The sequence below is a fragment of the Muscardinus avellanarius genome (assembly GCF_963383645.1).
Source record: "Muscardinus avellanarius genome assembly, chromosome: 14".
NCBI lineage: Eukaryota > Metazoa > Chordata > Mammalia > Rodentia > Gliridae > Muscardinus > Muscardinus avellanarius.
The window spans coordinates 64,792,560-64,936,738 of record NC_137800.1 but is presented as its reverse complement, the minus strand read 5'-3'; the positions used below and the strand labels follow the sequence as shown (position 1 = coordinate 64,936,738).

Here is a 144,179-nt window from a genome sequence, read left to right as displayed (position 1 = left end):
ATTTTTATTTTTTTAGGGCTTTGCCTTAGTTGCTGAGGCTGGCTTTGAACCAGCCATCCTCCTGTCTCAGCCTCCCAAGTATGGGATAATAGTACAGTGTTACTACTGCACCCAGCTGCATATCAGATTTCTTTTGGACAAGCACTGCTCTAGGCAGATAAATGTGGTGGGGTAAGTGAACTAGGACATCAGGATCCACTTTATTAAGGGACAGGTCAGAGGAGCCAGTGGGAATCTGCTTCTGAAGGGCATTGTGGATACCGATACGATTCCATGGATGTTGCGTGGGGTCAGGGAATGGTTGCCTCAGGGAGCAGCACTCAGCCACATGAGTTTGAAGAAAGCCTGAAACTCTGGGTCCGTAGCCTGAGGTCCAGGGTGGAACGTGTGGGTGACGAGATCCCATGGTGGTAGGTAGTTACCAGGAGTATGGACAAAGAAGGAACAAGTTTGGGACTAGGAAATCCACTTAATAAAGGCACCATTGATATTCAAATTCAATTCCGCTGACATTAATTACAGACCTACTGTGTGCCCAATGCTCTATTAGACACCAGGAAAAGCACGGTGTTGGCCTTCATGGAGCTCACTGTCTGTTGGGGAAGACAAGCAGGCAGGCAGTAATCATAGCACAAGACAAGTTGGGGAGGACAAGTAGATAGACAAGTAGAGTGATGACGTACTGTGCTAGAATGTGGTGGGGTTCAAGGTAAGAAGTGAATCCCCTCTTGGGGATAAGGGGCAGCTCCTGCAGAAAGCAACACCCCCATTGAGACCTACAGGAAAGCAGCCAGGGAGGAAGGGCTGCTCATCCTGTGGGGGATGTCGGGGGTCAGGCTGCGAGGTGAAGGGCACCGTGTCTCTAGGGGCTGCCCGCGGCGAAGAGCTGCAGCTGAGAACAGTGCAAGGTGGGTTGGCCATGTTCCGGAGGAGACAGCATCACACAAGGAGGCTTGGAGGGCTCAGGGAGGGGCTCTTAGGGCTGTGAGCGGAGAGGGACAGGACCGGACTGTGACCTGGAAAGACCTTTCTGAGAGCCCAAAGAATGGGAGATGATCTTTGCCAGCCACTCCTCTGATACAGAACTAATATCTAAAGAGCTAAAAAGTGTACCCCCCACCGGACAAATAACACAATTAAAAATGGGCCATTTAACTGAACAGTCTCTTCTCAAATGAAGAAATACAAATGATCAATAAATATATGAAAAAATGTTCAACATCCTCGGCAATCAGGAAAATGTAAACCAAAACTATCCTGAGATTCATCTAACTCCAGTTAGAATAGCAATCATTAATAATACAAGGAATAATAAATGCTGGCAAGGATGTGGGGAAATCAGAATCCTTATACACTGTTGGTGGGACTGTAAATTATTAAAATCAGTATGGAGGCTCCTCAAAAGACTAGGAATGGAATGATCACGTGATCCAACAATGCCACGCCTCAGTATCTTTCCAAAAGAACTGAAGTCAGAATCTACAGTGATGCCTTCATCACCATGTTTATGTCAATGCAATTCACAATAGCTAAATTATGGAACCAACCTCAGTGTCTGTTAACAGGTGAATGGATAAAGAGAATGTGATGTAGACACACCATGGGATTTTACTCGGCCATAAAGAGGAACAAAATTATATATTTGCAGGAAAAATGGATGATGGATCTAGAGAATATATACTAAGTGAGATGACCCAGTCTCAGAAAGTCAAGGGTCAGATGTTTTCTCTCATATGTGGAAGACAGAGAGAAAACAGGAAACAAGAGGAACTTTAGATAAATGAGGAGACAGACCAGCAGAAGAGTGGAAGGGGGTGGGGAGGCGGGTGGGGAGGGGAAAATGAGTCTTGATGAAGGAAACAGTTCATATGATGTTATGTCTATACATTAAGGTATCACTACCAATCTCAGTAACATGTCTGGGAAGGAAAGAGGGAGGAGCGGGGTGCAGTGTGGAGGGAGACACACCAGCACCTGTGCGCATGTATGAATGCACAACTTGGAATCTCACTGTAATGTATAATTACAACGCACCAATAAAAGCACACACACATGATCTCCATATGTAAAATACCTATATTTTATATGGAAGTTCTTTCTTTATATATATATGGAAGATCTCTTTGATTACATGATGGGAGTTCTGGTTCCAGACAGGGTGAATGAAATTCACCCACCCCATGTCTTCTCCTAAAATCAGCTGTAAAACTTGGACACAAGGCATGGCACAGCAGTTAGAGGACCATGAAAAGAAAATAGTGGCACGTAGATTGAAGTCCTCCTGAATCAACCCCGGGTTTATATTCTTTTTCTCCTCTAGTGTTTCTTGGACTCAACACAGCCTGAGACCTGGAAGGCCCCTGGGCACAGAGGAAGACTGGGAGATGCTCCCGAGGCCTGGGGATGGGGTCTCCTAATGCTAAGGAGGTGGGGGCGATCCCCACTCTTCACTCCTGTCTCCTGTCTTGCATCCTAGTCCCCAAGGAATCCTCAGGTGGCACCAGGGACAGTGGCCACAGTGGAGACTCACAGAAAACCGAGACTCAGGGAAGGGAGACGTCTTCAATTGCATAGGCTTAAATTCTTGTTACTTAAAAAACAACTTCTTTCTTCCTGGTATAGGCTCAGATGCTGCACATATGTGGCAATATGACATGAATGAGCCCTGAATTCCTTTGTCTGGAGACTGGTTAGGTCCCAGGGAAGCAGAAAGTATTAGGGGGGGGTGGGGAGAGAAGGAGGTCGGGAAAGCAACCTCATTAAGCTGTTTATGAACTCCTGGACTCACCCTTGAGCTGCACATGCATGGATCTGACCTTAAACAGAACACCACAGACTGAGATGTGAACCGTGGGCGAGACCTCACCCACAGGTGGGAAGTGTCCAAGCAGCATCGCAAACACCAGGGATAGCGCTGACATCGGAGTCACATGAACAGGTTCCAACCAGAACTTGTAACTAAACCAACAGGGTCTGCCAAGTATAGCGCTTTGCTTGCCTAAATGAAAATATCAACGTTTTTCACAGGGTTTAAGTAAAACCTAGAGCCTTAAAACATGCTACCCGAAGTATCCAGGGAACCACCCACAATTAGTTAGCATATAGATAATCAAGAAAATCTCAACTTGCGGGGTGGGGGGGATCCCTGCAAATTCAAGGATGTCTCAGGTGTTGGAATGATTTGACAAAGATTTTAAAGTAGTGATTACAAAAACACTCCAAGCACTAAAGGCAAGCCCCCTTGAAACGAAAGGGAAGTTAGAAAATCTTTGAACAAGTAGAAGATGCTAAACAGAGAAAAAGAACCAAATGGGAATTTTAGAAGTAAAGAATACAATAACCCAAAATTCAAAAGTTAACTGGATGGGCTCCTTGGAACTGACAAAAGGCTTCTGAGTGCACTTGAAGACTGATTGATAGAAGAGACCCAGTGCGAATAACAGAGAGCCTTGACAATCCAAATAGGTTGTGCAGCCTGACAATAGATGTGGGAAAGAAAAATATTTTCTAGTATTTTTAGCTCCTATTTAGCATCTCAAGAAAAACGCCCGGGAGGCTCAGATCTTTCTGAACTAAGAGGCCCGACTTAATTCTGCCGCTGGCTGTTTTGTGTGGAAGAAAGAGGAAAAAATGCATCTCCCTTTCACCCTGAGAGATAATGAGAGAAAAATTAGGAGGCAGGAGGCAGGAGAGGCAGCTGTAAAGTGAATAAATAGCATAACTTGTGTTTACTGAAATGTATAATTCATGAAGTTTATTTTTTCTAGCAATAATTATTTGCAAACTGAAGCTTGACCTCATTTTTATTTTGCAGGTGAAGAAAAGGCTGAGGCTCATACATTCCTGGAACTTGAATACAGAAAGACTAAGCCCTGGGCGTTTCTCCATGAGGTGAGGCTTTGCTCTCAGGATGATAAATTCAAAAGGATATATATATGCATATATATATGTTATATACACATACACACATATATATGTATATATACACATACACATATATATAATTCAAAAGGTAATATATATTATATATTATATATAATATAACATTATCTATCTATCTATCTATCTATCTATCTATCATCTATCTATATATTGGTGGTACTGGGGATTGAACCCAGGGCCTCATGACCAAGCTATATCCCCAGCCCTCTCTATTCTGTTTTGAACTAGGGTCTCACTAAGTTGCCCAAGCTGGCCTCGATCTTATAATCCTGCTTCAGCTTCCCAAGTAGCTGGGATTATAGCCATGTGTTAGCCAAAAATTAAACTTTTATTGTTTCTCCCTAGAAAAACCACAATCAGAGGAAGTGATTCTGGTGGGCCTATTTTTTTTCCCTAAACCCCACGGTGGGGGGGTGGGGTGGAGATCACTGGGTCAGAAAGTGGCGAAGGTAGTTAAATGCTAAGGCTAACAGCGACAGCTGGGATATGGCTAGAGTATGTCACTATCCTGAAAGACCCTTCTCAGACTTCTGGTATCCAGATGATAAATTTGTGCTGTGCAAGCCATTAAGTTTGTGGCACTTATCACAGCAGTGACAGATAGCTCATAAAATTAGGTACCATAGTGCTACGGTTTAAATATGATTTGTTCTCATCAAAACTCATACTAAAGCTTGGTCTCCAATGTCCATGTAATGCTGTTAAGAGGGAGTGGGTCCTTTAAGAGACATGTAGGGGCTGGGTGTGGTGGCACAGGCCTGTGATCCCAGTACTTGGAAGGCTGAGACAGGAGGGCTGCAGATTCAAAGACAACCTCAGCAATGTACTGAGACTCAGCAACCTAGTGAGACCCTGTTTCAAAACAACAAAAAAGGAGGAGAAGGGCTGGAAATGTAGCTCAGAGGTAGGATGCCCCTGGGTTCAATTATTAGTAATACACAAACACGCGCGCGCGCGCGCGCACACACACACACACACACACACACACACACACACACACACACACGGGAATCAAGAGGCAGCCACCCTCCAGTGGAATAATGTCTTCCTCGTGGGGAATGGTTAACTGCTGTGGAAGTTCAGCCCCCTTTTCTTCCCTTTTGCCTGCACTACAATCCTTCCACCATGAAGTCTTTAGAAGAAGCTAAGCAGGGGCCCCATGTTCTTAGACTTCCAGAACCTTAAGTTAAATGAACCTTTTTTCCTCATGAGTTGTCCAGTCTCAGGTGCTCTGTTATAGTGATAGAAAACAAATTAAGATATGGAGTTTCCTGTGTTCTCCTTTTGTGCTTGTTCTTTTCTGTCAATCAGGAGGGGCCCTGAGAGCAGGTGCTGTCACATCCTATCCCTGGTCTTGTGCATACCTTACCCCCAATCTCTATCACAGGGCCTCCTGGAAGAAGCTTAGTGCTTCCTGAGAGACACTTTTTGAGGAGTCCTAACTTACTGGGTCTCACTGTGCGCTGGCACAGAGGGGACAAGGGCAACCTAGCCTGAATGCAAGTACCACATTGCCCCCCAAAAACACTCAAGCAATGAGTGGGGTCCTGTGGTCGGAGGCATGGACAGCACCCAGGGTGGGGGGCATGGAGACCTCACTGGACACCCACACTTGGTCCCTGTATGTCTTAAAAACAAAGTCTGTTAGCAATGCATCTACTTCCATGACTTAAACCAGATAGTAACTTCAGTCAGGGCAAATGAATGATCTGTTTAACCTCTTTCAACTTCATTTGAAAGTACTGGGTATTGAACTCAGGGCACTTTACCTCTGAGCTACATCTCCAGCCCTTTTTTATTTTTAGTGTTTTACTTTTGAAACAGGGTCTTACAAAGTTGCTGAGGCTGGCCTTGAACCTGCAACCTTCCCATCTCAATTTCCGAAGAACTGGGTATTATAGGTTTGCACCACCATGCCTGACTTCAACTTCATTAAAAAGAAACACTTTTAAATGGAAATAGTATTTCTTAATAGTTGCCTAATTTACGAGAGAGTACCTAGTATAGTGCCCTTAGGAGCAGGCCTGCAATAAGCACTCAAGGACGGTGCAAATGGGATAGACCACTTCAGATGGATCCAGGGTCTAGGCTCTTGGCCATGGGTTCTCACCACGTGTTTTCTTCTCCCACGTCTGCTCTTTCTAGGGTGTTTATTTGAACCAATTTGTTTCTTTGCTCTGCATCTGAGCTCTCTGCTTTCTTCCTTCCTTAAGTGGAGAGAGAGAGAGAGAGAGAGAGAGAGAGAGAGAGAGAGAGAGAGAGAGAGAGAGAGAGAGAACAGAGACCCTTCTCAGTACTGTGCCGCTCAAGAGAGCCAAGCTCTTCACTCTGCACTTCCCAGATAAGAAATATTTTCTTTTTTCATTAAGAAGTTTGAGTCAGTTCCCAGCCTCAGTTAAAGGGACCCTTACAAAGAACAAAGCATTCAGAAAAAAAATTTAAAGAATGCTTTTGAACCCGTTTTTTTTATACTGTTGATGTCTGCCAACATTTCTGGATCAAAGAAACTAGAATAGACTTATACAATAGTGAACGCTTTGTTAAAAACATGTTAAATGATTGGGAAGGGCATCTCCAGTATGAAACACTCATGGATTCATGTTCTTTGTCTTGCCCACTAAGGGAAATAAACTCAGAATAAACTCCTTTTGATTTTTCTCAGTGAAAACAAATTTAACTTAACTATTTTACATGGTGGTAAAAAATATAGAGCATAGCGTTTACCCTTTTAACAATTTTTCTCTGACATTAATCCATTCTCAGTATCATGTAACTATCACCACTCCCTGTCTCCAGAACTATTTCATCTAATTTCATCTAATCACACTTGTCTCTTCTTTAAGAATTTGTATTTACTAGGGCATTCTAGAGCCTTTCTAGTTTCCAAGAAACAAGTTGTATGGGTGATTCTAGAGCCCACATTTCCTTCTTCTAGACTGTATTAAAAATCATTCTAATGTTCTGTAGAAATAACACATGCTTGTTTCAGTGTATCCCATAAAAAATGATTAAAGAAAGAAGGGAAGAGAAATGAGTGTTTACCGAGCTCGGGCCAAACCCAGTGTGTCCCACATTTCACACAATAATCTGTGAGGCAGAAATCCTTAGCCTGTTTCACAGATGAATAAGCTGGGCCATAGAAAAATAAAGATGCTCTCCCGGCTCACGGGGCCAGGGAGTGACAGAGCTGAGGCCCAGGAATGTCCTGGCTCCCAATGACAGCACGCTTTCAAGGTTGGTTGAAAAAAAAGGAGAAAGGAAGGAAGAAAGAGAGGGAGGGAGGAAGGAAGGGAGAAAGTACAAAGGAAGAAGGAAGGAGGGAAAGAGAAAGGAAGAAATTTAAAAAGGAAATAAAACAGGTTAGATGTGAAAGTTAGGACTACATGGCTTGTAGTTCTTGAAAATGCACTTCTACTACGGCTATGAAATAAAGAACAGATCTTAATTTAAACAGAATAAAAAGAAAGTCTAAAAAGAGATAGCAGAAGAAAAGAAAATAAGTTACAGGGGGTGGTGAGCAACAGAAATTAAAATATGGGCTACAGGAAATCAAACCTACACTGAGATTCCATCTAATTCCAGTTAGAAAGGCAATCTTCAAGAATACAACCAATAATAAATGCTGGCAAACGTGGAGAAATAGAGACTCTTTTTTTTCTTTTTTTAAATTTTTTATTTGTGCACTGTATTCATACATCATAGTGGGATACAAAGAAAACTTTTGTAGACATACATGCACACATCGCCAGTCTACCCCCACCCGATCCCCACCCCGTTCCCTCCCCATCCCTCCTTCCCATGCTTGGCTTAGTGGTTGACATCTAGTATTACAGCAATTTATCCAAAATTAAAAATGATAATCTCACATAACAGTTTCATTTGTCTGATACCAAGCTTTTGATGACTTAAAGATAACATTTCAATATTTCTTTTTGCTTTCTTTCTTACCAGAGAATATTTTTTTCTTTTTTTTTTTAGGTGAAACTATCATATATTTATATATTTATTTTTCAGAAAAGAATCTATCCTAATATGGAATATGGATTCTAGATACCCAAAACGATCTCGAAAAAGAACAAAGTTAGGAGATGTATATTTTCTGATTTCAAACCATATAAAGCTACAATAATTGAAACAGTGTAGTACTGTTCTAAAGGCAGATATATAAACTATTGGAGCTAAATAAAAGCCTAGAGCTAAATTCTTCCATATATTGTCAAGTTATATTTGACAAGGTTTCCACAAACATTTGGTGGAGGAAATAATAATCTTTTAACTAAATAATGTTGAAAAATTAAAATTAAATGAAAATATTTCAATATTTCTTTTTGCTTTCTTTCTTACCAGAGAATAGTTTTTTTCTGTTTTTTAGGTGAAACTATCATATATTTATATATTTATTTTTCAGAAAAAAAATCTATCCTAATATGGAATATGGACTCTAGATACCCAAAATGATCTTGAAAAAGAACAAAGCTAGAAGATATATATTTTCTGATTTCAAACCATATAAAGCTACAATAATTGAAACAGTGTAGTACTGTTCTAAACGCAGATATATAAACCATTGGAGTTAAATAAAAGCCTAGAGCTAAATTCTTCCCTATATTGTCAAGTTATTTTTGACAAGGTTTCCACGAACATTTGGTGGTGGAAACAATAATCTTTTAACTAAATATTGTTGAAAAATAATACTTACATGGAAAAGAATAAAATTGGACCCTTACCTAATCCCATATACAAATATTAACTCAAAATAGATAAAAGACCTAAATATAAATCTCCATGTGTTCTAATCGGTTTTTTGTGCTTTGAATTGAGGCCTTTACTTCATTAATTGCATCCTTTATCTCTTTTTGGCTCTCTCTGAGTTCTTTTCGAAGCACCTCTATTATTTCTACAGTTATTTTCCTGATTTGATCTTCTAGAAATCTCTGATTTTCTGTTTTATCGGGTTCTGATGTTGTGGGGTTGTGGGCATTCATTGCTCCAGTGTTATTCCTCTTTCCCATGATTTCGGAAGTTTGTGCCTTCTCTGGGTTCTTCCCTTGGGTCACTATGATTTCACTTAAGGTGCTCTGGATCTCGAGTCTGTATTATCTCAGACCCCACTACTCCTTTACTGGGTTGTATCACAGAGTCTCCGACCCAGAGAGTCGATAGAGGCTGCTTTAGACTATGGGGGGTGCCAGGTTGCACGTTCTCCTATGGTGTGATATCTCTGCCACCGCCACTCCCTCACTGGGTCAAGTCCCAGGGAATACAGTACTGGGATTTCTCCTCTGTGGCCTGCAATTTGACTCACTGTTCTTGAGTACGCAGATGTAGCTGTACTGGACTCGGTGAATTCACTGCTGTTGCCGCCGGTGGCAATATGGCGCCGCTGCCACGCCTTCGGCCATGAGACTGGCGTATTTTTTCTTCTCTGCTTTTGAGTTCTACTCTGAGTCCCTGCAGCGTGTGCTGAGCTCAGCCACTGGAGCTTTAAATCCTCTCTGCGCCGAAAGATCCCACCTGGTTGTTCCGCAGCGGCTCACCTCGGCTTGCTGTAGCCGTCCGGTGAATTCGCTGCTGCCACCGGCAGTATGGCGCTTCTGCCGCGTCCTCGGGCGTGAGGCCGGTGTATCTCCTCTGTGGCTCTGAGCTCTGTTCTCAGTCTGCTTTCTTTCTGGAGCCTGGTGATTTTTTTGTTTCTCTGGTGATGGTGTTTTCTGGCTATGAAAGGCACTGATTTTGTGGTAATGGAGATTGGTTGTTAGTGGGGCTCTTAAGCCCCGCTTTTCTCGGTCGCCATCTTCCCAGAAGTCCCGAAATAGAGACTCTTATGCACTCTTGGGCAACACTGTAAATTAGTGCAGCTGCTATAGTAATCAATGTGGAGGCTCCTCAGAAGCCTGGCCATGAAGCCATCATGCGACCCAGCTATACCACTCCTGGGTATCTTTCCAAAGAAACCGAAGTCAGATTATAGGGATACACGCATGTTCATGTTTATAGCAGCACAATTCACAATAGCCAAATCACGGAAACAGCCAAGGTGTCCATCAGCAGATGGCAGGATTCTGAAAATGTGGATATACAACAATGGGATTTAACTAAGCCATAAGCAAAATTATGTCATTTGCATGAAAATGAGTGGAACTAGAGAATCTTGTGCTAAGTGAGAACCGCCAGTGACAGAAAATGAAGGGGCCTATATTTCCTTTTATATATGAAAGCTAGGGATAAATTGGGATACAAAAGGGACTCCAGGTAAGGAGGAGAAACCCCAGAGGAACAATGGAAGGGTCTAGGGGAGGAAGGTGGGTGGGAGAGAACTGATGAAGGAAATACTTCAATGGACATTGTATATAAATGCAAAATGATTCATGCTAATCTCAATATCATGTAGGGGGAAGAAGAGGGAGGGGTAGGATTTGGGGGAGGCTCACCAAGCACTGCGTGATTGTATGTCTCCGTCACTCTGACTGTCATTAAGATGTGTGATTACAGTACTAATAAAAGAATAGTAAAAATATAATTCCAACAGAAGTATGGATTTTGCTTTCTTAGGGAATATTAAGGACTCAATTGTCAGTTATTCTCCTACTGAAGATATCCTTTCCTTGAAATGATCTCTAACTACATTTCTGCCGTTTGCGGTCTCATTGCAGTAGGCTGACATTGCTTGACTCTGTGGGATAGCCTCAGAGGGTCAGTGAAGAGAAGGGAGCAGGTACCCACTGCTGTCACCAAAGCCCTAGGGCGGGGGGCATGTGCTGGGCTGGGCAGCTGCTCCCGGGACGCAGATGGCTGCTTCAGTCACAGAGGGTGGCTGGGCTTTGCTGGCCTAGTCCTCCGCAGAGAGCAGGTGGAGACTCGTGCCTCATTTTTGCTGAATTCTAGTACCGTCCCTGGGACTGCTTCTTGGGAAGAGTGGTATGATACGGTGATAATATGTGATGTGATGTTAGCTAATTTTTGCCAATACATGTGCTACCCATTGTGTGGTGATTATTTTACTTACATTCCATTCTAAATGATTCCATCCATAAGCTCCTTCCTTCCTTCCTTTCCTTTCCTCTTTCTTTCTTTCTTTCTTTCTTTCTTTCTTTCTTTCTTTCTTTCTTTCTGGTCTGGGGATGGAACCAAGAGGCATTTGACCTCCTAACTACACTCCCTGCCCTATTTTTTTATTCTTTATTTTGAAACAGGGTCTCACTAAGTTGCAGAGAGCCTCATTAAGTAGCTGAGGCTGTCCTTGAACCATGATTCTCCAGTCTCAACCTCCTGAATGCTGGGATTACAAGCGTGTGCCACCATGCCCGGCTTGCTCTTTCTTTCTTTCTTTCTTTCTTTCTTTCTTTCTTTCTTTCTTTCTTTCTTTCTTTCTTTCTTTCTTTCATGCTGGGGGTTGAACCCAGGGACATTCTACCTCCAAGCTACACTCCCAGTCCTTTTTTATTTTTATTTTGAAACAGGGTCTCACTAAGTTGCTGAGGGCCTCACTAGGTTACCGAGAATGGCCTCAAACCTGCAATCCTCCTGTCTCAACCTCCCAAATACTAGGATTTTATGCATGTCCCACCATGGCCGGCTTCATCCACAGGATCTGTTATTGTCCCTATTGAACAAATGAGGAAACAGAGGTCACTTATCATGTAGGTGGCAGAGGAAGTATTTGCAGGAGGCCATCTGTACCCCAAGTCCATGCTGTTCTCAGCCATGGTGTGTGGCCTGTCTGTCTAATGCTGAAGTCTTTTGCAAGGGTACTAAGCACGGGTCCTCTCACTGCCACCATGTAACCACTCACCGAGTCTCAGTTTCCTGATATAAAAAAATGGGAGGTAAGCCATCCACTTCATGAATTGCTATGAAGATTAAGTAAAATTACCTGACTGAAAACGTTGGCCAAGTTGTAGGCACAGGTCATGGGTTAAATTGTGTCTCCCCGTTTCTGCTCGCGGGCTGCTCAGGCCCCAGCTGAGGAGGCAATCATTACACAAGCAAGAGCCGTAGAATGTGGTTAGTGCTGTGCACGGTCAGGGACGGTGCTTCGGGAGCTCCAGAGAGAACCTGTTAGTCTGACCTGGAATCAGAGAAGGGCAGCTTCTTAGAAGGAGTGATATTTCAAAGCTGATGGGACAATAGTTATGGGGACATGAACAGCAAAGCCATTACAGAGCAGGGAAGTCGGTGACATCTTGTTATAATGAACAAGTCCACTTCCTAAATATGAATACGCAAGATTAGAAGGGAAACTGGTGCTCAGGTACTATCATCTCTGTACTTGGGAGGCTGAGACAAGATGAACGCAAGTTCAAGGTCAGCCTCAGCAACTTAGTGAGACCCTGTTTTAAGATAAAAAATCTAAAGAGCTGTGCTGTAGCTTAGAGGAAGAATGCTCGTGGGTTTAAGCCCAGGACTACCACAACAAGAACAGAAGACTAACTTTTAGCAGGGACGTTTTCTTATCAAATTTGGGGGGCAGTTGGGGGTAGGTGGGAGCTGAGACAGGATGGATAGCTAGAGACCAGGGAGTGGTAATCAGGCAGAGGCTCTGCTGTTGTCTTCTTCTCCTCCTCCTCCTCCTCCTCCTCCTCTTCCTCCTCCTCCTCCTTCTTCTTCCTCCTCCTCCTCCTCCTTCTTTTGGTGGTACTGGGGTTCTTGGAAACCCTTCTACCTACGGGCTACACTTCCAGACCTATTTTTATACTTTTTTTAAAATTTGGAAACAGGGTCTCTTAAGCCAGCGAGACTGGCTTTGAACCAGCGCGATCCTCCTGTCTCCGCCTCCCAAGCGCAGGGATTACAAGTGTGCACCACTACGCCCGGCTTGAGGCTCTGTCTTCTTGAGGCAGAATATTCCCTTTATTGAGATCTTTCTTCAACATGTATCACCTGTCTGGAGAAGCTTCCAAAGCCTGTGGACTGCAGGAGGATCCCTAGCAAGGGGAGAAGAAGGACCCAAATCCAGCATGTACCCACTTAGCCACATGTCTTGGTCTACCATCTGCCTGTCACGCCGTGTGCTACTGAGTCCCATTCTGCCTGGACAGGGCACCTTTATATAATGCACACGATGCCATCTATGCTATTTAAATCCTGAGCATGGTCTTTGGGTCTGGCTACATAATAAGGCATCATTTGCTTGGGACAAAGGTCTGTACATGTTGGAAGGCTGCGCAGGGGTCCTTGAATGTGTGTCTAGAGCCTGGCAGTGTGGCATGCTAATACATATTACCATCTCATTATCTAAATTACTGTCTATCTGTGATTCTCCTGTCTCAGCTTCCCAAGCACTGGGATTAAAGGCGCACACCACCACACCCAGTTTAGAATAGTGTTCTCTATAGTTTTCATTCTTGCTATATACTTAAATGTCTAATACTTTGTAAATTGCCCTGAGTTTGGAATTTCTTCTTCCCTAGAATTCCCCACAAATTTGCCTTAGGAGTGAGGTAAATGGCAGGGTATGGGGGACTCAGAATACCCACAACCCCTAGGTGCTGATGCTGGCGGCGAGGAGGAGGGCAGGGAAGGGCAGGGAGGGAGGGCGGGGGAGGGCAGGAGGGGAGTCTGTTTGTAATGGGGGCAGCACGTGCTGCCCCCTGAGAGCGGAGAGCAGAACAGAGGAAGGCACAGTGCGGGCGGGCATTACCAGAAGCTCCCAGTGAACTTCCAGATGGCCGCGGGGGAACAGGAGTTGCTGGGGTGGAGCGCCTGGGAAGGAAGTGGGATCCCCACTTCTCAGAGTGTGGCTCTGAGAGGGAGGAGAATCCTGTTCACCAGGGACACTGGGGTTCTGCGCCCACCCACAGTCCACGGGTTCACAGAACAATAACAACTTAATGGAATGCCGCCGACTTGCGCCCCCACTGGCATAGGATGGAGGATCCACTGCTCGCTTCTTTTCCCACCCTGGCTGCTCCTGGGAGCCTCAGGTCAGTTCAGGAGCAATTCTTTCCCATCTCATCCCCCTAGACCCTCCTCCTGGGGCAGCTGTCCCAGACCTCTAAGCTCCTGGAAGCAGAGCTTGGTCGTCGCTGTGTTGGTGGCACACACACACCCTCCCTCGCCTTTGCATGGGTCACTCTAGCTTCATGGGCAAACCTTGCTGTGCCCCACCCTCTGCTCCTGGACCATCTTGCCAGAGGCCCCCAGAATGCTGCAGGGGTCCTGGTGTCTCTGCAAGTCCTCTGTGGAGTTGGCTTCTAGTTGTTCTTTCTCCTTCCTCATGGCTGGTCACACATCCCCAAGGCTGGGACCCCAGGCTGTCTCTGACCCCAGGAGCCCTCCCACAGCAGGATGCCAACAGCATTGCTTCCTTGCCCTTAGCAGCTAAATGGCCCCATCGCCTCCCTTTATCCATCCCATGTTCAGAGAAGTCTCCATGGAGCCCTCCAGGAGACTTCCACAGAACCCTTGCCCTTGAGCGCAGCCCCGCACCATCTGCATACTCATGTAGATTGTCTGAGCCGAACATGAAAGGAGATGAGCCCTCCCCCCCCCCCAAGGTCAAGGATCCTTTGGCAGGGGGCAGCACATGGTCTGTTGTTCAGGAAGGGCAGGGCTTAGGGTGGCCGCAGGAGATCCACGTCCGTCTTGGCCTCAGTAAACACTTGCTAATTCATGGAGTAATAGGAATCACAGCTAACAGTGAACAGAAATGCCTGTGCCTGGAGGAGTTTTCCTCTACTATGTGCTTTAGTTGAAAATTGCCTAATTGGTAACAGAAACACAGTGTGTCCCAGAAGCTGGGCTGACAGCCGGGGAGCCACAGCTGCGCCTGCTTCCTGCGGTGGGTACCTGGAGCACCCCACTGATAGTCCAAGGTCCACGTCCATGCTTGTCCACCACGACCCCGACACCTGTCGTCCACACCTGCAGGCAGGGCACTTCACTCTGTTGCTGCTCACCATGGTCTCCCCATTGCCCCAGATTTCCCTTTCTTCCTTTTTCCTAAAATAGAAGGTTAGGTTATATTTATTTATTTATTTATTTATTTATTTATTTATTTATTTTTGTGGTACTGGGGGTGAAACCCAAGGTCTTTCTACTTCTAGGCTACACTCTCAGACCTATTTTATATTTTATTTGGAAACAGGGTCTCACTAAGGTGCAGAGAGCCTCACTAAATAGCTGAGGCTGGCTTTGAACCTGTGCGATCCTCCTGTCTCAGCCTCCCAAGTGCGGGGATTACAAGCGTGCACCATCACACCTGGCCTACATATTATTTATTTTAATACTCTATGTGCTGTGCTCCATACAGTGTTCATCAAACAGTAGGTGTTGAGTAAGTCTTTATGGAGGAAGTGGAGGGGATCAGCGGAAAACTCGGACTTTGCCGGTCGCTTCGTACAGGTAGGGCTGACAGAGTGACCATAGGTGCTGCGGAATAGCACGGCAGAGCTGCTCCCAGGGGTAGGACTCGGTAGTTCACATTACCACTTAAACATCTCGCTCTATCTTCTGCACTCTCACCCATAAGTTAGTCTAACCTTTTGTCACCCTACCTTTGCTTTTAGCTTATTGGCTTCTTGAGTTAACAGATCCTGCAACCGAAACCATGAAGTGCTCCTTTATTAGCTCCAACCTAACAGCCCAGACGACATCAGCTGGAAAGAGTCTGGATTTGGAGCCAGACAGATTGAGTTCCAGCTCAGTGGCCAACCTCAAAAGGATCCTGAAAAACCCTGGGGCAGTTACTCAACGTCCTCTTCTCTAATGTGGATACCCAAAGGCTGTGAAATATTGAGTTGTAGGTGAAAGACCTAGTATTCCAGTATTTTTTCCAATATATTTGAAGTCACAATACCATAATAATGAATGCATACCCATGCTTATAGCAGCACAATTAGGAACCAACGTAGGTGTTAATCAGTAGATGAATGTATCGATAAAATGTAGTATATATACACATAATGGAATTTTACTCAGCCAAAAAGAACAACAAAATCATGTCATTTGAAGGAAAATGGATAGAACTAGAGACTATTTTGCTAAATGGAATCAGCCAGCTCAGGAAGTGAAAGGCCCTATGTTTTTTGTATACGTGGAAGGTAGAGAGAAAATAAAAACAAAAAGGACTTCAGATAAACGAGGAGAGAGAACAATAGAAGAGCAGAAGAGGAGGAGGGGGAAAAGGGTTAAGGAAGGAAATAGTTTAAATAATTTTGCCATCACTACCAATCTCACTCGTGAGTATGCGGAACTTGTGGAACGTGGGTGGGATCCAGAGGGAAACACACCAAGGGCTGTGTGTGTACGTTTCTGTCACCTTGAGACTTGTTATATTTACAGTGCACCAGTAAAGTGTGCTAAAAATAAATACCTACCATGATGCCTGGTGCAGAGAAAGTGTTAAGGACTTATTGTTAGTCTTTAAGAATTTGTATTATTTTTATTACTGTCATTCTGTCTTCTCAGATGTTGTCTTTTTGCACGCACATTGTTTGAATCATTCGAGTCTACCTTTGTGTGAAAACTTGTTGCATCCATCTCCGTAATCATTTCAATAATATTCCTCTAGCCCGTCTCACATGTTCTCCCATCGCTACTGAGGAAAAGAAAAGCATTGTGCAAAGCTTCAGTGGCATGAGTATTTCCTGTCTTTCTATCCTTGTTTGGGTTTCGGGGAAATCCAGAAAAATTTTGACAGAAAATATTATTATTTTTGGGTAAAGGACTTGAAGTAAAATTGTTTTCCCCTTAGAAGTGAAGACACCAACAATGTTGAAGGAAATAATTTGTTTTTTAGTCATACATGTTGTGTTAGGCAGCTTTCTGTGACTATAATGAAATGCCTATGATAACTAACTTATAAAGAGAAAAGATTTGTTTGGCTCACAGTTTTGGAAATTTCAGACCATGGCCAGTTGCCCTTATTGCTTTGGGTCTGTGGTGAGAAAGCATGAATAGGGTGGGGGGAGGATGTGGGGAAGTGGAATGATTCACCTCATCAGCCAGGATGCAAAAGGGAAAGAGATCTTGCCCAATATCCCTTCCAAGGGCACATCCCCAATGACCTAAGTTTCTTCCACTAGGACCCACCTCTTAAAGGCTCCACCATCTTTCAATAGTGATGTAGGTCGGTGACTGAGTCTTTAAAACATGGGGCCTAGCTGGGCGTGGTGGAGCATGCTTGAAATCCCCATGCTTGAGAGGCAGAGACAGGAGGATCGTGCAGGTTCGAAGCTAGCCTCGCTGGCTTAAGAGACCCTGTTTTCAAATAAAAAATATAAAAAATAGGTCTGGGAGTGTAGCCTGGAGGTAGAAGGGTTTCCAGGAACCATTATAGTTTCCCAGTACCACACACACAAAAAAAGCATGGGGCCTTTGGGGGAGACTTATTCGAGCCATAGTTTATGTTAAAGGAGTGCTGAGTTAGGCAGGAGAAAGAATTTCAGGCTGTTACAGTTAAAGGCAGCTGAAACCTTCAGTTCCAAACTTAAACAACTGAGTTATAGGCAAACTAGAGGCGAGATATCTCTTTTTGACTCCTGTAGGAGCCCAGCTTGCCTGATGAAGTGACTGGAAATTGGACAGAGGCACGATATTTCTGGCTGAGGGAACTGCAGCCAATTCAAATCTGAACTTGAGCTGCGGAGATGACAAGCTCCTCCCTAACAAGGCCAGGCTGTAATGGGGATGCAGCCCTTTCTGTTCTCTCACTAGCTATTTTGGGTTATATATTTTTTTTCCTGAAGGCAGACGTAATTGTTAAGTTTGCAGATGTTACTTTTAGTTCTTCACAGATTGGGTGTATGTTTTTATCTGCAGGAAACAAGTTTAATTAAAAAAACACCCAATTTCTTTCAAAGGTCCTTTTGGTTTGGTTACAATGCTTCTGGTTTTGGGAGAAAATGTTTCCCTCAAATATTTTGCGAGTGTGTAGCTCAGGGAACCTGCTCCCTGATAGTAGTTAGGTTGGTAAAACTAACTACTCTGAGAAGAGGTCAAATGCTAAGGAAGCATTTCAGGGTCTTGAAGGGAATGTGGATTTCTGGGTGAGGTCCCCGTGATGTAGGAGGATTGGGGAGTTGGATTAGGTACTTCAGCTGCAAAGCTAATGACTGACTTCCATTGAGCAACATGTCAGGCACTGTTCTGAGTGTTGTACATGAACTCTCTCACTGAATTCTCACAGTATCTTTGTTATAATCAGCACTCAGAGATTAGGAAAGTGAGGATTAAAAAATATGAGTTATTTGCTCAGTGACCATTTGTGAAAGAATCAAAGCTCAAAAACTGGCTTGATTTCTTGACTTGTTCTCAACTTCTGGCATCTTTGCCCTTTGCCTCTCTCGGACTCCTCCGTTTCCACTTAGGGATATGTGTGTTTCCAGTGGGACTAACTCTGACCCATCTGCATGGATTGGGCATGTGACTTAGGCTAAGACAATCAGAGCAGTGCCGGGGTCCTGCCCTAGCGGAGTCGAGGTTCGTGTGTTGATGAGGGGAAGCCGAGGTCAAAAATGAAAGAATGACCACACAAATTAGATTCAACCTTCTTCATTCTATTCAGGATCTGTTATAGTTTTTATACTTTATTTTTTGGCAGAAAAGCAAGAGCATAGTCATGCAAGCAGGATTGCCAAGGACGGGAAAAAGTTATTATTTTTTATAAAGTTTAGGGCAAGGGTGTCAGACATTTAAATAATCATAGTATGCTTTGTCTCACTTCACAAGGCTGACTCAAACTTAATCTTATACAGTGGCTCTAACTAAGGTCAGTTTGAACTTACTGTTTGGGCCAATAACTTTATCCTTGGGAAAAAAAATCTTTGCTGCCTGAGTCTCTCATAAGCCACTGTCCATCAGTTTTAGTTATAATGTTTATACATAAAATCCCAATTATACATATTAATCCAAATAATCCTAAAATAATTTTATGAAAAAAGGAATGCTAGACATACTTCATGGGGGATCTACACCGTTGCGGATCCCCTGATCGAGCTTTCTCAAGATCCGCAAGAGATGTGGTAGCAGAGCAGGGCCAAAGGGATTGGTCAGAGTGGTCATCTAACCCAAGCCATTTCAATAGGAATGAGTGGCAGGGCTTCGGGATAAGGGTGGCTCATGGTCATGTGCACTGGGTGGGTGTGAGGTCTCCAATTGCCAGAATGTTTTGCTCTTTTAGGAAAGACTGCCTGGCAGTGAAGCCAATATTCAAAGAGGTTTGAGATGCAGAGAAATGAGGGGAAGGCTGGAGATGGAATGTCCCTCTTCAGCAAGACCTGGCTGACACTTCAGCCACAGGAGCCACCCAAGACCCCATGCATGCAAGAGGGTTGAGTTGGACTCTCTGACACCAAGACATTCTAGGTGACACCATCATGCTGTCCCAGCAGGATTGTCAGCGGTCTGCCTAGACCCTAGCTTAATAAAGCTTCCCTTGAGTACTGGAATTTCCTTCATAAACTTTTCAAAATGCTCTGTATGGAGGAGTCAACATTTCCCTCAGAACACAAAGAAGGTCAGGGAGGCACCAATGACTGCAACGGACTGATTTCCTTAAGAATTCTTTGGTTTTAGGGTTATCCTGTAATCCCGAACTAAAACCATTCTTTTCTTTCTTTTTATGTTTCATGAATCTTTGGAGATGTTTAGGATGATTTTTGAAATAGTAGCAAATTATATTTGTGAGAAAGGAGAAGTAAATGCAGTGGACTTAATAGATTGACTGAACCCTCCTACCCCCCAGATGCCTGGCTTGTGGTGTCCATTTCCCCTGTGTCTCCTGGCTGCTGATTCGCAAGTGGATCTTAGTTGCTAGGTTTTGTCAAAGTGCCCAATACTGATAATGACTTTGGCCACTCCTCCTATCAGGGCTGATTGTATTTTAATAGGAGATCCCTAGACACTGAAAAAGTTTCTCAACTTGCAGGAATGAGACTTGTGGTGAAAATTAAGGTCCATCACAGGACATTACAAAAAAAAAAACATATTTTAGGACATAGAAACATTTTCTTTTTCTCCCAAATCACATCCTTAGTGAAATTGTTGTGTACTGAAATATTCATTCAGCTCTGCCAAAGATCAGACCCATATGTGGAAATCCATGTTTAACCCAAACCTAGAGTATTTGACACTCTCTCTCTCTCTCTCTCTCTCTCTCTCTCTCTCTCTCTCTCTCTCTCTCTCTCACACACACACACACACACACACACACACACACACACACTCACACTCATTCATGCACACTGTCATGTTAAAGGAGAAGGGCAAACTGAACCCTGAACCCTGTCTGTGCCTTTGGAAGACTGTGGCAGCTGTCCTGAGCTGGGACATGTGAGCACACAGATTCTTCTCCTTGAGGCCCTTGCTAGTTACAGCGATGTTCACTGAACAGGGAGCAGGGAAAACATCTCAGGCTGGAGAGAATGAAAAAGGGTCAGACATTGCTTGTTGTTGGTGTAAACCAGGCCATTGTGGTTTAGGTCTGCAATGTCCCCCAAAGCTCATGCGCTGAAAGCATGGGCTCAGTGCAGCAAGGTAATGAGGCGGGCTTCCTGGAGGAGCAGGTCACTGGGGGTAGGGTCTTGAAGGCTACAATTGGGCCCAAGCCCCCTCCTCTCACTTTTTCTGCTTCTGGCCACCATGATGTCAGAGTGGTGTCCTTCCATTGTGCCTTGCCGCTGTACTTTCTGCCTTGGAACAGACCACCTATGGACTGGGCCTTCAAAATCATAAGCCTAAGTAAACCTTTCCTCCTCTAAGTTGTTCTTCTTGGCTACTTTGGCCACAGTGATGAGAAAAGCTGATGAAAACAAGTGCTGCCCTCTGCATGTACACCGAGGTTAGCTCCCGAGCGTGACATAGCCATGCATGCCTTTTATCCTAAGTGTTATAGGCCAAGAGGGCGGACAATGATATTGTCTGTTTTTCTATAACCCAGAAAACCTCAGATGCTGGTTTTAAAGTTCAGACTTAATCAGGCATTTATGGCTCACCATTCCAGGTGGTTTAATTATGTACATACAGAAATTAATAGCAGCTAATAATTTTTGCACTCTGGAATTTTCCCTTCACTCAATCTCTAATAGCAACACTTTTATGGATATAAAAGATGAGCTGATGATAGAGTCAACCCACTCACCTTACTGCAGCCGTGTCGCAGGAACAGGAGGGCCAGACCCCGGGCCCAGGGACTTATGAAGGAGAGCGATGGGGAGAGGAAGACCATGTGGTGGAGGGGTGGCAGAGCTAGCCAAGCCTCCTGTAAGCCCTGAAGATGGGAAGTCGAGCTTCTGAGACGGCTCAGAACCCAGGATGGGCTACTTGCTCATTTGTTGAAGTGCTGAGGAGGGTTTCCCTATAGGTGAATGAATGTGTCCTTTCCTGGACACATGGCCTTTTTAAAGTGTCAGGGGACGAGCTCTGTGGAGGCAGGGGCAGTGTTGTTTTGTCCTCAGTGTTGTACCCTCAGTACCTCATACATTATGTTTCCAGTAGTTGCTCCTTGAATGCATGCATGCATGCATGAATGAATGAATGCAGGAATGAGTTGCACCGCAGCTGAGCTCAGGTATAACCATGGTTTGGAGGATGCTAGTGTTTGACCTTACATGCTCCCTGAGGCCCAAGTGTTAACGGGATGGTCCCCAGGCTGTTGCTATTGGGAGGTGATAGGATCTTTAGGAGGGGGCGCTTAGAGGGAGGTCTGGAGGAAATAGGGGGTCCTGAAGGGGCCGTGGGGCCGAGGCTCCCTCTTCTTCCTCCTCGCCTGCTGCCTTGTGCGGTGAGTGAATTCACGCCCCCATGTGCGCCTGCTGTGTGCTGTCTTGAACACAGGTCAAAGCAGCAAGGGCAACTGACCATGGACTGGAACTGCCCAGACTGTGAGCCAAGATAAACCTTTCCCGTTTACAAGTCGATTATTGCAGGTATTTGTTATAGGCAGAAGCTGACTAACACCGATGGTGAAAGCGAAACGGGTGTTTGGACGAGTAAGATGACGATGTCACCCTGAGGTTTCATCAGCGTCTCCACCTGAGCTCCAAGGACGTGGCGTCTGCCCAGGAGCAGCAAGGGCGTGTCTTCCTGGTGCCTTAATTTTAGACAGGCCGTCCTCCTCCTCCTGAGTTTCTTAGAACTGCTTACGTTGCACCAGCAGCTGACCCGTGGCATTGTATCTCGAGGAAATGACACTTTTGTTTGTTTTGTGGAACTGGAGATTGAACCCAGTTGTATTCTACCTCTAAGCCACACCCTAACCCTATTATTTTATTTTATTTCATCTGATCTTATTTTTTCAGTACTGGGGATTGAACTCAGGGGCATTCTACCTCTGATCAACAACTCCAGCCCTATTTTTTATTCTTTACTTTGAAACAGGTTCCTACTAAGTTGTGGAGGCCCTCAGTGCATAGCTGAGGCTGGTTGCAAAGCTGTGATCTCCCTGTCTCGGCCTCCCAGGTGCTGGGATTGCAAGTGTATGCCACCACTCCCAGCCTTATTTTTTATTTTGACAGAGTCTTGCTAAGTTGCTGAGAATCTTGCCATGTTGCCACAGCTAGCCTCAAACCTCCTTTCCCAGTCTGTCAAGCACTGGGATTACAGACATGCACCACTGGGAAAGGATTTCGTTAAAAGACAGCACTGTACTAGGATTCTAGGACAAAGTCACAATTAATGGTTGTGGCAAGCTTTCTTTATTTTGGGTAACTGTGGGGTAAAGCTCCAAAGGAGTAAAAAGAGGAGGTGGTTCTTATGCCAGGCGACTAATTAGGGAGGAAATAGATCCGAGAACTGCATAGTGACCACCATGAGGCTCCCATGAAGCAGATAACTTCCAGAACTTTATAGTGCTGTGGATTCTGGGGATATCAGGCCCTGGGGTTAAAATTAGAAGCTGGGCTCTTTCGAGAGCTTCTTTTTAGAGTCTGTCTGTCATCAGCTGGCTCTTCTCAGGGTAGGTTGAGTGTGGTGACCTCGGAGTCCCCAGGAAAGCGAGCTCACTGTGCTTCTGCCCACAGGCGATGATCAGGAGCAAATGACAGAAGCGTTGGCACAAGCCACGGTGGAATGGTTTTCATTGTACAGTCTAAACAAAATCTGGTATTCTCCCTGTGGGGGCACAGGTGGAGGGTTAGCTATGGACCCACAGAAAAGGTCATTCATTGTTCAACAGATACAGTCAGCCCTCGGCACCCCCTGATTCCACATCCCCAATGGCAGACCCCAAATATTTGAAAATCAATGTTGAATCTGTACTTAACATGTTCAAGCTTTTTTTTTTCATTATTTGTTATCATTACTTCGTTATTCTCCAAACAATATAGGAAAACAACCATTTATATAGTATTTATATTGTATTAGAGCTATTATAGGTAATTTAGAGATGATTTAAAATATGAAGGATGATATGTGTAGATTCTATGTAAATATTATGCCATTCTGCATGAGGACCTAAAGCATCTGTGGATTTTGGTATTTGAGAGGGTCCTGGGGGGAAAAAAAAAGTCCTGGACACCTTCTGTGTGCTGGCCATGGTTCCGGGTATGGGGGATGAAGCAGAAGAAGACAAGCCGGCTCCTTGCCCATAGAGCTTAGCCTTGATGAGAGAGACGGGCGGTCCACAGTATATGGGGCCACGGACAGAACATCAGGTGCTGACAATGTGGGGAAAACGCACGTGGGAGGGCGGTGGACAGGAGAATGCGGGGGCTCACATGAGCTGGTTTTCAATTCTAAGGAGGGTGTCAAGGGAGACCCTGCTGAGAAGAGGACCTACAGGCAAATACTTGAAGGAGGCACAGAAGAGCGCCGTGCTGCCATGGTGCTGAGGACCCCAGGCTTCAGGAACAGTCAGAAGGCCAAGGAGGTTTCCGGGAGAGAAGGAGGGAGAGGTGGGAGGCTGGGAATCCACAGGAGGCCAGACACTTAGGACCTCACAGGCTGTGGTGGGGAGTCTGTTTTAGGCTTCTGGTCTGAAAGGGACTTGGGTATGAGTTTTCTGCAGAGAAGTAGTCCAATCTGATGTATGGGTTAATGGGATGTCTCTGGCTGACATGTTGAAAAAGGGCTGTAGGGCAAGAGGGTGAAAAATGAGACTAGGTAGAGGTGACTGCAGTCGTCCAGGTGAGTGGCAGGGAGGACGGGTGGGATGGGAAGAGGGTGAAGATTCTGGACAGATTATGAAAGAAGAGCCAATGCGACCCGCTGAGGAAACCAGGTGGACAATATCTAGACACTCTGGTAAGAGTATTTAGACCACTTTGTCAGCCTGGAGGAGGTGGAGCCCGGGCACTGGAGGAGGGCGCTGGTCTGGGGGTCAGAAAATGTGTCACTGCGTCCTTAGCAGGACATGATCCAGGCTGGACCTACACATTGTCCATATACTTTGGGAGGCCAAAGGAGCTTTAAATTCTAATTTGGAAAAGAGAAATCACAGACACATGTAGGGTTACATACAGACAGAACTTCAGTTTAGGCCAAAGGATTTGATGTGTTAAAAGGAAAATAATCTAGCAGAGAAGATTTTAAATGTTCTCATCACAAAGAAATGATGGGATGTAGCTTGGAGGTTAGAATGTCTCTGGGTTACATTCCCAGTACCACATACATAAAAAAAAAAGAAAGAAAGAAAGAAAGAAAGAAAGAAAGAAAGAAAGAACAAATGTTTGAGTGATATATATGCCAATTGCTCTGCCTGAATACATTATATGCATACATTAAAATGCCTCACTGTGCCAGGCGTGGTGGTGCATGATTGTAATCCCTGCCCTTGGGAGGCTGAGACAGGAGGGTCACAGGTTCGAAGCCAGCCTCAGCTACTTAATGAGGCTCTCAGCAACTTAGTGAGACCCTGTTTCCAAATAAAATATAAAATAGGTCTGGGAGTATAGCCTGGGGGTAGAAAAGCCCCTGGGTCCCACCTCCAGTACCACCAAAAAAAGAAAAAAAAAGCCTCACAGTACTTCATAAAATTATATAAGCATTAATTACCTGTCAACTAAAAATAACATTTATCTATAAAGAAAGAAAACAAAAAAGAAAAGAATAGCAAGGGCATGGTAGTGCCAATAGTGTAATTCCAGTACTTGGGAGACTGAGGCAGGAGGATCACAGGCTCAAGGCCAGTCTTAGTAACTTAGGGAGACCCTCAATAACTTAGGGAGATCCTGTTTTAAATTTAAAATATAAAATAGGGCTGGGGGTGTAGCTTGAGGCAGAATGCCCCCAAGTTCAATCCCCAGTATAAAAAGAAAGGAAAGAAAGAAAGAAAGAAAGAAAGAAAGAAAGAGAAAGAAAGAAAAAATGAAAAAAGGAGTAAAGAGAGAAACAAAGGAAGAAAGAGAGAAATAAAGAAATAAAGAAAGAGAGAGAAAGAGAAAGAAAGCCACTGAAGAAGATCAAGTACTGAATGGAAAAGTCTTTGTCCAAGCAGAGACCACCATTAGCCCAGAGCCCATCTCCAGAGTGTTTGGTTGGGGTAGGGGAGGTGGGTAGGTCTTTTGAAACCAGAGGCATCTCTGTCCCATATGAAGAGAGAAATGTCTCCCAGCTTTGTAGGCCAGCTGTGGTCAGGGAAGCCTGCGCAGACTGTGGCTGCTGGTGGCCAATGCAGAGCCCTTCTCAGGATTAAGGCTCCCAGATGTTCTGCAGAGTAGCTGTGTGTGTGTAATGCTTCTCAGTGCTTATGCCCTGGCTGGGTGTCAGGAGGCGAGTCGGGCCAGGGGCTGAGGGGGAGCAGGCCCAGGGCTTTTTCTCTACCCTGGGCCCTGTGTCCTTGAGCACCCATGGGCTGGAGAGTGAAGCTGTTGCTCTTCCAGGAAACTTAGTAGACGACTGTAACACCAATGTTTCCCCGACTTACAATGGTTTAACTTCAGGTGGCTTGAGAGTGACATGCGTTCAGTAGAAACAATACTTTGAAATTTCAATGGGAATCTTTTCCTGGGCTAGTGGTGTGCGGTGTGGTCCTCTCGGTTCTGGGTGGTGATAACAAGCTGTGGTTCTCACTTAAGCCACACTGTGTGTGCTGTTCTGCTGTGCTAGGATGTCCCATAGGTATAACCTACGTGAATGCGTATAACCTAAATACATGTGGATGGCATACTGTGTGTGTGTGTGTGTGTGTGTGTGTGTGTGTGCGCGCGCGTGTGTGATGGAAAGACTGGATATTTTCATACTTTTATTGGTGCATTGTAATTATACATATTAGTGAGGCTCAAAGTGATACAAGCATACAGGTAAAAAAAAAATGCACACTGATTCCTCAAAAAACTAGGAAGAGAGCCATTTTGACTTAAAGCTATTTTCAGCTTACAGTGGGTCTATCTGGATAATAGCCCTACTGTAAATAGAGGGATACATGTAAAGCTTTTTACATCTCTGGTGAATTTTTCTTCTTTCTTTCCTCCTTCCTCCCTCCCTCCCTCCCTCCCTTCCCCTTCCTTCCTTCCATCCATCCTTCCTTTCTTTCTTTCTTTCTTTCTTTCTTTCTTTCTTTCTTTCTTTCTTTCTTTCTTTCTTTCTTTCTTTCTTTCTTTCTTCCGTGTCTGGGGATGGAACCCAGGGGCATTTGACCTCCGAGCTACACACCCTGCCCTATTTTTTATTCTTTATTTTGAAACAGGGTCTCACTGAGTTGGGGAGGGCCTCACTAAGTAGCTGAGGCTGTCCGCAAACCGTGATCCTCCGGTCTCAGCCTCCCGAATGCTGGGATTACAAGCGTGCGCCACCACGCCCGGCTTCTGGTGAATTTTTCTATGGCTTTAATAAGTTTTCTTCCTTGCTATTTCATAGCAATTGCTACAGGTAACTAGTTAAAAAAAAGGGCAACTTTACAAATCGAATGTCAAGTTTTAGCAATTTTTACATCAGTCTCTCATGAGTGGTCAGAAGAAAAATATATAAAAAGAGAATTCAAATAGCAAAAATTAAAAAAAAAAAACCTATCTGAGAGATTTTAGGCCCCACATCCTAGAAGTGAGGAGAGATTGAGTTTTTTCTTCTTGCAAAACTTTCATATTATACTGCAAGGCCTTGAGAAAATTCTGGAGAACTCTTGAGGGGAAGGCGGGACTCCCCAGTTGTGCGGACACTTGTGGAAGCCCCAGATGGTCTTTTGACATGATGCTGTGATGTAGAGACCCAGAGGCTGGGATGATGAAAAGGAAATAAACTCAGAAATGAAACTAAGTTGAAGAGATTCTTTATGGAGAAGGAAACTCTGTTAAGCCTCCTCTGGGATTTGAACAACAGAAAAGATGAAGTTAAAAACAACAACAACAAAATATTAAAATGACTACTTTTCACGATTCCTTTCATTTTGTTCCATAAGATTCTTACAAGAGTAACATATTAAAAAGTTATTGCTATTGTCAGAGTGGCCTGAATTCAGACATTTCATAAATCACATTATTTTGAATTCTACTTTTTAAGAAATTTGTAGAAAATTCTAGCGTTAGCTGTGAGTCTTGGCTTTGAACACCCAGGACATGACCTTTTTAATTTATTTACTTTCTGGCAGCCTGATATAGCGTAACCCCAAACTCGTGTTACAATTTAATCCTCATTTGTGAGATATTCAGCGTTGGGAACAGGTGGGACCTTTAAGAGGTGAGTAGCTCATGATAGCTCCGGCCTCGTGAGTGGGTTATTCCACTTATTTTATAATGGTCTCTTATAAAAGCCAGTTTGGACCTCTCATTTTTTTGCACCCTTCTCAACACATGATGCTATCTTGGGACTCTATAGAGAGTCCCCACCAGCAAGAAGGACCTCACCGGATGTGATCCCCAACCTTGGAGCTCCCAGCCTCCAGAACCACAGGCTGAATAAACCTTTAGCCTTTATAAACTACCCAGTCTGTGGTATTCAGTTATAGTAACGAAACCAAGACACATCCCATGAGTAATAGTGAGAGGATGATAACTAAGGAAGAATTTAAGCGTTTGCAGTTTTATGTATCTCTGAACTGCCAGCTTCATTGGAGCACAGACCCCAAGAAACTCTAGCGATCTGGAGCCCCATAGATACCAGCTATCCTGTGGACACAACTCTAGTATCCTTCTCTGTGGGGTCAGACTTGAGAATCCCCAGTGTTCAACAGCACATCAGATGTTAAATACCAAAATGGCAAAGCAGGTGCTCTAAGCACTTGTGAGGCCCACCGTAAAGTAGCAGCTTTATTGAGAAAGGGTTTTCTTAGTGATGGACTATGGAAAAGTTTTAAGCTGTTTTATTCCTCAAATCCCTCCCCCCCCCTTTCTCTTCTCCTCCCCCTCCTACTTCTGTCTTCCTCCTTCAAGAAATGAACTTTTTGATGCAATAATTAAGGAACAGTACACAACAGAAAAGTCAGACCTCACCTGAGGAATTTCAAGTCCAAGATTATCAACAGGGCCGGCGTAGTAAATCTGCTCTGAAGAACATAATGCGAAGATGACATCACTCAACCACTTGGAACAAAACCCTTTGCTCCCGTCGCCCGAGGTCACCCAGATGTGAAACAGTTGTGGCCGCCATGATAAGCGAAGCCACTGATGTAAACGTTTTAACTCCCTGACGCCCAGCAAGCCTTCGTTCATTTATGCATTCATGCAGCAAATACTTGCTCAGTGTCCACCACGCAGCAGCTGTTGGAGATCCAGTAATGGAAAAAACAGCCTCTACCCACGCAGTGATTATAATTAAATAACTAAACAAGGCACTATCTAGACTGTAAAATTTGCCGAATGGACACATACAGGCAATGTCAGAGACATAGGGGGCATGGTGGTCAAGAAGCCAGGCTGAAGCCGGGCGTGGTGGCGCACGCTTGTCATCCCAGCATTTGGGAGGCTGAGACTGGAGGATCGCGGTTCGTGAGCAGCCTCAGCTACTTAGTGAGGCCCTCTGCAACTTAGTGAGACCCTGTTTCAAAAATAAAGAATAAAAAATTGGGCAGGGGGTGTAGCTCAGAGGTCAAATGCCTCTGGGTTCCAGCCTCAGACCTGCAGAAAAAAAAAAAAAAAAAAAGAGGCCAGGCTGTAGCTGGGCTGCGAGGGGTTAAATTCTGAGAATAACTCATAACTGTTTAACCACCGATAGCCATTCTTTCTTTTCTTTGTGCTTATTTTAAAGATGAGAATGATTCCTTGAATAAGTGCCCACTTCACAGGGTTGTGAGATATTAAAGAATAGAGAAGTTTCTGTTGAGTGAGATCAGCCAGTTTCAGAAACCAAGGATCATATGTTTTCTCTCACATGTGGGAGGTAGAGAGAAAAGAGGAAACTTCAGATAAAGGAGGAGAGAGACCTGTAGAATACTGGGGTGGGGTTGAGGGAGGGGATAAAGGAGGATTAAAGAAGGGACCAGTCCAAACAATGCTATAGCAATACATGACGGTACCACTACCAATCTCACTAACATACATGGGAGAGAGGCGGGGGAGGGGAGGGATGCTGCAGGAAGCACATCAAGGGTTGTATCACTTTAACTCTCACTGTGAATCCGCCGGGCGTGGTGGCGCACACGTGTAATCCCTGCGCTTGGGAGGCTGAGACAGGAGGATCGCACAGGTTCGAAGCCAGCCCAGCTACTTAGTGAGGCTCTCAGCAACTTAGTGAGACTCTGTTTCCAAATAAAATATAAAACAGGTCTAGGGTGTAGCCTGGAGGAAGAAAGCCCCTGGGTTCCACCCCCCAGTACCACCAAAATCAATCAATCAGTCAATCAATCAATCAATCTCACTGTGATGCATAGTTAAAATGTGCCAATAAAAGATCACATAATCACATAAATCACAGCATCCAGAAAGCCCTTCATAAATATTTTGGTAGCACTGGGAACTAGGAGACGCTGTGTTTGATAGGATGTGGCTGGTGAGGGAAGGCATCTCTAGGGAGGTGATGAATATATGGAGACTCGGCTTTGGAACCTCTGGGTCTTCTTTTTGTGTGTATGTATATGGTTCTGGGGATGGAACCCGGGGGCATTCGACCTCCAAGCTACACCCCCTGCCCTATTTTTTTATTTTTCTTTTTTGAAACCGGGTCTCACTGATTTGCAGAGGGCCCCCCTAAGTAGCTGAGGCTGTCCACGAACTGCCATCCTCCTGTCTCAGCCTCCTGAATGCTGGGATGACAAGCGTGCGCCACCACGCCCGGCTTCTCTTGGGTCTTCTTAACTTCTGTTTTGGAAAATGAGCGAGTGTGGTTCTTTGAAAAACTTTGTTCCAGTGATGTCTAACACTCTGCTCTGCTCACTCAGTGCCCCAAGATTTGCTAATTTGTGCTTCTCACTATTAACAGGTCCTGTACTAGGGTCAGAGATATTCTTAAATTAGTCTGCTACTCATTGCAGTTCCAACTGGAGCTTTTTGGGGCCCATGAAGCTCCTGAGAATAGCCACAAGAAACTCATGAAACTGTTTTTGTTTTAATCTGATGAAACAATATCTAAAATTAGGTCTTACTCTTTCTTTCTCAGATCCTTTCTGACTCAGAGATTCTTTTAATTAACATCCTCACTCCAGCACTATAAAAAGATGCCCAGTATATCTCGCCCATTTCTTTCTTTCCTTTGTTTGAAATCTTTATTATTATTATTATTATTATTATTATTATTAATTATTTGCGGTATTGGGGATGGAACCCAGGGGCATTATACGTCCCAGCTACACTCCAGCCCTATATTTTAGTTTTTTTTTTTTTTTTTGAGAGTCTGAGTTGCGAAGGACCTTGCTAAGTAGTTGAGGCTGTCCGCCTGCGACCTAACGGCCTCAGCCTCCCGAATGCTGGAATTACAAGCGTGTGTCACCACGTCCTGCTGAAATCTTTATCAGTTTTTATTGTATAGTGGAAAAGAAATTTACTTCCTTGGTTCTGATCATATAAAGGCATTTCTGAAAATCACCTTTCTTTTGAGAGAAAGAAAGCTGATTTTTATTTTACTTATTTTATTTTAATCTTTTGCTGCACCAGGGACAGGTCTCACACATACTAGCCACTCTCTTTATCATTCAGCTACACCATGAGCCCTGGAAACGGAATTTTAAATTCTGGAAATAAAAGAGTTTGAAGGAGGTTGACTTGAGGGGAAGGCATGCACCTAGCTCTCTGTGTCTCAGGAACCAGTACTGGAGCTGGCGCAGAGGTGCAGGCTGTACCCATGGAATCTGCAAGGCAGCCTCCTCCCCATTCCCCAGGCCTTCTTAGGAGCTTATTAGAATCCCTCCCATTCTTCCACAGTTATTTTAAAGATACCATTAACATTTACGCATTAACAGGGTGCTTATCAATGTAAAAACACTTTTGAGTAACCATGTATGACGTCAGGCCAATTAGTGTAGCCAGAACAGAGATATTAAGAAGATCGTTTGTTTATTACTTATTCATTTACTTATTTATCCCGGGGATGAAACCCAGGGCCTTGTGCACGCTAAACACATGCTCTACCACTGAGTTACACTCCCAGCTCTTCATGCATTTTGAGACTCTTTTTTTTTTTTTTAACCTTTTGGACCCAGGGGCTGGGTAGGGGCAGAGACATAATCCCCTGCACACATACTATGTATGATGTCTGAAATTTCTCAGAGTTGTTTGGCTTCTATAAAGGCATTTTAATGTTTTTATTATATAGAAATAAAGGTTTCCTTGGACTACACGCAATTACTTGTTCTTTTCATATGCTATGCAGGAATCAGATAAGATGTGTTGGTTCTCTGGGTGGGAGCTATACAGGCTAGCAATGGTCCCCCAAAGATGTTCATGTCCTAATTCCCAGAAATCATGAGCATGACACAGGTACCTTGCAGATATAGTTAAATTAAGGATTTTGAGATGGAATTACCTGGATTACCTGAGCAGACACAGTATAATCATAAGCACTCTCTAAGAAGGAGGCAGGAGATGAGAATAACGAGAGGTTGTGTGGTGATGAAAACAGAGTAGGGAAATGTGGCCGCGAGCCAAAGAATGCTGGAACCCTCCAGGAACTGAAAACGTAAGGAAATAGATTTTCCCTGAAAGCCCAGAATGAATACAGTGTTGTGGATGTTTTATTTTAGATTTAAACATTCAGACTATAAGAGAATAAGTTAGTTTTGTTGTAAATTGATAAGGTCATCGTCATTTGTTACAGCAGCAATAGGAAACTAATACAGTGGCCTTGGATTAGAAGAGGAGGGTCCAGGAGACCTGCCTGAGAAGAGCCATGAGTGGTGGCCTTTTGGACTTGTTCTTCCTCCAAAGGGCCCTTGAGAATCAGGACACAAACATAATCCAGGAGTTGAGTTGAAGAGAAAGTACTTGAGTTTGGGCTGGGCTAGAGAGTGAAATGTCCAGGATAAATCCTACAAATAGATTTAGGATATTCTGTAAAAATAATTTAGGGCAGTGTGAAACTACTAGGCAGATCTGTACAACAGAATGTTCCACAAAGATGAGAATGTTTTTTATCTGACCCACCAAATATCATAGATACTTGTAGCAATTGAGAACTTGAAATATGTCCAGAATTAGGAAGAGCTAAATTTCCAATTTAACTTAAATTTAAATTATTCAAATAGCCATAGGCAGCTTGTGGCTATCATACCGGACAACACAGTCCTGGGTCAACACTAACAGAGATAGAATGTTAGCCAAGTATGTGATTTAAAATATTCTAGTAGTTATCTTAAAAAGAGAGAAAGAAATGGAGTGAAATTAATAATACATTTTACTTAATTTTTTATCAAAAATTGCCATTTCAGCATGGAATCATTATGCAACGTATCACTGAGGGATTTACCATTTTTCGTACCCTGCCTTCTTTGTGTGAGTCTTCAATACCCAGCATGCATTGTTGGTAAATATCATTTGTTGGTAAATATCTGGACAAGGAGAGCAGAGCTCAACAGCAGAAACAGATTTATTGAAGATAAATTGCGGAGGAGGCACCTGACCAGGAGAGAGTCCATGAGAGTCGGGGGCCCCTGTCTTACAGACTAGGGGCCTTCTCTGGGGCATTAGGAGGGAGGGATAGTTACACAGTCGTGGCTTTTCCCCACTGGTGGTCTTGACAGGGGGCTGGACAGGTAGGTTTATGGGCTGGGGACAGGAGTTGGTTAGGGCCACTTTTCCTATCACTCCTGGAATTCTTTGTTCTCCACCTCCTCCAGCCAGGCCGCACAGTGCCCACATGCATGCTGTGTCCAGAGTGTGTCTCCCTGTGGACTGGCCACGCTCGAAGTGCTCAAAACCTCCCCCCGGGGGCTCACTTACTACGTTGGACAGTGCTCATTATTAAGTCATAGATGAGGAAGAGGGTCCCAGAAGGGGAAATGCCTGTTTTCAACGTCATTCTTCCTACACAGACTGTTTGTTTTTGCTGCCCAAATCCCCAAGGCGAGCTATATAAATTCTGGCCTCAAGGGAAAGAATTTGAAGATCCCCCCCACTTCCTCCCAAGCTATTTCTGTATTTCTGCAGATGAACACTTAATGTGAAACTCCAACCACAACTTGTAAATTGACAGGCTGATTGCCTTCTCAGAGAGCACAAAGCAGAGGATGGCGATGGAAGGAAAGAAAAGAGATGAAATTGGTTTGATCTGCAGAAGCCCCGGGCAGCCCCAGGAAAGAATGCCGTGATTGTGCATGCTAAGTAAGTATTGCAGAGTGCTGCATTTCCCAGGCTGAGGTTCAAAGGTCTGTGCAGCACAGAGCTCTTGGGATGTTTAGTTTGTTAAAATGCAAATACCAGGGACCACGGGGTCAGGTTGTGGTGGTATGGGGGAGCAGTGAGTTGTCCTTCTTAATTAGCTTCCTAAGTGATTATGGCATGGAAGCATGCGAGTCACCGAGCTGAATTTATGAAATTTCATAAGAGGGTAAGAACTCATCAAGAAGCTTGTATTGTCTTAGAAAATTAAAATTGCACTTGGTCCTAGGTCACCATTAGTCTTAATATGCCGGGCTTCCAAGAGGATGAGCTGACTGATGACAAAGGATGATTTCAGCACCTTAGGGGCTCTTTTATAGATGCAGTTGAATTTGGAGATGGAGGAAAGCCCTCAGAGCTGTGAGACCCCTTAGCAGTTATGACATCTTTTATTTTGTTTGACTCTAAAAAAGAATCCTCTTTGGTTTCGTCATCTCTGGCATCCTCTCTTGGGTGGCCATTATTTCTGGGTCTCGGGTGGTTTTGTAGTTTCCAGAGTCGGAGTTTTCTGCTGATTCAGTAAGTAAGCCATTGCTTTTGTGGCGTCTCCATGACTTCGCAACGGCAGCAGCTGCCTAGTAATCGCAAGCAGGAAATCTGCAGCGGCTTGAAGTCTGCAGATGAGAAATAAAACACGAAGACAAGCCAGGGCTGAAGGTGCTTCAAATTTTCAGTTCCATGAGAAATGCAAATGGTGCTGTGTCCCTAGAGGTTCAAAAGAGCCAGGCAGACTTCACGTGTCCACCACCAGGGAGGGAATGTGCCAGCTTGGACCAAACCAATCTCCCTGCTGTTCTTGGGAAAGAAAGAAGGTCTTCAGCTTCTAAACCTCAAAGTCTTCACCAGCTCTCTTGTTAAAATGCAGGCTTCCTCTCTGAGGCTGATGATGACGTGAGGGCCTCAGAGCCTTTGCTGAAGAAAAACTTGTCATGAGCTGCAAGAAGAAGCTGCCACAAACGACTTACTGAACACTTTCCCGGACAAACATCCCTTGGAGGGGTTTATGCATTTAATCCCTTTTGTCACAATTACAACTCCATGGGACTGCTAGCATTTTTCTTTTTGGGCAGATGAAGAAACTGAGACTCAGAGAGGTTAAGTAACTTGCTTGAGGTCATGCAAATGGTAATTGGTAGTAAAGACCCAGCTCTTGGTAGGTCTGGCTTCCAACCCTGTGCCTCTCCATTAGGCTACTGGTTCTCAAAGTGTGGTCCATCATAGACTTTTCCTGGAGCTTTGGAAGACATACCCATCCTCGGACTTCCCTCCAGATGCACCACACTGGAAACTCAGGGGTGGGTCCAGTAAGTCCCCATTGAACTCATCCTCCAAGAGATGCTGATACATGCTCAGTTTTGAGAATGTCTGGGCTGCCTTAAGGCTCCTACTGCCCAATGATGGCTTGGTAGTATGATAAGGAAGGGAACAGGAAATTCTTTCAGGATAATATTGGTTTTGGTTACATGCCTTCTGCAGTTGCAAATGATAGCAGGAATGATAACAGCAAGAGAGAAGATGCAGCTTTCCAGGCGCAGAGAACCATTGCTTCCTCCACGGTCCATACATCCATTCATGGGAGAGAAATACTTTGTCATCTGGGCTCTTCATAGTGGTTGATGAAGGACAGGATCAGAAGCTGGGATTGGGAGAGACTGAGAGTGAAGTGTGAGAACCATCAGAGCAGAGACGCTGCAGCAGAGGGGCTTGCAGGAGCAGGCAGCCTGAAATCACTCCAGACAGCAAAGATGAACAAGCAGGTAGAAAAGAGGTGATGTATTTTAAAATGGAGGCTGCAGAAAAAAAAATGCTTAAATATTTCTGTTAAGGTAGAAATCAATGACCAAAAACCCAGGGCTTGCATTTGTTAATGTGTGTGTAGTGAACATTAAACAACTGAATAATGAGGCCTCAGGTAGGGGGGCCATGTCTCTGGACATGTTTTATAGAGCTTGCCAGGTCATCAGCATAGATTAATGCCCTTCAAGGTAGCACCTGCCAGGAAGGCAGCTCTTGCTTTCCTGTTTTTTGTTTTTGTTTTTTGTAATAGCAGTGCAGGGCTTAATGTATTTTGCAAGAAGCATTTATGGGAAATTTTCCAAATCTAGGGAAGGAACACATTGAAACAGAAATAGCGAGAGCACAGGTTGATGATTGGATGTGGTGGCATTTTACTGTAATTCCAGTACTTGGGAGGCTGAGACAGGAGTACAGTAGATTTGAAGCCAGCTTCAGCAACTTAGCAATGACCTTAGCAACTTAGTGAGACCTTGTTAGGGGAAAAAAAGAAGGGTTGAGTGTGTAGCTCAGATGTAGAATGCCCCTGGGTTGAATCCTTAGTACACACACACACACACACACACACACACACACACACACACACACACAGAGAGAGAGAGAGAGAGAGAGAGAGAGAGAGAGAGAGAGGTATCAGAGTGATGGAATCTGACTTTCCAGTCTAGATAGAACTGTTCTACATAGAACTGTTAAGACTGTGGTTCGAAGACACTGACAGTGAGATTGAGAAGGTTCCGCAGTTAATGATGCTCATGGGACCATCAGATGCGGGAGCGCAGCAAGAACCTGGACCAGAAGGGAAACACCTTCAACAACAGAAAGAAAGGGAGGCTAGGTCGTCAACGCACCTGCCTGCTGTGGTTACATATCTCAATTATTTGTATATGAAAAATCAGTACATATTATAGTCAAATCCCCTAGCTTCTGTCAGCAAGAATATTTGCCTTATGGGCAATATCATGCCAGAATTTAAATACAGCTCCCAGGGGATCTACTGTGCTGTCTATTGAAATTCATGTAATTATGATGTATTCACCATGCTGGGAAAACACTTCAAGTGGGGAAAGTTCAGATTTACACGAAAGATAAACCAGGGAGCAATTATTTCCTAGACTAAAGAATTCTTCAGCTTATAAGAGGTGTCACAGTGATATATATATATATATATATATATATATATAATTATATATAATTATATATAATATATGTTATATATAATATATAATATATATTATATAACTATATATAATATATAATATATATTATATAACTATATATATATATAATTTTTTAAGTTACAATCTTTAATGTGATGGGGCAAAACTGCTCACCTCATGGCCAGGCAGCAAAAGAGAGACAGATAAGATGCCAGGGTCTCACAATCCCCCTCCCCTTTTTTTTTGATACCAGGAATGGAACCCAGGGGCATTCTACCTCCGAGCTACATCCCCAGCCCTACTTTTTATTATTTATTTTGAAACAGGGTCTCACTGAGTTGCAAAGGGCTTTGCTAAGTATCTGAGGCTGTCCATGAACCGCGATCCTCCTGTCTCAGCCTCCCAAATGCTCGGATTACAAGCGTGCGCTACCACGTCCGGCTCACAATCCCTTTGGAGGTCACATCTCTAATGACCTGAGGACCTCCCCTGAAGCTCCACCTCCTAAAAGTTCACACCTCCAATAATGCCACCGTGAGGACCAAGCCTTTAATCTATGGACCCCTAGGGATGTTCAGCATCTGAACAATAGCAGCTGGGTACAGCTGATAACCATGAAATAATAGACCATTTGTTTCTGGAAGTTAATTATTCTCTTGATGCTGTGCAACAAGCCAATGCCACTTTGCCTGGGTTGACTCACCCTGGTCTGAACCCATAGAGATTTGGCCAGAACCAGGTTGGACAGTCATTGTGCCTCATCATCAAGGGTGGGGGTCACACGTGCATTCTGATTACTTTACGGCCTTAATCTGTGCTCTTACACAGATCTCTAGCTTTACTTCCAGCCGAGAATCTTGTTTGCAGACATCCCTCTACAATATATTTAGACCACCAAGCCACAAGCCACTGTATTCCTTTGAGTCATTTCTCCCCATTTCTAAAGATCTGGGAGCAGTGTGTCATGGAGGGGCTTGTTCCTGCTTTCCAGGTGGACAAGTTGTTTTAATGGTCAACAGTGAATCTTACACTTAATTTTGGCTCTATTTTACTTATCTTATCACTCTTGCCTTCCTGGAGTGAGTTATTCTGAGAAACTTATCAGAAGAAATGAATTCCACTGAGGTATAGATATCAAAATATATTAAACCTAATAAATTAGACACTGAAAGAGACCCGTGTGAACTTGACTTGATTCTAAGCTAGAGAGGGCTGTGCATGTCCCCCTTGTGGTATGTGTTATGGTGGCAAACCTTGGCTCTGGGGTGAGTCCCTCTGACAGACAGTTGTGGGAGAGTCTCACTGGGGCTGGATGGCACCTCGATGAATTGATGTCACATTGTCCTGAAGGCAGTGAACATCTTATGGATACTCATTCTAGGAGGAACTCAGATTATCAGTAGAAAATGAAAACTTCAGAAACTGACCTCAGATCATGGTAAGAAAAAACAAAAACAAAAACAAAATGGAAGGCTCGCTCAGCCATTGTGGGAGACCCCAGGATACTGGGCAGAGTGTGAGAAGTGACGTAGTGGCACACGCCACCACACGTGGCTTGAAGCACCTGACATTAAATGGGTTTTCAGAAAGAAGGGCTTTTCTCCCCAGCTTGTCAATGGTAGCTGTGGGAGAAGAGGAAACCATCAGTCCCACTGATGGCTTTTTGAAAGATGCTTCTTCTCCCTGTTAACTTGGCCCCAAATCTAACTTATTGGCACTGGCAAAGTATAGTTCAAGCAAAGGAGTTGGATCTTCTCAAATAACCTGGATCTGAATCCATTCTGAGCCTCAGTCATGTGTTTACTGTCATGAGTGCCAGAGGTGCCTGTGCCCAGTAACTCTGAATATGAGCCTTGAATTCTGAATACCATTACAGTGATGCTTCTCAAACTTATGCTCGTGTCGGCAAGCTCCAGTGCGTGGGCCAAATCCCATACCACATCTGTTTTTGAGTAGATGCAAGCTGAGAATGAATTTTTTTATTTTTACGTTTTTAAATGGTTGAAAAATATCAAAAGAAGAGCAGGTTACTGCATGAAAAAAATATAAAATTTAAATTTGTGTCCATAGTTAAAGTCTTAATGAGACCTAGTCAAACACATTCATTTTTCACTGTCATTTGCAACCTTCACCCTGCAGAGACCATATGGTGCAAGGCCTGAAACACTTTTTTTTTTTCTTTCTAAAAAAAGTTTGCTAAGCTGGACGTGGTGGTGCATGTTTATAATTCCAGTACTTGGAGGCTGAGGCAGGAGAATTGCAGGTTCATGGCTAGCTTCAGATACTTATTAAGGCCTTCCACAATAGACCTTCCTGTTTCAAAATAAAGAATAAAAAATAGGGCTAGAGGTTTAGCTTGGAGGTAGAATGTCACTTAATTCAATCCTCAGTACCGCAAAAAAATTTTTTTTTTTTTGCTGACTTGTCATTGAAAATATTTATAGTCGGGCGTGGTGGCACACACGTGTAATCCCAGCATTCGGGAGGCTGAGGCAGGAGAATCGCAGTTCACAGCCTCAGTTACTTAGGCCCTTCACAACTTAGTGAGACCCTGTTTCAAAATAAAGAATAAAAAATAGGGTTGGGGATGTAGCTTGGAGGTCAAATGCCCCTGGGTTCCATCCCCAGACCTGCAAACACACACACACACACACACACACACACACACACACACACACATACACACACCCCCAAAAACCAAAAATTGTAAAATATAGATAGATAAGCCTAGGTCTCAAGAGTGTCTGACTCAGAAAGCTTGCAGGGCCCACAATTATCATTTCTGATTGTTTCCAAAGGATGCTGAGGTTGCTGGCCTGAGAGTCACACTTTGAGAACCACTGCCTTATAATAATGGCTGGTAATGTCAAAGATGATCATTTGATCCCTAAGTGGTTATGTTCTTTTAAATCCATTTTTCTAGACCTAGAGGAGGGAGAAATGAGTTCACTTCTCTAGCAGAATTTTCTTTCTTTTTACAGAGAATATGTTGCTGAAGGGGTGTGTGAGTTTCTCTTTCATTTCAAACACCAATTGTAAGCAGTACATTCCCACGTTACCCATGTCTTATCTCTGACTTGGCTAACAAATCAGAGGTTCCCCTGGGCCTCTTGGGTTTGATAATTTGCCAGAACCATTCATAGAACTCCGTTTATTATGAAATACATTGCAAAGTATACAGACAAATGGCTCTATGAAGAGGTCCACAGGGCAAGGGGTGCAGGGCTGGGCATACCACCCTCATTGTACCTTCACAAGTTCAGCAGCCTGAACCTATTCTTTGGGGATTATCATGGAGGCTCTGGCACATGGTCATGACTGACCATTAACTCAATCTCAAGCCTGTGGCTCCTTACGGGAGGATTTGGGGGTAGAGCGATACTGAAGGTCCCATGCTTTTAAGAATGGTTTTGTATTTCTGGTGACCCAACCCCTTCTAGGAGTCACCTGGTAAAGAGCAAGAAATACTTCTATCACGTAAGAAACATCAGTGGACTTATCTCTGTCTCAGGAAATGGGTCAATGACCAAATATGAGAACACAGGATTTTCCTAGTTCCCCTATTGCTCAGGGAATTACAAAGATTTTAGGAGCTACTGGGAACCAGGGGGCAAAGACCAAATATAACTTTTTTATTACAAATCTTAATATCACAGAAGCTAATGACAAGATTCTATATTTCATAGGATGATGTAAATGGTCATACAATGAACACATGTGACATTGTTGGAAAGATGCCTGGCACATGTCAGGTGTTGCGATATGCGCATGGTCGCCGTGTAGTGACCTCCAGGAGCTAAGGCAGCGCTCTGCAACCTCGGCTGAACATTGAACTTGCCTAGTTTGGATCTGACTCCCAGAGGTTCTGACTTAATTGGTCTGGGGGTTGGAACCCTTAAAAAATTAAAGGGGGGATTATAATGCAGCCCTGTCCAATAGAAAGAAAGAATCACGTGTTTAATTTTACATTTTCTAGTAGCCAAATTTGTGTGTGTGTGTGTGTGTGTGTGTGTGTGTGTGTGTGTTACTGGGGATTGAATCCAGTGATAAGTTGGGTCCTGCACTCATGTGACTTTGTGTCACATGACCTCTGCACGGGCAGGGGGGCCTGAAACCCCCATGAGAATTGGGTGTTCCCGCGAGTAAACCCCCCATCTCACGAGATGCATACCCTGAAAAGGAGAGCCCACTTCCTCTAGCTTCGGACAGGTGCGCGGGCCCCACGGTGCATCGCCCTGATCCCCGGGAGAGCCGTGCAATTAAAACTCTATATGCCACGTGTACCAGACTTCTCTCGTATATTTTCACACTCCGCCGTACCCACAGTTTTTATTTTACTTCACATTTTTAATTTTACTTAACATCCAGGGGCATACTACTTCCACCTATACCTCTAGCCCTTTTATTTTTTTATTTTGACACAGGATGTCACTAGGTTGCTGAGCGTCTTGTTACATTGCTGAGGCTGTCCTGAAACCTGAGATCCTCCTGTCTCAGCCTCCCAAGTACTGAATAACAGTAGGTGTGCACCACCACACTCAGTAGCCACATTTTAAAAGGTACAAGTAACTTTAATAACATGTTAATGATGTGCTTTGTTATTGGCAGATAATAAATAATGTGTTGACATATTTTACTTAATGCTATTACAGTTTAGACCTTAAATGTGTCCAATGTGTTGAAGGACAGTGTGTTAAAAGCTTGGTTCTTGCCGGGTGTGGTGGCGCACGCTTGTAATCCCCGTGCTTGGGAGGCAGAGACAGGAGGATTGCGCAGGTTCGAAGCCAGCTGCGCGCGCTGGCTTAGGAGACCCTGTTTCCAAATATAAAATGTAAAAATAGGTCTGGGAGTGTAGCCCGGAGGTAGAAGGGCTTCCAGGAACCCCAGTACCACCAAAAAAAAAAAAAAAAAAAAAAAAGCTTCGTTCTTGGTTGATGCTGTTGGGAGGTGGTAGAGCTTTAAGAGGTGGGGCCTATGGCCGGGCGTGGTGGCGCACGCCTGTAATCCCCGCGCTTGGGAGGCGGAGACAGGAGGATCGCGCTGGTTCGGAGCCAGCCTCGCTGGCTTTAAGAGACCCTGTTTCCACATAAAAATGTTGAAAAATAGGTCTGGGAGTGTAGCCCGTGGGAGTGTAGCCCGGAGGTAGAAGGGCTTCCAGGAACCCCAGTACCACCAAAAAAAAAAAAAAAAAAAAAAAAAAAAGCTTGGTTCTTGGTTGATGCTGTTGGGAGGTGGTAGAGCTTTAAGAGGTGGGGCCTAGTGGGAGAAAGTTAGGTCATTGGGGATGTAAGTTTGAAGGGAAGTGTGGAAGCCCAACCCCCTCCTTTCTTGTTTTTCTTTCCAGCTGCCAGAAGTAAGCAACATTACTCCATCGTGATCAATTCAATCAATCCCAATTTAGTCTTAAAAACTGATATCAAGCTTACAGAGTTATTTTGAAAACACCGAGGAAGGAAAACAAATGAATCCATATGACCCAATGCTACAGAAGGAGAGACGGGCTAAGAAAGCATGAACGGAGGGAGGATGGAGGCACAGTTGTCTCCTTTTCATTGAGCCCTCTGCCTAGACAAAGGAGGCTGCAGGGCCCTAGGGAAAGACTACAGAATGGGTGTTAGACGGTCCCTGGGAAGTCTACGTGACTCTGTGATTCAGAACTTTTTCAGATGCACCCTGGAGACAGCCCAGGTTTCGTTTCAGACCACAGCACTGTGCGAGTATCTCAAGAGAGTGAGCCATACGCCATGTTTGGCTTCGTGGCGCATATGAAAGCTATGTTTACACCACACTGCAGCCTATCAAATGTACAATAGCATTGTGTCTGAAAACACAATATATGTACCTTAATTAAAAAGTTCTTCATTGCCAGGAAAGCGTGAAACCGAGATAGAGACCAAATGAGCACATACTGTTGAGAAAGCGGTGCCAATAGATTTTCGCAGCGCGGAGTTGCCAGAAACCTTCTGTTTGTAAAAGCTGTAGTATCTGCAAAGTGTCATGACGTGCAAAACTCGAGACAAGCCTGTATTTAACTCCACATATCACTGAATATGAAATAGGCTGTGGTTCTCTTTTGGGAAACGTGTGTGTGTGTGTGTGTGTGTGTGTGTGTGTGTGTGTGGTACTGGAGATTGACCCAGGGGTGTTCTACCTCTGAGCTACACTTCCAGCCCCTTTTATTTTTTATTTTGAAACAGGATCTCATTAAGTTGCTGAGGCTGGCCTTGAACCTTGCAAGCCTCCCAAGTACTGAGATTACAGGCATGTATCACTGCACCTAGTCTATTTGTCCTCTCATTTTTTCCTTCAACAATAAACAGTGAAAAGGCTAGCCTCGCATATCTGCTATAAAAGCATAAAGATGCAAAGTAGACAAAAATAAAAACCTTTAGTCTCAGCACCATTCTTTCCTTAATGTCTGGTCTTTTGGCGTTTACACTTATATACATTTGAATGGAAGCAGGATCCAATCCTGAGTACTCTGTTATAGCAGGCTTCTTTGTCACTTAGTAATATTCTGATATTTCAGGTAATTCAATAATCTCCTATGACATCATTTGAAATCACAGCATATCGTACCTTAATCAACTCTCTATAATTGGGCATATAGGTTCCCCAGAATGCCAATCATACCATATAAAGAAATACCCAGAACCGGGCATAGTGGCGCACGCTTGTAATCCCAGCATTCGGGAGGCTGAGACGGGAGGATCGCAGTTCGCGTACAGCCTCAGCTACTTAGTGAGGCCCTCCCCAACTCAGTGAGACCCTGTTTCAAAAAAAAGAATAAAAAGTAGGGCAGAGGGTGTAGCTCAGAGGCCGAACGCTCCTGGGTTCCATCCCCAGTACCACCAAAAAAAAAAAAAAGAAAAGAAAAGAAATACCCAAAGAGCATCACTTGGTTGTTAAATCCACCGGGCGTCTCACCTTAGAGCTAGCTGAGGGAGGCACAGAGGAAAAGAGACTCGGTTTGGCACCTGCAGTCTCCCAGAGCCTGACCGTCTTGCAGTGTTTCTGACGTGGAGGGTGGCCAGTGGGATGCAGCTGGCCCAGGATGGCAGAGGAACATGGTGGAGATGATACCACGCAGCAGGACTGGGGCTGGCTGCGGGAGCGCTGCCACGGCGGGCACTGCATTCACCCCACTCTGCAGGGAGAACCAGCCACCCCGTGGGACGCTTCCACGAGCCCTACGTCCACAGCAGCCTGGGTTTGCGTCGACGTCTCTTCTCTCTCTCTGGTGCCATTTTTCTCTCCCTTCTCATACTGATGTTAATAACTTCTTTGGAATTGACTCATTCCCGAGGCAGGTTTGTGGGTGGGTTAAAATAATCTAATAACTCAAGAAGCCTCTGAATTTAAGATTTTTGTTTCTCTGGCGTGTATAATTTGCAGAATCATTTGTTCACACAGCATTTGTAGATCACTTTTCTGATTGTTTTGCACTGTGTGAAACTTCCTGGCAAGTCCCCCAAATGCCAGCTCCTTGGCCTGGACTGCTTCTGCAAGTCACCGTTTCCATAGCAACAAAACAAACAAAAGACCACAGGGCTTCCCAGCCTTCAAATAAGGCAGGCGGCATCCCCCTGAGCTGCTAGGCTGAAGAAGACACCCCAAAGTTCAATATCAGACACCCCAAAGGAAACAATATCACTTCTGTTTGAATAATTCTGTTAAGACTATGAACAGAGGAATAACTAAGGAGGTCTTCTTTTCTCTTTTTTCAAACTCGATATTTTATTGTTAGTCATTTATATTAGAAAACGAGGGCTGTCTCCTGGAGATTCCGGGAGATTGCGGCCTGCCCCGCTCCCGCATGCACACCAGCGCATGCACTGCCTGTGTCTAGAGGCGAGGGCTGCAAAACCTGCAAAGCCACTCAGCACCGCGACGCCCTTGTTTCTTCATCTGTATAAACATTTTCGAGCCCCACTTTCGTTCAATTTTTTTAGTTCTGTCATTCCTTGTGTTGATTGCATCCATCAAAACACAGAACATTTCCACCACCATCGCCTTTCAGTGGGTAGGTAAATGCAGTGCGAACCGTGGCAATTGTACAGCATGGGCTTCTTCTCAGCAACAAAGGGGACCATGATATGCTCAACATCTGGATGAATCAGCAGAGAATCCTACTGAGTAGAAAAAGAGGAGCCCCAACAGCTGCACGCAGTGTGTCTCCATTTATATGTTGTTTGTTGTGGGGTTTTTTTTTTTTGTTGTTGTTGTTGTTACTGAGGATTGAACCCAGGGGTTTTGTACCCCTGAGTCACAGCCCTATGCCCTATGATACTTTTTATTTGTCTACAGGGCCTTACTAAGTTGTTGAGGGTCTTGCTAAGTTGCTGAGACTGGCCTCAAACCTGCGATCTTCCTGTTGAAGTCTCCCAAGTGCTGGGATTATAGGCATGGGCCACCGTGCCAGGTTCATATGCAATTCTTGAAATGACACACGTACAGTTAATGATGGAGAAAAGGTCAGTGGCTGATAGGAGTTAATAGTAAGGTTTTCTAAGCTTGGAGAACCAAGAAAATGTGCTGTTTGTCTTGTGTCTTGGGAGGATGCATAATCCTCATTGGTCAGTTTTGAGGTGGACTGGTACTTAACATTAAATCTACCCAATGTTCCCCGCAAATTCAATAAAACAAGTGTTTATTGTTCTTTACTCTGGGTCAGTTATATTTGCTGCATCTGCAAAAACAGAGATGAGCAAGAATTCCTTCATGGAGTTCAGAGTTAATGGGACACACACACACACACACACACACACACACACACACACCCCAGTGTGCTGAGGTAAGGGCTACAACAACAGAAGCAGAACATAATGCTGCCTGGAGCTCCCAGAGGCTGGGTGGAGGAAGATTTCTTGAGTTAGATCAGACTGTGTCTGCTTAACATGCAGGCTGGGGCTGGAAAGTGGCGTGTTTTTTTGAGGCTGTGGATAAAGGTGCATATAGGAAATGAAACAATATATGGCTGGAGAAGCGGGATTTGGAAAAGAGCTTCGATTTTGAAATCAAGCTAGGTGTCAATCAACAAATGAATGAATAAAAATATGGTCTGTCTATGTTTAATGGAATATTACTCAGCTGTGAAAAGGAATACAATTCTTTCATTTTCAACAACGTGGCTGAAATTGGAGGACATTATGTTAAGAGAAATTACGACATAGAACACAGAAAAACACATATGTTCTTGTTCATATGTGGAAGCTAAAAAGTTGCTCTCAAAGATGTAGAGAATGGAATAATGGTTACCAGAGCCAGAAAAAGAGTGTAGGGGAGAAGGTCTGGAGAAGGAGTTTAATGGGCAAAGGATATAATTGGCTTGGAGGAATAACTCCTCATGCTCCACAGCACAATAGGATAACCATGGTTGACAGCAACTACTTGAATATCTCAAAATAGCCAGTAGGAAGGATTCTGGATGTTCTCAACCCAAACAGATTATATATGTATATAGTGATAGATATATATGCATACATGTATTGAAATGCTATGCCATACCCCATAAGCATGTATAATGACTGCGTCAAGTAAACAAAATATATTTAAAAATAATAATTAGAAGAACTTAGGCTTTCTTCTACAGAATAGGGAACTCTTGAAGTCTTTGGGAACAGGGTGACCTTGTGAGAACTGTATCTTAGAAGGCCACCTGGCAGCAGTGCGCGTGGGCGAGGAGACTAGACCAGGACATAGACAGCCGGTGTGTGCTCTTTCTTGCTACGCTGGGACTTGTCTCCACATTCAGGTTCGCAGGCACTTATTTTGGGAGACAATTTGAAAGATAAGAAAAGGTTTGAGATACAACTTCCATGGCATTTTGGACCACGGAGGATTTCTGGATTCCAGGCAAAACCACCCAGAGCTGGAAGGCTATCCATTTCTGAGGGCCACTTCTGGCTGTCCTGTATTCCAAGCTGGAATATTCTTGCCCTGGCCGGACTTAAGAAGAGACTGACTGGGTCTTGCTAAGTTGCCTAGGCTAGCCTGCAGCCTGTGATCCTCCTGTCTCAGCCTCTTGTCAGTGGGATTACAGGAGCGCACTGTGGCACCTGCCTTAATGGGTATGAGGCTGATATCCTTTCCTAGGGGTTATTATTTAATTATCAGTCAGTATGGTTTGAGTTCCTCTAAAATATTCTATAAAGTCAGCTGTGCTTACAGACCACCAGCACCAACAGTATTATGCCATGTATACATATCTATGGTGCTGACAAACCCATAATAGGCTTCAAACAACTTTAAGGCAAAGTCATTGTTCAGTTTGCTGGGTTGCCCACGTGCCACTGGCAGAGCCCGTTGGCGGGGCCTTCTGCCTCCCAGGTGGGCGTGGCATCTGCCCCTCTTGAATGTCCACACCACACACGGCTGCTCGGGGTGTTCTGTGACTCAGCTCCTCTGCCAATCATCACGTCCCCGATGGCGGAAGCCATCCTTGGCGCATTGCAAACCCCCCAACGCACTAGGCACAGAGTGGGGACTTGGTCACTGTGCAAGGAACGAAGGTAGAGGAAAGAAGGAGAGGAGGAAGGGAGGAGGGGAGGAAAGCAGGAGGCATTTGCCAGGATTCCTGCGGTTTAGAGTTCTAGCTTCCTTGAGTGGGGAAAGCATTATGGATGTTTCTGGAGAGTGAAGCTGAGTCATGCTGCCCCCTGGTGAGGGGAACAAGAAAGAGACCCAGGAAGGAGGGAACAGCCCAAGAGAACGGCTCCTAGGGAAAGCCAGGCATGGAGCAGACCTGAGCTTTAATTTAACAAAGCAGCATCTCAGGCAGGTCTGGGAGGAGAGGAGGGCGGGGCAGGCCCTGTTCTGGGAGTGCGTATTGCAGAGAGATACAGGTCAGTGACTGGGGAAAGAGGCTAATACAATGAGTTTTCTGTTTCTCTACTCCCCCCCCCCCTTTTCTTTTTCTGGTGCTGGGGATTATACTCGGGGCATTCTACGTCTGAGGTACATCTTGATTTGATTTGATTTGATTTATCTTGAACCAGGGTCTCACTAAGTTGCTGAGGCCCTGGCTAAGTTGCCGACGCTGGCCTGGAACCTGCCGTCCGCCTGTCTTGGCCTCCCACATACTGGGATTACAGGCGTGCGCCACTGTGCCTGCCGCCTCCTCTCCTCAGAGCCTGGCTACCTGGTGTCCATATCGGTCAGTATCCCGAGTGGGAGGGGCTGGGACATTTTTGGAAGCATCATTGTTTTTGATTTTTCAGAGTCCACTGCTGCGTCAGTGAGGTCCTGCCACTAAGAAGATCGTAGAGAGGAACTGAAAACAGCACTGAATTTTCCTGGTTTTCTGGAAGCTCCTGGCTCTTTTGCCACCAGCCCTGTATATAAGTGAGGTGCCACCATTCACAGTAACAATTTTCCGATTGAAAATCGTCTTCCAGGCACTGCTTCATTTTGATGTTAATATGTAGCCTCTAGGGATGGGCCGTCTTGCTATTTTTATATTTATTTATTTTTGCAGTACTGGAGATGGAACCCAGGGGCATTCTACCTCCAAGCTACACTCCCAGCCCAATTTTTTTTTAGTCTTTTTAAAAAATATTTGAAAGAGGGTCTCACTGAATTGCGAAGGGCCTCACTAAGTAGCTGAGGCTGTCCGCAAACCGCAATCCTCAGGTCTCCACCTCCCAAACGCTGGGATTACAAGCGTGAGGCACCATGCCCGGTGCTATTTCTAAATAACAGAGGCTGGAGAAGCTGGTAGGTGAGGTAAGCTTGTGAGGGGTGCACCGGGGCACGTGGCTTACCTCCTTTCCTTCTTCCACAGAAAGAAAACTTGGGTAGATCCTCTTCACAGATGGGATAGGAGAAATTCAAAACAGAAGAGCCTTTAGTGATGAGCGCGACATCCAGAAACAGCTCTCGGATGTCCTCCCCTGGAGGAGAGGAGGAACGTCGTCAGAGTCAAAGCCCATAAAAGACCTTTACACTGCGCTCCTGTGTGGGGAGGCTTCCTGTTCCTGGTAAAACTGTGTTGAAGCCATGCTATGGGGATCATGGTGATGCTGCTGGGCACGAAAGTGGCCTTTCTCAAATGTCCCTCGTCTGCTGGGCCTGGGCCTGATGCGTGGCCCCTTTATGGGGTGACTGCACATCTGGCTTCTAGAACTTCTCTGTTACATGTGTTATTTATCTCCAGGCACACAGCAGGGCATGGTTAAGAGTACACACCCCTGCTTCTTAGACACCACTCCCTGGCCACACAGGCAGCTTCCTGGATCTCAGTAGTGGTAGCTCCCACTTCTCCCTGTCTTGGTCTCCATTCCTCCCTTTTATGTTACACCCATGCCTCTTTCTTCCCTTCCCTTTCCTTCCTTCCTTCCTCCTTCTTCCTTCCTTCCTTTCTTTCTTTCTTTCTTTCTCTCTTTCTTTCTTTCTTTCTTTCTTTCTTTCTTTCTTTCTTTCTTTCTTTCTTTCTTCTTTCTTTCTCTTCTTCCTCTCTCTCTCTTTCCCCAAAATGTTTCTTGTGGGATGTCTGGCATCATGCAAAGTTCTAGAAGCGCACAGTTGTGTGAGAATTCTCGGTCTCTAGGAATGTTCCCTCTATTTCTCTGGAATGATTCCACATGCTTTGTTTATTAAATCCTTCTGCTCTGCTTTAGAAAAGCTGTTTTAGGGATAGAGTTACTTTGTAGCTATAGTAAATACACAGTCTGTGATGGCAAATCAAGTAAAACCATCAGAAATTGCTGTAGTTCATCGATTGGGGTGGGGAGAGACTGTAATCTCTTGCCTGGACCAAGCTTTGAGAACTTGCGCTAACTACTCAGGAAACAATGAATACAAATGACAAACCATGCTGCTGGTAGGAGGCGGTAGATTTATTAGGTGGCTGAGATAACTAAGCAAAGGCTATCTGCTGTGTAAACATAAAAAATCAGGCTCAAAATGCTTTATTTATTTATTTATTTATTTATTTATTTATTTGCTATGTATTCTGATTTCAGGTACTTATACCACCCAGACAAGTGCTGAGAGTCTTTGTAGTGCAAAGGCACAGCATCACATGAGAGCTCTAAAATGTCCTTATTTCGGTCCCTTTGGAAGGATACCCAGGAGTGGTAGAGCTGAATTGTATGGTGGATCCATTCCCAGTTTTCTGAGGAATCCCTACACTGATCTCCACAGCAGCTGTACTGACTTGCAGTCCTACCAACAGTACAGAAGGGTTCTTATTTCCCCACATCCTCATCAGCATTGTTGATTGACTTCTTGTGGATTTCATTCTGATTGAGGTTAAATGGAATCTGAGCGCACTTTTGATTTGCATCTCCCTGATTGCTAATTATGTTGAACATTTTTTCATGTGTTTATGGGCCATTTGCATTTCTTCTTTTGTAAAGTGTCTCTTTAGACTGATTGCCCATTTCCTGATTGGGCTATTATTTTTAGTGTTAAGTCTTTTAAGTACTTTGTATATTCTAGATATTAGTCCTCTATCAGAATATTACAGCAATATATGCATATCCATGTTTACAGCAGCACAACTCACAGGAGCCAAATTATGGAACCAGCCTAGGCACCCATCAACAGATGAATGGGTTACAAAAGCATGGGATACACACACAGCGGATTAAGGTACACACAGGGCAATAAGAAGAAAAACATTGTGTCATTTTCAGGAAAATGGAGAGGCCTGAAGAACACGATGTTAAGTGAGATTAACTAGTCACAGAAAGTGAAGGGTCATCGGTGCCCTCTCCTTTAAAGAAGCTAGGGAGTGATCAGGAGACCAGAGGAACTCCAGATAACAGAGGAGAAACCTCAGCGGAGCCACGCCACGGCAGCGATCGCGGGGAAGGGGGAGGGAGGAGGATCAATGAGGAGTCTCTTCCATCCACATTCGGTGTGTGTGTGAGCACAGCAGTGTCAATCTCAATACCGTGTGTGGGGAAGGGGAGAGTTGGGGGGGGCGGGGAAAGAGCAGCGAGTCTTTAGTAGTGTGGACGTATGTCACCATCACTATGAACTGCCGTATGGTGTGAGACTATAATGTTCCATTAAAAGTAGAAAAATGAATAAGAAAAAAAAAGAGAGAACTGGGCGTGGTGAAGCACGCTTGTAATCCCAGCATTTGGGAGGCTGAGACAGGAGGATCCCTCCCGGTTTGAGGACAGCCTCAGCAACTGCTGAGTGAGGTCCTTTGCAGCTCAGTGAAACCCTGTTCCAAAATAAAAAATAAAAAGTAGGGCTGGGAGTGTAGCTCGGAGGTAGAATACCCCCGGGTTCCACCCATAGTACCAAAAAAAAAAAAAAAAAAAAAAAAGAAAAGAAAAGAAAAGAAAAGAAAAAGAAAAAAAATAAAAAGTGAGAGTTCTATTTTACCTAAAGATTACCTAGAGAGGAGATTGGAAAGGAAGGTAGAAACAGCTTTAACTCCAGAGAGGAGTGTGGGAATAATAGTTTAGCCAGCCATTATAGTTAACAGAAGTCAGCTGGGTATGTGGAATAGGAAGGGGCTATGCTATGTTTTATTTCATGGTAATAATTTCTACTTACTTAGAATGATGCCGAATCTAACGCTGAGATTGGGTTTTAATTGTTTGGAACACTGGTCAATAGAAAAGCCGAAATCCTGTAATGGATCTGCTGAGAGAAAAACTAGTTACTCGTGAGTACACTGTACCCTCTGCAAACTCATAATCAAAATGTACACCAATTATATAAACTAAAACAAATCACTAAAATTTATTCAAAACCATAAATTTGCTCAGTATTTAAAAAAAAGTCTAGAAGCTCTCAGTCTCTCCAAAGTCAGTACATGTTCACCCTTAGAGGCGGCCAATGCCATGTTACTCTGACAAAATGGTCTCAATCCATGGAATGACACTTTGTCTTGATGGTTAGGTTATATCTTAACACTTTTTTGTTGCAGCACTGGGGATTGAACCCAGGGGCATCCTACCTTCTAGACACCCCCCCCAGCCCTGTATTTTATTTTTTATTTTGAAACAGGGTCTCGATAAATTGTAAAGGGTCTCACTAGGTAGCTGAGGCTGGCCGTGAACCTGTGATCCTCCTGTGTCAGCCTCCCAAGTACCAGGATTACAAGAGTGCTTCACCACACCCTGTTACATCTTAACAATTTTGTCATTCAAATGCTATCATTTAGCTGGAAAGATCATCGGTTTGAGGCAAGCCTCAGTAACCTAGTTAAACTCTGCTTAAAAAAAAAAGGGCCAGGGTATATCTCAGAGATTGAATGCCTCTCGGTTCAACTTCCAGTACCAAACACCAAACAACAATAAAAAATTCGATCATTTAAAATTTTTATCATTGCTTGAATTTTTTTTAGCTCCTGAGCTCCCGGAACTTTTGACTTTGAAATTGCTTATGAATGGCACAAACATTTCATTTCATAAAATATTGATTATTATCATTAAACAGAGGAATATCTATGCAGCAATTCTCAAGGTTGAGACCTGCCTTAGTAATCCAATTTCATCTGTCCTATCCCATTCGATGTACTTATTTTTCTAAATGTTCCTCTATATGCAAGGTATTATGTTAGATATGGCGAGGACTGTAAATATAATGTATTTTATACATAACTCTGCTCATTCAAAAGTCTCCAGTGGCTCAACCATGCTTCCCAAACAGTCAAGAAATGTATACTGGCCCCATCTCTGCTCCGCATCACAAACCCACCCAGTAGGGTGGCCACGCACCCAACCAATTCCACCAGCCCCCGGCCAGCTTGCTCCCGTTGTGAATGTGCTCAGTCTTTTTAGTTATTGCTAAAACACTCAGGCCTTGCTTGTTCTCATCTTTTGTGAAGGCTTTCCTGAGAGTACAGAAATATTCTTTTGCTTCTCTGAATTCTTAAAATGTCTCAAGCCGGGCGTGGTGACGCACGCGTGTAATCCCAGTACTTGGGAGGCTGAGACAGAAGGATCGCAAGTTCGAAGCCAGCCTCAGCAGCTTAGTGAGGCTCTCAGCAACTTAGTGAGACCCTATTTCCAAATAAAATAAAAAAAAATAGGCCTGGGGTGTAGCCCGGAGGTAGAAGGTTCCATCCCCAGTAACACACACACACACACACACACACACACACACACACTGTCTCAAATACTCTTTCAAGTGCACAAATATGTATTATTTTGAATTTTGCATGTGATTTGTTCTACAGCACCTGATTTAAACATGAGATTCCTTGAAGGCAGGAGCCCATTTTTGGCTTAGTTTCTTTGTTTTGTTTTCCATTTCCTCTTTTTATTGGTGCATTGTGATCACTCATCCTGGTGTAGTTGAGTACAGAGACACGTGCACACAGCCTTGGGAGCCTTTCTGTTTCTCACCGGACCTAAGAGGAGAGTTAATTTTTTCCCCAGGTGTTCCCCCCCCCCCAGTCAACACATAACTGTATATAACATGGGGACTAGTGTGATATTTTGACCCATGTAAACAATAATTACGTTGCACATAACACTGCTTCATATTGTGCAGGTGCCACATTTTCTGTATCCTCTCGCCCATGGATGGGTTTCTAGGTTGTTTTCATTTCTAAGCTATTTTTCACTGTGCTGTAAGAAGCATAGAAACAGATATCTCTGCACATGCTGATTTAATTTCCTTTGGACATAAACCCAGTAGTAGGCTTTCTAGATCATATAGTGAATCTGTTTTCAGGTTTTTTTTTTTTTTTGAGGAACCTTTATATTGGTCTACATTTCAACCAAGAGTGCTTGTTTCTGAGGAGAGTTAATTTTAGCGAGGGTCAGTCACTGAGATTTGCACTTTATCAGAGTTTTTCTTCAGCCTCTCCAGCACCGGGGCACACAGTTCACAGTCCATAAATCTACCTGGTGAGTGAGTGGATGGACTGTTTGTTAACTTGACCGGGCACGTGTGCGCTAGCCTCACTGCAGACATGCTCCTAGCTCCTCCTTTGCCGCCTGCTGGGCGGGGAGCTGGAGCTGAAGGGGACTGGCTTTGGGTGCTCCTGCTGAGGGTGTCACCGTGGTGCCCATCCATCACCCTGGAAGTGGCAGTGGGCCCCGTGTCCAGCTCTCTTTTGTTCTTTCCCAGAATCAGCTGGGCTTGGCGCTGTGGGTCCCCAACCTTCTGCAACTGCACCCCTAAAGTGTTTCCCCTTTCATCTGGAGTCTGTCTCAGCTTCACGAGGTGTTTCTCTCAAGCATCCAGATTCCCATGGCCCCCGCCTCTGCCTTTTGCTCTCCCAGCCCTCAGGGACTTACTGCTTCTTTACTGAACTGCTTTAGCATTCTTTTTTTTTTTTTTTGGTCCAACAATTGATTAACCAACTCTCTATATTAAATTCTTTCTGTTAAAACAACTGATATGGTCTCTGTTATCCTGATAGGATCCATTTACTGGATAAATAAAAGCTTCTCTCCCTAAAGGCTTTTAGACATTCAGGAAAGGGAGCAAGTCAGCTTGTCTCACTATCAATGTATTGCTTCTAAGCCACAAGTCAATTCTTCAGTCTATGCTTTGAGAAAACAGAGCTGGACCCTTGAAATATCGAGTGTATCCCTTTGCCAGCTGACACATTGTTAAGCTTTGTCAGTAGAGGTCTTTATTCTACTAGTAGAACAAAGAACAATCTTGAGAGAGGTCAGATTTTCTTCATGTCACTGATGGAGAAATGTAGACTCAGACAGGTGGCATTAACGTATTCAGACCCAGCAGTAGAAAGTGTCAGAGATCTAAACCAAGTGTTACACACACACACACACACACACACACACACACACACACACACACACACACTGCCACTTAGTATTGTGCAGTGACACTCAAAAGGCAGAGCCTCAAATATGTATGTTAATTTCTGGATTTGTAAAACTTCCCAGTGCAGTCGTCTGGCATTGGTAGTCCTGGTTCATCCTGCTTTCATAACATTTCAGCTTAGCTGCAAGTTCCCAGCTGTGTTGCAGACAGCTTTAACGTCCACATCATTGTTCCTGGTGTTTGCCATGAAACTGATCCAGCCAATTCCAGCCTTGCAAATGTCATATCGGGACACCTTTGATTAAGACCCCTTTGGCCTGTTTACTAATTTTCCTAGGGGAAAAATCTCATTTTTTTTCTTATGCTTGTTTGACTCCTTCATATTGTCTCAGGGCTTATTTCAGCTTGGGAAATAAGAGCAGGGCTATGGAGGCCCCTACTATATACTTGTCATTCAATATTGAAAGAAACAGGCAAACTAACAGATGTTTAAGAAAGTACATCCTCAAAATTGTGGGTTAGTTCAAGTTGCCATCTGAGGCAAAACAGAAGAGGCTAATAAAGTATTGCTTGGTTTATTAGCAGCTACACAATTCTACTATATGTTTATCCATATTTTGAAAGTATAGATAGAATAAACTAAGGGCAGGAGAAGGAAATAGAACATTCCCATGGTATTAGAAGAACATTATTGTTAGGAAAAAATGTTAATAAGGAATGAAGCCACAAGGAGAGCAGCAGGTTGCTTCTCTCTGAGGAAATGCATATAGAAGCAGAAAGATGGGTTGCTACAGAAACACTTGGAAGAGAGAGAGAAAGGAGACAGAGAAGAGAGAGAGGAGAAAGAGAGGAGAGGGGAGAAAGAGAGAGAGGAGAGAGAGAGACCAGTATAATAGTGGAAGGGGATTGAGGGAGAGACATGGGGAGGGAATAATGAGGCTCAAGGAAGAAAATAGTTGAGAAAACATCATGTCCATATATGAAGATATTGCTACCAATCTCACTAAACGGGACGGGAAGAGGGATGCGGAGGGAAACACGCCAAGTGCTGTGTATCCCTTTGAATCTCACTATGTTGCGTAATTATAATGCACCAATAAAAGTATTTTTAAAAGCACTGGCAACTTGGTGGGCTTTCCTGGCAGTCATTTCAAATTTATATGTGAAAGTGGTGTCTTTGAGTGTAAACATGCAGTCTGCAGACCTCCTGGAGACAGTCCATCTCCTAGTTGCACTAGCATACACTCACATCTTCTCCGTGCTTATTTATACTTCCACCCAGCACTTAGGATGATCTGTATTACATTACATTTGTTTGTAAACTTCCATTACTTCTTTTTTAGATGCTGCAGAGCCAGCTTCCCAAGCACTAGGGCTGTCAAGCCTGAAGACTGTAAAAGGCTTGCTCAGATTATTGTTTGCCCAGTGAACAATAAAAGCTTATCTGGAGTGAATTTGTGAGACCCTTAAAGCAGAGTTTCTCAACCCCTTCACTTGCAGACATTTTGTTTCAAATGATCTTTTGTTGTGGGACTGCCCTGTGTGTCCTAGGATGTCTGACAGCATCTCTGGTTATGCCCACTAGATACCAGTTGCTTCCCCCTTTTTGGCAGTTGTAACAACCCAACGTGTTTCTACACATTGCCAAAGTTCCCCTCAGAGACAAACTCAGCCGGGTGAGAACCATGGCATTAAAGGATTATCTCTGAGTTACCAGGCCTCAACTGTGCTGAATATGCTTCCGGACCACCTACCAAAATAAGACAGAGTGAGTCACATGTGCAAAGCAGTTGTCCTTACACAGTATGAGAAGCGACTGGGGATGGGAGACTTTCCCTTGGCCCCTTGTGTCAAGTAAATTTTAATACATACACATTGTGCGTCCCTAAGTCTCAGAGTCCATGGATACAGCTCCACGCCCAGGGGCTTGTGTGGCTGGCATGGGGGTCTGAGGTGAAGAGGAGGAGCCAGCTCTCATGCTGCTAGCCCCAGATGCCAGGTTTTGTTGCTCTACTTATTTTTTTAAGCTTTATCTTTTGAACTCATGATATTCTCATAAGAAGTTGCAAAAAGATACAGAAAGATATCATATGCCCTTCTCCCATGTTAGAACATAGACACTGGACAATAGCAGAACCAGGCATTGGTGCTAATATAATCCACAGAGCATATTCAGAGTTTACCAGTTTCAGAGGCACACGTGTGTGAGTGTGCGCACACATGCAGGCACACACATGCCCACCATACCTCTAATCCTACTTCCTGCCTGGGTTTGAAGAACAGGTGAGTGCCAGGCATGGTGTTGCATGCCTGTAATCCCAGTGTCTGGGAGGCTGAGCCAGGATGATATGGATTCCAGGACAGCCTCAGCAGCATACTGAGACTCTCAGCAACTTAGCGAGACCCAGTTTCAAAGCAAAAAATAATAAAAAAGGACTGGTGGGGGGGGTAAAAAAGCTTGGAGGTAAAATGCCTCTGGGCTCAATGTCTAATACCATAAACAAACAAACAAACAAACAAATGAACACAAACAACCTGTTGGAAATTGGCCTACCCTCTCCCATGAAGAGGTTGGGATTCTTCAAGCAGAGTCACTGTGGGAGGAAATGATGTCCCTCCAGCCTCACCTCCACCAGCTTTCCCGTGTTCACATCCAAGGACAGCCCCTCCCTGTGAAGGTGGCCTCTCTCTTCCCCTTGCTCTCTCTTCTTCTCTTCCCCCTTCCTCCTCTCCTTTCTCTGCATCCCATCCATCTTCTCCCTTTCTTACCCTCTTTCTCTTTTTCTCCACATACCCTTCTCCAGTACTGAGACCTGACCATACCCTCAAGCCCACTGGCTTTCCTCCTACTGTATCTTAAGTTTCATGGCTGGTTCCCTGGGACCCACTTTACTTTAGGAGCCTGTATTTCCTCTGCATGTGCTGGAAGCAGAAAACAGCCTGACCCAGGAGTATGCCGATGTCCAGGAAACATGCGTGTTTGATTAATTTCCAGTGAATGTCTTGTGAGAGGCTCATGGCTCTCACAGGAAGACTTTGCTTGCTCTTACCTCTTCTGCACCTTCAACGCCCACTCCAGGCTCAACCACACTCTCCCCAGGATGCCATCTGGGGCTTCTCATCTGCCCTTCCTCTGGCCCCCCATGGCATGCCGTGTATGCCTTTATCACACCTCATAGTCAAGCAGTGTGGACATTATTGCTATATTGCTCTTCTTGTGAATTATACAAGGGAGTAAGCTATGAGAGGTTAGAAACCATGTCGACATTATTAAAGTTCAGATAACCAGTATCGAATTTAGTGTTTGTCACCAGCATCAGTTGGTTGGATAAATAAATGAGGAAGAGAGAAGGTCAGATAATTTGATGACCACAGAAGACATCAGGAAGTGAAGCTTCTATTTCCAGCTCTGACTTTGATGGGTGCCAGCAATTACTTGGGAAGCCTGGGTTGTGAAGCTGGGTTGTCTCTTTATCCCCATAGTAGACACTCTCTGGAAAGGTGCGGGTGAATTAGCTTTTCTTGACAATAACAGAAATAGTTACTCTGGTACTTGGGATGAAGTTTCTGAGGCAGACATCCCCATGTATTTTTGAGAATTCTCTTCCAGATATAGTGAAATAACAAACAGACCTTGCTTTTGACTAGGCTGGCAGATCACCAGTACTGCAAGCTCGTACTCTGCTCATGGTGCCAATCCAGCTGTGCTTGACTGTGTGCTTGACTAGGGGTTTTAATTTTCTCTTATGAATTCATAGAGTAACTTTCACAGGCCATTGTAGATCCTTAAAAGAAGATGATGCCTATGGCCTTGGTCAAATGCCATCGCTGGAAATCCATTTCTGCCACAACAGACAACTAAGTTCATCTTTTCTGTTCTTGAATCCACTGTGTCCCTTCTGTCCCCTTCCCTCTCTATAGAAAAAGAAATAACAATGCGCTGACTATTCTAGCTATGATTTTCTGTTACTCCCTGATCTCTTATATTTTCCACTAGTCAAATTGTATTACTATAGAGTAGTCCAGTAGGGCCCCAGTGGGTCACTGGTTCAAATAACACTTCTACTCCGAGTCTATTCTGCTAACATTGCTAACATCTCATTGGGACTTGACTTACACACTCAAAGTTGTATATATAATACAATTTCTTGTTTTTCACCTGAAGTATGTAGATGCCTAAGCATGGTTCTTGATAGCAAATGTAATAAAAATGGAATTATTACTGTCACAGTTGAATATCCACTACTTCTGAAATAAGAAAATAAGAACCTCAGTGCCCTGAAGGCTGCCTGGTAACCATGGTAAATGACTTTTTAAGTGTTAAGGTATGTTTGGGTTGCTGATCTGAAAATTCAGGATCTCTCACTTGTCTGCTTCAAACTGGAAAAAAATGAAATTAATAATAGTCTCTTTATTGACAGAACAAGGTAGTAACATGCAAGACTCCCTTGGCCTCTGAATCCGTTGCCCTAGAATAACTAAAGTTTGGCTTTTAAAAAGCATGAGAGGAGGTTGTTTTTATATCATGGTATAGTAGTTCCCCCTTACTTTCTGTGATTTTAGTTATGTTCATCTGCAGCCAAAATATATTGAATGGAAAACTCCAAAAATAACAAGCCATATGTTTCATAATGTTTGCCATTCTGAGTGCGGTAAAGTCTCAAGTCTCAAGCGGTAAAATGTGCGGTAAAAAGTGCGGTAAAATCTTGCTCAGGATATGAATCATATCCTTTGTCCTATGTATCCATTAAGTATACGCTGCCCACCCATTAGTTACATAGTAGCTGCTTTGGTTGTCAGAGCGACTGTTACAGTATTGCACAGCTTGTGCTCAAGGAGATCTTCATTTAACTTAATAATGTTCTCAAAGTACAAAGTACCAAGAGGAGCAGTGAAAGTGCTTCCACCAAATGAAACAATGAAGGTTGTCTATTTAGTGAAGAAAAAAATCATATGCTGATATTGCTAAGATCTATGGTAAAAATAAAATATATATGTACACATATTTCTATATACATATATATAAAAGAATGCTAATATATATTTTATCACATATATGCTAAATATATTTATATAAGAATATAAATAAAAATAAATATTATAAATAAATAAATACTACAAATATATATATATATATATAAGAATGCTAACATATATATACACACACACATATATACATATATATACACATACACACACACACACACACACACACATATATATATATATATATATATATATATATATATATATATATTAGCATTCTTTTTGGTTTCAGGCATTCACTAGGGGTCTTGGAATATATTCCATGAGGATAAGAGGAGACTACTGTAAATAGGATTGTAGCAGACATGATTCTGCAGTTAGGAATGATCTGTGCAATCAGCAACCAGTTCTCAGAGACAGCTTCATGTTGGAATCACTTAAGGAGTGCTGTAAACAAAACAAAACAAAACAAAACAAAACAAAACAAAACAAAAAACAACAAAGCAATGCCTGGATCTGACTACAGCCATTCCAATGTCATGGACCTGGGTGCTGTCTCAGTATTGAGATTTTTTTTTTTGTACTGGGGGCAATCTACTTTTGAGCACCACTAGCTCCTTTTACATTTTATTTTGAAATAGGTTCTAAGTTGCTGAAGTTCTCACTAAGTTCTTGAGGGTAACCTTGAACCTGTGATCCTCCTGTCTCAGCCTCTCAAGTACTGTGATTACAGGCATGTGTCACCATGCCCGTGCGCTGAGGATTTTAAACACTCTCTAGGCGATTCCATCTCCCACCTCACTTGAAAGCCATTGTTTGTTAGAAGTCATCTAGGTTGTGGGCTGGCTCCCTGAGTGTATGATTTTATAGGTGGGCTCCTAGTACCACACGCTACTCCAGGCTCAAAATGCAATTCTTCCGTAAATCTAATAACTCTCTTCACTAACCATTTCACAAGTTTTATAGAATTTATAGTCACTTAGGGAGCTTCAGTAGTACATCCCACCTCCCCAACCCTAACCACTGGATTACCGGCTCCCTCTCTTCCTCTCTTTTCTCTCTGTCCCTAGAGAGACAGTCTCAGTGCTAAGGAGTTGGAAGCACACCAACCCTGTACCTCAGCAGCTGCAAGTGACTTCTCAAGAATTCTTTCAAGAAAGGCAGGGCTCTGCTTAGGTATAGTTCCGGCAACAGCTTCTGAAAGCATTTGTTTTTGTGACATGTCCTGAGCATCAACTTTCTGTCAGACATAGTCCTAGGCTTGGAAAGGTTTATGATGGATGTCCAGGGACCAAGAAGATAGAAGTAAAAAGATGAGCAGTGGGTTAGTGGCGGCTGGCAGAGCATTTTACAGGACACATCTGTAAAATGCTCCCAGTGTGAACAAGATCAGGAAAGAACAGAAGAAATGGGATGTCTCTGAATAGGAGGTATGGGGGCCAGGAGATACAAGGCCGGAGGTGGCGGGGCATTTTAAGAAGACCTGGGCTAAGTGAAGAGCTCACGAGGAGCTTGGTGCTTTGATATAGAGCAGTAATTTGTAGGTGATGTTTGCTTGGACATGCACAGACCTGAAGGGTTCGAGAATCCCCTCCAGAATCATTCAGGAAAGACCAGGACAGCTAGCCAGTTTCTGTCGACTATGAACAAAGCTGTCATGACCATTCATGTGTGGATATAGCTTTCATTTCTCTGGGATAAATGGCCAGTCATGGGATTGCTGAGTCATATGGTAAGTGTATGTTGAATTTTACATTTGACATTCTTTCCCACCAGTATATGGTGTGTGTGTGCGTGTGTGTGTGTGTGTGTGTGTGTGTGTGTGTGTGTGCTGCAGTAGGTAGGGTTCTTTTAAAAGAGACTCTTGCTGGAGAAGCTGGTTCCCTAGGGAGAAACCTGAGGGGCCTTGCAATTGGATGGGAGGCTGACAACTTCTACACCCACTCAGCCCTCAGGGATCTGGCAAACAATCGCTGCCAGAGGAGCTAAGTAGCCTCTGCCATGGCTAAGGCTATGCAGGGGAGGGGCAGCGCGGGGGCCTGGACAGTTCCTGTCTGCTGAGTCGCTTCCCTTCCTTTCTATGCTGCATTCAGGGTCCCAGAGGCAATTCTTGTCACACTCAGGCCCAAAAGACAAGTGATAATTCTTGAGGTAGCCCACCCCCAAAAAAATACTTCCTAGGAGGAGATCAGTTTAATGTATTTTCCTCCCGCTCCTCCTTACACATTATAATGAATTGTCCACTCTTGCCTCCAGCCCCCTAGCTGACCCACAGGAGATAAAAAAAAAATCAATTTTCACTTTTCCTAGGAAGCAATCCTCCTGCTGGCGGAGACGACTCATAAAGAGCCTTCTTTTCCATCTTAGCACAGCTCAGTGGGAGTTGAGTTCAGAATGCTTCTGAATGCGGCTATCTCTGACTGAAGAGGAGGGGCGCGTCACCACCAAGAGGGACTTGATTCAGAGATCACAGACTCGGTCTTCTGTAGAAAATAAGAGGCCCAGTATCTTCTGAATGTGGAATACCAGGGTTCCTAAAGATGTGCCAGAACTTTGCCCGCTCAGTGTGAATGCCTGTCAGGATGACTTGGAGTGAAATCCGGGAAGTCAAATTCTTCACTCCCCAAGCCAATTCACCTTGTCTTTTTACATCTCATATGTCAGTGAGCCAAATGGAGCCCCAGTGGGTGGGTCTGCTGGAGGCCCGCTCAGCAGGAGAGTACACACCTGTGATCCCAGTGCTCAGGAGGACTGCAGACTTGAAGTGAACCTCAGCTGCTTAATGAGGCCTTCAGCAACTTGGCCAGACTGTTTCAAAATATAAAATAAGATAGGGATAGGAGTGCAGCTCATAGGTAGAATGCCCCTGGGTTCAATTCCCAATAACACACACACACACACACACACACGCACACACACACACACACACACACACGTTCTCCCTGCCTGGAAGGAGGGAACTATCTCGACAGCAAACTCTGCACTTCCTGTCTGTATGTTATCATTTGTGAAACACAGAACATTTAGGAACAGGACGTCTGTGGGTGTGGATAGCATTGGATTACGGGCTTCTGCCAGTGTCTGAGTTAGCTATAGCATGCCCCTTAAAGCGCTCATGTGTTAAGCTCAAGGTGATAAAGTTGAGTCAAGAGAATCGTAATCTCATCAGCGGATAAACCCACTACCATGGATTTATCTGGGTAGAAACCTAGGGAGGCTGAAGAAGGAGGATTTCTGGGGGAGGATCTTTAGGGATCATGTCTGTGTCTCGGACTCTCCTTGCTTGCTCTCGCTTGCTTCTGGCCTCTGTGATTTGAGGAGCAAAGCCCTGTGCATGTCTTTGTCTCTGTCTCTGTCTCTGTCTCTCTCCTTCCTGCCGCCATGCCCTGAGATCTGTGGTCCCCGGCCTCACAGGAACCTAAATCAGAATTTCCAAGGACACTGTGAACAAATAAATCTTCTTTCCTCGCGTTATGCAGCCAAGTCTTTGGATTGTAGCAGTGAGAACTCTAAGTACTAAAGGAGAAAAGAAGTCGAGTCTACTGCAGTCGGCTTGACTCCTCTGCCAGCAATGTAAGTTCCTAACCAAAGAAAGGACTCATTTTTTCTGTTTTCCAAATCAACATTCCCGAATTTTATTCCCCTCTTCACTGGAGAAATAAAAATGGTTTGCCAAAAATACAAAAAAGAATCATATTGAAAGGCAGAAAGCTGCCATGAGAAATGAGGCGGAAGCCGGGCTTCAGGTGAAGGGCTGGGAGCAGCGCACCTGTTGGGTAACCGCAGCCTCCAGCCCCTGCTGGTCCCACACCTTCACCGCACCGCGGGCGCTCATCCTGCTTCACAGCAAAGTTGCAAAAAACTCCACTCAACACCGTTCTTAACACCTTCTTAACCCCTTGAATATTGTTCAGCCTTTTCTTGCCATCTGTTCATGTGTTTTCGGAACATAACATTGAAAAACTGTCAGTGTGTGGAGACATTACTGGACGGATCTGATGATGCCAGAGAAACTTTTCTAAATACCTTTGCCCAGGCTTGAGCTTCAGAGAAATACAGAAAGAAAAGTCCTGGACTGGGGAATATTTTCTGACATAAGAGGCATAAATAACAGATTATTTTTTTTTTACAACCAACTTCATTTAGATTTTATATATCATGATCTCTAACATAATTTATCATATTTTTCTTTTGTGCCCTGATCTTTCTATGTTTCTTCCCAGTATTTTTCTGGATTAGTTGGACTTTAAATATTTTCTTTTACTATTTTAGAAGTTAAATATTTCTAGTGCACAATAGTTTTCAGTGACACAAAATTGGGAAGCAACCTCAATATTTATCAAGAGAAGGAGGAATACAGTTGTAGCCTGTATATACAATGATGTACTCTAAGGCCATGGGAATGAATTAACTAAAGTGGTGCGTGCTAGCTATCTCCTAGAATAATGTAGCAAATTGGTCCTCAAATAAATTAATTCAATTTATTCTGGTAACTTGATTAGGTTTTTCTATGTAGACAGCTGTGTTGAAGATGCATAATAACAGCTTTGATCCCACCTTTTAAGTCCTTAGACGTTTATCGTTTTGTTTTATGATCCTCGTGGGAGCCTCAGCACATTATTAAATAGAAGAGGTGATGATGGACATACTTGCCTCATTCTGAATTTTAAACAAAAAGCTTCCAATGTTTCTCAATTAAATATAATATTCAAGTTGTATGTGATGGCGCACAACTGTAATTTCAGTACTTGGGAGGCGGAGACAGGAGGATCACAGGTTCAAGGCCAGCCACAACAACTTAGTGAGACTATTTAAAAAAATAAGGCTGAGGGAATGACTCAGAGGTAGAGTGCTCCTGGGTTTAATACCAAGTATCAAACACACAAATAATATAATGTTCATTGTAGAGCTGTACATTAGGTACATTTCTTCAGAGAGCAGATAGATGATATTTTTTTTCCCCTTTGGTTCTGGGGATGGAACCCAAGGGCTTTCTACCTCTGAGCTACATCCCCAGACCTATTTTTTACTTTTTACTTTGAAACAGAGTCTCACAAGGTTTTAGAGGGCCTCACTAGGTAGCTGAGTCTGGCCACAAAAATACGATCTTGATCCTCCTGTTTCAGCCTCCCAAGTACTGGGATTATGAGCGAGAACCAACACACCTGGCTCAGATAGCTGATTTATAAAGTGCAATTTGGTGATCTTAATTTGTTTTGTAAGCACCTTCATATATATTTTATTTATCATGACCTCTAACATTATTTATCATCTTTACTTTTCTTTTGCACCCTGATCTTTCTATGTTTTTTCCCAGTATTTTTCTGGATTAGTTGGACTTTAAATTTTTTCTTTTACTATTTTAGAAGTTAAATATTTCTAGTCTTGAAGTAGTTACCCTTGACATTTCTGCACAAATATTTTATTTTAAAAAGTTTAAAGTTAACATTTATTTTAAGCCATTTTTCCTTGGTATGTATGTTTATGTTGATTTATTTATACTGTGGTAAAAAAAAAAGCATGGCATTAAATTGGCCATCATAACCAATTTCAAGTGTCCAGTTCAATAGTGTTGGGTATATTCACACTGTTATCGACAGATCTCTAGAACTTTTTAGCCTTGTATAACTAAACATTCCCCCAGAAGATAAAAGCACAAGGACATCAGCATGCCTTGGATTCAAGCTCCAGACCTCCTGCGTGCATGGTGGTGATGCTATTGCTTGGGCTGCCTTAGTCTCCTGATTGTGCAGCTTTTATTCCTCCTCCTGGTATTTGCACCCTTGAGCCATCCTTTCCCTGATTAGGGACTTGTGTGTAAATAGAGTTTGATACAATGTTGAGACTTCAGAGCCTTCACTCTACATGAAGCAGGCTACCATGTTGTGAGCAGACCTGTGGAGGGACCCACATGCCAAGGACCTACGATCTTTGTCTGAAAGCCACGGAGGATCTGAGTCCTGCTAAGGGCCATGGGAGTGAGCTTGGGAGGGGATCTGAGGCTGCCTGTAGCCAGCCACACATCACATGAGTTGGAAGCACCCTTTCCCATCAGCTAAGCTCACCTCTATAGCTTTCTGAGCCACATCAAATTCCTGCCTGCCCCAGAGACAGAAGCTGTGAGTTGATAATGTTTGTTGGTTTAAAAAGCTGCTACATTAAAGGGTAATTTGTTATGTAGCAATAGAAAACAAAATACATTCTTGTTTCAAATTAGACATTGCTGTCATTATATTCATTCTTGTTAGGTTGGCCAGTTCTTGGCTTGCTATTCCAGCTTGCATCCAAGAACCACTTCTGAGAGTATTTTACTTCTTTCTAAAGTAGTCTTTGAAAGATCCTTTAGTAAAGGTCTTCCAGTGGCACGTACTCTAAATTTTATTTGTCTAAAAAGTCTCCTATTCATGCTCATCATTGAATACCCTTAGCTATGTATAAAATTCCAGGTTGATATATATATATATATATATATATATATATATATATATATATATATATATATATATATATATATATCTACTATCTAAATACAATCTAGACTAAATATAATTTTTATTTGATAATTTCTCTTGCTACTTATACTATTTTCCCTCCTGTTTGGTGATTTGTGTGTTAATTCCAATTATTTTGGTGTAGAATTCATTTTAGGAGTCTGCATAGGCAATGCTCTATATCCTGAACATAAAGATCCATATTTTTCAGTTTTGGAAAATTTCCAGCATTTTCCAGCTCTTTTTATTCTCTCTATTTTTTTTTACTGTACTTTTAGCTCATTATTTTTCATCTCTTGATTCTCTGTGATACTTTTGAACTAATGGTTTCATACCTTTAGTCCAGTTCACTATCTTTAGCTATTTTAAAATATGTGTTTTAACTTACCCATTATTTTTATTTCAACAATTATGCATTTAATTTTAAATATAATTCTATTTTTTGCCAATTTTCCAGAATGGGGTTTCATGTCCTTGTGCTTTTAAATTTTGGATTGTGAGCTCATGGTTGAATATTTAGAAATCCAGCGAAACATGAATTGAGAGTGTGTGTTCCTCCAGAGACTAAGAACATTTCCTTCTGAAAATGTACTCCAGATGTTCCTAATCAAAAAGCACTTTAACTTAATTCATAGGCTTGGGATTTCTTAAACCATGAAGGTAGTATATATGCATTTCCATATAATAGCCACTATAATACACCTATCTGATATCATATTTAGAGCTACTAATTCTCATAGAATTCCTGGTCTTCTGTTTGGCCTAATATTATATATTTTTCTTACCCACTTTTTAAAACTATGGCTCTAACTTTTATAAGATATTAGCTTTATGAAGCTGTCAACTCTCCAGTGTCCCATGCGCTGGACATTGCTATAGACTTCCATGGCAGCGGTTCAGGTAAGGTGACAATAGATTCTCTTTGGACAGACACAGCTTCAGTGTTAATCTCCACTCGGTCTGTTTTGGATTTGTCTTTGTTCTTGCTTCTAGATAACTTCCATCCTTTCTTTGGCTGTACATTTAAAAAGACTATGGAACATCATGTCCAATATTTCATAGCAAGACAGATTTACAGGATACATAAACTAGAAGTTGGGTAGGATATTTTTTTGTGGACTACCTTGGTCTCTTGTTCACCAGTGTCTTGTTTGTGAATGCTTTCATATCTATTAGTGACCTACATGCATGAGAACACTGTAGCAGGGTGCTGTGGTTCACGGTCCAAATGTCCTTGTCTTCCTCAATTCAAGTGTTAAAACATAATCCCCAGAAATTTAATTCCCAGTATAGTGGCACTATAAGGTGAGGACTTCATGATTGGATCATGAAGGCAGCACCTTCAGGTGGGTTCACTGCCCTTAGTTCGAGGGAGCTTGTGTTGTGCCCTTTCCACCAAGTGAGGGCACAGCTGGAAGGCACTGTCTAGGAAGCAGGGAGCAAGCCCTCACTAGACATGGGTCTGCCAGTGCCTTGACCTTGGCCTTCTCAGCCACTCCAGCGAGCAGTGAATTTCCTTTGCTTATAAATTGCCCAATTTAAGCTATTCTGTTCTAGTAGACTGAGTGGACTAAGACACAGGACAATTTATTATCACTAAAAGATTTTTTCCTGCAAATAATATGACTCTTTAAGGTTTTCTCTAGGTGTACGAGTAAGCTTGTCTCATGAACATGGTCAGCAGAAGTGCTAGGAGATAGTGCTTCTGGAACAGCTCTTAATAAAAAACAGATGGGAGTTGGTAGATCCATAGTCCGGTTTCTTCCCCTTCTGGATGTAACATCTTTGAGGCATGTCCCACAGACCTCCAAAGGTCCCTAGAAGACTGTTCCTTGCCCCTCAGTGATTACCTGTGTTCAGTTATTTCCTTCCTTGTCTCACGTCTTCACTCTTTTCCTGGTGTTTCCTAGGATTATTTCCCAAGCAAATTTGCACTTGATTTCTTGTGCCAGAGCCATGTAATAGCCACTATAATAAACCTATATGGCATCATATCTAGAGCTACTAACTCTCACAGGACACTTATTTTCCTTAGAGAGGAGGAAGAGTTAGATAACTTCCCTGGTCTTCTGTTTTGCCTAATATTACATTTTTTAAACCCACTTTTCCTAAGATTTTTAAGGAAAACTTAACAATATTTAAATCAGTTCCACTAATTTAGACTGAGTGTGGATTCTCCATATGGTGCTAAGTGAATGCAAATGTGACTTCATCTCCAAGGAACGTATCCTAGCCTTCTTGCTCTTCACCCTCTCTTAGAGATGCGCATATCAGTGATGCTTGTGGGTATCATGAAACATTCTAACAGAGTTAGGTCTTTATCAGCACCAAATCCAGGTTGCAATTCCAGGTATCCAGATGGTGAAGGAGTTGGAATAAACTCAATTTATTTGGATCCTTGACTTTTGGGTAAGTAAGAATATCCAGATTGAATAGGTGAATACTTTACTATTATATAGTTGTTATTCTTGAGGGTTCTTGTGGTGAAACAACTTTGAGAGTAAGGATGGTGATGGTGTAACTGAACTGTAAGATGCTTCTGGAGGATGGCTTGTACCAATGGGAAGGTGGCAGAGTGGGGATGATGGAAAGGGTATGAATTGATGGAACTCTTTCCTCTCTGTAGCAGAGGTTGCCAATCAGTCGCCCCAGTATTCCTCCTAGCTTTCTTATATACTTTGTTGATCTGTACAAAAATGTTTAAAAACACTTAGTTTATATATATATATATATATATATATATATATATATATATATATATATACAAATATATTACTTATGAAGTTGTACCTGTAGATTAGGAACTGTAGGATTATTATTTTTTTTTAATTAGGAGATGAAGCATCTCAGGTCCCACAGACCCACACGGCACTACAATACAACTGAACAGCAGAGTCCTAGAGATGAGGTGAATATCATGGTTCTTGATACTTTATAAACTACACTGACTCTATTCATTACAGTTACCACTTGATTAATGATAGGGCTCTGTCCCAATGAACCCATCAGAAGTTGAAAATGAGCTGGGCGTGGTGGTGCAGACTTGTAACCCCAGCATTTGGGAGGCTGAGATGGAAGGATTGTGGTTCTCCGCCAGCCTCAGCTACTTAGTGAGGCCCTTTGCAACTTGGTGAGACCCCTGTTTCAAAATAAAGGAATGAAAAATAGGGCTGGGGGTGTAGCTCAGAGGTAGAATGCCCCTGGGTTCCATCCCAGTACCGCAAAAATAAGAAGTTGAAAATGTCATAAACTGAAGATACATGTAATACCCCATAATCTGCTGAACATCACAATTTAGCCACGCCACAGAGCACCTGCTGTTTGTCCTCCTATTCTAGGGGATGACTAAGAGCTGCATCTACTGCCAAGGCCCAGCACTGAGAGAGGGTCATATCACATATTGTTAGCCCAAGCAAAGATAAGAATTTGAAATCGGAAGTACAGTTTTTATTGAATATGCATTGCTTTCTGCAAGAATGCACTTGTATTTCTGACCCTTGCCTACATCTTCTGGCATGGGTGACATAAAGGGGATCTGATTTTGTAGGATCATAGCTATGGCCTTTTCTCTTTTGCTGTCATTTCCCCAAATCCAAAGGTCCACCTTCCTGGAGGGCAGCCCTGCTCAGAACTGAGATTGGGTGACTCACACAGGTGCCTCCTGCTCAGGATCCTGGCTCTTGGTTCTAAAACCTCAGATGCTTTTTTGTTAAGATGCTTGATATTTGCTAGAGCTTGTGCTCAGTTCAACTGAAAGACCCTCGCAGAGGGGAGACCCTTAATCAAGCCTTGGGATAAGTGATGCCAAGTACACACGAGAGACTTATGTCCTTGATGCAAAAAGCAAAAGGTTTATTAAGGAGCCAGTGCACTGGGGCCGACTCGTATCTCACATAAGAGCAGAGGAGTTCGGCCTCGAGCGACTGAAACTGAGGGTATTTATAGGGAAAAGACCACTAGTTAAGGGGGGTTTTGGGCCAGATTACATACGTTTACAAAATATTACAGAATCCTTTGAAAAGTACATTCTGTAGTCACATGTTAGATAAGTTACTAGGTGTAGTCAGCAAGTTCCCAGCACAGGACGCGCTGACCCGGCAAGTATAGATAAGATGTTAGATGGGTTCCTGGAACAGGGGTGTACTTATTGCATATTTCTCATTCTCGAGCCTATATTTCTTAAACTGCAGCAAAAATATTTTTTAACTATTAGCTGGCTGCTAGGGGCCTATAATTTTTCTTTTTAAAATGGAGCCTTTCACAACCACTGGTTCAAATAAACCTAGAGTGACTGGCAACTTTCTCCTTAGGTGTATTTTGGAGAAGTGAACACGTATTTACATATGAATTGCTCTTTAATTTGGTCAAAACTGAAGTCAAGAACAAGGTGGAAACACTATTGTTCTCTCTGGAAAAATAAAATTCCTGCCCCCTCCCCCCCATCTACTTGGATTCTAAACAGCTCAGTTTAAGTCTAAGCCAGGCTAGAATTTAGTGTCCAGGGACTTGAAGCTCCTAGCACTTCCTTTTTGAAATATCTTCCATTCAGTTGAGCCAGACCCGAGGCAGATAGCGCCAGTGCAAGGGGGAGCAGGAGAATTTGGCACTTAACTGGTGGCTAAAGTTTGCTGACTATAGTAAGCTTTTCTTAATATGGAGAAAATAATAGAAGAAGCAAATCAATCTGGCATCAAAATTTCAGGCTTTATGAGTCTAAATCACCTGTGTTGTTTCATCAGGGACCCATCATGGTTATATGTTTACCAAACTCTGTCACAATGATTTGTTTACCAAAACATTCTTAATGAGGCTCATATCACATAAGGCAGTAGCCTTACTTTAAAAAAGGGTTTTACTTGCAATGCTCCACAAAAATGCAGTAAATCCCTTTATCTGTGGTTTCACCTTCTGTAGTTTCAGTTCTCGCTATGGTTCGAACTTATTAAATAGACAATGCGAGAAATATGGTAAGATTTAAATTGTATGCCACTCTGATTGGCATGAGATGAAACATCATGTCATCTCATTCTGTCTCACCTGTGATGTGAATCACCTTTTCCTCCAGTGTATCCACACGGTATGCACTACCCACCCATTAGGCACTTATAAGCCATCTCAGGAGACTGGACTTCGAGATCACCACAGTTTAGGAGCTAAAGCCAGGTACAATGGTATGCAGCTCTTCTATTGTCATTCCAGTTCTGCTTTGGGTCTATAAAAATTTTCTAAAGCCATATATATATATTTTGATTTTCCTTTTTGTTGGTCCTATATGGCGGAGAAAAGTTGGACTAAAATATAATGATAAAGATAAAAGATAAAATAAAGATGGATTGCCAGGATGCAGAAACAAATGGATTACTAACAGAAGAATCAATAGACATCTCTCATAAAAAGGAAGACTAATGGGATTTTCCCACATGATTTCAGTTGTCTTAAAAAAATGAAACTGTTAACATGAAGCACATTCTTTATACTTGTCTCTGACCTTTTTGTTCCGAGACCAGAATTCGAGATGGACAGTTTAGTTACCTGATACTCATCAGGAAATACGTGCTATTTATGTTTAAAATGTACTTAGTGATACACACACACACACACACACACACACACACACACACACACTTGTGTGGTGCTGGGGATGGAACCCAGGGGCATTTTACCTCTGAGCTATATCCCCAGCCCTATTTTTTTTTTTTTTTTTTTTTTGTGGTACTGGGGTGGAGCCCAGAGGCTTTCTACCTCCGGGCTACACTCCCAGACCTATTTTATATTTTATTTGGAAACAGGGTCTCACTAAGGTGCTGAGAGCCTCACTAAGTAGCTGAGGCTGGCTTCGAACCCGTGCGATCCTCCTGTCTCAGCCTCCCGAGTGCGGGGTTTATAAGCATGCGCCACCACACCCAGCCCCAGCCCTATTTTTTATTTGGAAACAGGAACTCACTGAGTTGCAAAGGGCCTCACTAAGTAGCTGAGATTGTCCATGAACCGTGATCCTTCTGTCTCAGCCTCCCGAATGGTGGGATTACTACCACGCCTGGCTTTACTTAGCTATATTTAATGACCTCATTTCTGAATTCATTTTTCATCATGATAGCTTTCATTTTGATTATTGTTGTTTAATAGTATGAATAAATAGAAGGTTTATGCCAGTAGACACTCAGTATTTAAAGTCCTTGGTCTCTAGCATGCATTCACAGGAGTCTGATCTCTGTTGGCTCCAATCCAATGGATCCTTCTAATCTGAGCAGAGTAAATTTTACCATGAAACAAGCAAATGATAATGATATGAAATGTCAAGGTAAAATTACTTTTTGGCACAATAGAGCAGTTTATCCGTGAGAATAAGGAACTATTGTTTATTGCTCTGAGGAAGATGGAAATAGAGGAAATACCTTTGAAAAATGAAACATCTTTAACATGAATGTCTCAAGTATATTATAAAATTCTAACTCTGTTGCATTCCTTCCATCCTTCTAAGCACATTAAACATTCAATTTAACTTGAAAAAAAAGAAAGAATCCATCTCAGTTATCAGATTGTCTACTGTAGTACTACATGCTTGTGTTCAAGCTCTCTTAATTCCTTATTAAGGGCCTCCAAAGCACAGTAGTAGTAATTCTGGCAATTTTATTGCAGTATATTTATTTTCCCTATTTCATTTTATTATTGTTGTTATTAATCTCTTACTGCTCCTAATTTATAAATGAATCTTTATCACAGGCATGCATACATAGGAAAAAACATAGTAGTTAGGGTTTGGTACCATCTATAGTTCTATGCATCTACAGAGAGTCTTGGAACATATCCTCTGAGGATAAGAGGGGCTGGTGAATGTCATTTCCATGTGGTGTCTGCAATAATAGAAGTTTTGTGGAATTGTTGGACCTCTCAAAAATATAACAGGGCCCATGGATATTTAATATATGCAAAAACCCTTATTTTATGGGGGTCTTGGCCAAGAGGGGATGTGGAAAAATCACCTCAAGATCAGGGCTGACTAGAAAGAGGATCCTTTGTACTTTGGAGATGTGGGTGTGAAGGAGGGGGTCTGGCCTTGGCTTCTTAGAGACTGGGAAGTTCTCACAGTGGTTTTTATGCCTAAGGAGGAAGCAGAGCTTGCCTGGGAGAGTCTTCTTGGGCTCTGCCAGGAGCTGGCTTTGTGACTGGTTGGGACAAATTGCATTTCCTGGCTCTAAGTTTCCTCTTTTGAAAAAGGGGGCACTTGGATTGAAGCCCTGAGGCTCTGCCTGGCCTGGGCATTTTCCACCTCTAGAAAAGACCCCCTGGTTTGCCTGCCCGTCCATGCAGAATTCCTGACTTGCAAGAAAATTAGTCAGAAGTGACAGCTTCCCCTCAACTGTCAGGGGTCACAAGGCAGACTGTCGAATCTGCCTTGTAGGACAGCAGCTTGGCACCCCGCAGCTGCTCTGGGCACTTCATCCCATACTGAAGTACGCTTTCCTCTCCTCACAACCACAGAAAACTTCGACTGAAAGACCAAAGTCCTCCATATCCATGCAAGTGCATTTCTGTGTAACCAGTAATCCTCATCTGTGACAGAGGAGAGTAGGGGTACTCCATCATTCTCTCCTTTGCTAATGGAGTAAATGGAATTAACAATACCAGGCAGTTGCTGGGAATAGGAAGACAGACAGCATCTGCGGTTTTGAGCTCTTGAAGACCTCATCTATGCTGGGTGGGGTGGTGCACACCTGTAATCCCAGTACTTGGGAGGCTGAAATAGGAAGATTGCAGGTTCAAGAACAGCCTCACTAAACTAGTGAGACTCTTAGCAATCTAGCAAGAGCTTGTGTCAAAACAAAAAATAAAATGAGGCTAGGGGTGTGGCTCAGAGGCAGAACGCCACTGGGTTTAATCCCCAGCACCCCACACTCCCACCACACACACAAGACAATCTCATTTCTTGTGACCCTGACTCTAAGATTTACTTAGTGAAAGCCTGGTGTGGTGGTCCCACACATGGTAATCTTAGTGTTTGGGAGGCTGAGACAGGAAGATTGCAGACACGTGGCCAGTGTCAGCAACTCAGTGAGACCCTTTGCAACATGGTGAGACCCTGTTTCAAAATAAAAAATAAAATAGGGATGGTAGTATGGCTCAGAGGTAGAACACCCCTGGACTCCATCCCCAGTACCACTAGCGGGGGAATTACTTACTGGGTATGTCTGGGTAATAACAGAGAAGGAAAAGAAAGTGGACCATGCCCCTAGCACAAGATGAACATGAAGTCTTAGTTATTTTTAAATTCAGAATGTTTTTATCCATGTGGAGAGACCAGAGAGAACCACGCAGTTTTCTCTATCTTTACAAGTAAAAGAGTTATGAGTGAGCCAGAGTCTTGGAAAAAATAGGACAGAGGACTGATCAGTTCAGTAGAAAGCTGGACCACAGTAGGGTCAACACCGGCCATCACATAAAATATGTGAGTAGAAAGACAGCTCAATACTGTGTTCTAAGACAATGAGTGAGCTCAATGTAAGAAGCTAGAGAATATTATGCTAAATTAGATCAGCCAGACTCAAAAAGTCAAAGGTTGAATGTTTTTTCTCACATGTGGAAGCTAGAGAGAAAATAAGAAACAGAAGGGACTTAGATAAATGAGGAGAGAGCCCAGTAGAGTAGTGGAAAGGGATTGTGGGAGGGAGAGGAGGGAAGGGAAAAGAAGAACTGATGAAGGAAACCGTTCGAATGATGCCCATGTGTGGAGGCATCATTACCCAGCTCACTATTATGTATGGGGAGGGTGGGCAGCGGGTGGGACCTGAAGGGAATCACACCAAGATCTACGTGTATGTCTGTATGACTTTGAACCTCACTATGATGTATAATTACAATGTACTGATAAATGTATAAAAAAGATGATCCTTAGTGATTCGGACAAAGTCCATTATCTCCTCTAAATGATCCTTCTAATGATGCGTTGTGATGACCCTGGCAGGCTGAGGATGCACGCAGACCAGGTCAAGGTCTAACACCAGTGAGACCATGAGTTGCAAGACAGTGACACAGTAGAATGCTGAGAGCACAGCTTTTGAGGAGCCAAGCTCCAGCATGCAGGGAACTTTGTAGAAAGAGGAGCTTAAAAAGTCGTAAGTGAAGAGGGTTCAGATGGGCGTGGTGCTGTACACCGGTGATCCCAGTGCTTGGGAGGCAGACACAGGAGGACGCAGATTTGAGGCTAGCCTTAGCAACTCAACAAGATCCTCAGCAACTTAGTGAGATATTGTTTCAAAATAAAAAATAAAAGGGGTGTAGCTTAGAGGTAGGATGCTCCTGGGTTCCACCCCCAGTATGGGGAAGGATGGGGAGAGCTAGCACTAAGTTTGCTGACTGACCATCAAGCCCAGAATCAATTGGTTGGGTAACTCAAAACCTACATCTTTGGCTGATGTGAGGCAAAAACCTTTCTATTTACTAGATATCTAGGAAATGCTGAAATAAATGTTACCGTAACCTCAGGAATGTGTAAGAGGTGTAAGGAAGAATAAATATCATTACAAAGATGACAGAGAGAAAACCCATGATGTCCATATTTTGAGACAAATTTAAGAAAAATAATAAGTATGATGATTTTCTGATTATTTGCGTGCTCTTTGCTATTAAAGACTTTAAAGCAATTAAAAATATGCTTCCTGTATTAGAATAAACGATTAAGACAATAGTAGAGATAAATTTGTGGCCAAGGTACACATCTGCAATTTTTTTGGTTAAATTTACAAAGTTTTATTGTAGTGGTTTTATGGGTAGTATTTAACTGCTCAAAGGAATACATTTAAAATACTCTATCAGAAGCCAAGCATGGTGGTGCACACCTGTAAATCTAGTACTTGGGAGGCTAAGACAGGAGAATCACAGGTTCAGGGTCATCCTCAGCAATTTAGAGAGAACCATAGGAACTTAGTGAGACTCTGTTTCAAAATAATAAAAGAGGCTGAGGGGATAGCTTGGAAGTACTGGGTTCAATTCCCAGTAACCAAAACAAAAAACAGTATCAGAAGAAAAAAAAATGAAGCAATAAAACAGACCCAGAAACCTTTTATATTAAGAAAGATCCCAGCAGTGGGGAAGGCATCCAACGGTTAACAGTCAAGGAGAACCCTGATTGTTCTATCCAGGATTTCTCACTGATGCTAGTGCTGTTTCTAGTCCCACTAAGGAGGGGAATAAATGTCCAGTTTCAAAGAAAGGAGCCTTTTTGACAGCACCCTGGCTGAACAGGCAGCCAGCATGAATCTTAGGACTACAGGCTGTGCTTGGAAGGGAGAGCAGGATTTCTGGCTGGAGAGCCTTTTCTGTCCTCCTAGCAGCTGACCTCCTCCAGGCCGGGGTCTGAAGCCATGGCCAGGACCCCACACTGCCTGTTCCTTTGGGAATGTACTATCTGGGGTGCTGTTTTTTACCAAAAAAACCCAAAAAGCAACACCCCAGTACCACCAAAAAAAAAAAAAAAATTGGAGTAAAAAAGCTTGCTCTACTTCAAGCAGCCTGCTGTTCAATCCTGCATGCCCCAAGTTAGCACTTTGGAATTGCCTGTCTCTCTGGGTGTGTGTCTATTTTTCCTTAATTGTACAATCTTAGAGCCCTGTTAATCTGAGAAAATATACTAAGAGAAGAATTGCTTTCTGTGTATAATATTTGAAAATATGACTATATGGCCTGTGATTTTTTTGATGATGTTGTTTCTTCTGTGTTTGTCTTATGCTCCATTTACTTCAGAATTATTAGGTTCCCAGGAAAATGGCTTCCCCTCCCCATTCATTTCCTTCTAGGGCAACTTTAAAAAAAATTTTTTTTTCTGTGAGTAATCGATATGCTTTGTTCACTCTGTTATGTGGCTGGCTCATTTGCAGTTTAGCCCCTATTATCCAGGAGATGCTGCCAGCATTGTTTTGCATTCGCAAAGTCTGATTAATTGTCCTACTTGACGTCCTTGATGGATTGTTTAGGTGCATGTGACCTGATTTAGACTTTGTAATTAAGGGACTCTTTGGAGGTCAGATTAATTATCTGTCTTATAGCAAACTTCAGCAACACGTGGAAGCTCTGTAGGCAGATGTGGACAAGGCTGACTGCCTTCAAGGACAGGACAGCAGGTGTTGATTCCAAGTTTGAAGCTTGGGGACTAGATGCTATAGCAACCTGACCCTGGAAACTCCCAGGGAGGCCAGGCCCCATGGGGATCACTGGCAACATACCACCCAAGATGGGGTTCCCTTCTTTCCCCACCTACTGGCAACTCTTTCAAAGAAGCTATTACTGGGTATAGGAATTGGGTTTCCCCACAGAAAAAGCCTGCACAGGAGGGCTCTCACTGCAAAAAGCACTCTGCTGGCTGGGTGTGGTAGTGCAGGCCTATAATCCCAGCACTTGGGAGGCTGAGACAGGAGGATCGCAGGTTCATGGCCGGCCTCAGCAACTTAGAGAGATCTGTTTCAAAATATAAAATAAAATAAAGCTGCGGTATGTCTCAGAGATAAAAAAAAACAACAACCCAGGATCGATCTCTAGTACTGAAAACAACAACAAACTGTGCTGATAAGACTGATGAGACAATGGCCTTTTGTTTGCTTCTTTTAATTCAGGAGCAGGTATTTCCAGACATCCCCTGGCAGCAAAGGAGAACTTGGTACACATGACTGAAAACTGCAGATGTGGTGGTTCCCCTCTGCGACCGCTCCAGGCTCCTGAATGCTTGAGAAAGAAGAGTGAAACTGGTCCAGGTCTGAATGTGCATAGAGATGCTAAGAAAGAGGTCGTAGAAGAGAAGCCATCCTTTATTACCTTTCCACCTAAAGCTTCATTTTGAGTTTTGTCGTCTCCCTGCTCCTGTTCTGAGTCTGGGATCAGATGCTGTAGACTGATCCCACTGCCCAGCCTGAAGTCACTGGGTGTGGAGTCAGAACACTTTAGTTTGTATCATGGCTCACGTGTGTTCCTTTATTTAAATAATTAATGTGCCCGTCCCTCAGTTTTTGACATCCAGAAAAGGGAGATTACATCCTACCTACCGCATAGGACTATTTGCAAGGATTAAATTAGGCCTGATAAGTGGAGGGACTTTATTACATTTTAAAATGGCATTTAGAAGATACAGTGATGATTCTCTGAGAGGAATCCTACAAATTTCTTATAATCATGGTGGCTTTTTTTTTTTTTTTTTGCGGCACTAGGGATGGAATCCAGGGGCATTCTACCTCTGAGTTACACTTGCAGCCCTGTTTTTTTTTTTATTATTATTTATTTTGAAACAGGGTCTCACTGAGTTGCAAAGGGCTTCACTAAGTAGACGAGGCTGTTGTCGAACCGCGATCCTTTTGTCTCAGCCTCCCAAATGCTGGTAATACAAGTGTGCGCCACCTCGCCCGGCTCATGGTGGCTTTGGGATGAGTTCATTTGCCCAGGTAGCTTCTTTATGGTTGGAAGCATTCAGAGGAGAGGTTCTGTAACTGAAGCTCTGATTTGGTAAAGAGCTTGAGAGAGTCCTTCCTATCCTGACCAAACAATTTTATTTTGGGACTAACGATTGAACCCAGGGTTGTTCTGTCTCTGAGTTACAGCCCTAGCTCTATTTGATATTTTGTTTTGACACAGAGTTTTGCTAGGTTGCTGAGAGTTTCACTAGGTGGCTGAGACTGACCTCGAACCTTGAATTCTCCTGTTTCAGCCTCCCTAGTTCTAGATGGCTAATATTTAAGGCTCTTGGGCCAATCAGTCGTGTTCACACTACCCAATTCTGCCATTGTAGCACAAGAACAGCCATAAATAGTACATAAAAAGAGCACATTATTTATGGGCCCATACATTCAAATTTCATGTAATTTCCATGAGTTGTACTGATACAGATTGTATCGTAAATGTCACCCAAAGTGTCATTAAAGGCTTGGTTCCCCAGGGTTGTATTCTTGGGGTATGCTGGAAACTTTGGGAAATGGGGCCCAGTAGGAGGAAATTAGGTCACTGGGGTGTGCGCTCACAAGGGGCTATGGGACCCTGGTCTGTTTCTCTTTTCACTTCCTGGCCATGAGATGAAATGCTTTGCTCCACTACACTCTCCCACATGATGTTTTGCTCATCAGAGCCCCAAGTAACAGGGCCAACTGAACATAGAATGAAATCTTCAAAACTGTGGACCAAAATAAATTTCTCTGTATAAACTAATCATCTCATGTATTTGTTGCAGTGATGAAAAGACTTGTTCTTTTGAATGCTTTAATTGTTTAAAAAAATAAAACTTATTCTCAGCTCGTAGGCCATGCAAAGGAGGTCTTGAGTGGAATTTGGCCTACAGGCACCAGCCCTATGGGAACCACTCATATGGCCAGATTGCCTACAAGTATCACAGAAACCCAGGGGACGTGCAGTCATTTAGACATGGTTCACGGGTCCCTCATTGTTCAACTTTCTGCTTGGTTGGTGTTAGAGAATGTGACATGATGGCAATTATGTTCATACTCGTGGCTCTTACCAGAAAATAAATCTAGATCTCTGCTATCCAACCCTTATAAAAATGCAGTAACAAAAACCACAACAACCTCAATAGTAATATTCAAGGAGGATTTCCTGAAGAACACACAGTTTATCCATTCCTATAGACAACCCAAACCTCTCTTAAATAAGCCAGATCTGTGAGTATTGAATTCATGGGGGGTTCTAGAGTGGCCCATTGCAGAATCTATCCTGATCTGGGCTCTTGTCCACACCAAGGAACCAAGGCATTTCCTAGAGATGGTGTCCAAGAAGTCATCTGCTCTGAGGACCATCTGCTCTCATCCCAATATCAAAAGAAACTGCAAATATCCTTAAAATCGGTTTTACTTTAGAAGCAATGTCATTTCCTTGTTTGATCTGGCTTTGAGGAAGCTCATAGTCAAATATACCACTATTGACTATGAAAGTTATCAGTAGCAAAGATATATTGAGTATCTAATATGTGATAAGCACTTTGCATGCAATCTTTTTTACTTAACCATCACACAGCCCATCAAGGTAACTACACTGTTATCTCTACTCCAGTGGGCTGAATAATGGTCCTAAAAGATACCCCTGCCCTGGTCCCTAAAACCTGTGAATGTCACCTTCCATGTCAAAGGTGACTTTGCAAGAGGCAGAGAGAGATTTGATGCAGAACAAGCAGGCAATATGACAACTAAAGAAAGATGTAACACTTTCACTGAAGAAAGATGCTGGACTTGAAGATGGAGAAAAAGGCCGTGAGCCAAGGACTATAGTTATAGAAGCTGTAAAAAGCAAGGAAAAGATCCTGCCCTAGAGCTCGAGGGAATGAGTCCTGCTGACATTTTAGCCCCGTGATGCTGATTTCAGGATCTGACCCCCAAAACACTGAGAGGAGAAGTATTGTTTTAAGCTGCCATTTGGAAACTAGTTACAAATATACCCACTATACAAACAAGGAGATGATATCTAGAGATTATCACTCAAGGCTCCGTATGAGATTTCTGGATTCCAGATCCTAAGCCCTTTTCCCTCACACTACCTCGTCTGTCACATGTGTGCTGACCTCCCCTGGTCTGGCTGACTGCTGTGACAATTTATCATAGACAAGTGGCTTAACCCATACACAAGAAATACATATACACAGCCCAGGGCGTCAGAAGTCTCAGATCAGTCTCAGTGAGCAGGGTTAGGGTTCTTGGAGTGGGCTTCCTGGTTTACAGAGGACTTTCTTCCCACTGTGTCCTCACACAGTGGAAACAGAAGGAGCTAGATGGGTTCTCTTGTATAAGGGCACTAATCCCATTCCCACGGATCCACCCTCAAGACCTGATCACCTCCCAAAGGCCCCCACCTCCTCAAACCATCACACTAGGGGCTAGGACTTGACACAAATGTTTGCTCTATAATACCTTCCCTAACTCTCCCCTCCACGTTTCTCACACTGCTGTCGGTCTCCTCTTCCCTCATAGGTATCTCTGTGACTTCCTTCATTTCTTTGTGTACCAGAGGCAGCACATAGGTAAATGCATTGGTGGGCATTTGTGACAGGTCTCTGGGCTTCTTGTGTTAACATATAACTTGACAAAGAAAAGGTTCTTGAATGTCGTGGTTTCACCTTATGCTCTGATTAAGACCACGGGCTTCTTCCTTCCTGCAGCACTAACCCTTGAACAGGGTAGGACTTCTGCTTTTTCAGAAAAAAAATTTTTTTTTTTTTTTGCTCACTTCCTGGTAGCTGTTGAGAGCCCAGAAACTGCCTATGAAGTTCCTTCTGTCTCTTCAAAGTTCTTTGTACTATTCACAACAGTTTCTAGCCCAAGCTCTCCTCTCTGCCCGACACATTAACATCACAAAATGAAAAGAGAAATCCAAACCTTGGAAAATGATAGATCCTTTATTTTGTCAGATGACTCTCCCACACCTGGGTGGACAGTGGGATCCCAGAGGCCTCTGGTGTGCACTAAGGATGTCTAAACACCAGGCTGGTGTAGCTTTTTCACTTTGTTATCGAGGTGAAGGGCTTGTTGGGGATGCCTCCCCGAGGACCCTGCTACAAAATGGCAGACCATCTTCACTGGGCATGCAGCCCACCAGCCAAATTTGGTGCTTAAATGGCATCTCTTCTCTACCTCCTATGGCCTAAATATCAGTCGGCTCTCCACAGTGTCACAGCACCTTGCCTTTTCCTTCTACCTACCATTCAAGATTAGATCACCAGGCTCTGCCCGTTTCTGCCCACTCGGGAACCTTACAGTGGGCTGAGTCGTATCTTCCAAGATTCCCATGCTGAATTCTAAGCTCCAACACCCAGAATGTGCTATATTTGGAGAACAGGTCTTTAAAGAGGTGACCAAGTTTAAATGAAGCCATTAGAATGTGCCCAATTCCATCTGATTGACGTTCTTATAAAAAAGATGAGGATAGAGACACACACCGTGAAGACCATGTGAAGATGCAGGGAGAGGACAGCACATGCCAGCCCTTGCCTCCATCTCAGAGGTCAGCCTCCAGAGCTGGGAGGAGAAAAGGTTCTACTGTTAAGCCAAGAAGCGTGGAGTGCTTGTCATGCCAGACTTGGCAGGCTAAGACACCCAACAGATTGGTTCAGATGTGCTATTCACTGGATTGTGACTTCTCTGTAGGCAGGTTGTTTTGGCCCATTGGAGTAACATTCATATCTCCCTGTCTTTCTTTGTGTGCTAACTGGGTAATTTGTAAGAACAGAAATTGTTGGTTGATGGTTCTGGGGTCTGGAAAGCCCAAGATTCAGAGGCCAACATCTGACGAGGGCCTTTCTGCTGTGCCATAACATGGCAGAGGAACAAAGGGTTTGGGGGAGACTGAACTTGTTCTGTTTATAGTTAATGCACTCTGGGATTCCTGGCTAATGATGCTAGTTCACTCCTAAAAGCAGAGTCCTCATAGCAGAATCATCTCTCATATTGTCCTGGTTTTCCCACACAGCTGAATTGGGGGTTAAGTTTCCAACATATGCTTTTTTGGGGACACATTCAAACCACAGCACTCATGTGTGTATGGTACTGGGGATTGAACCCAGGGGCATTCTACTTCTCCCAACCCTATTGTATTTTTTTTTTTTTTTCAAAACAAGGTCTTACTAGATTGCTGAAGGACAGGCTAAGTTGCTGAGTCTGGCCTGGAACCTGCATTCTTCCTCTCTCTGCATTCTTCCTCTCTCTGCATTCTTCCTAAGTACTGGAATTATAGGCATGCATGCCACCATACACAGATTCACTTTTGTTATCTTTAACAAAAGATAACAAATATCTTTAGTTACCTTCTCCCAAAGTGGTTGCTGAATTAATAAGGGATAACACTGCCAGGGGCTCTCTGGATCTTGAGCAAAAGTGGGTTTTTCACTCAACTTGCAAACTAAATACACTGGAAAGCTAGTCTAAGTATGCAAATTTGGGGGAAAGTTCTATTGGGGGGCATCTTTTCCTAATTTTCAGCTGGTGAGTTTCATAATCTGAAGGATCCATTGACCAGCTTGCTCCTTTGGGGCTCTTTGGTATTGTCAGTGAATTGCTGTATTAATCTCTTTCTTACCCTCTTTGTTGCTCTTACCAGGAACTCCTCCATCCCTCCTGCCCCTCCTCCCCAGGGCCTCCCTCCAGTTGCATACCATAGTTGGAGAAAGCCTTAGGCTTTCTCTTCCCTCACCCATGCCAACTAAGCTCTCAGGCAGCTCAATCTATGGGCGCATTTTCCCCATCAACACACGAACATTTTGAAAGACCTTACCGCAGCTCTGGTAGAGCACTTGTAAGTTCCCATTCCTGCAGGCTGTGTGCGTGGGCCACGCTGCTTCTCCACCTCGGCCACCACTGCTGGGGGACATCAGAGTCCAGGCAAGGAGGACAGCTGCAAAGCCATTCATGGTGAGGGTGTGTGTGTGTGTGTGTGTGTGTGTGTGTGTGTGTGACCTAGAGAAAGACCTGGCCCAGCCAAAAGGCCTCCAAGGTGCTTCCCCGCCCCTCATGAAGAGGGTAGCATGTTTGGTTTCACTTCTCAAATCTCAGAATCTCAGGCTCCTGGGGATGCACCATACCATGAGAAACAAATCAGACTGTTCCACAGGGCCTCAGGCGCTTGAATCGTCAGGGTGTGGCTGGTGGGCATCTGGGAGAGCAGGCAAGTTGAATTTCTGCTTTCACAGCAAATGATGGATGAGCTTGTGCCTCGACCCCTCAGTACAGCCCTCTTTAGAGTTCCCATCCCCAGGAGAGATAACCCACAGGCTGCCATGTGCTTTCTATCAGCAGCTTCCTCCTCTCTGCAGGCTCCTTATATGGGCTGTGAGCCAGGGACCAGACTGGGGCCAGCAGGCTGCGTTCGGCATTTTGAGAGCTGCACAGTGCTATTTGGGACCTACAATGAGGCTTTCACCCTGTTAGTATTTTACTCTCATTGCTTTTGTTTCTGCTGTGGGGTTAGGATTTCAGCACAGAACTGTCTAGCTGCAGAGACTGTCATGCTTTGGGAGCAGCCAATGGGTCTTTGGAGATGCCTGGAAGGAGCCTTGAGAAGCAGCCCTGCTCTGATTCTGGATGTGGCTTGGTGGAAGGACCCAGCAGGATGGGGAGGCAGGGCCTCCTTTTAAAGCCTGGCTAAATGGCTTACTCATACATTAATGCCACACCCCACTTTCTATTCAAAGGCAGGATTCTGTCCCCTGTCTTCCACAGTCTTCTGATGCCCTGTGTCAGGACAGCAAGGTTCCTCAGCCTTGCCACCTGCCTATGCTCCAGTTTTACTTTAAGAGAGCCAGAGATAGCCAGGCATGGTGGCACATGCCTTTAATCCCAGTACTTGGAAAGTTAAGATGAGAGGATTGCAGTTTCAAGGCCAGCTTCAGCAACTTAGCAAGGCCTCCAGAAGCTTAGTAAGACCCTGATTCAAAAAATAAAAATAAAAAAATAAAGAGCCAGGCATGGTGACGCACACTTGTAATCCTATCATTTGGGAAGCTGAAACCAGAGGATCGCTGTTTGCGGACAGCCTCAGCTACTTAGTGAGGCCCTCTACAATTCAGTGAGACCCGGTTTCAAAATAAAGAATAAAAAATAGGGTAGGGGGTGTAGCTTGGAGGTCGAATGCTCCTGGGTTCCATCCCCAGACTCGCAAAAATAAATAAATAAATAAATAAATAAATAAATAAATAAATAAATAAATATAAAATTGGGCTGGAAGTATAGTTCAGAGGTAGAACACTCCTGAGTCCAATCCACAGTACCAATAAAAAATAAAAATAAGTTTAAAGAGGGAGAGAGAGAGAGAGCTGGACTTGGTGGCACACGCTTATAATCCCAGCATTTGGGAGGCTGAGACAGGAGGATCACAGTTCACGAACAGCCTCAGCTACTTTGTGAGGCTCTTTGCAACTCAGTGAGACCCTGTTTCAAAACAAAGAATAAAGCCGGGCGTGGTGGTGCACGCTTATAATCCCTGCACTTGGGAGGCAGAGACAGGAGGATGGCACAGGTTCGAAGCCAGCCATGCTGGCTTAAGAGACCCTGTTTCCAAATAAAAAATATAAAAAAATAGGTCTGGGAGTGTAGCCCGGAAGTAGAAGGGTTTCCAGGAACTCCAGTACCACCAAAATAAATAAATAAATAAATAAATAAATAAATAAATAAATAAATAAAATAAAACAAAGAATTAGGGCTGGGGGTGTAGCTCAGAGGTAGAATGCCCCTGGGTTCCATTCCCAGTACCAGAGAGGAGAGAGGAGAGAGGAGAGAGGAGAGAGGAGAGAGAGAGAGAGAGAGAGAGAGAGAGAGAGAGAGAGAGAGAGAGAGAGAGAGAGAGAGAGAAAACTGATGGAAGTTCAGGAACAACAGAGACCACTCCCCCCTGGGAGGACGGGCATCTCTACTAGTGCATGAAATAAATTATCTATTTCTTCCAAGGGCTAAATAAGAGTTAGAGTCATCTTAAACTTTCTTTTTTTGTGGTAGGTAGAATTTGGTAACCAATGAAGGTAGACAAATCCATTAAATTAACTGATGGATAATTTGAATTTTGGGGGAGATATCAGGGACAAGTCTGGGCATGTCTATCACCTCTCACATTTATTACCTTGTAATGGGAACACTGAAAATCCTCACTACTAGCTATTTTGAAATATACAATTAGTTAGTATCAGTCAGAGTTATCATACTGTGCTATAGAATATTAGGAGCTATTTTTCTTATTCACCTGCACCCTTATACCTATGAATCATCCTGTCTCCATTCACCTCACCACTTCCCGGCTCTGATAACCACAATACTATTTTCTACTTTTATTAGATGAACTCTTTTTAACTTTCCAACATGTGTAAGAACATATTTATTTGTCTTTCTATTCCTCACTAATCTCACTTAACATAATGTCCCCCAGTTCCAGCTACGCTGTTGCAAATGACAGAATTTTACTTACATTTTTCAATGTTTTCTCTGACTGAATAATATTCCATTGTTAATGTATGATTAAAAATCTTCTTAATAACATGTTGTTTTTATAAGCCAGCTTGGAATTGTAAATACCACACAACACACTCATATGGGAGAAAACAGCAAGCCATTTTCTCTACGGAGTTCTAATTCCTTGTTTTGCCTACTGAGAGCCGGTATTTAAATCACTAGTTATGGCCCGTCTGTTTCAGGAATCAATCCATAATGATGCCTTGGGTTTTTAAGCAGAAGCTCTTTAAAGACAACACAAACATTCTTTGAGAATGCCCTGTTCCTTCATTGTAAATGCAATTAGAATCACTTTATGATAGTTATTTAAAATATAGTTATGTTTATGTAAATGGAAACCAAATATAGTGTCAAGTTCTAGTGCTGTCTTCTAATCTTTTATCAAGTTGTGGCTAAAGAAGGCATATCTCTGACCTCCTCCAGATTCCTCTTGTATTCTGAGCATCCTCTTCTTTTCATAGAGGTCAGATCAGAGGTGGTGCCGTTCTTTTCCTGCGGAGTAAAATTGTTATCAGAATAGCTGTCACGGAAAGTATTCTTAAGAAGAAAACTCTTGCGTTTAAGAAGAGAATTAAAGAATAAGAGGTGAGCCCCTGAGAGCAGGAGCCCAACGATGAAGGTAAGGAAGGATGAAGCTTCCCCATATGAGAACATAAGATCTTAGAGAAAGGGAAGGAGAACAGAGCAAGGAGTGGATGGAAGAAGGGAGAAGAGGTGAGCTCTTAAAGCTCGCCACTAAGTAGGGTGAAGCAGCCTGTGTACAGGTAGGATGAACCAGGTGTTTTATGAACACATTCCAAATTGCTCACTGTGCAGTGTGCAATGTGAGCCTTTTGATACTTACACCTCAAAAATGGTGGAATGGTGTGTGTGTGTGTGTGTGTGTGTGTGTGTGTGTGTGTGTGTGCGTGCGTGTATGTGTGTGTGTTTGCCTTAGTGTGTGCAGCACAGGTGGGGATCATGATCATGGGAATACAGCTCCCCTGGGGAAAGTGATTCAGTCCTCAGAGGCATCACAATTCCTCACAACACGGAAAGAGGTTCAGGCCAATTTTATTTCCTTTTCATGTGCCAGTGGAGGATGAATAGCCTCGACTATGATAGAGCGCCCTCAGCCTCCAACCTCAGATGTGTCCTCATTGTTCTTTGTGTTCAACTTTGGCCATTCTCCTCAGATATTTATTACAGTCCCATACTGTATAATTAATCTCGGTCAGTGACAGCCTATGTGCATGGCAGTGCCAAACGGCTTGTGCTGACCATATCTCTTGGCTGCAGTACTTTCTCTTGTGCTCGATTTCGCCTCATGTTGTCTAGTTGGTCATGGACCCTAAGCATTAAAAACCCATTGATAGTACTGCCAGTAAGAGGCCATGCTGAGTAATTGACCTGGAAATGAAATTAAAAGTGGTTAAGAGCTGGGTGTGGCAGCGCATATCTGTAATCTCAGTACTTGGGAGGCTGAGACAGGATGATCACAGGTTCGAGTCCAGCTTCTGCAACTTAGCAAGATTCTGTTTTAAAATAAAAACCCTGGGCGTGTATCTCAGAGGTAGAATGCCCCTTGGCTCAATCCGTGCTATTGCAAACAAAAAGTGGTTAAGAAGGATGAAAGTGTTGAATCAGTGACGATGGTTGGTCACCACTCAGAAATGCACCTTTCCACCATAGCTATGATTCTGAAGAATAAGAACAAAGCATCAGGAGCTGTTGAAGGATCTACTCCTTTGAAGGCAATGAAACTAACAAAAACTCACAAAGGGTCTTTATCAGACATGGAGGAACTTCTAATGACATGGATTGGAGACCAGACACAGGAGCCTGTTCCTCTCGGCACCATGACAATTACGGTCCAAACACAAGGTTTGTTTGCAGCGTTGAAATAAAAGGCTGGACACCATTGCAATCTTCATCCCCTGCCAGCTCCAGATGCTTTAAAAGACTGAAGAATCTTTACTCGATGAGCTGCGAATCCGCAAGTGCTGACAGGAGGCGGCTGAGGAATTTCTGGAAATTCTAGATAAGCTGCCTGGAGTTAATGTGCTCCCAAGAGCACATCTTCAGCAGCATCTAGGCTTGTGTAAGTGCTTTCTGATAAATAAACAGAACATAGTAAATAAACAGAACACAGCCCCAAAGGTATAGGATGCATGACTGGACATTTGGCAAAATTTCCCTTTTTCTAGCCCTGCCACTCTGCCCCCTTCCCCTGTGGCCTGTGTCTGGACTTTCACCACATCACAGTTGAATGAAAGAGGTTTGGCCTCATCTTGCTTTTGTTTTCTAGATTGATCGAAAACTGGTTCCTGAGTTCAAATAAGGTTGTATCCATACAAGAAGGTTTTGCTACTGATTTCACTAGCATGTATCAGGTGGGAGAAAGAGGGAGGGGAGGGTGGTATATGGAGGAAATGTACCAAGTTGATGCCTTCATGTATGTTTGTATCACGTGGACTCTCACTATAATGCATAATTATGTTGCACCAATAACAGTTTAAAAAATTTAAAAGAATCCGGTTCTCAGGAAACCATGTCAGTTCTTGTGGAAGGCCATCCAACAGCCTTCTTTGGCTGACTGCTAATGTCTTACAGCTCTTTTAGTGTCCTTGATTATGTATGCTTCTTGAGTATCTTGTAGAATAGGTGCCACACTATTGAGCTTTTCAGAAGGGTCTTCCCCATGGTTCTTCAGACTTGTGGAGGACTCCTACCAGGAAAGTTCAAGATTTCTACCAAGTTCCTTGGGCTCTTGATATCGCATATTGCTTGTATGTATCTGATAGAAATGCCTGGAAGCCAGTCACCTGATTTTTATACAACCAGGAAAAATAATCTATCAAACTCCCTCTGGTTCGTTCAATTATTTATTCAACAAATATTTATCAAACACCTCCACCTTGCCAGCTACAGTTTCAAATACCAGAAACTCAGTAAAAATTCAGTCCTTATTCTTAGGGAGCTTAATTTCTAGTGAGAAGAAACTGATAATAAAGACATTTGTTTAGAGCAATTGTTTAATAAAAAAGAGACTTTGCTTGTTGAAAAATTGTTTGGGCTCTACATAGAAAATTGGGCTGAGTTTTCTGAAATATTTCCAACTGGTTGATGCATATGTACAATAAAGATGAAAAAATTTTCCCCAGACTAGTCGCTCATCCAGATTTTCCAATACTGTTTGCTCCAGTGGACAAACTGTAGCAAACTTATCTGAAATGCTTCCCTCCTCCCATTTTCTTATTGCTGCTCCATTTATTATCATTATTAATGTTTGATTATTCCAGGGACATAATATGCAAAGTGCTTGGTTTCTAAATGGAGCTATAAATTCTATGACAAACTGCAAACAGAAATGATTTTTTGTTTGAGGAACACATTTTCTGGGCCAGGAAAGAGGTGGGCACTCTAGATCAGTCGGATCAATTTTCCAACGATTTAAAGGGCAACAGATTGTGGTATCTGATTAAAGTGGAAGAAATTGCTCTGAGATTCAGGGAGGGGAGGTCTAGTCTGAAAGGTCTGATGCTCATTGTATAAAAATTCTCTACAGCTTGGGAGAAATTAGCACCTTGCAATGAAAATTCTTCTGTTCAAATAGAGAATGCTCTCAAGATTTCATTCTGCTAAGATTGAAGTGCTTAATAATAATAATAATAAGCTTAAGAAAAACATTACAGATGGAACTAGAAGTACAGTAATGAATGGAGAGAATTATTCTATGTAGTATGCAAAAGGAGTCCTAATTTGTTCTTATAGCTGGAATCCTAGGCTCTGGCTTTGGTATATACCTCCAACTCTGGTTCCAGAAGTTCCAGCTGTTACTATGAGAATTGCACTTGTCACATTTAAGCCAAATTATTGGAAGGACATTTTGCTAGACTGTTAGGTTGCAGCTGGCATAAGGTAACTTACATTCTTTGGATCAGATCCTTGGGGTGTCTCCATCTCCTCCTCTTCCTCCTCCTCCTCCTCCTCCTCCTCCTCCTCCTCCTCCTCCTCCTCCTCCTCCTTCTTGTTCTTCTCCCTCTTCTTCCTTTTTTTCTCCCTCTCTCTTTCTTTCTATTTGGGCTGGGAATTAAGCTCAGAACTTTGGACATAATAAGCATGTGCTTAACCCCTGAGCTGTACCCCCAGACCCTCTGGTGAGATTCTTGGCCTCTCTCTCCTGACAGTGGCTGCTGGTTCCACTCAGAAGTCTTCTTAAAAAGTCTGATGGAGAGATTTACAGTCCCTAGAATGGTAAATTTACCCCGTGGTAATTTTGACACATAATAATCTTTGAAGTAGCCTATATTTTTCTCTTTCTTAATGAGTAAGAATAGCCCAAATGTACCAAACCACAGTTATATGCCAAACATCTTTATGAACCAGACACACATATCCCCTCAAAAATTTAATTCTCAATGTGGGTACAATTCCATAAGTCCCTACTCCATACCCCTCGTGTCATTCTCTTCACAATTCTGGAATCCCAAATCTCTGGATGAGAAAAGTTTTTTTTTTAAATTAAAGTTAATTATTTTAAAAACTCCATCCAAGTGGATGATGCTGTGTCTTACTTTAACATTTGTTTCACTGCAAAAACATCCATGTGATGGAATGGTGGGTAATGGGTCCTTTATCAGACCCCACTGGAGTGTGACCAAATACACATGCCACCAACTCTAAACTTAAGATATCCAGGCACTCTGACTGCTAAAACACAGGTCTACTCAAGGTTTCAGTGAAGGGATTCTGGACTTGTGTGATGATCCTCATTCTCCAGGTGAGGAGACAGAGGCACAGTGAGGAATTCGTCAAGGTCACACACTGGAAGAATCACTGACACTTGGACAGTTGGATTCCAGAGCCCAAGTTCTGGACCTCTGAGGAAACACTCCTTCACAACTGGTTTACCTTGGCTTGCTTCTCTGCTCTAAAAATGATATCAAAATAAACTATCCTCCCTTCCTGGAAACAATGGGACTTGGCCCATGGAGCTGCAGGGATCATGCTTGACTCAGGCTTGTCATAGGAAAGGGACAAGTTGGAGTACTGCAAAGGAAATGAGCTTTGTGATCAGATAGGCCCAGGCTGAGCTTGGCTCTACTCTATGGTATTGGCAAGTCTCATGATCCCCCTGAATGTACGTTTATTTGCCTATTAAAAAGGTCAGTAAGCTGGGTAGGGCACAGGCTTGTAATCCCAGCATTCGGGAGGCTGAGACAGGAGGATCGTTGTTCGCGGGCAACCTCAGCTACTCAGTGAGGCCTTCTGAAACTTAGTGAGACCTTGTTTCAAAAATAAAGAATTAAGGCCAGGTTTGGTGGCACACGCTTGTAATCCCAGCATTTGGGAGGCTGAGACCTGGAGAATCGTGGTTCGCGGACAGCCTCAGCTACTTAGTGAGGCCCTCTGCAACTCAGTGAGACCCGGTTTCAAAATAAAGAATAAAAAATAGGGCAGGGGGTGTAGCTCGGAGGTCGAATGCCCCTGGGTTCCATTCCCAGACCTGCAAAAGAATAAATAAATAAAAATAAAAATAAAAAAAATAGGGTTGAGGTGCAGCTTGGAGGTAGAATGCCCCTGGGTTCCATTCCAAAAGAAAGTCAGTAATAACCAAGAAATGGTAAAATGGTGTATGTATATATATATTTGTACTGGGGATTAAACCCAGGAACATTCTTTGAGCAACACCTCCAGCCCCTTTTAATTTTTATTTAAAACAAGGTGGCTGAGGCTCTTCTTGAACCTATGATCCTTCTCTCAGCCTCCCAAATACTGGGATTATAGGTATGTGGCACCACGTCTGGCTTAATATTTTTACTTTTAGAGAACACCAGATACTGGGAGCTGCCTCATGGCTGGACGCTGTTCAGCCATCTAGTTTGTAGACTCTGCTCCTCTCCCATCGTCAGGTGGTAGACGCTAGCCGGCGAGTGGGCGATATATATGTACATATGCTGGAGAGATATCTTCTCATCGGAAATGGAAAATGGCCAGGGAAAACCAGACTCTGGGGGTGCTGAACAGAGAGGTTGTGGAAGATGGGGTGAGATGATCAGCCCATGAAACAGCTGAATGAATGACCCTTTCTCATCTCCACTGGACACTGTTGAAACAAAGGACCAGATCTTTCCCAGAGCTGCTTAATATTCTGAAATCAGGCTTTTTCTTCGAACCTCAGGCATGTCAGGTTCTGTTGTAATGTGATCGGTAAATAATGAAGACAAAAAGCACATTGTATTTTTCTGGCAAAACAGTGCTTCCTGTGGCCATGCCTCTACTCACCTGGAATTTAATTGTGATATGAGGTCTCTGGTCCCAAGTTGTCACTTCTTGCCCCCAAAGCTGGTCTTTCCCTTGTCACGGCTTTGGAAATACAACACCAGAGACTCCGTATTAAGGATTCAAAGATGAAGTAACTGGGAAAGAATCCATCCCTCACGCAGGCAAACAAGCAGAAGTGTGACTGAGGGCGGCCCACTGGTTCCACCCATGTGTCCATCCCCACTGCTCTCTCCCCAGATGGGGTGCCTCGCGGTATCCCCGTCTTCACCACAGCCCCACGTTTTCTAGCCCACACTTGGAGCTATCCTGCAGGAGGGAAACTCTGTTAAGCGATGCCTACCAAAGCCACTCACTGGTGCCTTCTGATGAAACAGCAAGGCCACGCCAGAGCTGCCCCCCACCCCCGCCTTTCAGCACTGCAGCCTGGCCAGCCCGCGTTGCCCACCCCAGCACCTCTAGCTTGTGCCCGGGGATGCTTGTACTACAGCCTTGCCTTAATGCCGATGCTTCCTCGAAAGCTCAGTTCTGTTCTTGCTTCCTAGAGAAAGTCGTTCTGCGGGGGCTGCATAATTCCCCCTAAAATAGGCATGTGTAGTCCTGTGACCCCACCTCCTCACGCACTGCCCATTGTCAGCCATTTGATCAAGATCAGTGTTAGGAATTTATTATTTAGTTTTGAAGATTTAAAGGAGTTTATTAAAAAGATAGAAATACAGAAGATAGTTACACCCTCATGTTACCCATGAGGGGGTGCTTCGAACAAAATCACCGAAGTACAAAACACGGAACAGACGTTTTATACACGACATCCTCCATCTTGTTTCACCTAATTCTGATGTAATAAAAGTCCCTGTAAGGTTCCTCCCCTTACTTTCCCACCAAGGTGTCTCCTTTCAGGAAGGTCGACCCCCTCCTCCCATCCTAGCTAGATTATCCCATTATGTGGACCTGTCTTTAGAATGAGGATGAGGAAGTCCTAGTTTCCCTCTCCTATTGACTTGCTAATTACTTTTAGCTAGGTTAGTGTTATGAATTTAGTGTTTGGCCCCCTGAACTCATGTCCCCAAAGAAATAGGCAATGGTATTTGGAGATGGGACATTTGGAGGTGATTGGGTCATGAGGCCTTCCATGAATAGATTGATCCATATATGGTTTATAGAGGGGCTGATTTTGTTATAAAGCTGCTCAGCTTTACCTCAGCAGGTCTTCTGCCAGGTTATGTTACAAGAAAAAGGCCCTCACCAAGTGCTGGCTTGTGTTCTTGGACATCCCAGCCTCCAGAGCTCTAAGAAATAACCTTTTTGTCTTTATAAATTACCCAGTCTAATGAATTCTGTTAGAGCAACAGAAAACGAAGGCAATCAGATGTTGCATAATATAGTAAGGATTTTTTTTTCTTTTTCTGTCTTTTTCCTTCCTTTCATTTCTCTCTCTTTCTCTCTCTCTCTCTCTCTCTCTCTCTCTCTCTCTCTCTCTCTCTCTCTCTCTCTCTCTCCTCACTATTGTATGCCTAGTTTCTGGCACATATTAGGTACTCAGTAAGATATTTTAGAATAAATAGATGAAATACAGAGAATACAGAGGATGGTATGGCCCGAAAGACTTGACTTTGGGGTCCGGGCTACTGGACTTCTGGAATCAGGGAGCTATCGCAAGTTAGATAAAGCAAGGAATTTCTTTTGCTAGAGAGTCTATGATCCCCAAGGAACTAGCAATGTGTGGTATCATCTTCTTATGAAAGTATAGCACAGTTTCTTTTTCCTTTTTTTTTTTGTTGCTTCTCATTCTTAAAGTAATATATTTTAACTGGTGAACCCTGGCAATATGCAGGCCAACTCTTCCCTCCTCTCCTGTGAGAAAGGAAGGTTAGAGAAAGAATAACCATCAATAATCTTAATATCTGTGGTCACCACTGTTGACATTTTGTGAAATATTTTTTCAAAACACACACACACACACACACACACACACACACACACACACACACACACGACATTGGCCATTTAGACTTTTTTATTATACAGCTTTCAATAACTGACTGTATAGTGTAGTATGTATGGAATGACTATGATGTATTTAATCAGTTTATATTTTAGACATTTAGACAGTTGTTAATGAAAAAATAAGATAATGCTCTAGTGAATTTTTTATTGCTATATTTTTGTTTAGCCATGATTATCAGTGTAAATTTCTAAAAGTGAAAGTCTTGGTAAAAAGAATTACCAGATTTGTAAGGCTTCTGATACATATAATCCTATCTTTTTCCAGCTACATTTATCAATTTAACAATCCCATCAGCTGCTAGGCATTATTATTTAAATTTTGGCTTAGTAAAAAGCCATTGGTTTCTCCTTATGTTTATTTTTATTTCTTTTGGCACTAATACAATCACACATTTTTTTCATATTATTATCACTAATCATTTGCATCTCTTCCCTTGCAAATTCTTGTGTGTTCTTGTTTTCTATTATGATACTAAATTGTATAAAAGAAATGGAAAGCAAGACACTGCTGAATTTAGACTCTTGTGAAAATTCCATTCAATAGCCATATTTGTCACTTATTTTATTTGCAAGATGCTCTTTATCCTTGGATAAACTGTTATAATCTGGTGCAGGTAAAGAAAATCCTGCCATGAGATTTGTTTGAGACTTTAAGTTTACTCTGAGGATGACGCAGACTATTAATAAAACACACAGGGCTCATGATATATTCACAAAAACAAAAATAATGCTTGAGATGAGATATCGTATTTGCTTGGGTAATTTCCCTATACTGGTGGGTGATTAAGAAGTCATGCAGGAGAAGGTGAATCCTTCAGGTACATGGCTTCAGTTGCCACTCTTGTCAGAGAACAAATTCTGGACTGAGCTGCCAATGTTACAGCTGCACCTTGCAGTGGGTGGTCTCTGCAGAGGCCGTGTGTGTGTGTGTGTGTGTGTGTGTGTGTGTGTGTGTGTGTGTATTAGCAATTGGAGACTTGGGGCCAATTTCTTATACTTTGGATGAATAGAAAATACCACCACTCCACAGTTACTCTCCCAAGCAGCCACCCAACGAGGAACGTTTAGAAGGGAGAGGTTGCCAAGGGTGGTAGAGTCAGAACAGTGTCCGCCCTCTGGTCCCACCGCTGACCACTGTGTGCCTTGCCAAGTCACAGCTTTTTGTCTATAAAATAAAGCTCCGTTTTTCAGGTTTCAGGTTTGAAAACAAGACAAGACTGAATATGGATGAAAATGCTTGTTACATATTTGACACTCAGAGCCTGGTAGCCCTCATTAGAAAACAACTCATGCTCTACAAATTAGGGATTGAGTTATATATGTGAACAAACACAATTCTTTTTTAAAAAGTATTTTTTATTTGTGCATTGTAATTCTGCATAATAATGAGATTCAAAATGATACATTTTTTTTTTTTTTTTTTGGTGGTACTGGGGTTCTTGGAAGCCCGTCTATCTCCGGGCTACACTCCCAGAACTATTTTATACTTTTTTATTTTTGGAAACAGGGTCTCTTAAGCCAGTGCGGCTGGCTTCGAACCTGTGCGATCCTCCTGTCTCTGCCTCCTAAGCATGGGGATTACAAGTGTGCGCCACCACGCTGGGCAAAATGATACATTTCTGGACTGAGCTGCCAGTGTTACAGCTGCACCCTGCAGTGGGTGGATTCTGCAGAGGCCCCATGTGTGTGTGTATGTGTGTGTGTGTGTGTGTGTGTGTGTGTGTGTGTGTGTGTGTGTTAGGAGTATTTCCCTCTACATCCCACTCGGTTCCATACTCTTCCCTCCCCGTACACGTTAGTAAAATTGGCAGTGATACTTTCATTTATGGAAATAACGTTACTTGAACTGTTTCCTTCCTCAACCCTTCTTTTTCCCTTCCTATCTCTCTCCCTCAACCCCCTGACGTCTGTCCTATACTTTTTGTGACTGGCTGATTTGATTTAGCATGATATTCTCAGGTTCCATCCATTTTTCTTCAAATGAAATAATTTTGTTCTTTTTTATGGCTAAGTAAAATTCCATTGTGTGTATATTCCACAATTTTGTAAGGCATTCATCAGTAGAGGGGCCAGCAATAATTTGACTATATTGAATTATGCTCCTATAAACATGTATCATTATAATAATCCAACTTCAGTTCCTTTGGAAAGTGGTAACCAGGAGTGGTATAGCTGGATCATATGGTAGTTTCACTCCCAGTCTTCTGAGGAACCACCGGTTGTCCATGACCGAAGATTCAGAGACTATATCCTACTTAGGAACTAACAAGTTAACGTGTCTTATGGGTGTTGATTAAAGACATAGGTCAGAGACAATATTACTCATTGTGCAAAAAGCAGCACAAACATATGCATCTTTACATGGCTTCCTCTTGCCTCCAAGTCCCACGTGGACGATGGGATCGGTCCAGAGGGATGCTACACATGTGGGTTTGTGATACAGCCAAGGAACAAGAGTTGAGGGCATAGCACCTTTGAAAGCAAGCAGTAAACATACAGAAAGGGGCAGGTAAGCCAATCTTCCTGCCATTTTAAGTGAGAAGTTCTCCTGTAGTCACAGTGGCCTTGCGACTTACTCACCTTTGCAATTAGCTACATAAACTGCTACTCATCAGAAGACTGGTAAGCCTAGTAATCTGGCTCACGCCACAAGAACTTTCACAGATGCTCACGACCCACAGTGGACTGTTTCTCCCAACAACAGTTGTCCTTTAAAAGGATTAAAAATTAAGAAAACTGACCTTTTCTATTTATCTATATATTTACCATTTTTTTGACTCCTCATTCTTTTGTGAAAGACCTGGTCACCATCCATTATTATTTTACTTTAATCTGAAGAACTTTAATGTTTCTTGGAGTATGAATCTGTTTGTCATGACACATGCTTTTGTTTATCTGAAAATGCCTTTATTTCACTTTTATTTGTTAAATGATTTTTAATTGTATAAATAATTCTAGGTAACAGATATTCACCTGGCACTCTAAAAATGTTGTTCTATTATCTTTTGGTTTACATTGAATTGGATGAGCAGATATTTTATTGTTGTTTCCTGTATGAAATGTTTCTTTTGGCTGCTTATAATATTTCCTTTTTATCTTTGTTTTCATAAATTTGTTTATAATGTGCCTTGTTATGCTTTTATTTATGTTTATCTTGACTAGAGTTATTTGGGCTTCTTGCAGTTGTGATTTGAACTATTTAAATTTGAAAATTTTTAGGATGCAATTTCTTCAAAATTGTCTTGCACCAATATTTATTTCTTCTTTTTCTGATTACTTGTATGTTAGAATATTTGAACAGATCATTGAGGATTTGTTCGTTTTCTTCTACCCTATTTATCTCCAAATTCCAGTTCAGAAGGCTTAGATGAGGATTCAAAATATGATACTTTTATTTTATTATTCATTTATTTATTTAATTTTCTTTGGTGTTACTGAGGGTGGAACCCGGGGGCTTTCTACCTCCGGGCTACACTCCTAGACCCATTTTTATATTTTATTTGGAAACAGGGTCTCACTAAGTTGCTGAGAACCTCACTAAGTAGCCGAGGCTGGCTTCGAACCTGCGCGATCCTCCTGTCTCAGCCTCCCAAGAGCGGGGATTACAAGCGTGCGCCACCATGCCCAGCTTTCTTTTAAATAATATATTTTGCCAGGCCATGTGGTGCATGCTCGGTACTTGGGAGACTGAGACAGGAGGACTGCAGGTTTGAGATCAGCCTCAGCAACTTAGTGAGGTCCATAGCCACTCAGTGAGACCCCATTTCAAAATAAAAACTAAAATGAGGCTGGGGTTTAGTTGAGAGATAAAATGTCCCTGGGTTCAATCCCCAGAAACACACAAACCAAACAAAAACAATAAATAATATACACTTTAGTCCCTACATTTTCATGTGGCTGCTTTCTGTAATTTCGACTTCTTTGCTGAGACCACCCATCTGCTCATTCATTGTGTTCATCCTTTTCCTAAAGTTCTCAATCATATTTTTATTGCTGTCTTAATGTTTTTGTCAGCTAAAACCAATACACATGCCATTTCTAGATGTTTCCCTAAGTGATACGTTATGAGTTACATTTTTCTGCTTCTCTAAAGTGTCTGGCAATTTTTCACTCTGTGACTGGCATTACGAATGCTATAATATGGAGAGTGCATCTTATGTTGGCTTGCTTCAAAGAACATAAACCCTTGCTAACACAGCCTGTTAACAAAACCACTGCAGCTCAGCTTGATCATGTTAGAGTTGGTTTAGGCTTTGTCGGGGTGAGCTCAGAGTAACGTTTTGCTGTGGTTTAGATTTAGAATGTTTCCTTAGGTCTTGCAGAAAGTAGGCGGCCATACTGGAGGAGGGCCTCTAGAGGTGTGGGCTTGGGGAGTATGTATGGTCCCTCTTCTCCTTGCTTTCTCTCTTGCTTTCGTTCTCCATGTGAGAGCAGAGCCCTTGCTGTCTCCCTCTCTTTGCCTCCCACTGCAACACCCTGAGTGCCACAGGTATAATTAGGTGTGACATGAACTGAACTCTTGAAATCTCTAATACTGTGAGCAAACAAGTCTTCCTTCCTCTAATTGGTGTGGTCATATTTTTTTTTGTCACAACAGTTGGAATGCTGAATGAAACACTGTTATTATAGGGCCAGAAGAGACAAAGCTGACATGTGTTTTTCTCTCTATTTTTTTTTTCTGGGATTCCAGTTTAATTCCTCTACTCTCCCCACTCTGGATGGTAAAAATCTAAGGCCTCTCAACACTGAATAACCTCCAGAGTCTCCATCAGTACTTGGGCTCCTATTAAGTGGTAAAAGACTTTTTCCTAAAATCAGAAACAAGACACAAATTGCCACCTCTATAATTTCCATTCAATTTAAAAAACAAAACCACTGCAGGCTCAGCTTGATCATGTTAGAGTTGGTTTAGGCTTTGTCAGCGTGAGCTCAGAGTAACCTTTTGCAATGGTTTAGATTTAGAATGGAAGTTCTAGCTAGACCAATTAGGGAATAAAAATAATATGAGACATTCAGATTGGAAAAGAAGGAGCTAGGGTAATAAAGAGCTTGCCTAGCACACATGAGGCCTTCTGGCATAATCCCCAGCACCAACCAACCAACCAACCAACCAACAAAACTGACCATAGCAAAGCTCATTGGAAAAGAATAAAGATTTTCTCTAGTCACAAATGATATTCTGATTTGTAGAAAAACTCTAAATATTACACAAATAAACTAATAAATTAGTACGTATTAGCTAGGAGAAATTCACCAAGTGATATGTTTATGTATATTCCTAGCACTCTGAACTTCATTATGATGTGAGAGAGTACAATATACCAATAAAAGTATATTTTAAAAATAGTAAATATATTGATACATCCATTTGTCAAAGTTTCAGGATATGAATATACACACAAAACTGGTTTTATTTCTATTCATTAGTATTGAACAATTGAAGCTAAGAAATAAATTTCATCTACAGCAGCATCAAAGAGAACAAAGTACTTAGGAATAAACTTAAGCAAGGAGATGAAAGTTTTATGCATCGACAATTGTATAATTTTGAAAGAAATTAAGAGAGATATAACTAAATAGATAGAGATATGTGTTTTTGGATTGGAAGATTTAATATTGTTACACTTGTAATCCCAGCATTCAGGAGGCTGAGACAGGAGGATCTTGGTTCGAGGACAGCCTCAGCTACTTAGTGAGGTGCTTGCAACTCAGTGAGACCCTGTTTCAAAATAAAAAAATAAAAAAGTAGGGCTGGGGGTATTGCTTGGAAGTAGAATGCCCCTGGGTTCCATCCCCAGTACCGCAAAAAGAAAAAAAAGTGCTATTGCTACTCAATATCATCTAAAGATTCATTGCAATCCCTATGAAAATACCAAAGACATGTGCAAAAATAGAAAACTCATCCAAAATTTATACTAAATATTAAGGAGATATTAAAACCAAAAAAATCTTAGAAAATAACAAACTTGAAGGACTCACATTTCTTGATTTCAAAATGCACTATAAAGCCATAGTAATCAAAACAATATTAATCTAAAAATAGATATATTGACCAAAGGAACCTAACAGTAAGCCCCCAAATTAGCCTTTGTATATATATATATATATGTGTGTGTGTGTGTGTGTGTGTGTGTGTGTGTGTGTGTATGCATGAACGTGTGTGTATGTGTATGAAAAAATCATTCAGTGGAAAAGGATAGTATTTTTCAGCTAATGGTTCTGGAAAAAGCAGATATTCACATAAAAAAGAATGAAGGTTTTTTGAAAAGAAAAAGAAAAGGACTCTTACATTATACATATATATTTTAAGAAACTCAAAATAGATCAACGACTCAAACTTTGAGTAGTAGTAACATTTTAACAATAGTGTTTCCATCCCAAAACACAGATCTTTTTTCTATTTATGTATGTCTCCCTCAATTTCTTTTAAAAATGTAATGTAGTTTTCAGTGTTTAAAACTTTCATCTCCTCGGTTAAGTTTATTTCTAAGTATTTTTTTTTCTTTTTGATCTGCTGTAAATAAAATTGACTTCTTAATTTCCTTTTCTTATTGCTCAATACTGTTGATAAGAAATACAACTGGTTGAAGTTCTTGACAATCAAGAAGCTGGCAAGCTCACTTTAACATTTATATTTTTCTTATTTTGTTTGGGTTTGGTAAAATGTTTCCTGTACTTCTTTGAGTCTGTGGGCAGACATTTTGGAACCACTATTCACCTCAGAAAGGTATTTTGAGTGAATTATGACACCAGGACCATTTCATGGTGGCATCGAGTCAAATGTGATGCTCGAGTGTGCTGTAATGTCTTTACATTAAACTGGGATATAGACTTAGTATTTTAGGCTGAAAGTTCTGTATAAGCTTTTTACAAGAATCCAATGTTTTGTGCTATGCAGTGAAGAAAGAATTGCTCTAGTATGCTTCTATAACATTTGTGTCTTTTTACAATGACTTATAAAAACTGGAAAAGAAAAACCTCAAAAATAGCGTTCAACTTGGGGGTGCCAAGTAGAGATGACCACTTTCATTTTTATTGTAATTTCCTCAAACCTTAACGAATGTCCAGGATCCTCAAAGTCAACTTCCTGTTGCAGTATTACCATTGCTGTGGTGACTTCTTTTTTTATGGGACAAAAGTACCTATTTCCTGAGCATTCCTCAGTGTTTGAATTTTCTCCGAGGATGAAGTTCTAGACAGCTGGAGAGTGCAAGACATATACATGGGGGAGTTACCTGCACTTTGTTAGCTTAATATCAGAGATGCCATGGTTCAGTGCTTTTGGGACAAGGGCCAAGTCAAGCCTTTTGGGAAGCTCAGATAGGAGCTCATCTCATTTTTGTTGGCTTTGAATTGTATCTCCTAGATTTGCCCTCACCAGGGACTGGGGAAGCCTGTTTGCATTGTGTAGTTTTGTCTGGAGAGTCCGTTGCAACAAGGATGGGGGAGGAGCTAAAATGAGCTGATTTATACAACCCTGTTGCAATAGCTTCCATAGCTAAGAACTGAAGACTCTGCTTAATTCAAACCAAGAACAGATTTTTAAAATGTCAGGGACAGCTGGCGAGTGATTCTCTTAAACTCCCAGGGCTCAAAATACTTGTCAGCTTGGGAGAACAAGGAGAAAGAAGCTGTGCTCCAGCTGTGCAAATAAAATTGTTGTGTCCAAAAGATTTCCTTTTGAAGCAGGCCATTCTCCCCCTCACCCCGTGATATTGTGAAATTTATATTTGGTTTCTGTCCCAGTTTCCTTACACACAGCTCCTCAAAGGCTTGAAATCTCCAGAGCGAAGAGTGTCTTTTGTAGACTACTGAGATAACTGAAAGCTGGAGGCCCCTACAACGCAGTTTCAGGATGGTTTAGAATAATCTCACCAGAAAGCCCAAGGCGGGATTAGAGGGTTGGGACTTCCAACTCTGCCCCCAACCTCTGGGGAAGAAAGAGGAGCTGAGAACTTCAAGTTGGTCATGGATGGTCAATTACTTATTGATCATGCCTATGTAATAAAGCTTCCCTAAGGACCCCAAAGGACAGGGTGGGAGGAAGGGGCTTCTGATAGCTGAGCCCATGGAGGTTTCTGGAGGGTGGCATGCAGATAAAGGCCTGGATGGCCCAAGGCCTTTCTTCCACACTTCGACCTATGCAACTCTTCCATCTGTGCATCTGTATCCATTCCAATATTCAATAGCCAATAGCCAATATCCTTTCCTTTCTTTATAAAAAATGGGTAAATGTGTTTCCCTGACTTCTGTGAGCTGCTCTAGCAAATTAATTGAACCCAAGGGGTGGGGAGATGGAACTTTGATCTATAGTCAGTGGATAAGAAGCACAGACCACAACCTAGGGATCACAGCTGGCATGTGACCTGGGTGATAATACTGGGGACTGAGTCCTCAGCCTATGGGATCTGAGACTGTCTTTAGGTAGGCAATGCAAAAAGAAATTGAATCAAAGGACCCTGTCTGGTGGCCCCTGGAGAAGTGCTTGACTGGTGTTGGGGAACCCTGCCCTTCTGATGTCAGAAGTGTGGTCTTGCATGACTGAGTATTTCCACCTGATCTCAACTTCTGTGCTGCAGACATAGAAGCTGTCCTTGACTCTACCTCTTTCTTTGCTCATACAGTTCATGTAAAATGTGGAAATAGCAAAGGGCTGAGAAGAATATGCTCCTGGAGCACCCTGGCTTGCATCCTGGTGCCTAGATGTGAGGGTCTTCCCTTCATGATGCCCCTTTGTGTGGTGAAGACGACAACCTCTGCTTCACTAGGCTTGTTTGAAAATCAAGTGAAGTAGTGTTTGGAAAGTCATCTACTGCCTACTAGGCATCCACCAATTGCACACACACACACACACACACACACACACACACCCCTCCTTCCTGTTCTATTCATTGCCACCTCCTTGGCCCTGATCACTTGTCTTTAATAAATTTTATTGAACACCTCCTATGTGTTAGGTATTCTGGTAGGCATCGGGGTACAATAGTGAATAAGAAAGCATGTCCTACCTCTATGTTACACAGAGAACCTTTATTTCAATTTGCTTCAAAGCTGCTTGGAGAAGGACAGGAGTGTATCCAGGTGTTGTAGAGCCTAGCATGTTTATAATTCACGGGCCCACTTGAATAAAAATAAATACATACTGAGTATTTAAATTGAATATTTAAAATAATGAAAACATATTACTAACTTTAAAATCATTGTATTTAAAGCACTGACAAATACTAGTAAGATTGCAAAAGGTAGAAATCTAATAATTTAATTAGTTAGCTATCTGACTCTTCTCTGGAAGTTTTTATTTCTCCTAAAAGTTGTTTTTGGTTTCCCTCTCTTCATAGGGCAATTTTTAAAAGATATTGTCCAATATATAGAGTAGGAAGATTGAATTCAGTCTTTCTCTGGAATTATTGGTTGAATTTATTATTATTCAATATAGTTTACAAAATTATTTTGTATAGTTTCCCAATTAGTTATAAGTAAATATTTGAGATTCTTAAGCAAATATCTATTGAGTTTCTCTCAGACAAAAACTGTAGGGACTTTTCAGCTTTTTTTATAAAAATCTCCAAAAAAAATCCTTTGAGTTAAGTAGTACTGATGAAACATTTCGTCACCAAGACTTTCATTACATGGTTTCTTATGAGTTTTAAGTTATCACTGTTGGTGTAAATGGTTTGTGCAAGTTCTCTGGGAACTCAATCTTGTCCCATTTTGCTTATAGGACTCACTCCTCATTATTTGATATATCAAAAGCCTGGAAAGCTTATTCTTTACTTCCATTCAAAATGTGTCACTTTTGCTTAATGAATTACTTTTGGTTTAACATAAAGTGAAAAACATTTTTAGCATTAACTTACTTCCCAGTACCAGATTTGTTCTTGTTGAATTGCATATTTTTTATGGTTTCTATTGTGTATTCTATTAATTTTAAGCTGGATTTTTCTCTGAGGTTTTTAAAAATAAATTTAATTATGGCCACAGTAGATATTCTTTTCTATACCCAAATTTGGACTCAGTGATTTCTTACTTATTTTCTTGATACATTGCAAAATTTCTTGCCAAACTGCAAGTAAGTCAGGCTGGGTGGTGGGGGGCAGGTAGCTTGGAGGTAGAATGTCTTGAGTTCAATCAATCTCCAGTACCACAGAAACAAAACAACAAATTGCAAGTAAGTGACATCTTTAAGCTTTATCAAGAACTCTATTCTCTTTATATAAAGGAATAAAAGAGTGGTTTGTTTATAATCATTGTATTAGTCAGCTTTTAGTCACTATGCCTGAGAAAAACAATTTAAACGATGAAAGACTTATTTATGGCCCATGCTTTCAATTTCAGAAGTTTCACCCCATGGTTGTTGGGCCCCATTGTTTCTGGGCCTGTGGCAACACATGATGGTGGAAGGGTGTGATAGAGAAGAGAGAGAGAAAGAGAGAGAGAGAGGAGAGAGAGCGTGCAGAGAGTACCCAGGGACAAGATATCCCCCAACTCGGTCAGGCATGGACTGAAACCATGAGCCCAAATAATCTTTCTCCCTTTAAGTTTTCTCAGGTACTTTGTCAGAGTGGTGGAAATTGACTCAGGCATCTACCTGTAGCAAAAGGCACATGTTAGCCTTATGCTGAGAACCAAGGACTGGAGTCCTTTAGCACAGCACTTCTCAGAGTGAGATCCATGGATTGGCAGCATCAGAGTTACCTGGAGTTTGTAAGGGTGAAAATTCTTGGGCCCCATCCAGACCTACTGAATCAGAATGAAGATCTTCAGGTAGTTTTGATGTAATCCAATATGGTGCCTATTAAAGTTAATTAAAAGGAAATGGAATGAAATATTTCCAGGGCTCAGTAGCCACATGTAGGTAGTGACTACCATATTGGACAGATATGAACATTGCCACCAGCATAGAAACTTCTACTGGACAGTGTTGCTTTAGGATATATGTTCTGTAGGGCCCAGTTCTATATCTCAACTACAGCATTTATCATTCTGTATCAATATTATTTACATGTATTTATGCTTGAAGATTTTTTACCTTGTTGAGAAAAAAAAACCATTAAACTTTTTAACTTTCATATGTTTGTTGTTCTTGATTGAAAAAATGTCAGGCTCTCTCCTCTGCAGTATGTGCTTTGGTGTTTCAACTCATTGACAAAGTATATGCCCTAAATTTCCACTTGCTAAAAAATAGGGATCGCATCACAGGTTTGCATGTCTTCCTTGTACAGGAGCCGTGCTAATCTTCTCATCTTCTCTGTCCTTTTATTTAGTATATGTGCAGCTGAAGCTGTGAATTCTAGGCTTCTGTGTTATTCATCTTTGTAGCCTTAGGTCTTGGCCATGAATCTAGGATGTATTGGTTGTTAAGTAAATGTGTACAATAGACACATAAATGAAATATACCAAGATAAACCATTTTATCAAAAGGTGGAGAAACTTTGCTAAGTTTCTTTTATAATTTTAATTTGTATGTTTATCTTGTCTCATGTAAGACTGCTCTAAATTTATTATGAATGCTCTGATTTGGAGATTACTAAATCTATTTTTGTTTGTTGAAGGCCATCAAGTTTATACTTTATATTTGCCCTCAAGTTTATATTTTCCCTTAAGTTTATACTTTTATTGTAGGTAGGAGACTTTCTATTTAATGACCAGAACAATTTTGAAAATCTTTTTCTCTCTTTTCTTCTCTCTCTCTTTCTCTCTCTCCTCTCTCTCTCTGTCTGTCCCTCCCTCTCTCTGCAGAAACACTAGGTTCTTTTCTAAATAAGTAACACAGGCAGGGGAAAACATTGATGATAATGCTATTCACTCAATAATACTCAGATAAGAGTCAAATTATTCCACCTACTTAAATCATTTTTATCTAGCTCATGAAAGGAGGATAATTTAATTTCAGGAGACTAGAAGCATTGATTGAGCTGTGAGTCCCTAAGGCATTTATTAGACAAATGAGACCAATGAAAAAGAAATGTATTTTTCATCTTTAATTTCCATAAAAGATTTATAGCTAAACTCTGGAGAGTTGATATTTAAAACCTAACTTTTCCCCCACAAATTGACACCCACAAGCCATTGTAGGCTCTGACAAAAGGTGGCCTTGGGTTTTCTGCTGTATCATCACCTCTCAGATCTGCTGTCTTTATTGTGATCTGAGAGGCTGCCAAGCCAGGGAGCGGCCCTATCTCCAGTCAATAGCATTTCAGTTCACACAGACCATCACATATTAATTATAGACATTATTATAGGGTGCACCAGCTACCCATGATTTTTTTTCCTCCAGGATAAAAGAGATTTTGAAAATTAAATTTAGTTTTAATAATGTCTCAATTTGAGCTTAGTAGAGTTGAGGGTGGAGAATTTGTCTGTGTTTTAGCCTTTCTCCTTTTGGATGACAAGGGACAAGGGCAAGCTTCTTTTTCCTCTACCAGGTCACATCCACACCAAGCTGGCCATTTCTTCCTGACAACTTCACCTCATCCAGCTTCCTCCTAATCCTGACCATATTTACTGACCTGTATTTGCTAGCATCAAAGGTGGGGGAGTCCTCATAAAGGGTGAGGAAGGTTGATTCCGGGGCAGGGAAAAGAAGTTCATGCTTCCAGTGTGTGACTCCAAGAGGAGGAAGCTGTAATGGCATTACTGGTCAGTACTGCTCAGAACAGTCCCCTCCTTTCCAGAGTTTTCAGTTCTCTTACACTCAAGACCTTGGTCAACAACTTTCATGGTTTTTACCCAAATGCTTTGCTGTTGCTCAAATCTGAACAAGGAGAGTCCTAAAAGTGAAATCCAAAAGCCGGCTTAGAAAAGAGCCCTGAAAGTGAGGTCCAAAATCCAGCTTTCATTTCTAGAAAGTGGGCCCACCCCTGCCCTTGAAGCCAGGAGCCTAGACCCATTCATAGGAGATAGGGAAATGTAGTAAAAAAAAAAAAAAAAAAAAAAAAAAAAAGTACGGATTTCTGGGGACAGGAAGACCTAGCATTTGAGCCCAGCTCTTTCTCTTAGAAGCTATAACTAGTCTTGATGGGCTTCACTTTCCTGTTTGTAATGGTGAGGTATATAAAAATCCTTGTCGAAGCTTATCACTTAAAAAATGTGATGTCCTTTGTTTAACTCAGCATTTTCATTTCTGTGACCAAAATACCCGATGAGCAGAACTCAGAGGAAGAAATATTTATTGGCTCAGTTTTAGAGATTTGTTTCTTTCTTTGTTTTTGGTAGTGGGGATTGAATTTAGGGGCATTTGATCTCTGAATTACACCCTCCACCTTTTTATTTTTTATTTTGAAATATGGTTTTTCTAAGTTGTTGAGGGTTTTGCTAAATTGCTGACATTGGCCTTGAGTCTACAAGCCTTCTCTCTCAGCCTCCCAAACATAATATTATTGGCATGTACCACCATGCTCCGTTGGTTTTAGAGATTTTTAGAGGTTTTAGTCCATGGCCAGCCAGCTCACAATGGCAGAACAGCTTGACAGTAGGACTTTAGAGTATGATAGAGGAGAAAAAGCATATCTCAGCTCCAGGCAGCCAGGAAAGAGCAAGTGGGTAGGGACAGAGCCAGTTCCTAAATCTGTGCCTCCAAGGATCTACCCCTCCAACCATTTCCCACTTAGGAGCCTGGCTGCATTACCCACACATGAGGTTTAGGGAGACTTTTAAAATCTAAACCACAACATTCTTCCTCTCCTAATCAACTAAAACTTCCCAACTTTTCCCCTACAAATTTATTTTGGTAACTTATAGGTCACATTGAGCCTTTTTGCCAGTGGGGAATTTCTAGTTACTCTCTGTGCCTGATCATATTTCTTCCAGCATGGTCATAGCACCTAAAGGAATAGATGCAGTGACTCTTTATGCCCATGGGTCTTCAGTATGGTCTCTGGAAACCCATTCACAGCCCTTTGAAGGCTTCTAAGGAGAGTGTCAAGGACTGTTGGAATCCCCATCCATGAGAAGCTCTAAACTTCCCTGTATCTGGAAGTGCCTCTTTCTTCCCTTGGATGGTTTTTATGTTCCTAAAGATTGCTTGGGAGAGGTCTTATCTAGATGAGTTGACATAGACCTGTTTCACCCTTTACCTTTTTGGTGAAACACAACTATAAGCTCTAGTAACAGCACAAAAGACTACAACAGAAAAACTCTGAATGAAAGAAGACGAATTTACACAGGATTGCCAGACTGGAGGTGCAACACAGGCAGGGACGTCTCAGGCTCCCCAGTCAACAGGAGCACCCAGACCTCACTTCCCAAATTCCAACCCGGCCATGCGAAGCAGCCCAGGCAGCTTCCTTCCTCCTTGGACTGAAAAGACCTTCCTCTGACTAGACCAGGTGTGCCCACCACCACCAGTAGCAAGGAGTCACATCAACAATTTGGCGCTAGAAGCACTCTTCCCCAACAAAGGGTGGACTCGGTGAACTTGAGAACAGAATGGTAAATTTCACCCAATATGGACATCAGAAAGCAAAAGATAAGAAAAAGAAATGAGCAGAGCCTCAGAGAGCTGTGGGACGAGAAAAAAAATTTCAATACTGGTATTGAGTGTGAAACAAAAAAGTAAGTGGGACCAAAAGGGAGTTTGCAAAAATAGTGGCTGAACACTTTCCCAAGGACACAAGAAGAAAAGAAACTCCAAGTGAGATAAACCCAAAGAAATCTATGCCAAGACATATTTGAAAACTTTTGAAAACCGAAAACAAAAACATATAGCAGCACTGAAGGGTGTTAATTTTACCCAAAGTGATTTGTCATTTTCATGACATCTTTATCAAAGTTGGCAAGGTAACTTTTTATAAAAATAGTAGAGCTCACCGGGCGAGGTGGCGCACGCTTGTAATCCCCGCTCTTGGGAGGCGGAGACAGGAGGATCGCGCAGGTTCAAAGCCAGCCTTGCTGGCTTAAGAGACCCTGTTTAAAAAAAAATATATATATATATGTATGTACACACACACACACACACACACACACACACACACACACACACATATATATATATATTAAATAGGTCTGGGAGTGTAGCCCAGAGGTAGAAGGGTTCCATTCCCAGTACCACCAAAAAAAATTAATAGAGCTCATTCTAAAATTTATATGGAAAGATGAAGGCCCTAGAACAAGTAAAACAATCTTGAGAAATAAAAATAAAGAAGGGAAATTAGTTTCACTATATAGCAAAGATAAATAAGACTATGTTATTGGTGGAAGGATAGAACTTGGTTTTTTAATTGAGACAAAACTTGTACATTTTTATTGGGTACATTATGATAATTCAACAAAGACATGCATTAATTGAACAGAATAAAGGAGCTGGGAATAGACCCACACAATCTACCCAAATGTCTTTTTAATAAAAGAATAAAGGTCACTCAGTAAAGGAAGAATAGCTCTTCAATGGTGCTAGAAAAACTGGAAATTAAGGACACACTAACAAAATTGACCTAAACCTCATGCCTCATGTAAAAATTAACTCAAACGGACTATTAACTTAGAGACAAATACAATAATCTAGAACTTTTAGAAAACACTGATAAATCTTTGGGATTTGGGGGGCAGGCAAAGGATTGTTAGAGTTGCTACCACCAGCACAATTCAGGAAAAGAAAAATCAATATACTCAAGCTCATTAAAATTAAAACTTTTCCTCTATGAATATACATGTAAAGAAGATGAAAAGACAAGCTACAGTCTTGGAGCAAATATTTGCAAATAACATAGAATAAGGATTAGAATCTAAATTATATAAAGAACTCCTCAAATCCAGCAGTCAAAAGGCAACCTAATTAGAAACTGATCCACCGATGAGAATCTGTAGTGTAGTTGCCGGGCGTGGTGGCGCACGCTTGTAATCCCCGCACTTGGGAGGCTGAGACGGGAGGATCGCACAGGTTCAAAGCCAGCTCTCAGCAAGTTAGTGAGACTCTGTTTCCAAATAAAGTATAAAATAGGTCTGGGAGTATAGCCAGGAGGTTGAAGGCCCCTGGGTTCCACCCCCAGTATCACCAAAAAAATAATAAAAAAAAGAATATGTAGTTGGGAAAATAGGCACATAAAAATGCTTAATATCATCATTTATTGGTGCCCCAAACACTACACAAATATATTGCAGTTTTGCTTAACAGTCAAATCTGAGTCAGCTCCATTGTACTTCAACAGGTGAATGGTTACACATACTGAGGAGCATGAAAACTGTGTATTACCACTCAGAAAAACACACAAAGGAATGAACTATTGACACGACACATTCATGGCCTCCAGGAACTCTCTGAGCAATTACGCTGAGTATAAGAGAAATCTAATCCTAAGAAGTAACATACTGCATTATTCCAATTATATAATATTTTAAAAATAACAAAATGTTAGAAGTGCAGGAGAGAGAATAGTGCCTTCAGAGACGTGAGTAGAGATGGGGCTGTGAAGGGTGTGTGGGTGTGGTCATACACAGCAACAGGAGGGATTTTTGTAGTGTTAGAAATGTTCAGTATCTTGATGATAATGGTAGATGACTAAACTTACAGGTGATAAAACCATGCAGAATTAAACACACACACAAAGAGGAGTAGAGGTAAAACTGGAAGAATCTAAATAAGATCAGTGGATTGTAAACTGGTTATCATAATTTTGAAAAAATATAATAGAGGAAAATAGGTAAAGTATACCTTAATCTCTTGGTTATTGATTAACAATCAATATAGTAATTATTGGTGGCTACTAATAACCTCTATTTACTATTGCTTATGTTTGCATGTTAATCTATAATTATATCAATAAAGTTTTTAAATAATAAGAAGCATTTATCCCACTGAAATACTGTGTTTGGGTCACACTAACAAATAAGAATCCTGCTTATTCAAGGACAGTATGTCACACACCTGCATTTATCAGGTTTGGGGTCATTCTAGTGGCTTTCGTGATGAGGTTTTCTGGGGAGAACTTTTCTGCTACTCTACCCCAGAGGCATTGGATACTGCTGGCCAGTATTAAATTCCACTTCTTTCCAAAGGTAAATGAAAAAAATAAAAAAAACATAGTTTCTCTTCACCTGGCATCTGCTACATTATCATTGTTTCTAAATCTTTGTGGAAGGAGATAACAAGCAGCTTGATAAATTGTATGGAACATACCAGAAAGCTTTAAGATCTGAGCCCTCTGGCTGAGATTTTTGTAAGGAGCCCCCTAGTGGCTAACTGGCTGTTCTGCAGATTCCCACAAGGCTCCTGGAATTTGAGTCAGGTAAGGAATAACTTAGAAACCTTTTCAATGCTGGTCCTGCTTGAGTCCAAATTTAGATATAGTAGGGTAAGGCAACTAGATTTAGTCAAAGGGAAGGTTTTTGTTTGTTTGTTTGTTTGTTTGTTTTTTTTGCAGGGATGAAGATTCGACCCATGGCCTCACACATGCAAGGCAAGTGCTCTGCCTCTGAGATACACCCCTAGTCTCAAGAGGAAGTTTTATTGGCTGAGTTTGTCTACAGCATCTGAGTTTTGTGTGAGCTGCTTGTAATAATTGTCTGTCTGGGCATGCCCAGACACTGGGGTTCTAAAATGATTTCCTATAGTCAGGCAACAGAATGGATGCTAGAGACCATGGATTGTACTGTTGGATTGAGACCATGATTGGGTCGTGAAACAACAAGTTGCACCATGGTGATCCACCTAACTTTGGAGAGGAACCCCTAATGAAACAAATGAGAGTTTTGTTTCCCCCTCAAAAGGAAATTCTTGAGCAACATATGTATTGGACATAGGTCAGAGTATATTGCTCTTGGGGGTAATGCATTGGAAAGGCCCTGGCAGGTGCAAAGGGGGGTGGTGGAGTGGGGAAACCTGCTTTAATCCAAAGGAAAAATTGAAGATTCTGGTCCAGAAAAGAACTGCTATTATTTTCTGTTTCAGAAAAAGTATCTGAGTGCTTTTGAAGAGGCTTTACCATTCTTGGTCTATTTCAGCCCAGTCAGGGATGGCCATCCTGAGATGCTACTTGGACCATGCTATTTGGAAGCCAGATGGACCTGGTGAAGGACAGAGAGGTGGCAGTGTGAGAAGGAAGCCTGTGAGTCACTCAGAGTTTCCCCTGGAATAGTGAAGAATGCTCCCACAGATGATGTTTTCTAGCAGCTTCAGGGATAACTGGCTGTGAGTGGTGTTGTGCGTGTGGGCTAGAGTTTGGTGTTATTATGCTGGATGAATCATAATTAGTGTACTATATGTTGAAAGCTGAGACCAAAGAGTTCTTGAACTTTAGTGTGAAAGTGTTCAAAAATTACATTTTTAAGAAGAAGCTATTAAGAGTGACTCATGTTTTACCAAGTACAAAGATTCTGTGGAAGTCTAAAAACCGTGTCAGCTGTAGTCTCTGCCACCAGAATCTTACAATGTAGTTGAGAAGATGCATCACAGACACAGGGAAACTAACTAGATATAGAGGAAGGCAAGAAGGCTACTCATATGCCACAGCCAGTATTTCAGGCAGATTCTCACTGCCATGACTAAAGTACCTAACAGAATAATTTAGAGGATGCAAGACTTATTGGGGGTTCACAGCTATGGAGATTTCAGTGCATGTTAGGCTACATCACCTCTGTGGAGCTCAGGACATGGCAGCAGGAAGCAGATAGTGCAAGAGGAGAGGGCAAGGGATATATATATATATATATATATATATATATATATATATATATATATATATTCCTCAAGGCCAGACCCCCAGTGACCTATCTCCTCCAGCTATACCTAAGTTGCCGCCTAGAAAATCTATTCAAACCAATATTTTTCAGTGGAATTATTTGCTGATGAGATTAGAGTCCTGATTATTTTATTTCACCTAGGATTATTTTTACATTGCCAGGACATTGATTTTTCTAGGGGTCACTCGGTATCTAAATCATAATAGCCAGTGAACACTGTAGATCTGGAGGAGGAATAACTCACACAAGATGAGCAGGAAGGGATCAATGGTCGGTAGTAGTGATAGAAAGGAATTATTCAGTTGAGAAGATGAAGCAGGATGTTTATTTGAGTAAATGCTTAATCAAAGGTGCAAAGGCAGTGGGACCAGTTAGGTAAATGCACTGACTATAGCTGATGGAAGCTCAGAATGGTGGTTAACCTGATCTGAATATATTTTTCTCTTACAAACTGGTAACTTGTGGTAGGCAACCCAGATAACTCTGCAATGCCATTGGAAACCTGTTCTCCTGTCTTTCAGCTCATTCTTTCTGGGCATAGGGCTTTGATTCTAAAAATTTTTAGCCATCTGTTCATAAGATAGCCAGTCACTCCATTTTAGCATGGGGGTGAGAGGACAGAGGACAAATATACATACAGTAGAGGCTGTTTCTTGCAGAAAGCCTCCATAGAAGCATCACCCAAAGATTTCTGCATTCTCCCAGAAGTGTGCTACATAGCTGTCCCTCACCGTCACAGCTAGATGGGGTAGCCATGAACATTTCCATCCAGAACAAGATAGGGCTTTATTGGAAAAGATGACACAGAAGTTGGATGGTGGACAGGATAGGTATGAATATGAAAGTCAGGTTGGGAGGCTAAAATCTCAGTGGGGCTGAAGTCTCTGCTACAGTTTCTACATGAGACCACAAATCATTTGTTGATCCTTTGCAAATTTATTTTTTATGGCAAGAAACTGGTACGGAACATACGGGATGCACTTCATTGATCAGAAACTTTGGATGGCTATGCCTACACACTTTCCTCTTTGGACTGGAATGTACCTTCAAATGTCTTCAATCTGCACCAGTGTTTGGTGCTGACGTTCAGTCTCATGATCTCTGTATCTTGATGGAGTGTGACATGGTCTAGGGTGGCTACTGCTCAGACCTAAGCTCCTTGTGATATTTCTCATCGCTTCACGTACTTCTGGGGGATGGTGGGAGGATCTTCACACTTGTGAATAAATATATTTCCATGACCTCTGTGCAGCCATGAGAGTCCTGCAGCCTCCTTGCTGTGCTTCAAGTGGCCAGCACATTGTTCTGCCTCAGACAGTGGCTTCCTCTGTCTTCATGATGGCCAACCCCATATCAGAGTCACCGGGGTTGCATGAGTATAACAGTCCATACCTCTGTTCCATTGTGGTATTGACGAGTTCTGTCAGTTTTATTTATTGCCCTATGGCGAAGACTCAGACCCGTGCTCAATCAATTGTATGGGAGACAATCTAACCATTTGCTCTGAATCACAACTTCCCTCTGATGACCATGATTATGACCACCTCTGATTATTATGAGCTCAGTTTTGGTAAACTTGGCTTCTTCACTACTATTTTTTCCTGAGAAATCGTTTGGTGATTCTAGAATGTAGGTCTCAACCCCTTCAGAGTATAATAGAAAGACTCATATAACCCTGACATCACTGGTATACAGGGAAAATAAATAATTTTGAACTCACCTATTATCTCACTCCATAACTATTCATTTATTGTTCCCAAGTTTGAGTTCTTTTATCAGGAGCATAAAGAGGATAGTAATATGAGTAAATGTGTGATCAATGGTTTGAAAAAGCTAACACATGAGGCTCATCATCACCTCCACCGGATCATCTCTTTTTCTGGGATCTAATTTGTTATTCCCCTTGAGAGTCTAGAGAGTAGCTCATCTTGGATTTGGAAGCTTGTAATTTACCCCGAATCACACACCCTTTGGTTTTCTCAATCTAGAAACTTTGCGTCCAGTCACTTCTGTTCTATTTTCTTTTACTCTGACATCCAATCCATCTTTAAGACTTTTTTTTAAGTTTTTTTTAACTTTCTCCCCCTTCAAACCCAAGCCATCGCCCCAATTTATAATTTCATAGTTTAATTACTATAGTGAATTCTAATTTTTGTCTTTCTTACCTTTATAAACTCTTTTTCTACCTTCCGGATTTATTTTCTATGAAACTCCTGAAACAATTCTCCTAAATGGATTTCATCACTAGTCTCAATGGTCCCTCATTAATTTCTCCATTCACACACACACAGAGACACACAGAGACACACAGAGACACACACACACACACACACACACACACACACACACACACACGATTGAACCCAGGGACTCCTACATGCTAAGTACATGCTCCGCCATTAGGCCACATTCCCATCTCATTATTATTCCCATTCCCATCTCAATATTATTTTTATATGCCCCTCTAGAAACCCTCACCCAGTACAAGCTCACCTGCTTAATACTTCACTTTCTTCACTTTCTTACGTGCCAATATTTTTTACCTGGTGTACATTCCATCCACCTTTCTACAAATACTTGCTCTTTAGCTCTGACTAATTCTCTCTCTTTCTCCTTCTCTTTCTCTCATCTCTCTATCACTTTTTTCTCTCTATCTATATCTGTGCATTTCAGTCTTGTATTATAATGTAGTTCAGAGTAATAGTGTCACACCTGCACACAGCACTTGGTGTATCTCATCTTCATGGAAGATTCCTGTGAGCTTTCCAACTGAGAGACTCTTCCAGTGTTCTTTATCCCTAGGCCTCAGCACAAGTACAAAATATTGTTGTGCCTTTTGAGATGTGGTTTTATAGACATGTTTAATTTGACATCCTCATAGCCGTTCTTCCCTGTGTTGGAACTGAAGTTCATCTTCCATTCATTTTCAGTCTCATGTTGTTCTTGATTCAACACACTGAACTCAGTAGGCTTCAAATTAATGTTATTGATTGATGATTGAAATGTTTGACTCAGTCTAAACAGTCTAACCCCTTTCATTCTTTTTTTGTCTGTGAATCATCTTAGTTAGCTAGAGCGTGATGGCTGACTGCTGTGGGTTCAGTTTCTTAAAGGTGAATTAACTTCACACAGAGAAGGTCTGTTGTGTGGCTTCCTGCTGTACCCTCTTCTCTGTTAAAGAACAAATGTTTGCATCCCCCTCCCATTTATATACTGAAGTCCTCACCTGCAATGTGATGGTATTAGGAGGGAGAAGTGCCCTTAGGAAGTTATAAGGTCATGATAGTGAAGCCCTTATGAATGGAATTAATGCCCGTATAAAAGAGACCCCATAGAACTCTCTTCCTTCTTTCTGTCATGTGAAGACACAAGGAGAGATCAATTGTGTGCAACCCCGAAAAAGGCTCTCACTAGAACTCAGCCATGCTAGAATTCTGACCTCAGTCTTCTACAGCCCAGAAGTATGAGAAAAAAGTTTCTGTTGTTTAAAGCACTGGGTCTTGGTACTTTGTTAAAGCAGCCCTGGCTGACTAAGATACTCCTAACAATTCCATTAAAGTAAGTCATTGTTGCAGCCTTATGTAATAGAGTATATGGAACTTAGCACAAACCCATTGCTCCTATTAAGATCAAAGCTTAAATGTCCCCCGCTATAAACTTAAGATGGTTGATGAACACAATGATTTCCATAAATATCATATACTAAAATTACCAAGTAAGAGGGGAAAAAAATCCAGGCATGCTGGTGCATACCTGTAATTTTAGTATGTGGGAGGTTGAGACAAGAGAATTGCAGATTCAAGAGCAGCCTTAGCAACTTAGCAAGACACTGCTTTGAAACAAAATAAAACAAAAAAAGGGCTGGAGGTGTGCTCAGAGGTAGAATAGGCCTGAGTTCAATTTGCAGTTACCACCCCCCCATACAGAAGAATGTTGTTTAAGAATAGGCTCAGTAAGAAACATACCAATGTCCAAAGGGTTTAAAGCAATGAAACCATTGATTAATGACACACAGTTCACTGAATGATGGGTGACTCTCAGAGTAATTTTCCTCCAAATGGTAACTCAGCAACCCAAGATACTGCCATCATCTTGTAGCTCTCTTCTCCACAGTCAGCATGGCCAGAGGAGAGGGCTGAAAAGTTGGGCACTGTCTTTTAAAAGCCAGAAGAGATCTAATCCCAGAAGGAATCCACCCATAGCCTATCAGTTAAGATAAGTCATGTGGTCCTGCTTAACTCTAAGATGGTGGGCATACAGTGAGCAGCAAATTATCTCTGTCCAGATACAAATTTGAGTCAAATACTTAACATGGATCTCAAGTTATTGAACAATCTCAATATGGCTGATAGTCTGAAACAATGTGCTCCATATTTACTTAAAAAAAAAAAACGATGTTTGTACTCACAATCGCTCATCTGAAGAGTATCTGTACTCATATAAATTTGTGGTAAAGAATTCTGGCTAAACAGGACCATAATTAGTTCTTGCTTAGTCAACATCTCCTTCCATAATAAATCATGCCATTCAGTGCTGTCAAGCATTGCTTTACTCTGACAGTAACGACATTTTCATTCCACCATTACCATAAATTTGTGTACACAATGAATGTTCAATGAGAAATAGAGGGCTAGGGGGGGGGGCAGGGGCTTCCTTACTTACAAAGTTTAAAATTTCTTATTGAATTTTATATATAAGAATTTGATGTACATATACCAAGTGAGGTGTGCATGCATGTTGGTATCACTCTGAAGATCACTATGATGTATAATTACAATCCACTGACAAAAGTATAAAAAATTAATAAAAGAGAGAAATCTGTATTCAAGAATCTGAGTTAATGTGTTTTACAACGATCAGAAAAATCTATATTTTAAAAACCCCTAACTTAAAAAAGGAATTTGTTATAGAATTTGTACTATATTTATATATATATGGAATTATCTATAGATTTATGTAGAGTTGTGTATATTTCGGATGATGTACAGAAATGCATACATCATTAAAATAAACTATGTAATTCACTAAAGGTCTACAACCCCAAACTACAGTGCGCTGTCCCCTCTCTCCTTTCAGATTTCATTTCCTATTTCAACTATTCAACTATACCATCCAACACATTAATAACCACTACTACTGCCATTTCTTAGCACATGCCCCCCACTGAAGTATAAATTTATGTATCAGATTCACCAATCTCTATCTCATGCCCTCTCCTGCTTGTTCCGCCAATCCAATAAAATTACATATAATTATTGGTAAGTTAATATTCAGAATTTCTATTATTATGATCACAGAAATATTGCTCATATTTGAACCAAGTAGTAGCACTATGACTATAGTTCCTTTATTTAACTTTTTGTTTTTCCTGGAGTTTATTTATTATTATTTTTTTTTTATTTTTTATTTCTTTGGTGGTACTGGGGTTCCTGGAAGCCCTTCTACCTCCGGGATACACTCCCAGACCTATTTTTACATTTTTACTTGGAAACAGGGTCTTCTAAGCCAGTGCATGCGGCTGGCTTCGAACCTGTGCTATCCTCCTGTCTCTGCCCCCCAAGCGCGGGGATTACAAGCGTGCGCCACCACGCCCGGCCTTTCTGGAGTTTATAATTAACTTAGTTTTAGATTTTTATTGTTCTTCTAGTTTTGTGTCATGATCAATAATTAATTCCCATTCTACTTGAGACTTTTGTTTCCATTTTATTTTCCAGGACAAATTCTATAGACGGTCTCTGTGGCTCACCCTACTATACTCTCCTTTTCACTATTAGAGCTGAAAGATTGCAAACTACATTTTTCAGACTCTTGCTTCCCAGCTTAGCTCTGCCAATTGGAGGCACTCACCGGAATTAGAAAGTGTGAAAAGATAGAAGTCACTATGTTTCTGGCGCGGCCTCTCTTGGCAGGTGTCAGTTATTCCAGTTCAGTGATGGGGCAGGGTAACCACTGACTCCTGGAACAGAACCAACGGAGCTGCACAATGACAACAACAGCTACAGGGGCCAGCCTGCTGCAACCAGCAGGGGACTGTGAGCACTTGGAGCTGCAGAGCAACAGTCAGGGTGGAGTGGGTTTCCATGAGCACTGGCTCCTGTCAGGGGTGTGGCAGCTTTCTGCAGATCACGAGTTCCAGAAACACTACCTTCCACTTTTTGCTCTTCCAGTTTGTATAGCAATGTGGTAGCCCCATACTAAATATCCTCCACTCCCAAATATCTAGAATGCTTTGTTTTTTTTCATTGGAAACTGATGAATACAGCCACAGCCAGGCCTGCTGCTCTGAAAACTTGTAATCGGAGAGCAAGAAATCAAACACAGAAGTAACAAGGTTAGTGCCTGGCTCCTTAATGAATCTTCTTATAGACCACGGTCAAATAGAAAAGCAGCAGAAGCCACATTTAAAATACTTTTTTTGTAGACACATTTTAAAGAAAGTAACATAGGTAAAATTAATTTTAATATAATTTTATTTAGTCCCCTATATCCAAAACATTTTCACTTCAACAGGTAATCGATGTAACACAATGATGAATGACTTACTTGACATTAATCTGGTATATTATATTAAAGATTTCTTTTGGTACTAGGGATTGAATTCAGAGGCATTCTACCTCCAAGCTACACCCCCAGCCCAATTTTATATCTTATTTGGAAATAGGATCTCACTAGGTTGCTGATGGCATTGTTAAATTGCTGATGCTGGCTTTGAACCTGTGATCTTCCTGTCTAAGCCTCCCAAGTCCTGGGATTACAAGCATGCACCATCATGCCTGGTTATTTTTGTACCGTATAAACATTGAAATCTTATGTGTGTAGCACATCTTCATCAATCCTGCCACACTTGAGTCTCAATATCCATGTGTGAATAAGACCTCTATCGGACAGCAAAACTTTAAGTGGTAGCATTTAAGGTACCACCTTAAGTGATGAGGTAGCACCTTTCCTTCCACTCAACCTCAGGTGGTCTTCAAGGCAGTGACCATAAGTTCCAAACTCTGATGGGGAAGATTCCTCATGGCCCAGGTTGCTGTGATTCTTTCAGTGGTAGTAGAGAAGGGCCCACACTTACTTTAATGCTTTGCTCTAATCCCCTTGTGATTCTTAAAGGTATTTCATTTTTCACTGAAACCTTCCAATTTTGTAGTTGCTTTTGCCTCCTGGGCTGATCTTGTAGTTTTTCTTCTTTCTTTCTTTTTAAGAATTTGTTCATCTTTTTGGTTTTGTTGTTATACTTTCTGGAATGCTTTCCTAAATTTTTCTCCTAATTCTTTTTAAAAAAATCTTTCATTGTTGCCATCAATAAAAAGAAAAGAACCTTTCAGGCCTTTCCCATCCTTTGAATATTTCTTTTCTCGTGGCATATTTTTCTGCACGCAATACTCAGAATTTCCTTTTGCTTCTTTATTTTCTCTTTTGACTTTCTTTTTTCCTTCCTCTTTTATGTTAGAAGTAAAAGCAGATGAATGTGATGTTAGAAGTAGAAACAGATGAATTTGGTTTGTAAGAGACACCCCCCCCACACACACACACAAGTAGGAGAGAATGAAAAAATTAAGACGATACAAACATTTTAAGGGCAAAAGAGGCAACGCTGAGTAAGTTCATGTGAGGTGAAGTTCTTCTCTGGAAAATACGAGATTTTGTTTTTCAAATTGTGAGGTATTATAAGGGCAGGAGCTACAGAGGAGGAGGAAACATTTGGAATATCTGCAATGCAGGAATCAACAAATGCTGAGAACATCCAGCCGCAGTGAGGGCTCCTGAGTTCCAGCAGCCTAACTGCGCAGCTGGACTGTCAGCAAGGCTGGGGAAAGGATGCCTGCAGCCCCATGTCTGGAGGTGAGGGGACAGAGACAGATGTGGGGTCCAAAGGTGCAGGGGAGCCCTGGTGAGAAGGACCCACTGCAGGCCTGGCGAGGAAGGGAAGAGAAATAAGTGTGAGAATGGGAGGAAGACCCTAGTGAGGCTCGGCATCCCTAAAGTTTATCCGGCAATGTGGAATCTGTTCCTTCCTCCTAAGGGAACAAAAGAGATGATAGGAATGGGGGAAAGCACAGGAGTGCAAAAACAGCTGCACAGCTGGGGTCAGGAGTCATGGATTCAGGTCCTGACCGGGTGGGGTCCCGGGAAGGTCAAGGGTCTAGCCTGCTTTTTGGCTGAGAATCGAAGCTGTTGGATTTTGGTCTCCAACAAATCTTTCAGCTGCAAAAGCGCTAAATCTAGAATAGGTTGCGAAAAGGAAAATTTCTGTTACAATGTATAGCACTATAAAGAACCCCCTCGACCGATAGATCATTCCCCTTCTCTCCCACAGAAACCCCTAAAAACTTATGTATTTAGCCCCTGGGGGACGCAGGGGCTGCAGGGGAGCCCTCATCTAGAGTCAATGCAGACCATTACATCATCCCTCCGACTCCCTGGTCGTGCTGAACGTCACCACCAGATGGCAATGTTGGCTTAAGATCTAGCACATTCCCCAGCCTGGCGGTCCTGGAAAAGCCTGACCTGAATCTAAAACTTCCCTAATCGCCACATTTGATTTCAAAAGCCAAACAGCAGAAAAATACCGCGCATCCCAACGAGGCCAGGGAATAGCATCTCGCCGAACAGCGTGGCCCCGTAGGCAAGTCATCGGTGGTTATTTAAAGTTTGATTTCGAGAAAACGACTTCAAAATGCAGAGAATTGGGGAGCAAGCGCACGGGGCAAGCATTCCTCCCCGCGGCCCCCCGACGTGGCGCTTCCCCGCAGCCGCAGCGGCATGGCAGCCGAGCCGCGCGGAGGTGGCGCTCGGGAGCCTACGCAGCGTCTGTCTGCGCTGTGCCCAGATGGCTGGGGCTGGAGAGGCCTCTAGAAACCTGCGACTCAGTTGCATTTCCCCAAGTCTGGCCCTGCCACCCTCCCGCGCCGCCCCAGCTCCAGGGCTGTGGCACCTGCTGGGTCGGCCACACCCGCGGCCCGACGGGCCGTGCTCTCTGGAAGCGCAGTGGCCCCTCAAGGTGCCAGGGAGGACCAGGTCCCAGGCAGGAGGCCAGGTGGCCAGGGCCGGCCAAGTTACACACTCGAGGTCCCTGTGTGCCAAGTTACACACTCGAGGGTCCCTCAGGGCTAGAGACGGGCGGGGCCAAGGCACCGCTTGTCTGGGAGGTGGATGAGCTTTTGGGCAGGTGGGCGCGGTGAATTGCGGGTGCCGACCGAGGAGGGACCCGTTGGGTCTCCGGGGCGCGCACCAAAAGCTTGGACCCGACCCGCTGCCAGGGTCCCCAGGAGCCCCGGGGCCTCAGTGGCCTCCGTCCCGAGGCGGCGCGGCGCTGGGGCCAGAGTCTGCCGGGGTAATCTGCTCGGTGCTCAGCTGGGCGGCGGACGAGAAGAGGCTGATGAATTTTTCATCGCGATTCCCTGGGCTGTCGTTCTGAAGACAGTTTCTGGGGCAGGAGCCATTAAGGAGCCGGCAGTGCCTAGGGCAGCCCCTCCCCCGACCGCGCTAATTACTGACCCGGGAGGGGAGCTCGGCTTTCTCTCCCCAGGGCGATTTTTTGGGGGCCCCTTTTGGCTTTATGTAGGAAGGCCGAGTGAGGAAAGGCGCGGGTCCAGGAGCATGGCGTTTGCAGACAGCTGCAGAGTTCAGCCTGGAGAAGGAGCCTGGGGATCCTTCATCCTTACACTCCAGGAGAGCGCGGCCTCCCGGAGAAAAGAGGAGAAAGAGTAGGAAGGTCCAGGGAGGGAACATGGAGAGACAGGGGAAGGTAGCTATGAAGGGCAAGAAAAGGTGCCATGCACCAAGGTCCCTGCACAGGCTGTGAAGACTGGGTGTCTTGAGCTTGGGGGTGAGGGTGCTGAAGAACTGCTGTGCCCCCTCAGGAACCCAACATACAGGGCGTCCATGTGTCCGAAACTGGCATTTTCTTAAAGATGCCCCTTCCATAAAAGCGCAGAAACACAGGTAAATAGTAGGATTCACCATCCAGGGTGGGGGGGGCACTGGAGTTATTATATTTTTGGGGGGAGGGTTCTATCTAGGTCTTTTGCTATATGGATTTTTTTTACATAGTTTGTTAAAAAATACAGACCCAACATAGCAGTATTACATTGTTTATTGAGATATTTTTAAAATGTGTTTTTTCCTTAAAAAGCGGTGCCCTAGCCGGCATGGTGGCGCAGGCTTGTAATTTCAGCATTTGGGAGACTGAGACAGCCTCAGCTACTTAGTGAGGCCCTCTGCAACTCAGTGAGATCCTGTTTCAAAATAAAAAATATAAAATAGGGCTGGAGGAGTAGCTGGGAGGTAGAATGCCCCTGGGTTTCAGCCCCAGTACCGCAAAATAAATAAATAAATAAATAAATAAATAAATAAATAGCAGTGCCCATCTTGGTAATTTTTTTTGGAAAATTATGAAATATGTAAAAAATTTTAACTCACTCTTATGCTATGTATTAATTTTAAATGTTGTTATTTATTTATTTTTTTATTGGTGGTACTGGGGGTGCAACCCAGGGGCTTTCTACCTTGGGCTATACTCCCCAACTTATTTTATACTTTATTTGGAAACAGGGTCTCACTAAATTGCCGAAAGCCTCACTAAGTAGCTGAGGCTGGCTTCGAACCTAAGCGATCCTCCTGTCTCAGCCTCCCAAGAGCTGGGATTAGAAGCGTGCGCCACCACGCCCGGCTTAAATGTTGTTATTAAAGAAGCATCGATAGAAGACAAAGGGGCATCTTTCTCATTCTCAAGGTGCAAAACCTCCCAAGGCTTTTGAGTGGTCCCTTCAGCTCACCTGTTCCCAACACTGGAAGTTAAAAAGACCTGGGAAGTTTGGAGACTTGACAGTCTAAGGCTGCTCCCCAGAGTTCCTCCTCCCAGTCCCTATGTCCCCCATCCCTATTTGTAATCAGGTGCAAACGTTGTGAAATCCTTTCTCTACCACATACTCCCTGACTGGCGGCTGATCTCCTTCTTGGTGCTCTGCTTAGAACATCAATTGAATTAATTTTAACACCTGTTACAAGGAGCAAAGGCCAGGCCCACCAAAGAGCTTACCTCTGAAATATTAAGGATATGGGTCAATATGTACAGAAAAAAAGGTGTTTGTGAACCCCTCATTTTTTTTTTATGTCAAGTCCTCATTCACCAAAGAAAAGCCAACAGGAAGACATTTTCAGTAAATAAGAACATATGTCATCTGTTTATTTCTTGGGGGATAAAAGGTGAGGGGATATTTCCCCTTCTGGCTGTTAAGGAGTAGTTCGTATCACAATAACCCTTGTGCTGAAAAACTGTAGACACTGAATAAAATAAAATGTCAAACAGTAGCCTGAAGCCAAGTGTGGTGGTACACACTTATAATCCCAGTACTTGGGAGGCTGAGACAAGAGGATGGCAGGTTTGAGTACAACGTCTGCAACTTGGCAAGACCCTGTCTCAAAATAACAATAATAATAATAATAATAATAATAATAATAAAGAGCTAGGGTATAACTCAGAGGTAGAATGCTTCTGGGTTCAACCTTCAATACTGAAATAACTAACTAAATAAATCATAGTAGCCTGAGAACATCAAAGAACAATCAAGGCAGCAGGATGGGAAGGGCCAGGACTTAGAGGGGAGGAGTGCCTTGAAGTGAGTCCTTTGCAGCTCTTCCTGTCTCCTGGGGCCATTTGCTGACTCATGTACTGCCTTAGAGTGTGGAATCCAAACAGAAAGTGACAGCTTATTGCCTGCCACAGTCAAAAAAATTGGAGCTCAGGAGGCAAGGCTGCCAGGACTTGATGGACCATGAACACAGAGAAAAGGGAACCAAAGAAAATGGAACCTACTTAACAATTTCTCTCCAAACCATTTCTTGATCTCTAAGCTGTGCATGTGAAGAGTGAGCTGCCAAGAAACCAAACAAAAGCAGCTGCTAAAAGGCTTAAGAGCTAAGCTGAGATGCTGGCATGCTCTTCACTCTGGGTAGACATGACTTGCAGTCCAGGCTGCCAAGGAAGAAGCTGAGACCCTGCAAACCAAGCCACAGGAATAAGAGCAGACTCAGGAGAGCAGCCCCTGCAGGTCAGCCATCGCAAGCTCCAGTGGCCTGGATTCCTCCTGGGAAGCACAGACTGCCCTTCAGTACTCTACCTCCTGCCCCTTGCAAAAGTAGCCTTTGCAGAAGGAGCTAACTTACTCGTCTCCATGTAAGGTTTTTGTGTTCAAGCGATGGTTACCAGGAAGGTAATCTGCAGGGTGAGAGGTGCTGACTGGCAATGTGGGGGAAGGGGAAGTTGCTGCTGTGCCAGGGAGGGTACCGTGCATCCTTGGAAGAGCCACGAGGTGCTCCAACCCTGAGAGTCTTCCGGGGGGCTGTCTGTGGACTAGAGGCTGAGGTCGGGGGAGATGGAGCAGCTGCGGGCAAAAGCCTCTACCGGCTCTGGAAGACAGTTGGAAAGTTACTCATAGACCCAGACCTACCCTTCACTATGATCCAGCCAATAAACTCTTTGACAGGTACTTGTGATGGATCTAGGATGTTCTCTAAAGTCTTATGTATTCAGAGGTGGGGCTTTTGGGGAGGGATTGAATCATGAGGGCTATAATCTTATCAGTTGATTAATCCATTGATGGCTTTATGTACTGCTGGGAGGAGGGATCTAAATGGAGAAAACAGGTCAGTGGGCGCATGCCCCGAGAAATTTACTTCCTCTCTAGCCTCTCTGTTGTCTTCTCCTCCTCCTGCTCCTCCTTGTTCTCTCTCTCTCTCTCTCTCTCTCTCTCTCTCTCTCTCTCTCTCTCTCTCTCTCTCTCTCCCTTGCCTGCCACGAGTGGAGACACTTTCCTCTGCCACACTCTTGTACCATGATGTCCTGCCTCATCCCAGACCCAGAGAAAGAGAGCCAACCCACTATGGCCTGAGGCTTCTGAAACTATGGGCCCAAATAAATCTTTCCTCCTCTAAGTTGTTCTTGTCAGGTATTTTGGTGACAGTGATGAAAACCTAACACAGCACCCCACACAAGGTAAAAACTTGAGTTCACACACACAAAAATGGCACATGGGTGTTAATAGCAGCTTTATTCTTAATTGTTAAAACTTGGAAGCAATTGATATGTCCTTCAGGAGCTGAATAAATAAGCTGTAGTATCTCCAGACAGTGGTGTATGATTCAGTGCTAAGACACGAACTATCAAGACACACACACACACACACACACACACACACACACACTACACAGAAAGACCTTAAATGCATAGTATTAAGTGAAAAGAGCCACTCTGAAAAGCCTTCTTTATATGCAGCGCATGTTTCCAAATATGATCTCTGGAAAAAGGCAGAATTATGGAACAGTAAAAAGCTGCGAGGTTGTCAGAGGTGAGAGGTGGGTTGGGATGGACTGGCAAAGCACAGAGAGGTTTTAGGGCAGTGAAACTTATGTGCTACTGCATGGTGGGCACACATCACACTTTTATCAAAACCCAGAGAACACACAACGCCAAGTGTGAAGTCTCGTGTCAACTCTGGACTCTGGGTGACAGTGGTGTGCAGTATAGGTCCACTGATTGCAACTAATGTGCCTACTTTTCTGGCGGGGGGTGTTGATAGGCTGGGGTGGGCTGTGCGTCTGGAGACCACCTGTTCAGCTACCTGAACTGAAAGTTGTTTTTGTACCTTCCGTTCAATTTTGATGTAAAGCTAAAGCTATTCTTTTTTTAAAGTTCTTATGATTTAAAAAAAGGCATTATTTATGTCACATGAGTTGCAGTTGGAAAAAACCAACAGGAGAATCTCTGCTGAAGTACCCGTGAAAGTATCTAGTGGAGAAAAAAAGCAGCCAAGCATATTCCTGGCACAGAGACTGTCTGGATGCTGTGTGACTCTTTTTTGTATGCTATCTGCCCTGGCTCTGATCCTGGAGGGGCCAAAGATTCTAGTTGCCAAGCTGTAATGGGAGGAAAATGCTGGAAGAAATAGGGGGATGGAGAAGGGCCAGCACTCAGATTTCCCTCTGCAGTAGGCTAGAGCAGAGCAGATCTGGAGATTCAGTCAAAAGGCTTTGACTGTTGTCAGGAACTGGATATTTTCGTTTCTGAACTGTGACTGTGTTTGCAACTTACAGTGACAGGAGGACCTGAGAGCGAGCTGGGATGTCATGACAAGTATTTGTCTAAGGGCCTCCGGGTACCTTGCAAAAACAAACATAACTCACCCCTGGAGGAAAGCATTGCTCTGGAAGCTCTGCCGACTCCCCTTGGCTTCAAATCAACTGTGTATACACTCAAAATAGAAATTATGAGCACTCAAAAACAAGCCATTGCTAGGGAGACTCAGCAGAGGTAAATAAATTTGGACCATTAATGACTAGATATTAGATTTCTTAGATACAGAAAATAAAAATGTGAAAAATTTAAAGACTAAACAAGTGAAATTATAAAACAAGCAAAAGACTATCAACAATGACTAGAGTGATTTAAAAATTACCCAATAGGACTTCTGGAAGTAAAACGTGTATATCTGTCTGTGTCAGTCGAAATTAAAGTTCAACGATGACCCGGCCGAACTGCGCGTAGCACGCCAGGCCCCTGGAGAAACCAGGCCCAGTAAGACGCTGGGTTCTGGGCGGGGGTCGCGCGCGGCGCACAAAAGCCGGGGCCGGGTCGCGGGACCCTGGGCCCCAGGTCGAACTGCGTGTAGCACGCCAGACCCCTGGAGAAACCAGGCCCAGTAAGATGCTGGGTTCCGGGCGGGGGTCGCAGGCGGGGCACGCCAGATGGGGCCCGGGTCGCGGGACTCTGGGCCCCGGGCCGAACTGCGAGTAGCACGCTAGACCCCTGGAGAAACCGGGCCCAGAACAGAAAAAGATAAAGAAAAATATCGGAGAGGAGGTAAGAAAGCCGTTATGGATGCCAGGACACTGGAGATGCAGACAAAACTTATCTAAATGCACTGGAACTTATGGAAAAATTCGCCGTGAAAGAGGACTGCTATTTCTCTATATTGTTAAGAATCTCAGACATCACATATAAGGAGAGAGTTTAGCAGAGACCAAGGAGAAATGCAGTGTTGAAAGAGTTCTCCACGATGGTGGTGGAGATTTGTATTCAGGAGAAGCAGAAACCGGATCTTACCAACTTTATTTTTTTGGAGAAATTACACCAAATGTCGAATGCTATCATCACGCATGCTTAGGAACACTGGACAACATTCAGAGTGGAAAAAGAGCCTGGGAAGGATTTGAAAAGGTGGAGGCAGTGGCAATGCCAGTGGCCAATATTCGGGGGAGGCAGAGATCTGATACATTACAACTGGAACCTTTGAAATAATAACCACAGAGACAGTGATCGGAACCTGCTGAGGGGTTAGGCGGGCGCCGGGGCCAGTGGCCGACATCGGAGCTTGCTGTGAGGCAAGGCCACTACTGAGGCCTCTGTGGCTGGGATTGGAACCTGCAGAGGGGTTAGACCGATGCTGGGGCCAGCGAGGCTGGCATTGGAGCCTGCCATGAGGCAAGGCTTGTGCTAGGGCCTCCGAGGTCTGGTCCGGAACTTGCTGAGGGGTTAGGCCGGTGCTGGGGTCAGCGAGGCCGGCATCGGAGCCTGCCGTGAGGCAAGGCCAGTGTTGGGGCCCCTGAGGACGGGACCGGAGCCTGCTGAGGGGTTAGGCTGGTGCTGGGGCCAGCGAGGCTGGCATCAGAGCCTGCCATGAGGCAAGGCCGGTACTGGGGCCTCCGAGGCCAGGATAAGAGCCTGCCGAGGGGTTAGGCCGGTGCTGGGGCCGGTGAGGCCAGCATCGGAGCCTGCCTTGAGGCATGACCAGTGCTGGGGCCTCCGAGGCCGGGATCGGAGCCTGCCGAGGGGTTAGGCCGCTGCTGGGGCCAGTGAGGCCGGCATCGGAGCCTGCCGTGAGGCATGACCAGTGCTGGGGCCTCCAAGGCCGGGATCGGAGCCTTCCGAGGGGTTAGGCCGGTGCTGGGGACAGTGAGGCCGTCATAGGAGCCTGCCGTGAGGCAAAGCCGGTACTGGGGCCTCGAGGCCAGGATAAGAGCCTGCCGAGGGGTTAGGCCGGTGATGGAGCCAGCGAGGCCAGCATCGGAGCCTGCCATGAGGCGAGGCCGGTACTGGGGCCTCCGAGGCCAGGATAAGAGCCTGCCGAGGGGTTAGGCCGGTGCTGGGGCCAGCGAGGCCGGCATCGGAGCCTGCCTTGATGCATGACCAGTGCTGGGGCCTCCAAATCCGGGATCAGAGCCTGCCAAGGGGTTAGGCCGGTGCTGGGGCCAGTGAGGCCGGCATCGGAGCCTGCCTTGAGGCAAGGCCGGTACTGGGGCCTCTGAGGCCAGGATAAGAGCCTGCCGAGGGGTTAGGCCGGTGCTGGGGCCAACGAGGATGGCATCGGAGCCTGCCGTGAGGCATGACCAGTGCTGGGGCCTCCGAGGCCGGGATTGGAGCCTGCCGAGGGGTTAGGCCGCTGCTGGGGCCAGTGAGGCCGTCATAGGAGCCTGCCGTGAGGCAAAGCCGGTACTGGGGCCTCGAGGCCAGGATAAGAGCCTGCCGAGGGGTTAGGCCGGTGATGGAGCCAGCGAGGCCGGCATCGGAGCCTGCCGTGAGGCGAGGCCGGTACTGGGGCCTCCGAGGCCAGGATAAGAGCCTGCCGAGGGGTTAGGCCGGTGCTGGAGCCAGTGAGGCCGGCATCGGAGCCTGCCGTGAGGCAAGGCCGGTACTGGGGCCTCCGAGGCCAGGATAAGAGCCTGCCGAGGGGTTAGGCCGGTGCTGGGGCCAGCGAGGCCGGCATCGTAGCCTGCCTTGAGGCATGACCAGTGCTGGGGCCTCCGAGGCCGGGATCGGAGCCTGCCGAGGGGTTAGGCTGGTGCTGGGGCCAACGAGGCTGGCATTGGAGCCTGCCGTGAGGCTAGGCCGGTGCTGGGGCCTCCGAGGCCGGGATTGGAATCCTGCCAAGGGGTTAGACCGGTGCAGGGGCCAATGGCCAGCATTGGAGCCTGGCGTGAGGCAAGTTCACTCCTGCGGCCTCCAAGGCCGGGACCAAAGCCAGCTTAGGGGTTAGACCGGTTCAGGGGCCAGCGAGACCAGAACTGGGGCCTCCCATGAGGCAAGGCCGCTGCTTGAGCCAGCGAGGTCTGGATCAGTCCACTGAGTAGCCAGACCACTACTGGGACCATCAAGAGTGGGATTGGTACTTGCAACGCAGCATGCACAGAGAAATATCGCAGAAAATATAAATCAGGCGCTTCTCTTAATCAGCAATAACTAGGAGGAAAAGGGCAACAGGAAGAGGTTGAGCTATAGAAAGGGCCCTATAGTGAAGCAACTAATGTGACCAATCAGAGGGTATGTATTACTGGAGGACGGAGCCTCTTTAAAACGCAGGAGGTACATAAACAAATGTATCAAAGTAAATCACCAAAGAAGTGTGGGATGGAGGGAGGGGGAGGGAATGGGATGGGGGCTGGAGGAGGGCTAACTGGATGATGTGTGCTTGTATATCCTCTCAAGTCTTGTACTCCAATGTGATTGATATATGACTACAATGCACCAATTTAAAAAATAAATTAATTAAAAAAATAAAGTTCAACGATGTTTTAGTAACATGTTAAATTAAAAGAGAATTCATGAAGTAGAGGGAAATCTCTGAAGTTATTACCCACATAGAGCAAAGAGAATAGAAAACATATAGAAGAGAGGTACATCGTCATAGACAACAAAATGAAAAGGTCTAACATATGTCCAATCAGAATTCAAATGATAAGACAAAGAGGATGAGACAGGGAGGGAATATTTGAAGAGGAAGCATCTAAAATTTTCCAGAGGATTAAAGCTATTCCTTCATGGATAAAAGAAAAACAGATAGGATATTGTAGTATCTCATTGATCACTGTAATATAAGATAAAAAGGCAATCTTAAATTGGGAAAGAAAAGAGGCCATCTACAGACGAAGAAATAAACAATGTTAGAATTCTCATCAGCAACAATGGAAGCCAGGAGACAGAAAAACATAAGTAAGAATCTTAAACATGGCACGAGTAAAAAGCTATCTAAATTCTAGCCACGATAAAACTATATCTTAAAATGGACAAAATAATGGAATTGTTCAAAGCAGTAATATTAGTAATATATTATTTAATGGGTTTTGAAAAACTACATGAAACTAAGCTAAAGGACAATAACATGTAAATTGGACAGAGGTGATTAACATTAAAATTCTTTGTATTTTTCAAGAAGAGGGTAGCAATCTGATTGACCTTTGACATTAGATTTTTGGGTAAAGTTTCAAGGGTCATCTCCTACAGCACAAAAACAGAGTTCCCAATTTGCAAATTAGCTAAAGGGGAAAAGTGATTTTAAAAAATCTGTCCAAAGAATGAGAGAAGATAAAGTACAAGGTAACATAGTTGAAATGATTGGAATAACTTCAAATTCTTCAGCAATCATAATGAATATAAAAGGACAAAACTTGTGAGTTGAAAGGCAGATCTTAGCCGTGGTGGCTCACGCTTGTAATCTCAGTACTGGCGAGGCTGAGAAAGGAGGATTGTAGGTTTGTGGCCAGCCTCGGATACTTAGTGAGGACTTCCACAACTTAGTGAGACCCTGTTTCAAAAAATAAAGAAGAAAAAATAGGGCTGAGGGTGTAGCTCAGAGGTAGAATGCTCCTGGGTTTAATTACCAGTACTGGGGGGGGGGGGGGAGAGGCAGATCGTAATCTGACTGGATAAAAAACAAAATCCAGTGATTTGCTCTTTAAAAGCAAAAAGAAGCTGGGCATGGTGGCGCACGCTTGTAATCTCAGCATTTGGGAGGCTGAGACGGGAGGATCCAGGTTCGCGGATAGCCTCAGCTACTTAGTGAGGCTCTTTGCAACTGAGACCTGTTTCAAAATAAAGAATAAAAATAGGGCTGGGGGTATAGATCAGAGGTAGAATGCCCCTGGGTTCCACCTCTAGCACTGCAAAAAAAAAAAAAAAAAAAAAAAGTAAAAAGAAATTAAGGATATAAGAAGGTTAAAAGTAAAAGGCTAAACCAGGCAAACAAACAAGCATAAAACCCCAAACAAATCTAGGCTATCTATATTTAAATAAAACAAAAATGAAACAATTTATTAAAATTAGAAAGGGTAACTATGAAATGTTAAAAGAACTTAACAGTAGTGCATAGAAATTCTAAATATATATGCACCTTATAAAGTAGATACACAATTTATAAAGCAAAAATTCACAAAAGGCCAAAAAGAAATAGTTAAATCCTCCACTTAACCATCTCTCTTGCATTGGATTGGTTAAGAAGACATAAATAAGGATAGAGAGGATTTGAGAGCATAGTAAGCAATTTGTCTTAATGGGTACGTATCTTGAGCTCTGAAGTTAGGACTTTAAATAATTGGAAAACATTCTATTCTTAAGCATACGTTTTATTTGTATTGTACATGCAGCGATCTTTGAAACACATCTAGAAAAACGTCAAAGAATTACTATCGGAGAGATGTAACAGAATTAAAATGAAAATACTAGTTACTGCAACTGGAGGATGAAATGAAAGAAGTAAGTTGAGGACAATGTGACCAAATGGAAAATGAAGGATGAAGAAAGACTAAGAATTAGTGAATTAAAGAGCCAACTTAAATTCAGGAAAAACTCTGCAACAGCAGAGTAATAGAAATGAAAAGGTAAAATGAGGAGGAGAAATTAATGAAACAGTAGATGAAAATCCAGCAGAGAAAGCTGACAATGCCAAAAGTTGGTTTTTTGATAAACATTAGGAAGACAGTCAACTCTCCAGTGAACTTACTCTATTAAAACGAAGACTGGCACAAGTAAATGTTTAGGAATAAAAAATGGTTGTCATACAAAAGACAGAATTGAATAAAGTTCTATGAAAATGATATGCCAGTAACTAGGAAATTTAGGTAAAAAGACAATCCATAAGAATAGCTAACGCACCAAGAATAGATCGAGGAAAAAATAATTAGTACAAACAATCCTGTAACCTTTATCAAAAGGTAAAGTTGGTAGCTTAAAATCTTCCTACAAAGAAAACCAAGCCTGGATAATTTTATAGATGGGTTATATAGATCTTTCAAGGAAGAAATAACAAAAGTATTATAGAAATTCTTCCTGAAAGTAGAGAAAGAATTTATTTTATGGGTTAATATTATCTTGATTCCAAAAGTAGATGCAGATAGTATGAACTCACTTATGAACACTGGTGCGCTATCCTAAAGCGAACACTGATAAATTACATCCAGCAATATATAAAAATGTGACCAATTAAAGTGGTACAAAGAAAACAAAACAAAACAACAAAACACTCTTCCCCAAAGCAACATCAACATCCTTGTTACAAGGAACTGAATTAAAAAGAAAATCAGGCCGAGCATGGCGGCGCACACTTGTAATCCCCGCGCTTGGGAGGCTGAGATAGGAGAACTGCACAGGTTTGAAGCCAGCCCAGCTACTTAGTGAGGCTCTCAGCAACTTAGTGAGACCCTGTTTCCAAATAAATTATATAAAAAATAGAGCTGGGGGTGTAGCCCAGAGGTAGAATGCCTCTGGTTTCCATCTCCAGTACCCTAAAAAGAAAAAGAAAAAGAAAAAGAAAATCAGCCTGGTGCAATGGTGCACACCTGTAATTCCAGGGCATGGGAGGCAGAGATAGGAGGATCACAGGTTCAAGTTAGTCTCAGCAACTTAGCAGGACCCTGTCTCAAAAGTAAAAATGGACTAGGGGTATAGCTGGAGGAAGAGTGCTCTTAGGTTCAACCCTCAGTACCAAAGAAACAAAAACAAAAACCAAATCACATGGGTTAGCAGGACAAAAGGAATAAAAAGCCGAGTGCTTTGTACCAGAAATAAATGGGATTAAGGGATTAAGAGGAAAGAAGGAAGCTCGGCACAGGGAATTTAGCAGGATGCCGGGGCAAGAACTGATCTGCGCTGGTGTGTCCAGGAGCCATCCTCGCAAGGTCAGGCCATCAGCGTGGTTTTGGATTCTGCATGGCTGCTGCAGTCTGCACTGCTGTGATAAAAATCTCTTTCCTCTGCCTCAACTTGGTGTAAAGTCTGCCACGCAGAGTATTGGTGTGAGCATGAGTTCTATCCATTCACTTGTTTTCTGAGTTTTGTTTTTGTGGAAATCAAGGGAAGCACCCTTTTCATATCTGGATTGGCTCGATACATACCTGAGGCAGCACGCAGCGACCACTGCCCGATCTGCACTGACCATTAGCTCAGCTGGTATCTGGGCTTGCTATTCGGGGGAGCCACAGGAAGATGGGGCTGCTACGGGAAGCTGCTTGCCTCTCTGGCAGGGGGCCGCTCACAAGTCTTGGTGCTACCGTTCAAGTCAAAGGAGTGAGAAGATTGACTCTTACCAGCTCTCCGCAAACCAAACTTGTATCTTTTGGAGCAATTTTGAGTATGGCACCAGTTCTTCATATAATACTTGTGAAAATCATTAGAATCAAAATGGAGTCAGTTTGCATCAAACTGAACCAAAAAAAAAAAAAAAAGAAGAAAAGAAAATATAATAGAGCCAGGAGGTCACGGAGGCTTGTTTTGCACACAGCCTTTGGTAAGACTATTACAAAGACTCTCTGAAAGGCTCGTATGCACATTTGCCCCTAACAAGGACTTTTGCCAAGGACTTCCAAATCGTAGCTTGCTGAGTCTCAGGACAGTGAGCTGATGTAAGAGATGCTTATGTCAGCTGAAATTCTGATATGCTGGTGAACTAAGTCCAACTCCTACCCTAATGATGGAGGATAGAAGATATCGACAGGTAGAAGAAAGACATAAGGGGAACAGGGAAGATGTAACTTTAATATGGAAGCCTGTGGCAAGGTCTGTTAGACCTAACAGTCCCCAAGGAATTTACAAGGAGCCCTGAGCACTGTGGGCCATCCTTAAGGAGCTGTCTGTTTATCAGACAACAAATCCCACAAAATGAGGAATCTTCTTGTGCACAGCTCTAGAGAGGGAACTCCTTAGCACTGTTGGTTGTACTTGGCTAGTTTAAAAGGATTGGACAGTGAAGGTTGGAACTAAGAGCACCCTAAATCGTCTTGTGACTATGAACTGAGGTCATGCTCTCACACCGCCTGCCTGCTCCTCACTAAAGTACCCTAGAAAAGCAGAGTCCTAGCTGGGTGTGGTGGCACAGACCTGTTATCCCAGTATTTGGGAGGCTGAGACAGGAGAATCACAGGTTCGAGGACAGTCTCAGCAAGTAGTGAGATTCTCATCAACCCAGCGAGAATCTATTTCAAAATAAAAGTAAAATCGGGCTGAAACTGGGCATAGGGATCACGCTTGTAATCCCAGTACTAGACAGGTCCGAGACAGTAGGATTGCAGGTTCAATGCCAGCCTCTGCAACTTGACGAGGTTCTTAGCAACCTAGTGAGGCCTGTTTTCAAATAAAAACTAAAATCAGGCTAGGGATATAGTTCCGAAGTAGAATCCTGGGTTCAATCCTCAGTGTGTATATATATGGAGAGAGAGAGAGAGAGCTGAGTGTGTAGCTTGGAGGTAGAATGGTGGGGGTGGGGTGTTAATCCTGCAGAGGGGGGGTACTGAAAACAAACAAAAAAATCAGAGTCCTGCACTCTCAAAGGGCTCTCATTAGAGCGGCTTGCATCATTCTTGAGTGTCTATTCCCTCCTTTCCTAAATACATTTCTGTCTATGCCTCAGATTGACATGTGCTGAAATTCTTTTGTCATGGAAGCCAAGGACCCCATTGATCCCAAGTTGAAGAATCATCCCTTCCTAAGACTGTACCTGAGGTTGAGATTTCCTTTGTCTCATGCTCTCCTCATTGTACTCACCCCCCACCCCCCCTCCGGTACTGGGAATTGAACCCAGGAGCATTCTATGTCTGAGCAACAAATCTAAGCCCTCTTTTTATTCTGAATTTTTGAAACAGGGTCTTCTCATGAAGTTGCAGAGGGCCTCACTAAGTAGCTGAGGCTGGCTGAAAGCCTGAAATCCACTTGTCCCAGCCTCCCAGGTATGGGATTACGAGCGTGCGCCACCTCGCCCAGCGTCCTCACTGTCCTGTTACCTCCCTGGTTCACTTCTGCATTTGCCTGTGCTTCTGTTTCTTCCCAGATAAGCTCTGTCCTTGAAAAACCTCTCTCGGGTGTTCTCTAGGTTGACATACCTAGTTGCACTGATACACTTTTTTGCCTTACTTAAGGCAATGCTACATATGCATTTTTTCTGTTTTTGATTGGTATTTCTAAAAGCCTTTTCATTTTTTGTCATTTATATTTTTATCTATATTTTAATTTTTATTTTATTTTTTGTGGTGTTGGAGATTGAACCCAGGGGCATACTACCTCCAAGATATACCCTTGGGCTATTTTTATGTTTTATTTTGAAATAGGGTCTCCCTAAATTGTTGAGGCTGGTGTTGAACCAGAAATCCTCCTGTCTCAGCCTACTAAGTACTGGATGGCAGGCATGTATCACAATGCCTGGCTTTTATCTAGCTTTTAATGGTAGTCTGTGGAGAAAAGAAAAACACATGAGTTTTAAAACATGTGCCTGAGCAAGGGATGGTGGCCCAGGCTTGTAATCCCAGCATTAGGGAGGCGGAGACTGGAGGATCAGGGTTTGCTGACAGCCTCAGCTACTTAGTGTGTCCCTTTACAACTTAAGGAGGCCCTGTTTCAAAATAAAGACTATAAAATAGGGCAGGTGATGTAGCTCAGAGGTTGAATGCTCCTAGGTTCTACCTCCATACTCTAAAAAAAAAAAAAAAAAAATTAAAACATGTGCTTGCAGCCGGGCGTGGTGGTGCACATTTATAATCCCAGAGCTTGGGAGGCTGAGACAGGAGGATCGCACAGGTTCGAAGCCAGCCTCAGGTACTTAGTGAGGCTCTCAGCAACTTAGCGAGACCCTATTTTCTAAATAAAGTATAAAATAGGTCTGGGAGTGTAGCCGGAGGTAGAAAAGCCCCTGGGTTCCACCCTCATCACACACACACACACACACACACACACACACACACACACGCACACGCGCGGGAAATGGATGAAACTTGAGGACATTATGCTAAGTGAGATTAGTCAGTCACAAAAAATAAAAAATTAAATGCTTTCCCTAATATGCACAAGCTAGGGAGAAATGTGTAATGAGAGGAACTCTAGATGAAGAAGGAGACCGTATGGAAGAGCAAATGAGGCGACCTGACTGAGGGGATGGAGGGGGGAAGAGGGAAACTCTCTAAAGCACATGGTGTACTTAAACATATCAGTCAATCACTAAGCCAAGCATGGGAAGGAGGGAGGGGGAGGGGATGGGGTGGGGACCGGGTAAGGGCTAATTGGGTGATGTGTGCATGTTTGTCTCCACAAGTCTTTTATCCCATTAAGATGTATGACTACAATGCACCAATAAAAAAATTAAAAACAAAAACATGTGCTTGCATTCATAAGTGAGTCAGATATTTTCCAGGACAGAACAAGTGACATATTTTTGTTTTTTGCTATCTAAGGAACATTCTGTTTATTTGTTTGTCTCTAAATGATGACAAAAAAATATCCAACATGAAGAGGAAAAGAGACAAAAACTTTGACTTCATTTAAAAGATGCTTGAACTGGGCATGGTGGCGCACGCTTGTAATTTCCGCTCTTGGGAGGTGGAGACAGGAGGATCGCGCTGGTTTGAAGCCAGCCTCGCTGGCTTAAGAGACCCTGTTTCCAAATAAAAATATAAAATAGGTCTGGGAGTGTAGCCCGGAGGTAGAAGGGTTTCCAGGAACCCCAGTACCACCCCCCAAAAAATAAAATAAAATAAGCTTGAGATTATTAACCTACATTGTTTGGAAAATTTATCTAGTAATTATATCTACCATCCAATTGTTTTCTTAATTATTCTAACATAAAAAGAAAAAAGCAAACAAACTCATGATTAACTTTTAATTTTTCAGTTTTTCTGAAAAATTTTTTTTTTGTGTAGGATGTGAAATAAAAAATATGCTTCCTAGTGCTGGGCATGGTGGCACACACCTGTATTCTTAGTACTTGGGAGGAGACAGGAGGATCCCAGGTTGGTGGTTGGACTCAGCAACTTAGCAAGACCCTGTTTCAAAATAAAAAAATAAATAGGGCTGGTGGTATATCTCACAAGTAGAATGTCCCTGGTTTCAAATCCCTAGCACCACAAAAAAGAAATAGCAATAAAAATATATAAATAAAATAATTAAGTAATAAATAAAATATTCCTGCTTTCTAGAAGTATATATCCATTGATCTTATAGGAAGACAACAGTTGAGAAAGACAAATAAATCTTTAACAGAGACTGTGATTTTCTTGTTTGGAACTATTTCATCACAAGGTCCTGGAAGTACATTGCAGGGTGGTCTTTGGAAAGTTGGAGATAGGACAGATGCCCAAAATTGAAGAATGGCCAGTGTGGTCTTATTTTTCTTAAAAACAGAGTTAAGGTTGATTTTGTTGACTAACACCAGTGAGTTCTTCCTTCATTTTACGTTTAAAACTGGTATCCCATATTTTGTCATACAATAGCTTTTTATTTTTTCCCCCTATTACTGGGGATTGAACTCAGGAACATTCTACCTCTGAACTAGACCTCCAGCCCTATTTTATTTATTAATTTTTAAAATTTTATTTTGAAACAGGGTCTCACTAAGTTTCTGAGGGCTTTGCTAAGTCTCTCAAGTTGGTCTGGAGCTTGAGATCCCCGTCACAGCTTGCCAAATACTGGAACTACAGACATGCACCCCAAAGTCTACAATAGCGTTTCAGCAGCCCGTCAAGGTTGTGAATGAGGGACTTGGAGCTGGGACCCTCGGGTTGGAATTTCAGCTCTATCTCTGTTGTCTAAGGGGCCTTGAGCAGGGTTGCATCTTTGCAATTCAGCTTCCTTATCTTAAAGTGAGGTTAACACTGTCTGCTGCCCAGGACTTTGAAGGGGGTTGGGTAAGGAAAATATTTGGCAGTGATGGGCACATTATAAGCATCATTCAGTTATTAGTGGGGAACATCTAAACATTAAACATTTGTATATTTATGCTATTGGCCCCATGTTTGGTAGGTAGGATTGTTGTTCTGATTCATTTAAAATAGTCTTTGAAAACATTTCTGTTTATTTTCTTAAGAGGAACTCTTACATATGAAAACATTTGGGGAAACAGTACAAATTATTTTTAGGCTTTTGATCTTTATTTCCAAAGTGATTCCCACAAAATTTTCCCCACCCCTCCTAGCAATAAGACAATAGGCATTTCATTGAAAAAATGTGATTATATGTCCCAATTTGCTGATAACATGAAAGAATGTGGAAATAGTATTTACTGTTGTTTTAATTTGCATTTATTTCATTAGGGCTGTTTACTTGATTAATGTCTCCCACCACTTTTCTCCGACTCTAGTCTCACTTCTCAGGTAGCAGCAACTACCTTCTCCTCACTGGTGAATTATAGATTGCTTAATTCTTTTTTTTTTTTTTACCATTTATCATATGAAATAGTTTCCTGAACAGGTTCCAGGTTGTTATTCTTCATCTTACAGTATGGCGCCCAAATCCAGCATAATATCTGTATGTGGTCAGACCAGCTGTTTTGTGTGCCAAAGGATAAGACGGTTCGATTATAATGTGTTTTCCCTTTGATAATCCATTAGTGCGCAATTCGCTTTGAGTTTCTATTGAATTCTGCAGTGATTTAGAGTGGATTTAGACTGCAGTCATTTTGACTAAAGAAATGTTTTTAAGAATTGTGTTTTAAGTGGATTTTTTCTCCCTATACCTGTTTGATGCTGCTCTGAGACCACACGGTAGAACAATTATTATTTCTTGGGTTCTAGATTTTATAGTCTCATCAGTGCAGTACTGAGTAGACTCTAGGCTGCCATTTTCAGCTTTGCATCATATATAGCTGGTGGTTAATGGGTTCTTTGTATGTAGTATGATGGAAGCATGTATAAGGAAGGGGAAACGGAGGCATCTTGAGCTGATTCTGAGAGATTTTTTACACAACTTAAAAACAGTGTTAGAAAGGGAGGGAAAGAACTTGGACCGGTTAGTGTTTCTCTTATTGCTTTTCTCATTCACCAAAGAGATAGTATTAGCACTGTTTCTTTAAGGTCTTTCAAATACAGACATGCCATGGAAATCAGTGTCCAGCACTCATTTCATTACTTGCAAAACATAAGGAAGAAGGAGATGGTGGACTTGTGATATGTTTAGAAAGATAACCTTGGCATCTGTATGCATGAAACTGACTCACTCATTCCATACACTTTACTCCATTTATTCTAAGATATTGGGTTATTCTGAGTTTAGGAAAGGAGCGAAGAGCCCATCAGCACTAAGAACTAATTAATGGATTCGAGTGAGCTTGCTAGTACGTTTTCCTCCCTTTGCTTCACTGCATATTTTTTCTAGCTGACACTGATATTTGAAACTCTTTGTTACGGACAAAATGTCTTACCCATAAAATTCAACTACTTTATTCAGCAACTGCAAATATCATTTTGTCTATAGAATTTGATCTTTGAGACATTTAGTTTTTCCTCTTTGACCATGGAATCCAAGAAAGCAAAATGGCTCCGACATCATTAAAGTGGCTTATTTTGATTTTGTAAATTCATATATCCAAAATGTGTTATGATATGAAATACAGAAAAGGGTGGTAAAACAAGCATAAAAGAATTCTAATGTAATTGCCACAGCCCTTGAGAGCTGCCTTCTCTAGGAAGGAGCTTCTGCAATGCACGGCACCTTTCTTAGGCAGATCTGCTTGGACATGCATGTCCTGGTGTTGGGTTTGCCAGAATATTCTTTTAAAAGGAGCTAGCTTCCCTGCTGAACAGAGACGTTAATTTTTCATGGACTTACACTGTTAGGAGAAGCATGAAAAGGATAAGAGAGATTCAGGAAAATAGTGTTGAAATAAAATGAAAGAAACCTCTCTCTGGTTCCAGGCGCAAACGGAGACTGTTGTTGAACTTTTGTTGTTAGCAGAGACAGAAGTTAAATATGGAACCATTTAATGCAATTAAGGCTTTGGTGTGAATTTCCTGGGAAAGGAAGGAAGAGTGTGCCAATTCTAGCCCATTTGGAATCAGACTAGAAGCTATCTGGAGACTGTAAACATCACATTTCCATTCTGGCAGGTGAGTCTGCCTGATAGAGTTGCTTGGTCAACTCAGGACTCAGGTAAGTCACTGGCCACAAGGATCTCTGCTTCTCCACTTGTTAAATAGGGGGAATCTTATAAATCTTCTCAGATCACAAAATTACCTGTATCTAAATTAAAAAGTTTTAGTGCCTAAAGTAATATTTTTCACATTAAATTTAGATGTGAGCTGCTGTTCTCAATGGAAACTCTACTAACATTTACTTTTGTTTTCTTACTATCTCTTGATCTTTAACAATAAAACTGATTTTTTCTCTGTTTATTGGTAGTTTCAGGTGTAGAGCCTGCCTTTTGGCCTGAAAAACTACCCAGTTTGTCAAATATTATTTAATGCCAACTATTTACTACTTAATCCACAAGTTTATAAAAGCAAAGGCCATATTAGTTCTTTCTGCTATCTGATTTTAAGGGTTTTTTTTTGTCCCGCAGGTGCACACAGTTGATTATACTCCTCCACTGATGGTAAGTGATCATTGCTGGTCATTGTTTGTGATAAGAAATGTTTGAGATGCTCCCCAGTGGTCCATACCCTGCTGCAATGCTCTTGCCTTTTGTGTGGGCTGGACCTAGTTTTTTTTATTTTATTTTTTTCTTCGGTACTGGGGATAGGACCCAGGGGCATTCTACCTCCGAGCTACACTCCTAGACCTATATTTTTACTCTTTATTTTTGAAACAGGGTCTCATTAATTTGTGGAGGGCCTCACTAAGTAGCTGAGGCTGGCTGTGACTGGCAATCCTCAGGTCTCAGCCTCCCAAATGCTAAGATTATAAGCGTGCACAACCATGCTTGGCTTGGACCTAGTTTTTTGTTTTGTTTTGTGGAACTGGGGATGGAACCCAAGGGCTTTGTACCTCTGAGCTACACCCCAGCTCTATTTTTTTAGTCTCTTTATTTTTGAAACAAGGTCTCACTGAGTTGCGAAGGGGCTTACCAAGTAGCTGAGGCTGTCCACAAACGCGATCCTCTGGTCTCCACCTCCTGAATGTTGGGATTACAAGCGTGAGCCACCACGCCTGGCTTAGCTGGAACTAGTGATTTGATTCTAGTAAATAAAATGTGGCACATGTGAGACTCTGTTTTCCATCTTGCACTCTGTTGCTCCGTCATTCACTCCAAGAGAATCAAGCTGCCCTACTGTGAGCTGCCTGCTAGAGAGACCAGATGGCAAGGAGCTGACAGAGGCTTCTGCCCAACAGACAGTGCAGAACTGAGGCCCTTGAACAACAGTCCACAAAGAAGCAAATTCTGCTAATAACCATGTGGCTCAGCTTGAAAGTGGGTTCTTCCCTCCGGTTGTGCCTTTGGAGGAGACGGCAGCCCCGACATTGACTGGGGTCATGGGAGAGGATGTGAGTTAGTAGCACCCAGTGAAGTCATGCCTGCATTCCTAACTTTACAAACTTTGAGGCAATTCATGTTTATTGTTTTAAAGCTAATATATTTGGGGGATAATTTATTATGGAGTGGTAACTAATACAAGTGTTCATATTTTTAGTTAATTATTTCTTCATTCCTCACCCCAATTTTTTCTCCTATTTACATATCCACTGTGATGATTTTAATGTTTTTCTTTAATATGTGTGAATTGTTGAAAATCTTATAATGGCATTTGCATATCATGTGTTTAAATTCTTTACTTACATAAGTGGCACTGTGTTTCATACCCCATTCCATTGTTTACCTTTATTATTTCATTCTAGGCTTCTGAAATATATTGAAATGTCTTCTATAAACATAATTCACTTCTTCTGTTACTTATGTTTCATTGTAAGCATTTTGCTTGCCTCTGTTCTAAGGGGTGGGTACATAGGTGGCTTCCAGCTACTGCTACCACAAAATAATATTGTGATGGATACCATCACACCTGTCTTTTCACATTTGTGCCTGTTCAAACCTAGGAGTTGAGATTAGCATGTCAACTCATGGATAATTAAGAACGTTTCTAGCATTCCACTTAAAAGTGTCTTAAACACCAACAGCCTGAATTGTCTCATGCAACAAGCGTAGAGAACACATTAGCGGCTCAGCGTAGGATCAGGAATTCAGATGTGTTCCATCTTTCTGTTCTTCCATCCTCTGTGAATCAATGTTATTTTCCTCAATGGTCACAAGGTAGTTGCAGCAGCTCCGGGAATCACATACAGATATAATCATCACAAGTGTAGAAAAAGGCTTTAGCTTCCCATGTAGATCTTCTTATTGCAGAAGAATTTTTTTCTAGATTTTTTTTTTTGGGGTTTCCCCTCAGATCCCACTGACTAACATTTTATCTGTGCTATGATACAGACTGAGAATGAAGATATCTGGAACTCTTATCTCTCCACCCTCATGTGGGAGAGATTCTCTGCCAACAAGGACAACAGCAGAGGAGGCTGTGTGGTCCTTTCTACTAAGTAGTATATATACTATTTTGTATACATAATATAAACACAGATTGAATGCTGTATCAATGCATCAGTCAGCTGTTGCCAAAAAATGATATGGAACAAACTGTGCTGGACTAAATGACTTAAAACACAATAATTTGTCATGAGTCACCTGTCTATGGGTCAGCTTCAGGTTCAGCTAGGCTTAGCTCTTGGTCAGGTTCAGGCTGGGTCAGCTCTGCTCCATGTAATTTAGTCTTCCTTGGACTCAAGGTGGACTTAGGGGGCATATTCTTTTCACTGCAAAGGAAGAAGCACAAAGGATCAAGCTCAACCAAGCAACCACCTGTCAAGCCTCTGCTCAAGTCACTACTGTTTACATACTATTGGCCCAAGTGGGTCACATGGCCAAGCCCAGTGGAAAGAGGAAGGACACTCCTCAAGGAGGCAGCAGAAACATAGTGAGTATATTGGAACAATGATTTCATAATCTACACCCAGTGTTCTCTCACACAGCAGTGAGAGACAATCTTGAATATCTGTTCTCGCCAACACTTGGTATTTTCTAGTGTTCACATTATTGCCAATGAAATAAAATTATTTTAATTTATATACCTCTGGTTATTGGCGGATGATATGAGTATTTTTCATGTTTAGTACCATTCTTTTAATTGCCTGTTTATATTTATTGGATACTTTAAAAACCGAGTTCCTATATCTTTCTTGTTAATTTGTAAGAGTTCTTTGTGTAATGCTAATATTAGCCTCCAATTTATTATTTTTATTATTTTAGTACTGGGGATTGAACTCAGGAGCACTTTACATCTGAGCTACACCCCATCCCTTTTTAGTTTTATTTTTTAAATAAGACCTCACTAAGTTGCTGTGGTTAGCCTAGAACCTGTGATTCTCCTGTCTCAGCCTGCCAAGTGTGGGGATGACACGCGAGCACCACTGTGCTCAGTGCCAGTTCAGCCCTTGCATATCTCTTCTTTCATTCTTTTTTTTTCTTCACAAGCAAGACTCATATTTAATTTGAAGTTAATATACTC

At 42.8% G+C, this 144,179-nt stretch overlaps 1 protein-coding gene across 1 annotated transcript; it reads right to left on the bottom strand.

The window, feature by feature from the left end:
- Positions 1-22,908: 22,908 nt before the first annotated feature.
- LY86 (lymphocyte antigen 86) lies at positions 22,909-83,074 on the bottom strand (the record flags this gene model as incomplete). Its single annotated transcript, XM_080710745.1, has 5 exons — positions 22,909-22,992; positions 28,245-28,297; positions 48,271-48,399; positions 51,023-51,109; positions 82,939-83,074. The coding sequence occupies 5 exons, from the start codon at positions 83,072-83,074 to the stop codon at positions 22,909-22,911; spliced, it is 489 nt and encodes a 162-aa protein (XP_080566871.1).
- Between the last annotated feature and the right edge of the window lie 61,105 nt (positions 83,075-144,179).